General features: G+C 37.2%; 2 protein-coding genes, 2 long non-coding RNA genes and 1 other non-coding gene across 13 annotated transcripts; 3 read left to right on the plus strand and 2 right to left on the minus strand.

Annotated features, from left to right (window-relative positions):
- Positions 1–3,114: 3,114 nt before the first annotated feature.
- Positions 3,115–15,044, plus strand: TRIM13 (tripartite motif containing 13). Of its 6 annotated transcripts, XM_061170969.1 has the most exons (4): positions 3,115–3,254; positions 3,523–3,698; positions 3,813–3,938; positions 13,461–15,044. In XM_061170969.1, exon 4 carries the CDS (start codon positions 13,466–13,468, stop codon positions 14,687–14,689), a length of 1,224 nt encoding a protein of 407 aa, XP_061026952.1. In that variant the 5' UTR covers positions 3,115–3,254; positions 3,523–3,698; positions 3,813–3,938; positions 13,461–13,465; the 3' UTR covers positions 14,690–15,044. The 6 variants fall into 6 exon arrangements, with proteins under 6 accessions (XP_061026952.1, XP_061026954.1, XP_061026951.1 ...); XM_061170971.1 differs by lacking the exon at positions 3,523–3,698 and having other exon boundaries at positions 3,115–3,265; XM_061170968.1 differs by lacking the exon at positions 3,523–3,698.
- Positions 9,898–112,483, minus strand: LOC133076436 (uncharacterized). 3 transcript variants are annotated; one of them, XR_009697532.1, is made up of 4 exons: positions 112,256–112,483; positions 60,559–60,625; positions 26,508–26,574; positions 9,898–9,952 (listed from the first exon to the last, which is right to left on the minus strand). It is a non-coding gene; the product is annotated as an uncharacterized LOC133076436 (long non-coding RNA). The 3 variants fall into 3 exon arrangements; XR_009697531.1 differs by lacking the exons at positions 9,898–9,952; positions 26,508–26,574 and adding an exon at positions 46,073–46,228; XR_009697533.1 differs by lacking the exons at positions 9,898–9,952; positions 26,508–26,574 and adding an exon at positions 48,965–49,003.
- On the plus strand, positions 16,419–20,957 carry KCNRG (potassium channel regulator). The gene is made up of 2 exons (XM_061171156.1): positions 16,419–16,999; positions 20,717–20,957. Exons 1-2 carry the CDS (start codon positions 16,419–16,421, stop codon positions 20,955–20,957), a joined length of 822 nt encoding a protein of 273 aa, XP_061027139.1.
- On the minus strand, positions 21,898–21,970 carry TRNAG-CCC (transfer RNA glycine (anticodon CCC)). Its single transcript has one exon. It is a non-coding gene; the product is annotated as a tRNA-Gly (tRNA).
- LOC133076435 (uncharacterized) lies at positions 74,423–107,965 on the plus strand. 2 transcript variants are annotated; one of them, XR_009697529.1, is made up of 5 exons: positions 74,423–74,711; positions 79,467–79,503; positions 87,442–87,565; positions 96,107–96,194; positions 107,431–107,965. It is a non-coding gene; the product is annotated as an uncharacterized LOC133076435 (long non-coding RNA). The 2 variants fall into 2 exon arrangements; XR_009697530.1 differs by lacking the exon at positions 107,431–107,965 and adding an exon at positions 98,348–98,435.
- Positions 112,484–144,179: the final 31,696 nt, after the last annotated feature.

Raw genomic sequence — 144,179 nt, forward strand, 5'->3', positions numbered from 1 at the left:
TTATAAAATAAAATAAAAGGCCACCCTGGGCTGGGTGTAAAAAAAGCAGAAATTATGGTGCTAGCTTCCTCTGCAGTTTAGCTCTGCTTAAGACTATTGTGCTTGAGCCTCACATTACAAATCCAAAACAACTGTTATTCAAAACCAGCATGGTTTTCTTCTCCCATTATAGCAGTAGCAACCGTTTATTAAGTACCTCCTATATGTCAGATACCATGTTGGTTGCTTTGTATGTTATCTGATTTTCACAATCAAGTGAAACATGATCCCCATTTTACAGAAGAGAAAACTGAGGCTTAGAGATGCTTAGTAACTTGAACAACTTGTATATGGCAGAGCTAGAGTTTGGATGCAGAATTCATTCCAAAGTGTCTGCTCTTTTTGCTACACCTTGCAATGTCAGTGCCTTGTATTGCCAGGAATTCTCGTTGGGGAATGTTGAGGCTTGCATTCATGACTTTGGCAGCTATTGGGAAGGGAAGGACAGAATAGTAATGAAATGTTCCAGTATATCTAAGGAGGCTCACCAGCACCCCTCTCCTGCACATAACTGCTTCAGTCTTAATTATTAGACGTTCCCCATTCTGATAATTTACATTTCAGTGTACACCAAATTTGGCACTGTCCCTTTTGTTATGGAACATCTGATCACGTCTTGGTAGGTGAAAGGAAAGCTGGCGGATTTCGCCTTTGTCAAGGCTCAGGACAAAAACAACACCATGAAATAAATCACAAAAATAAGAATATATATGTGTGTATATATATATATTTCAAATATATAACATTAGAAATTCTACCTGTAAAAATATATTTTTCACAAAAGACAAACTTACATAAGACTACATCTTATTGCTGTGGTGACATATGAATTCCAATCTTAAGCTTATTCTGCTTATTTGAAGTACAGTCAATAAAAGGAAATTCCAGTGTGATAAGAATTTTGACAGTCCCTCGGTATGGGATCTAGTTATAGTGTGCTCTTCCAGGAAGGAGGTAGCTGTGTGGGTGGGTTTTAATCCGTGTATGTAGGGTTTTTTAATTTTTAAATTTATTTTAGTTTTGGTTGCGTTGGGTCTTTGTTGCTGCGCGCAGGCTTTTCTCTGGTTGCGGCAACTCTTCGTTGCAGTGCGCTGAATTCTCATTGCCGTGGCTTCTCTTGTTGTGGAGCTCGGGCTCTAGGCACGCAAGCTTCAGTAGTCGTGGCACAGGGGCTCAGTAGTTGTGGCACACAGGCTCAGTAGTTGTGGTGCACGGGCTTAGCTGCTCCGCGGCATGTGGGATCTTCTTGGACCAGGGCTCAAACCTGTGTCCTCTTCACTGGCAGGCGGAGTCTTAACCACTGCGCCACCAGGGAAGCCCCGTGTATACAGGTTTTAATCTCTTTTTCTAGTCACACTATATGTGGTGATTCCCTGATTGGCTGTTTTATTAGGACCATGGGAGGGAAAATAGGTTATTCTTCCTTCCCTATTTTTCTACACTTAAGAGAGTTTAATATACGATGGTCTCTTAGTAGTTAATTTTTTTTTTAAACAATCTAGGGATTTCTATGCAGATTTAACCAATGTTTTACATTTAGTTGGTTAGAAGTTAATTGGTATCTACCAACAACCAGATACACATATGTATTATATAATTACATAAGGACAATTTCTGATTTATGAGTTAATAACCTTTCACTCTTGTATCATTTTAATATTAGGGTATTAAAAATGTTTCTACAAATCAGGTGTTTGATTTTCTTTTAATAACACTTATTTAGTAGGAGACTGGGGTGCAGTTTTCGTTGGCACTGACAGTTACCGTGCCGTAGAAAGACCGTGTACCTGGAATCTGACTTTAGAGTCTCAGCGCTGCCTCTTGTTTTCTGCCTTGGAGAAATCACTTCATCCGTTTCCTCATCTATAGGATGAAGATCATAATTTCCATTCCACAGTGTTCTTATGAAGACAAAATGACATAAATATAGGAGCTGTTCTTCAAAGGCAAAATTGGGTTTAAGGGAGACACACATAAAACTGGATTTAAGGGACCCCGGGCATGGTGAGGAACTGGACATCTCAGAAGGGAGTGGGGAGGAGCTTTTTATGGGGTTTGAGCTAGCACTATTAGTCACCGGGTCCAAGGACTGTAAATAGACCTCGAATACCTTTCCCAATTCTACTTCCAAATCTCAGACTTCCCCAAGTGGGGCGGGGGAGGGGGGGCGAACTCAACCCCAGGGCATATTCTGTGATTTTTGTCCTTGCTTCACATCCCCTAAGATGGCAAGTTTTGGAGAAGCCATTCTTTCATCTTTGCAATCTTCTTGCAACCGCTCCTTGGTAAGTGCTTAATGCGTTTGCTATTAGAGAAGGTCCCTATACAGGGCGCCGGATGTCAGAAGAGTGAGTCAGGCTAGCGGCTGATAATTTAGAGCCATACTTGAGTTTTTCCTTCTCTCCAAAGAAAAGGGCGGTGGTGTTTTTCCTAAAAAGAAACCTTGAATTGGGTGGCTAGTGTTCGGCCTAAAGCCTGCAAAGAAATACATAGATGCAAGGTGTGGGTGGGTGCAGTAGTTAACTATTTTGATTGTGCTGCGGCTGGAGCAGCGCGGGCGCCCGTCCCACCCACCCCGGGTTGTGGGGTGCGGGGCGGACAGTCGTCTCCGTCCCCCCAAGCCGCTGTGGCCGGGCCTCTGGTCCTGAGAGATGCAGATGAAGCGGTGTGAAGGGTTGGGCTTTTTTTTTTGTTCCTAAAAATGCAACGAACAAAAAAAAAAGTACAACAATCCAAACCCAACCATCTTGTTGCGCGCCGGCTTTCTTCCCAGGCGGCTCCACCGGGGACAACGCCGCCTCCCGTCGCCCGCGCTCGGTCCAGGCCGAGCCCGCGGGTCTGCGCGATCCACGTCCCCTTCTCGGCGCCCGGGGCACGGCGCTTCGCGGGCGCGCGCAGCCCCTCTGGAAAGGAGAGAAGCCAGCAGCCGGGAACCCTCCCCTCTCCCAGGCGCACCGCGGCCAGCGGCGGTCTTCGGTGGCGGTTGGAGATACCGGAAGGACTCCCGCCTCCCCTCACCCACTCCCTCCCCGGGGGAAAGGCGAGGCCCGGCCTGGGAGGCGGACCGAGGTGCCGGGGGAGGAGGGCCTTGGGGCGGGGCCCGTCGGCGCCGCGAATCCATTTTGCAGCCGTTCCGGCTCGTAGCGCGCGGTGCCCGCGGCTGGAGGACTGGCCGCTGCGCGGCTCCCGGCGAGTCCTCTCCAGCGGCCCCGGAGGTTCGAGATAAGTACCCGCCGCCCGGGTCCTTACGGGGAAGGGGGGTGGGGATTTGCCCTGGCCGGGCAGGCACCTGCGTGAGTGGTGGGGTGGGGGGGCCTGGCGGAGAGCTCAGTCGGCGCTCCAGTCCCGGCAGCACAGCCGAAAGCAGCCAGGCCCCGGAACGGGGGGATGGGGAGCAACGGCGTGCGGGTGGGCGGCGGGGGCAGCGCGTCCGGGCTGCTGAAAACCTGCTCCGCTACCCAACACGCCTGGCTTCACTTCCAGCGCCTCGGGATCGCCTACAAAAGAAAAGGCGACCATGAACCGGAGTCAGAGCACGCGACCACCCCCTGGCACTGAACCTGGGGAGGCTGCCTGGCCCCGTGGGAGGGCGCCCTAACCGAGAAGCTCCTTAGCACAGAGATGGCCAGCCTCTCCCATGCTCCTGGCTTTTTCATCAGGTCCTAGCAGGCTGGCTTTATTTGTGGGGGATGATTGAAAAAATTGAGGGTGAAGACTAAGGACCCTGTGCACATAAATGCATAATACCCTCTTTCTTTGTTCTTTCTTTACAGTAGCCTCCTTTGATTACCAGTCACGACGTGAAAAAAAAAAAAACCAAACAAACAAAACCAAAACCTGATTGCTCTGCCCTGGGAAATAGTAACCCTGACCAATACACCTGCTTGCAGGGGACAGAGGTAAACTACAATACTTTTCCCTACGTTAAAAACAAATAAACAAACAAAAACCAACAGAAAAAGAAAGCATCCAATTTCGTCAGGCCCAGAACCTTTCAAAATTGAACTGTGTGTAGAATGTATGTGTTCCCACCCTCATGGATGGTCTTTGTTCTTTTCATATTTTGTCAAAACTCAGAAAAATTGATTCCATACTTGGAAATTCTTTATGTGACAATTATTTGAAACATACTATAATCCAAAGATTCATACTGCAAAGGAAAAGAGGCTACAGCAGCTTTTCTTTCTTTTTTTTTAATAGGTTTTTTTTTTTTTCCTTCTGTGTCACTGCTGCTAGGGCTTATACAACAGGGCTTCAGTTTTCTGACTCTAGAGACCTTTATATAAAAGGTATTTTAAAAGCAGAATTTCTTTTACATAGCCACTCCCTCTGGTAGAACTTGATGGAGCTATTGATTAATTGGTTATACTTCTGTCTTGCACAATAAGCACATACGTTTCTTCCTGCTCTCCTATCTTTCCCTAAAAATACCATCTTTTTTGCATCAGCTGATGTACTAAACCTCTCTGGCAAGTCCTTCCATAACACCAGGTTATTTTCATTCTCTACATTTATTGGTTACCTGGCCCTACTTCTGCCATAGCTGTTGTTCAGCTATGCCCATTTCCACGAACATGCTTTGTACCTGCTATGCTATGTAATACTTTGTCCTCCCTTGAAATTACATTTCAAGGGAGTCCAACTCTCCTTTAGGACCTTTCTTGGTTACTACACTCATCCTCTAACATAACACTGTAAATGAGTATTTACAGTTTTCACAGTATCTGTACACATATGTAATTAAATCACCTTACACTGATGTAGCTCAGTAGTTTACAAAATTGTCACACATTACTTAGTCTTTCCAAGAACATTATGAGGTAGGTACTGTAAAAATCCTCATTCCATGAAGGGTAAAACTAGTGCTTAAAGCTAGGTATTCAGATGCAGGTTCAGTGCTCTTTACCCTTCACTGGAGAACCTGTTACAACCTACTTTGTAAAAATTATAGAATTTTAGAAGGGATTTAGAGAGCTCATGATTAAATTTCTCCATTTGATGGATGAGGCTACTGAATTCCTGACCCACTTTCTGGATAGTGCTAAGGTCTGAGAATTGGGAAACTCAGGTCCTATGCCTTGCTTGCTGTGTACAATTTGGGGGAGCAGGGGAGGCTCAGTTTTTTCACTTGTAAAGTTAGGTGTTTAGCTAAATGATCTCTAAGATGTTTTTAAGCCCAGTACTTCTGTTTTATTCCTACCCCATAACTTTTAGCACCATATATTTCTTATATATTGGTAATACGTAGACACATACTAATATTAACTGCCTTAAACTGTTTTATATGTTAAACTTAGGTAGGTATGGTAAAAAAGTGTATGGTAAAAAAGTATGCCTTTTTCTTATTTTTTTACTAAGCTCTATAAAAGTATGATTCTGTTGTAAGGTTGGGAATTGCATGGAGAGGTGGAGCAGTGTCATACATCATTGGTCAGAGTTCAGAAAGTGGTATGCCCTTTCTAGAGGGAAACTTGGCAGTCTTTTCAAGAGCCTTAAGAATGTTCCTACTCTTTGACCCACCTAACAATTGGACTAAGACTTTTCTACAGAGTGTTCATTAAAATGTTATAATCCCCCCAAAACAAACAGTCAATAAGAAACAGCATATCCATAAGATAGACTGTCATGTTTTAGAAGAATTTATAACAATAGGGGAAATGCATATGATAAAACAAGTGAAAAAAGTGGATACAAAGTTGTGTTATGCTTCCAGTTTTGTTAAAATATGTGTGTGTGCAAACACACAGGATTGGGAGGAATGTGCCAAAATAATGTTAGAAGAAATATACCAAATAATAATAATGGTTATTCCTTGCCGATGTAACTATGGGTAATTTTTTTCCTGTATTTTCTGAATTTTCTATAATCACAAATTACTTTTATAATTTTAGAAAAACAAAGTCCACTTGCATGGATAACCTCTCCAACTTCGGTATGGTGTCAGCTTTCTATGTCCTTTTGTAAGGCAGTTATCACACCTTTTACAGTAACAATACCTTTGTAAATGTGCTATATTTCTGAATTTAGGGCAGGAATTTTGGCTTATATTTCATATTTTAAAATATCATTAGATCATTGGATTATCCATTTTTGTTATTCGTGAAAGACACTGCCATTGTCATTACCTTGCCTTGGGACTCTTAGATACTAGAATGGTGCTAGAGGAATAGTACTCATAACAGTTAACCAAAAACAGGTGTCCTTTGACATACAGAATAGTTACATTCCAGTTAAGCCTTCTGTAAATATAAAGCAAATTCCCATAATGTGAACGCTTTCTAATTAATTTGCATTATAGATGTAAATATATTTCTAAGGAAATGTTGAACTGAAAATTTTTGCCAATAGTTTAAATTATTGTCTTTCCTGTGGCATAAGCACCACAAGTATATCTCCTTGGCAGTAACCTGGCTCCCCATTTAAAACTCCCAGAGGAGCTCTTCCTTTCTTCCCCTGCATATGTGCAGTATTGAATATGAGTGAGGAGTGCCAACATAGTGTATAGAATATAGCCAACCTAAAAATTGCTTAAAGTTTAGCATAATTAGCTTTCTACTTGAAATATTTTCTAGATCACTTTTACTTAGAATAAAATGCGTATGTAATTCTACACTGAGCAAAAGGAACTTTGTTCAGACTAATTACATTTCCATCTCAGAAGTTCTTATTAGCAGGTAGGTAGTACTTATTAGTTATCCACTAAATACTTGTTTTCACTTGGCACAGTATTACATACTATGTAAATAATTTCACTTATCTACGTAGATCTAGCTTACTGTGTACTGAATGCTAGACTCTGACAGTACTTTCTGAAAGCTGGAATTAACCTCAAATGCAGAGCTAGATGATGAAAACTTTTAATAGATACCAACCTGTTGGGGATAATAATTTAGGTTAATGATTGCCAAGTTTATTGTTGTGAAAGAAGACAATTTGTTCTAGGGGTAGAATTTTGCCACCTTCATTTAAACCTGTTTACATTTATTTGGGAGAAAAGAAACCAGACATTTCTAGTTTGTAAAACCTTTGCAGAAGTCAGTAGTTCCAATTTAAGTTAATTTTAACTCTTAACAGGTAAAGATAAGTAATCTGGGTTTGGTTCATACCAGACCAGGAGAATAATTTGGGCTATATGTATGTTTCCTTCAAATTCAGACCCTCATTATATTCAAATTGATTTCATCTGGGTGGGAGAGAATGGGATTCAACACCATTCAGTGTCCTCCTAGATTTCTCAGTAGTTGTACAAAAATGGGATAGGGATATCTGATCTAGCTGGTATCCTAAAACTATTGATTTAATGCTGCTGATTTACAGGATTACAGAATAATATCTTGGGTGATTATCAGGTGACACAGGGAAAAGAAAATAGGGAAAGAAACATAAGTAAGGTAAAGAGGAGGTGTGAGATAAGGAAGGAATAAGAGGAAATCAAAAGATTGCATTCCTTGAAATAGAATGGGGAAGATGAGTTAAAAGAAGAATAAACAAAGGAAAAGTCGAGGCAAAATAGTGGCACAGAGAAGAGAATGAAGGAAAGGAAAAAACTCATTTTTTCCAAGTTTTTCTGGACTATGAAGGTAATGACCTAGTTTTTTGTTTTTGAGACTGTCACCTTAGTCCAAAAACTTGTGAATTTTCTGAGTAGGTAGGCCTTCCAAGCTGCTGGACCTTCTGTACTAGGTTTATTTTGCCCTACTTATCAGGAATTCTACTAGAAATACCTTGGAGGAAATTTTGACTACTACTTATTCTAGGATAATGCCAGAAAAGGTAAGTTACTTATGTCTTATATGGACACAAAGGTAAATTATATTGTGTTTGCAAGGGCCACATAACAATTAGATAAGCTATTTTAGATGCTATATGTGGTATATTTATTTTATTTTATTTTTTTATGGCTCCTTAAATTTTTTTTTTAACATCTTTATTGGAGTATATGGTATATTAATTTTAATATTCCTTTTTTAAGTTTTCAGAAATTTTGTCTTTTTCTTAATCTCATTTTATCCTGTTTGGATCATATAAGTTTTGGAACAGTCTAAAAGCCAGAATGAGGTGTTAATAACACATTGATACAGAGTATTAAAAAAAAAACTTGGTAAATAATTTTCATATATTGTTAGATACCTTTCAAAACACTTATTCAATGAGGAGAAAGACTAATATGTATAAGTGGTTTGTCAAAGGTCATAGACTGAGAGCAAGACAAGTATGTCAGTCTCCTCACAGACCTTGATCCAGAGATTCCAATAATATATTTTTTATTTTATAAAAGATAAAACAATATTACAGCAGATTAAGCTCTCTGTGAAGCTTATCATAGTTAGCTAATGTTTTTGAAGTTTTACTTTTTTAGCTCAATATGGTTTTCTTATTATTGGTACCCTCTTTAGTTTTTTTTCCCAACTTTTTATTGTGAAAAATTTCAAATATACTGAAAATTAAAAATATATTACAATAGATATCCTTACATCCTGTACCTAGATTCAGTAGTTGTTAATAGATTCTTAGTAAGTTTCAAGAAACAATTATTAGTGGATCTCATACTAAAATATCAGTATACTACTTGAAAATACAGTATACAACTTGAAAATAAGATTAACTAGTGGGATGAGAGGAAGTGATTTTTTTTAAAGGTGAGCTCTTTTATTCTAAGCTTTGTTCCAAGATAAGGTTGATTGGTGGCTGTCTGTTTAGTAGAGCTCACATAATTTAGTTTTGTCTATGAAGTGAGTTTCAGAATTTGCTATCTAGTTACTTGTTAGGTATTTAGATACTGCTTTGAAATTCCTGAATTCAAAGATGCCTCAAAGCAGGATGGAAATTTGATTTAAATCTCTCAGATATAAGGTATAATATATTGGCTTTTCTTTTTCTTCTGTAATGGGATTTGGAAAAGAAATCATGGGTATTATTTTGAACTTTATATTGCTATCAGCTAATGAAGTTCAAAGATTTAATAGGAAAGTTTCTTTTAATTAAAAGGTTTTATTTATTTTTTAAATAAATTTATTTATTTTTGGCTGCATTGGGTCTTCATTGTTGCACACAGGCTTTCTCTAGTTGCGGCGGGTGGGGGCTACTCTTTGTTGCGGTGCGCGGGCTTCTCATTGTGGTGGCTTCTCTTGTTGCAGAGCACGGGCTCTAGGCACGCGGGCTTCAGTAGTTGTGGCGCACGGTCTTAGTTGCTCTGTGGCATGTGGGATCTTCCCGGACCAGGGCTCAAACCCGTGTCCTCTGCATTGGCAGGTGGATTCTTAACCACTGCACCACCAGGGAAGTCCAAAAGGTTTTATTAAAATTACCTTTTAAGAGTGAATAAAATGAGTACCTGTTCAATTGTAATCATTTTGGGTTGATCATATAAAAACAAAAGGGCTTCCAGGAGGGAGAAGTCATATGTATTAGCTTTTACTTCTATTTTATGACTCCTTTGTAAGTGTTGGCTTTTCCATTTTTAATATTCTGGTTGTTGTGTTACTGTTTTCATTTGTAGAGACTGTTGTTGCTATATACCCACTCAAGGTAGTATTGATCAAACAGTTTTCATAGTCTTCCTTAAGTGTGGATATCTTGAATGTTTGCTTAAAAATAAATCTGTGGTGGTGTTATACAACTGTGCATTTGTCAAAACTCATAGAACAGCGTACTGAAAGGAGTGAGTTTTATTCTACATAAATTAAAAAGTATATTTTAAAGTATAAATATGGTAGGAAAATAAAGTTGAAAACCAGAGAGGTGGTAGATAACTAGGTATATATTTGGCTACTTTCTTTGTTGGTATAAAACTTGGGAAATTGTTGGGAATTCCCTGGTGGTGCAGTAGTTAGGACTCCACGCTTTCACTGCTGAGGGCATGGGTTCAATCCTTGGTTGGGGAACTAACATCCCAGAAGTCGCATGGCGTGGCCTAAATAAGTAAATACATAAATATATAAATAAGTAAGTAAATAAATAAATCTTGGGAAATTCTTAATTCAAAAGAAGAAATGAATCTTGGAAAACTTATTTGCCTTTATATACTTAATTTGACATTGGTTAAGTTGAAATTTTATCACTGGTGAACAGTAATTTTGTTCACATAAAATTTCTTGATATCTATATTTGTCCCCCAGAAGGGGGGGATATGTACTTTGGTTTCGTCAAAGGAGTAAGCTCAATTGATTTATTTAGATTTTTATGTGTTAGCCACACTTTAAGAAAAGGATCTATAAGTTCCTTTACTGTGAAAAGCATACCCTTCACTTAGTGAGACTAAAAACCTTATTATGTATTTTCCTTTAAAACTTTTAAGGCAACAAACTTGCCATGGTTTCTTGGGTTGTTAGACTATATGTCTCAGTTTTCTCTAAAAGTCAGCTGTGGAAGTGGTCACATAGTTTTGTGATTGAAGTTTTGAGTATAAAGCTAAGAAAAGAAAATAGTGTTTAGTTTTAATGTGGATTAAAATGAGAATCTTTAAATTATAAACCAAAATTTTTAAGTTATATCACTAAAAGTGGAACAATAGGATCTACCATGATTTTGATGCAATTTTTTTAAAAAAGGAACTTTTCAAATACCAACTTTTTCCCTCTGGTTCATTTTAAGAGCTGTAAATTGTGGCTTTGGGATGACTGTTTATTATTTCTAAATTTTCCTGTGGGTGACATTTTCCTTTTGATCATACTTGATTGCCTTAAAATTCTTCTTGGTCCCTCAGTTTTCTTCAAAGTTTCTCTTTGTCTTGTGTGCCCTTTTTCTCCTTCTCATGACAAAACTTGGTATCCTTTGTTTTTCCTTTTATTTATTTAATATGCTTGGATAGGATTCTCTGGAAGTATTAACCTTGCAAGGATGAGTAAATTAGGTTTACTTTATTGAATGCTGCTGCCACTACTTTCCTGTTTCTACAGTTTACTCCAGAATCTAGCCTTAGCATAGAATTCTTAGGTGAAAGATGACAGAGATCAATGGAGGTGATAAAGTGTAGAACCCCAGGACTAGTGATGGAAGATCATCAAAAGTTTTCCTTCTTTGCTCTAAAGAGAATGTTTTTTAGCTGCTTGATAACTTCTTAGAGAGCACACTAACCTGTCTCTGTAGCCGTTCTCTTCTCAATGCTTTTCAAAGGTTGTATGATTTGCCATGTCACAAAAGATTTTTCAGAAAAATAAGCTTCACCATTTTTGCCGTGTAACACTAAATTTGACAGAATACTCTTTGCTTTAATTCTACATATATATGTATTATATATTTGTTATACATATATCTCTCACAACCTAATAGAAAACCATAAACTAATTAGTCTTGCAAGTTCAGCTTATCTTTTAAATACTATTTATCTTCTAGATTGTAGCTCCAATTGTGATTCTTAAAATTACTGTTAAAATTTATTTACTTACTGGGACTTCCCTGGTGGCACAGTGGTTAAGACTCCGTGCTCCCAGTGCAGGGGGCCCAGTTTCTATCCCTGGTCAGGGAAATAGGCCCCACATGCATGCTGCAACTAAGGAGCCCACATGCCGCAACTAAGCCGGCAAGCTGCAACTAAGGAGCCTGCGAACCGCAACTAAGGAGCCCACCTGCCACAACTAAGACCCGGCACAACCAAGTAAATAAATAAATAAATATGTTTTTAAAAAAGTATTATACAATAAAAAGAATTATTTACTTTTGGTTATAAGATGGCATAGAGATTAGTAGACCCTATTTTGTTACTTTGGTGGTAATGTGATATGTGTGTGTGTATATATCAGTAAACTGAATGAGGACATATTTAGCACTATTTTTGGTTCTAAAACTTCAGGGATAAAAGTTTTAAAATGTACATTTTAAAAGAATAAACTTGTATTGAGAATTGGTATTCTCTATGGTATTCTCTAGGTCAGAGATCTCAAATATTTTGGTCGCAGGACCCCTTTACACTTAAAAACTAAGGCTCCCAAGAGCTTTTATTTACATGTGTATTATATATAGATATTTAACTGTATTAGAATGTATGATTTATAACATACATTGGTGATTTGAACCAATTAGTTCACTGTGTAATGTAGATCTCCAAATAGTGACATATTTCATTATACATGATCTCTCCTCTAAAAAAGCCAAAACCCACATGTTAATTTCACCACTTGTTTCATTACAAGCTCTTAAGTGGCAAATAATGTTTTCCAAAATCCAATTTTCACTCAAAAATTCAACTTTTTATCATTGGTGAGAAATACTGTCATTTGTTTCCCTTGAAGTGATGGGTTCATTTTGTTCATTTTCAAAAAAGTATCTGCCAGATACCTAAGTCTGCACAGCCATAGTTGGTCATTTGTTGTTTCAAGTAAAAATGGTGTTCCAAGAAAAAAGCAGCTGCTTTAGCTTGTAGCTCAATCACCTAATTGCTTTTCCTCCAGACAGTATCTGCTGGTATGCAGTAGAAATGCTTTGTGGTTACTTCATATTTTGTCACACAAAATACTAAAAAGACATGTCCACAAGGATCAAGATTTAGTAAAATGAATAATTTTTACTGCTTCATCTAGAACATTCTAAAATGAAACTGGCTGCCCTCACCCCTGCCCCCACCGTGGGTACGTGGTGGTGAAGAATACAATAACCAGGAATCCAGTTTGGTGCTACCTGTTGCCTTGTTTGATTCCTGCTAAGGCTCCAGCAGTGTCTACTCACCATTGCTTTTTTTACAGTGCACTGTCAACATTGTGCCAAAAGTAAATAACATCTCAGTATTACTATGAAAATAGTATTGTCCTCACAGATGCCCTGGAAGAGTCTTAGGGACGCCCAGGTTTGTCCCCACTGGCTTTGATTACTGTTCCAGTGGTTTGAAAAAATATTCACTTAATTCTCTAGGGAAGAATGAATTGCAGCTCTCTCATTTTATGTTTTTACCTCTGATTTTAATAATTGTAATCTTGCCTTTGAAATAGAAAAATATGCCAGTTTTTAATAAAAGTCTACGTGACAGTGCATGCTTGGATTTATATTTCTGTGCTGCTTTCTTTAAATAGCATACCATTTTATAATTGTGGGCCCAGACTAAAGAGCTCATTCTCTTCAGACACTGAGTGGCTTTGTTTCTGACAGCTAGTAGTCAGCTCTGTTTTAAAACAAGCAGTTGGGTCCTGCTGGCTCAACTTGCAGTTGTCCTAGTCCTAACCCTGTCTCAGCTAAAGACTGTTGTTGGAAAGCCCACACAAAGGCCTTGTGTACAGGGAGCCCTCCTAATAAGGAGCGTGTTCTAGTCCCAGCAGATTAAATCTGCTTTGGTGTGCATTCCCTTCACAAATTTCTCACTTATTTTTTTGTTTGGTTATTTCAGTAAAAAATCATTTTTAATGGCTGTGAAGATAGTTTCTTCTAACTAGTCCATAGTCCAAATGAAGTGGTTACTGGAGTAAAATAAAATGTTTCTTTCTCTCTGGTAGATGTGATGGAGCTGCTTGAAGAAGATCTCACGTGCCCAATTTGTTGCAGTCTGTTTGACGATCCTCGAGTTTTGCCTTGCTCGCACAACTTTTGCAAAAAATGCTTAGAAGGGATCTTAGAGGGGAACGTGCGGAATTCATTGTGGAGATCATCTCCATTCAAGTGCCCCACATGCCGCAAGGAAACTTCAGCCACCGGGGTCAGTAGCCTGCAGGTTAATTACTCCCTGAAGGGTATTGTGGAAAAGTATAACAAGATCAAGATCTCTCCCAAAATGCCAGTGTGCAAAGGACACTTGGGGCAGCCTCTCAACATTTTCTGCCTGACTGATATGCAGCTGATCTGTGGGATCTGTGCTACTCGTGGTGACCACACCAAGCATGTCTTCTGTTCTATCGAAGATGCCTATGCTCAGGAAAGGGATGCCTTTGAGTCCCTCTTCCAGAGCTTTGAGACCTGGCGTCGGGGAGATGCTCTTTCTCGCTTGGATACCTTGGAAACTAGCAAAAGGAAATCTCTACAGTTGCTGACTAAAGATTCAGATAAAGTGAAGGAGTTTTTTGAGAAGTTACAACACACATTAGATCAAAAGAAGAATGAAATCCTTTCTGACTTTGAGACCATGAAACTTGCAGTTATGCAGGCCTATGACCCAGAGATCAACAAACTCAACACCATCTTGCAGGAACAACGAATGGCCTTTAACATTGCTGAGGCTTTCAAAGATGTGTCAGAACCCATCATATTTTTGCAACAGATGCAGGAGTTCAGGGAGAAAATAAAAGTCATCAAGGAAACTCCTTTGCCTCCCTCTAATTTGCCCTCAAGCCCTTTAATGAAGAACTTTGATACCAGTCAGTGGGAAGACATAAAACTAGTAGATGTGGATAAACTTTCTTTGCCTCAAGACACTGGCACATTCATTAGCAAGATTCCTTGGAGCTTTTATCTGTTATTTGTGGTAATCATCCTGCTTGGCCTTCTCATTTTCTTCAGTCCTACCATATTCCTAGAATGGTCTTTATTTGATGAAATCACAACTTGGAAAGACAATCTTTCAAACTTTAGTTCCTACCTGACTAAATCAGCTGATTTTGTAGAACAATCAGTTTTTTACTGGGAACAGTTGGCAGATGGGTTTTTCATTTTCAGTGAAAGATTAAAGAATTTTACTTTGGTGGTGCTGAACAATGTGGCAGAATTTGTGTGCAAATATAAACTGTTATAAAATCTGTTTAAAGTACATAGTTCTGTGTCTTTTGTTAGAAATTTGTCAGAATACAGAGTGGTAGTTCAGATTTGGTCAAGATTCCAGTCAGATATTTTCCTCTACAAGTATTCCTTTCAAAAACAATGTCCTACACATGTTGTTGAAATTAGGTAGTATAAAGATAAAAGTGAAATTTAATAGTGTAGTCCTGAACCCTCCTTCCTTTTTAAAGTGCTTTTGAAATAAGCATCCTACCCCTAATAGTGGTTGTGTTTATGCTATGAAAAAAGGGGATGTGAGAGAGTACATGATTTAATATTGATGAGGTAGTGTAATAATGATTGTTCTTAAGCATGTAATAAAGACTACTCTTGTAAAGCAACTTTTTTTTTTTGAGTGAACATTCTTTAAAAAAGGAATAAGATATGGATTGAATTTCCAACTTTTTCTGCAGAGGGTTGATTTCTTTTTTTGGTACAGTGTAAATCTCATGTAAACAAAAACTGGCATTACCTTGTGCGAAGTTTACGTTTTAAGGAGGGTGGAGATTTATTTCAGCTTGCCTTTTATCTGCTTAGGTTTTGTAAATTTACCACCAAAGGAGTTTGGAGGTAAACTACAAAACTGTTAGGTGACTGTGCAAGCAAAGGCATGGGTAAAAACAAACAAAAAAACACATTGCAAGAGCAGGAAATGGAAAAGCCACCTTTTTACTGGCAGCTAAGTGTTGTTCCAAAGTATCATGGCAACTGTACAACCAATCAATTCACTTGTTTAAAGAATTTTTTAAGAGTAGTAAGATTAATTTAACGATAGATGAAACTATCAGCTATTATAAAGTACAAAATAATCAGCTAAACAATAAGGCTGTCCTATCTGCTCACATGAGATAAAGATGCCCTGTCTCCCACAGAACAAAAATACTTAATTTTTTCACCTTGTTTAGAATTCAGATGAAAACAAGAAGTGACTTTATCTTAGAACTGCTTTCAGTCAACCTTATTTCTGTCATGGGACAAGACATTCCTTGACAGTCCAGAGGGTCTTTACCCCAGTCCATTAATTTGGTTGAGAGGAGGTAATACAAGCAGGGACAGGAAAAGAAGGTGGCAACTAAATTTCAAGTACAGAAGAATCATTCTAGTTAGGAGAAGAGTAGTCAAAATAAGCTGCTAGTTGAGGTAATGACTGCCTTATCCCCAACTGACAATCCAAGATTAGCCACTAAATTGCTAAAGGGATATAAAAAGTTAAGACAATGTTTATCTATAAATATTACCTCTGCCATGAGGACTCATAGTAGATAAGAGGTTTGGAGAGGGGGAATGCTTTTCTGCTCCCAGTATATATATATATATATATATTTTTTTTTTTTTAATATAGATTTACAAGAGGTTTTTATGAAGGTTTTTTTTTTTTTTTTTTTAATGGGATACAGTAAAGGGATCTATTTGACACATGTCCTCAGACATATTGGCAGTTTTCCTTAAACTATGGAGTTCCTCATCTGTTACTTTTTCATTCTGTATACTGTACGTTCCCTGGCAACTCTCAAATTTGTAAACACAGCTATGGACACACTATTTGCTTTAACAGTAGTTACCTGGAAATCGAGGTCTCTGTTTTTGTTAAATTCCCCTCCCCTACATTTCTTAATCATATGTAACATTTGTGGTTACAGGTTGATTTTCAAGTTTCTAAGTCTGTGCCTGATGGTTTGTAGCCTCTAGTGTGAAGCAAGAGGAAAATGAGTAGTCAGGAACTGGTCACTTTGAACGTGGGAGGGAAGATATTCACCACAAGGTCTTCAACCTTAAAGCAGTTTCCTGCCTCTCGGTTGACACGTATGTTAGATGGCAGAGACCAAGAATTCAAGATGGTTGGTGGCCAGATTTTTGTGGACAGAGATGGTGTTTTATTTAGTTTCATCTTAGATTTTTTGAGAACTCACCAGCTTTTATTACCCACTGACTTTTCAGACTATCTCAGGCTTCAGAGGGAGGCTCTATTCTATGAACTTGATCCTCTGGTGGATCTCTTAAACCAAGAACACCTGCTACAGCCAAGACCTGCTCTTGTGGAGGTACATTTCCTGAGCCGAAACACTCAAGCTTTTTTCAGGGTGTTTGGCTCTTGCAGCAAAACAATCGAGATGTTAACTGGGAGAATTACAGTGTTTATAGAGCAACCTTCAGCACCGACCTGGAGTAGTAACTCTTACCCTCCTCAGATGACCTTACTTCCACTGCCTCCACAAAGACCTTCTTACCATGACCTGGTTTTCCAGTGCGGCTCTGACAGCATGACTGATAACCAAACTGGAATCAGGTATTTTGTATTTTGAAGCTTCTATTCTACACCGGTTCCTGATGTTTCTCCTCAAAATTGAAATTTTCTCATTTCAGTTTTGGAAAAAAATGATTACTCAAAATGATTTTTTGGGGGGAGTAACCAGCAGAGTTGGGTGGAATGACCAGATAATTATTGTCCAAACTGGGATACTTTTCAGAGTGAAGAAGGAGTTGTTATTATGTGGGACAATAGGAATAAATCAAAATTGTCCAGGGAAAACTGGGACTATGGTCATTCAAGTTGTAGGAGGAAACAATTTTATAGATTATGTTCCATTACTATGGAATGAGAAGCCTTTTTCTCCCCAAGGGTTTCTTTTCGTTGCTGGTATATAGTAAAGGCTCAACAGTTTGTCATGATTTCCTTACACTATGTACAGTTCTTTCAGTCCTTCTGATTTGGCTACTGATTTTTCTCCATTCCACTTTATCTTTAAACACCATTAAGGCAGATATAGCTCATGGCAAATCTGGTCTCCTGTTACATTGTTGGCACTCTTACACAACTCAAAATATTGGGATAGGCTGTCAGTATATTAAGGATAGTTGCTTCTGAGTCAGTCACTTTCTACCCCTGTTATTCTTGGCTGGACCCTAAGGCGGATTTCCACTCTACTGTCACGGACACTTTTTTTTCGCCCCTTAGAAATGTCTTAATGCTGTCCCACTATTATTTTACTGTGAAAGCTGGCTTTAATTTTCAGGAGGGGGAAAAAAAAAAGTCTGCATATGTTCTTTACTGACAGTATTTAAATAAGATACACGTTTTTGGGGTCAAGGTAGACAGACATATTTTGGGATATTTTCTTAACTTTTGCAGTAACCATCAGAGACGATCAATATTTACCCCTCCCACAACATACCCCTTGGTCCTGCATACCAGCTGAAGAACCCTGGGCAGTAGGACAATTCTTAAGTTTTTATGCTTTATAATTTCCTGCCTTTCCAAAGAGGCATGAAATGTCATTTTGGGGAAAGAGATCCAGCTAACAGGCTGATTGTGAAGAAAACCTAAGACCCTGTCTTCACCTCAAAATGTTTTAAGATACCTCTGGTCACAGTTGGTGGGGTACTAACATAAATAGAAGGGAAATTACCAGTTTTTTGTTTTTTTTTTTTAAATTTGTGTGATTAAGATCTTTGGGGATCCCTTTCTAAAAAGTTAAAAAACTAAGAAAAAACGGTGTCATTGATTTCAAGACGGAACATGCAAGATAAAAAGGTATCCTGGAGGGCTTCCCTGGTGGCGCAGTGGTTGAGGGTCTGCCTGCCAATGCAGGGGACATGGGTTCGAGCCCTGGTCTGGGAAGATCTCACATGCCGCGGAGCAACTAAGCCCGTGCGCCACAACTACTGAGCCTGCGCGTCTGGAGCCGGTGCTCCGCAACAAGAGAGACCGCGACAGTGAGAGGCCCGCGCACCGCGATGAAGAGTGGCTCCCGCTTGCCACAACTGGAGAAAGCCCTCGCACAGAAACGAAGACCCAACACGGCCAAAAATAAATAAATAAAAAAAAAAAAAAAAAAAAAAAAAAGGTATCCTGGAAATACTAAATGCTCTTTAAAAGCTATGCATTTGGAGAAAATGACCATAATCTTGAAAAACGTTAGAAACTCAAGTTGGGATATTCTTTGTGTGTACACAGTGACAGTAGTTTTCCCTTTGCTGTTAAGTGTTTGTGTTTTACAAATAGTACAAAAATTTTTTTCGTCTTAATGAGAGAATGACATATTTAAATTCCAAAATAGATAATTCCAAAACCAGAAGCTATTTTTAAAACTGACTTTTTCTTGCATCACCGAAGAGTATTCTTTTCAGTTGTTTGAAGTTTAGAATTTTTTTCAGCCTATAAGTGGTCGTGATTTTTTTCTATAGTTCCAATTTCAAAGTAGAGGTAGATAACCCAAATAAGGTGACATTATTGGGAGTTCAGGTGATCGGATGAAAACTCTTGGTCTTAAGAGGCCCACCTTAGGTATATAATTATTTAGCTAGCAATCATTTTTATTTCTTGCTCACTCCTTGTGGTCTGAATCTGTCCATTCAGATGTTTTTTTTGAAGGTGGAAAGTGGAGGAGTAAGCCTGAATGGCTCCTCAGAGTCTGGTGTATCATCCAGCTGTTCAGTATGTTCTACTAATATGATTTATCACTCTGAGGTCTTGGTAACCTAGCAAGTTGCTCAGTTATTATCTCTCAAGTTCACAGTACTAGAAATACTTGGCGTGCATCTTGCAGAGGGCCATACCACATTATCAAGTCAAGTTATGGTCACAGGATTCTAGAGTCTCTTTGGTAGCCATCTTCTATCTGACCTTTCCTTTATAAACTAGCTCAAATGGAAAAGTGTACTTGCCTTTTAAGTTTTTAAAATAAGTTTTGATTTTCCATTTCCCATTAGTTTCTTTTATCTTTTTCTTATGCCTTGAAATCTTCCATTTTTCATTTTGGCCTCTTAGGGAATCAAGTATTTAGGCCAAGTGATTTCTTGCAAGTACATTCCACTTTGTTATCACCTACTATATACTATTTGCATCTTAATTTTGTGAGATGTTCTGTAACATTTTTTCTCTTTGACAAAAGTTTCTAGGCTATAAAATCAAGATCTGGGGTTTGGGGATAGATGAAATGATTTACTAATGTTAAAAATTTGCTGTATTAAACATAAATGTGCTTTTGATATATACTTTGTAGTTTTATAATTCTTACATTTTATTATTGAATTTTTTTCTTTGCCTAGAATGAGTTTCTAAATGTGAGCTACAATAACCACTCTATCAATCATAATTAAAAGGAGGCTAGGGATGACCCCAAGGCTCTTTTTATCCCATAAAACCACAGATAGTTTAGGTTGCTGCCTGGAACTAAAGCCTTTTTTTTTCATATCTCATAAACAAATGGTGGGAGGACACAAAGGATATAAAAATATCCTGATGGTAGATAAAGAAGGGGCAATATAGCTATATCTTTATGGACATGTTATGTTGACATTATTAAAGCAACATATAGTCAATCTGAAAAGTTCAGGTATATTTTTCTTGAATAATGTGTATCTATCGAGTTTTCCAGAAAGTTTTGTCATTTTGACTCCAGAAGCCTTTTGACCCCATGTTTTGCTCTTCAACAATGGACAGTTATTGAGAAAAATTGACAATAAAGTCTTCTTGACATTTAACATCTGCAAAATTTCACCTGAAAAATGCATTTGATAGGAGAAAGTCACAAAAGAAAATCTGTAATGTCAGTGCTGGTAATGGGTAAAATTAGATCTAGGGGGAAACTGTAAATGTATCAGATGTTCATTAAAATGATTGAATCAATTAATTAAATTGATTAAAACAATATTTAGTAAGTTGAAAACAAAATTTGGAAATAGTTAAATTACATTATATGAAAATTAAGCTAATTTAATTGTTTGATCAAATTGTTTGCTCCAGAAAATAATTTCTCAATGAAAATTCATCAATGTTAGCTATATTCCTAAATGTGGAATTAAAATGACTGGAGATCACAGCAAGGTCTCTGTTTTCAGTAGCCTGAAAGTACTGGCTTGGATTTATAAATGAAGTCTTTAAAAGTATCTGATCAAAAAATGGTTTGATACCTTTATTTGAGGTTATAAATCAAATATTTCTGTTTAGCTTTGCTGGTTATTAAAGGGCTGTTTTATAATTGAACATTTTTGTGTGTCCTAGGTATGTTTCTATAAAGCCTGATAACCGAAAACTGGCCAACGGAACTAATGTCCTCGGCTTACTGATTGACACTTTATTAATGGAAGGCTTCCATCTGGTCAGCACCAGAACAGTATCCTCTGAAGACAAAACTGAATGCTATAGCTTTGAAAGGATAAAAAAGCCTGAAGCTCTTGCCATGAACAAAACACTGAAACCAGAGACTACCCTCATGCCAGAGCAATCTCAGAAAAAGAAATGAGGTTCTCTGTTCTCTTTTAGAGTAAAAAGAAATTGCCATTTTCTTGTTTGGAAATTCCATATTTAGGGCATATATGTTAGTCAAATATGTACTCACCCTAACTTTCTGGCCTTCTACCATGCCATCTTTGGGCAACCACAGCTTAACAGTGCTTAAGCCACACTGACTACTTGCTGCTCTAAACAACACCGTGCACTTGGTGCTTTGGCGCACGTTCCTTCTACCTTCAATGCCTCTTTCCCTTTCTCTTCTTCATGAACACTTATAAAGCGTTCAAGAATGGACTATGGAATCAGACTGCTTGATTTCTAATCCCAACTAAGTCACTTACTAGCTATATGGCTTGGGCAAGTCATTTAACTTCTCTCTGCCTCAACTTTTTCATCTATCAAATGAGGGTAATAAATTTATCTCCCTTATAGGATATAAGAGGATTAAAGGAGATAATGTAAAGCACTCAACACACTGCCTGGCACATGGTAGGCACTCAGTAACTATCAGTGATGATAATGATGAAGAAGATGGGTGACCCACTTTCAATTGTACCTCTTCAGTAAGGCCTTGTTTTCCTCCTTTCCTAGGCATAGTAATCAGCCCTTTCCTCTATCTAGACTTACATGCCATCATAAAAACAAATTTTTCTCACTTGAATGTGAGCTCGATCCACTCAACAGTTTTAACTCTACTATGTGTAAAAAGCACTGTGCTGAATGAACACTTGGTGAGAAATACCTTTGTTACCAATTAGCACCTACTCTGGTAAAAAGCTTTTGCATATAACTTCTACTAACATTTAAAATACACATATTACTTTTTAAAAAATATTTATTTATTTGGCTGCGCTGGGTCTTCGTTGCAGCATGTGGGATCTTTTAGTTGCGGCATGCAGAATCTTTTAGTTGTGGCATGCGAACTCTTAGTTGCGGCATGTGGGATCTAGCTCCCTGACCAGGGATCGAACCTGGGCCCCCTGCATTGGGAGTGCAGAGTCTTAGCCACTGGACCACCAGGGAAGTCCCCTACACATATTACTTTGACTTAGTGAGTCCTCTTGTAGGAATTTCTCTTATATACATGTCTTTAAAATATTAGGATAAATATCTAGAAAGGGAATCATTAGATCAAAGAGTACCAAGTACTCTGCACATAGTAGGGTTAAAAAACATTGAGTGGAAGCAGTTGAGCAGCATTTTAAAAAGTACCATTCATTCATTCAAAAACATCTGTTAAACATTTGTTGAACACTATACTAAGTTTTCAGAATTAAAACATTTACTCATGACAAAAATCCTTATTCTCAAGGAACTCACATTCAAGAGAGACAGTGTATCATCATAACAGCAAAAATTGGAAGTAAACTCAAAGTTCATCAACAGGGAATGGGTATAAATTACGGTTCATACAGTGAAATACCGTGCAGCCTTTAAAAAGAATGAGACAGCAGTTTATAAACTAAGAAGGAAGGATTGTCAAATATATATAAGTTGAAAAAAAGCAAGGTGTAAGACAATGTATAAAGTGGAAAAATATATTTCCACTTTATATGCAGTACCTAGTTTCCATTTGTGGAAAGATATATAGTACTCATATATCTATATTCATGGAATTTTCAGCAAAGATATGTGTCACCTGTAGAGAGGAAACTGGGTGAGTGGGGTTTGGTTGTGGGAGGAAGATTTACTTTTCATCAGACCAGGTAGGTCTTTTTTAAAAAAGGAAGAAAAAGCCATACCTGAAAGATTGTGTGTGTGTGTGCCAGGGTTGGGGGCATGTTATGGCATAGTATGGCCTATTATCTCATACTGACATAAATTTTACTCTTCCATCCTTTCTGTGAAACCCCTACACTTAGTAAAGAAATTACACTCTAGAAATTTCTAGTAATTACTTATAGATTTGTGTACTAAGTTGCAGGGAAGAAAGATTAAAAAAAAAAAATTTCCTAATAGTACCTCAAAAGATTATGTATAATGGAAAAGTGCAAAATACTTCAAGATTAGTAACGTTAAGGTTAGCAACGGAAAATAATGACCCAAATAAGAAAAAAAAGCCTTATGAATGAGTGTTTTGTTTTTGGTGGCACACATCCTCTCTTTAGTGCAGAAAAAACCAACTTAGTTGTTTTAGTCTGTCATCTTAGTTTTGGGGATGATGTGTCTGGCCTGGTTCCCTTGCTAGCATCATATTCGAGGGCACAATATTTCTATTCTGCTAAGTTTTGGGCACGCGTTTGATTTAACTAGTTGGGTGTAGTTGGCATGGTTATATATGTTACACTGTTTAATTCCGTATAGGGCTTTGCTGATAAGATGATTCAAAACTGATAACTGGTTAAAAGAATAGTGAAGCAAAAAATACTGTAACTACAGATTGGCAAGGAATAAGACAGGAAATGTTTAAACTGCTATTATGTGTTCTTAGTCATTCACACTTGCCGGAAATTAGCTTGAGATGAGAAATAAAATGTTCTTTTTAATGTGCTAATAGAAACATTACCCTATGGAAACATGTAATATATATACGTTTAATTAATTCAGTCAGAAAATATTTATTGACATCTACTGTGTGCCAAATACTGTCTAGACACTGGGGAGCAAGGAGCTGCAAGGAGCAAAATAAGGTCTTCTCTTCTAGAGCTTACTACAATTACAATTCATAACATTGACGATGGGTTTAAATTAAAATAACTTAAGCCTTTAATTAAACAATTCCTCAAAAGTCATGGGTTCACAATCCAGAGGTTTTTAGAAGGAGATAGATTACCAAAATTTAAAAATGTATATTATTCATTAGGAAAAGTGTACTTTCAGAGTGGATTGAGTTTCTTATTTTAGTAAATATTTTAGAGATGATATTATCTGGAGACACATCTGTCAAGATTATCTAAGTAATAAGCCTCTTGTCTTCACTCCAACACAGAGTGGGGCACTGTAACGGGGATGTCAAGACGCGCAAAAAAGAGTCTTGTTTTAGAAAGGGAGGCAGGCATATGGCTGGAAAAAAACAGGCTTATGTTAGTTGCACCACAGGCAAATTTAAACTCTTGCCTGCTTTAGAAAAAAAAAAAAAGACTTTAACATCTTCATATGAGCATCACTTAACTTCTCGACTGAAGTGATTATAAGAAAATCATAAGAAATTATAAGAAAATAATGGCAGAAGCTTGTCTTGGCCAGCCAAACTGAAAACTTTGGTCTATCAAATCATATATTCCTATCAATCCATCTCAGATACACAGGTATGAGTCATCACAAAGCATGGTTTGTCAGTCTTAACAATACCAGTGATAGTTGGGCCTCCCCTATTCTCCCACTTATGTTTGTTTCAGCCTCTTTCCATCACCTACAGTTTCATTTCTGATAAGGCACTAAAGATTTTAGCTTATTCTTGAACCTCAACAATGTAACCTTATAAGTTGTTGAAAGTTCTCCCTACAAAGATTTTCTGAAAAGGAGCTCTAGTGTTGAATTTTACTCTCGAATTTAATATACAAGTCATAATTACAAAGAATCTACAAGTCATAATTACAAAGAATCCTTAGGTTATGTTAAAGTCGAAATTAATTCGGGCTGCTTTCAAAATATATCTGAATTCAGGAGCCTGAAGTAATATAAAATGGTCAAGGGAAAGCAGCTTGAGAAATATATGATTTAGGGAATTTTAAGCTGTTTCTATTTGTCTTGTATTCTGGTTACATCTGACAAATGTCAGCTTAGTTTTATAAGTCTTTGTATTGGTTCTCTATCATAAATAACAGAAATGGTCACATTAACAGAGACCTTGCTGGAATAACAAAAGACTTGCTAAGACTTCTAACTATCCCGTATTCTACTTTTATTTTTCCTCTGTGCTGGGGAAGTTGACTCTGTAATAGCACACTTAGCAATGTAAAAGCCACTAAGAGGAAATTTTTAAAAAGAAATTTGGGAAATTTTATTACCTTCCTGGAGCCAGTGAATCCGTGGAAAACACCAGTGTGACATCAAACTTAGTGTTTTAAACAAAAGTTCAAGAAGTATAGAGATGAGATGAAAATATATTACTAAAAATACTTAGATTTCTGGAAAATCAACAACATCATAAAAACCATAATTACTCACCAGCTTGGTCCCAGAACAGCTTTGTCATGAATTGTTAGGCCTTCTATTGGATCTATCTGAGATGAAAAGTTATGTGCAAATTTCACCAAAAGACTCATCATCTCAATATTTCTGAGCTCAGAAAATGCCTTAATATATATCTAAGCTATGAGGTCGATCCAGCTCCCAAAATATTTTAATAGATAAAGAGCTAACACCTTACATGGTGAAGGGGAAATGAGTATTAAGCATGGCACAGAATAAATAAGCAACAAAATACAGCAAAATAAATAGGAATTTACTCCCAAAACTGAAATGTGCCTAAGACTTATTTAATCATACAGAGCTTTCTGCACCTTCAGATTTCACACCAACACCTCAAATCCAGAAATCATTGTTTTAAAGTGGTTTTTTTACTCTATCAGTTGAGTAAAACACACCAACTACCAAGTGTTTCTATTTCATGTTACTTTTCTCATTTCACAATCTGGTAAGAATTTGAATGTCTTTGAGTTCCCAAGTTGGAAGCCAAACAGGAGAGGTTTATCTTACCCTTCTTGTAATAAGATACCCCAAGAAAGTCTGGCTGCAATGTCTGAGGTTCCATGAGTTCTTTTAAGATGAGGACTGGGATTGAGCTTTATATTGGTCTTTATATTCCCCCACAGTGCTGGACATCTAACAGTCTTAACTGAACTGAACTGAAAAATTTGGAACACTATAGTCTCAGTAAACAGGCACTTGGAAAAACAAGAATTATAGTAGATTCAAAGATAGATGAGGATACTTTACGTAAAGAGTCTGAAAGAGTTGATTCAAGTTAAAGGCTACAGAAAAAAACCCATGGTATTTTCTACTAGAAGTTTATGTGGGTAATCACACAAAAAATGAGATGAAAGTCTAGATGTATATAGAAATACTAAGTAATTGAAAGTTATGCAAAATTGGACTTTCCTGGTGGGGCAGTGGTTAAGAATCCACCTGCCAATGCAGGGGACACGGTTTCGAGCCCTGGTTCAGGAAGATCCCACATGCCGCGGAGCAACTAAGCCCGTGCGCCACAACTACTGAGCCTGCGCTCTAGAGCTTGTGAGCCTCAACTACTGAGCCTGTGTGCCACAACTACTGAAGCCCGCGCGCCTGGAGCCCGTGCTCCACAACAAGAGAAGCCACTTCAGTGAGAAGCCCGCGCACCACAACAAAGAGTAGCCCTCACTCGCTGCAACTAGAGAAAGCCCGCACACAGCAATGAAGGCCCAACGCTGCCAAAAATAAATAAATTAAAAAAAAAAGTTATGCAAAATTATACATTTAATCAGAGTAAAATAGCTCAGCCAAAACTGGAATATACCATAATTTGCTAATAAAAATGCAATGCTACAAGAGTGCTTAGTAATTAAATAAATATTACAGGAATACAAATTCAGAATGAATGTTACATGACTATAATCAATATTAAATCTTGACTTACCTCCATAATTTAGGAGTCATGAAAAGATAGTTGAAGTCATCAGACCAGGCACATAAGTCAGATGCAACTAGGATGGAAATACAGAAACAAATGTTCCCAGTTCTGGATAACCTGCCTTGAAGACATAGGTTCACTGAATTTGGATTAATCAAATGGTTCAAGGATTTAGGTAAAATGGTATAAAAGACTCTGGTATATTCAGAAGACATGTTACTGAGTTTTTTAAAGGCTATTTTGGAGGCATAGATTAACATTTTAGGTTTCCTTACATATCATTAAAGTAGAACATATTAGAAATTTAAAATGTAGAGTAATGTGGTATTTCTGTCTCATGATGGGCATGTAATTACTGGGTAAACAGATCAAGATACTTTGACTTTCTAAATAGGAATCCTATAAAACAAGGTTTAGCTTCTAGAAAATCAAAATACTTGCTTTCAATTAATTAAAAAAATTTTTTTTTTTTGCTTTGGTCACTTTTTAAACTTCTGGCTACAATTTAAGCAGTACTGAATTCCTATTTGATTTTTTTTGGCTAACACTTTTCTTCAGAAGCAAACCCAATTTAGGGTGAAAAGGAGAAAATGTTTTAGACCTCTTAGACAGAAGCTTCATTTCCTCTTAACTGTATTTCTCCATCAAAAACAAGTATTCAAATAAGGAATCTCAATTATCTAAACCTATTTTTGGCCATCTTCCGGAATTTCTTGTTATATCTCTTTTGAAATGCCACAGTTGCACTCTTGGAAAACTTGTCTTCCTGGTTTTCAAATTTCTGTTTATTATTACAACCCTTCAGCCAGAATGCCAGGTCTTTGTGCTGTACTGTGTCTTGAAACTGGAGACCAGCACATTTCCCACAGTTCAATTACTTGCTTTTCCATTTGAGAAATTAAAGCCATGTCAATTTTACAGTTTTAACTGACTGAATTATTCGGACTTTAAGTTCTCAATTTCATTCCCTCAATGTAACACTGGGAAAGATCTTTGTTTAATGAATAGACGCAAAGGTAAGGTTCAAGAATAATTAGGGGCTTCCCTGGTGGCACAGTGGTTAAGAATCCGCCTGCTAATGCAGGGGATGAGGGTTCGAGCCCTGGTCCGGGAAGATCCCACATGCTGCGGAGCAACTAAGCCCGTGCGCCACAGCTACTGAGCCTGTGCTCTAGAGACCACGAGCCACAACTACTGAGCCCATGCGCCACATCTACCGAAGCCCGCGCGCCCTAGAGCCCGTGTTCCACAATAAGAGAAGCCACCGCACTGAGAAGCCCATGCACCCGCAACGAAGAGTAGCCCCCGCTCGCCACAACTAGAGAAAGCCAGCGCACAGCAATTAAGACCCAACGCAGCCAAAAATAAATAAATAAAATAAATTTATAAAATAAAAGAATAATTAACACATTTTAGTCACTGACCTTCATAACTGATACCAGTGTAGGATTTTCCTATAGGCACAAGCTTGAGATATGACACTCTAAGAAAAAAAGGAGAGTTTTAATTCCATTTTGGAAATGTTTATTTAAGACTACATACCCAATCAAATAATTTTTTTATGTAAATGTATGTGTTTATGTACTTCTTTTTAAAAGAAAGGGATATACTGTCTTTAATAAAGAACTTCAGTTAGCTTGTCTACCCTTATCAGTTTTGAGTGGATAACTGACGAATTTACCTCTCCAGCCAGACTTTTACATAGAATTCCAGTTCTGTATATTCAGCGACTTTTAATCAAAGCATTTCAAAAGGAATGCCTGGATATCATCTTAAATTCAATATTACAAAAATGGGACTCAAAATCTTTCCTTCTCAAACTAGCTTCTCTTAACTCTCGCCTTTCAGTGATACTATCATTGTCTTCCAGTACAGAAAATGTGTAATTTTTGACACCCACCCCTTTTATCCAACTCATCATGATGTTCTACAATTTTTTCTTTTGAAATATCTTAAATTTATTCTCTTATCTCCATTCTCATTGCCACTATTCTGTTCAGGTTTTCTTCACTCCTAGATCACCACAGTAGTCACATGCCCAGTTTCTTTGCCAACAGACTTTCTTAGAATCCTTCTATATATAGTATAGCCACATTTAATTTCCAAAAATTCCATTATTTTGTAAGTTTTCATTATTTTGTTTCAAGAGGCCATAATACCTCCCTATTCCTTGCTATATCAAGACTAAAAGTCCTCTAATTGGTTATCTAGGCAAAGGCCCAATAACTTAGTTCTAACCTGGTTATCTAAATTCATGTAACCTTTGTCTCAGGTCTTAAGGCAAAGGCCCCAAGTTACTTTTGCGGGAATACTGCATTCTATTTTGGCTGCATTCTATTTCTCACCCACAAACCAGAAAAGTCCACTACTTGACAATCCAGTGCATCTTATTTACAAGCATACAGGCCACAAATTACAAAATGAAGACTTTTTTTATTGAGTCAGCAGAGACAACTGCCTAATCCCCCTGCAATTCCCTAAAGTTACTTACAGTTTTGAACTGAGGAGACCATCTCATGTGGCATTTATCGCCCTTTACTAGAGTGAGCTGTTGTCTGGCACTTTGCTCTGTACGGACAATGTGTTTTCTGCTTCCGGTCTCAGTCCTTTCTCCACATGGTCTAGGTACCCGTGATATAGTCAGTTCTCACTTTTTTTTTTTTTTTTGTGGGGGCAGTGGTGATGTCAAAATAAGTGCCTAGAAAACAGGTCATAAAGCAAATCAGTGTAGAGGGGAAACTGCTTCACCGTGGGAACCATTATTTAATTGCTGGTTGAATTCCTGACTTCTGGCTAAATGTTATGTATAACAAATACGTCAACCTCCCTCAAAGCCAAACCCAACCCAACAGCAACATTAGACTTTTCAAAAAAATGTAATTTATATATATATAGGTTCTGGAAATCAGACATAAATGTCCTATAGATTTTATTTAAAAGCTCTTAAGGATACATAAAAATAAATCCTTATCACATTATAAATATGACTTAAATGTCCTAGCAGAAAACAAATGCTGCATATTTGATCCACAATTTTCTTTGCCTTCTGAGATTTCTGAAAGCTTTTTCGTGTGACTTGGATACTGTCTTACAAAATTGTCCAAGAAAGTTTATAAGAAAACCCATTTCACTCAATAAGGTAGCTCTAGTAAGCGGAGGGATTCAGAAGCATACAATTAACTTTAGAGAGTCACTTTAAAGAATTGCAGCAGATGTTCAATACATTTATTTTTGTGATTATGGTAACGATGCTTCTTGAAAAAAATTTTTTTGAAAAGTATTTTTTAATGTAAGGACTTTTCATTCTACTACCATCTCCCATCTCCTCAGAGAGACAACAAATAAAAGCCAATAGGAAACAGTTAAATTATACTTTGTTGGAAAGTTTTAGATGATCAATCAGATCATTTATAACCCTCAAAATTTCATAGGCTTTCCAGCTATTCATACCCCCACCCACAGGTTTCTGGCTTTGATTAAGTTTTTTTTAAAAAAACTTTAAGGTAGCTAAGACTTGAATGTTAATAGGTAGCATAGAATGAGAGGAGCCCTGAGCCCTGGTAAGTGAAACAGTAAAAGGTGGAGAACTTCTAAATTACCAGGCAAGAGCTTGGGCATTTCTATATTTATCCGGCTGGTATTCAGTCTTTCCAGAACATATTAATTTATCACCAAATCACTATTGATTTTCAGCAATCAACTGCCATTTATCAAGCACCCACTATGTTAGACTTGCAGAGTATACAATAAAAAATAAAATAGCCTCTGCCCATAAAGCAGGATGTATTAATTGTTCTAGATCAGGAATAGGAGCACAAAAGAGAGAAATGGTATTTCTGGGTGAGGAAGAAAAGTGAACTGGGAAAATTACATGCAGGGGCTAGATAGCCTAAGAATATTTAGACAGCTGAAGATGAGGGAAAGGACATAACTTGAGCTAAGGCTTGTATGCAAATTAGAGGTTTGGAAAAGGAGTACAGTGTTTTTATTTGGCTTAACAACAGTACTGTGGTATTTGCGATCATTCCCATAGTGATAAGGTCAATCTCACCTGGGCAAAAAATATCCCTGAGAGTAGACTTTTGGCTATGCAACCCCTGCCTCTCAAGATTTCTCACTTGATTTGCTCAGTTAAAGGCTATAGACCCCCAATGTTTCAGGTAAACTCGTCTAATTTAAGCCTAGATTCCTTCCAACATTTCTTACAAATCGTGATTTTTCTTCAAATCATCACACCTTGATTTTCGAAGGGCTGCAGGCAATCTGAATATACTCTCATTTTCTTCAATTAGAAATTAGGGCATTTTATGCAAAGGAAGGAAAACAATCTCAACCATGGTTACACTCATTTCCCTACCTACTCCCCAGTACCAATCTGTTTTCAACCCAGTAATTCTACTTTACTCCTTCCTACTTGATCATGCTTTGGTTCATGTTTTCTGCACTTGTAAGTCTCCAATTCCTTCATTTCACTGAATTAATCCTATCTATTCTTTAAGCCCAGCTCATTTTCAACCTCCTCTAAGAAGTCTTCTCTGTTGTCCAAATCCACATTTCCTTTGAGCTTCTATTGCACTTCAGGTCAGCAAGACAGACTTTACACTCCACTCTTCTCTAGTTGTTTCCTGTAAGTTAGTATAATATTACCATCTAGGCCAGAAGTTCTTTGCCGACAGTGACCATCTTTTTTAGACTATAGTGAAGTACTGGGCATAGAATAGGTCTTTAATAATAAAAGATTATCTCACTTGAAAAATGCAAAAAGAAAACTTTCAAGGCATTTTAAGTATTATTATAATAACTATTCTTGATGAGATGAAATTATATTCACTCTCATTTACAGAATATGACACCTCAAATTATCACCACCTCAGATTTTTCACACTATTCAAAAATAGATTTGCATATGAATAAAACTGTGCTACTCTACTTCGGTAGAGTATATAACATACATTTATGTACATAACCATGATCAAAACCAGTAGCCATTCTTGGGACTTCCCTGATGGTTCAGCGCTTGAGACTCTGTGTTTCCACGGCAGGCGGCACGGGTTTGATCACTGGTCGGGGAAATAAGATCCCCCATGCCACAGAGCCAAAAACAAAACAAAACAAAACAAAACACCAGTAGCCATTCTTGATAATTTAGTCCCTTCTGATACAATTTCTGGCAGTAGGAGAAATTTACAAGTACATGGCCTTGCTTACAACCAACAGATTATAACTGAAAGGTTTGTAATTTGAATCCTTTAGAGTGTACACCTTTCAAGTGTGTTGTCAAATTATGAATACAACATAATTTTGTTCAGTTTGAAATAAAGTAAATTTTTGCTTAAAGGAAACTGGAATTCTTCAAATTGAATCCTTAGTTAACCTGAATTTGTCTCTTGCACTCTACTTCAAGAAAAAAGAAGTTAACTTTAAGAAAAATTACAATCAAACACCCTCTGGATGTTATGGCTTAAAACACATTAAACACTACTCTTGAAACTTCTATACTTATTATTACATAATACTTTATATGACTTGATCCTTACATAAAATTTAATAATATTCAGCATACTGTTTAAGAAAATATACTGAAATATTGTAATTTTTATTAATGTTTTACAAAATATTCAAACAAGGTTTAAGATCATTGTAAACGTCAGTTAACTAAATCATCTGGTACTCCATTGTGTCCCATTAATTCAATTAAATGCTTTCAATTAAATGCTTTCTTTATCTGATAAACATTAAAAGATTTCTTATTTTTCATTTACAGTGCCTCTCCTTCTTCAAGTTTCTATGGGGGTTGTTTTCCTTTTGTTGGCCATGTCTCATACAGTCAAGGTGACAATCTGACAAAAGGGTAGGAAAAAAAATCTAATTTTTTTTTCTAGAATGGAAAACTTAAATATATAATATCCAAAATTCTAAGGTGATAACTAAGGTTTCCACATAAATCTACAAGATTATTTAACTTTTTTTCCTTTGCTTTAATGAGTAATATGTCAGTGTACAGAATTATTCATAAAATAAATACATTGGAGGCTGACTCTGTTCTAGGATTATAAAAATTTGGGACAAAACAGATCCAAGTTCAACCTCTTACTTAAAATTTACAGCTGAGGTTTGGAGAGAGCAATTTGCTTAAGGTCACACAAATTTAAGTCGAGCCAATTTTTAAGTATTTGAATAGGACCACATTTAACTTCTCTAGGATAGGAAGAGTTTAAGCTTCTGTTTACATTGTCATTCCTCTGGCAAAGTAACCAAGCTACCTGAACCCTTCTTTAGGATAATATTCACAAATTTTATTATACTGAATTATAACTTTTTATTCTGCTTCATTTCATGGTCTTCTAAACCAGTGGGAAAGCTTAAGCTTCTCCTACATGCTCAATTGTCATCTTAATAAAATGCATTTTGATGACATTGAAGATACTAGTATCAGAGGCAAATGCCTCTGAACAAAGTGACTTGTTGAATGAATGAATAGCTGTATACACATTACTGAATGAGATTCAAGTGATGGAAGTTGCATTGTCTGAGACTTTAAAAATGAGGACAAAATGATAGAAAATAACTTACAGATTCTCATGTCTAGAATCATCAGATTAATCTAATGGACATTTTCACTTCTAATTTATATTACTTGATTTTCTACAGTGTTCTTAATTCTTGTATGAATTCTTGAAGGAATCCTAATCCTAAGTTATTTCTTTAGAAATGCCTATTTTATTGCAATTTCTTTTCCCTAGGAGCCAGTAACAGAACCAAAAACATAGTCTAAAAAGGATTATTTAATCTAAAAAAATTATTTTGTTTCTATGAGAAGCTTCATCTTTTCAACTGTGGGAAATTAAATACAAAAATATTGAGTATTAAAAGTAAACACTTTGAAAACACAGAGAAGTTTGAAAAGTTATGACTATTTGTCGATAACAGAATTCTAAAAATTCTGACTTACTACCATGTTAAATAAATTAATTTATTAATTCATTCAATATTAATTTAAATGTTTATTGGATATCTACTCTGTGTCAGTTTAATTTTAATGTTGTTCTTATATGTGTAAGGAAATTATGTTACTTGAAATACATCAGGTATCACAAATTATAAAATTACACATTCTACACATGAATGAATTAAAAGTATGAAAATTTAAACAGCACAATTTCATATAAAAAGATTATCATACTAAGACAGGAAATGAAACAAGATGAAAAGTAAACTTAGCCAAAAAAAGGAATTTCCAACAATTTTAGACTTCTCCGTGGCAAGCAATTAGGCAGGCCTGGATTGAAGATGAGGTTATAAGATGATTTCATCATTCTCATGCTTCCTTTCGTAGGTCTCTGGATAAATTCTATTGAGCAATTATCTATTTAAAGCTAACTAACTTGACACTGTGCCATGTGTTGTATTTAGAATCTTGATGCCAAAATCCTATACTAATGCAACAGTATCTTAGGCTTTTTCCTTATTTAAAAATGAGGGTAATGAGTATTACTGGCAGTGAGCAATTGATTTTCGAAAACATCTTAAAGATAAAAACAGTCTTAGAGTAGCAGACATGTCAGGTATATTATCAATGCATACATTTATTAATTATAAAACACCCAAATATTTTATTGACAGGTAGGCCATACCTAGTTTGGAAGGCATTAACTATGAAGAGCAACAGAGGCCACCATGTGAAATCGATCTGAGAGCAAGCAGAGTATTAAGGCTAGAGCTTCAGTTAATTTGGGAATATACTTGGGTCCTCCAAACACAAATAGAGCCCGGAAGCCAGATGATTTCCCAATGTAGGACAAAGCATCTGAATGACATGGATTTAGGCAGGTAGGATTTAGAGGCTGGGTACTGTGGGTTCAGGAAGCTGGTAAAGTTCAGAGTCTGGGAGATAGCAAGAAAAGAACACAAATACAGTGCTAGGAAAAAAGGTCACACCCTATGACCTCAGTGTGAAAGATTAAAGTGAAAACTATTTCTTGATGAGGTAGAAACAGAGGCAGTCACAAATAGTTGTTCTGGTTGGATTCTTACATACAAGCTGGTATGAATTCATTGGCCTAAGCAAGGTTGACTTGGATTTTAAAGCTGTCTTAAGCAATCAACTGTAGGGTCAGTCAGATGAATGATGAAGTGGGAAAAACAGCCATTAAATAATTTTAATACTTTTAAAAGCACTTAATATTCTTTAAAAACCCTGAATCTTGAGATGGTAGCAAAGCTAAATGGAATTCCTGACCTCCATAGTGTTCTTGTGACACTTCAGGAAGAACATCTGGGAAACAATTTCAATCTGCTAGAGACAGTTTTCCTAAGACTTACATAAGGTATATTGTCAGTTTCTTTTGTCTGTTACCTAGGAGATAAAACATGCTCTGTGAAATTTTTTATTCCTTAACTAATGCATCATCTCAGTAAAAGATAAAGAGCCTTCACAAAGACTTATTTCACATATAAAACTTGCTATTACCTGGCAAGAACTATTTCATGTTTCTCATTTCTCTTTCCTTGTGATCCTTCAATGAAACTGTGATATTTGTGATCTGGAAATTTCACCTAATTGATCCTAGGAGGATTCCACTGAAAAGATCTGTCTTCCGGCTATCTAACAAGTGAGTTGTTTTGAGTAGCCAGACTAATATTGGTATCAATGTATTCCATGATAAGGAAGGGAAGTAACATAATACTGAGTGCTATGTGCGATCATGGGCTCTATTTACTATATCAGTCACCAAATGAGCTGAGTTAAGATACAGTCTGGGCTTAAGCCTATTAAGCTTACAGGTTAGTCATAGAGAAATAAGAAAAATAATCACAATATGATGTAACATAAGCAATAATGAAACTACTATAGGGATGATAGAACAGAAAAGGGAGCTATTAATTTTCTGTGTATGTGAAGGGGGTGGGAGGAGGTTGCCCTTCTGAGGCAATACCTGAGAATATTTCTGAAGGCTCAGTAAGAACTTGCTATACTGCCTGCAATTGCTCTATAACACAGAATGAAGTTAATGATTTTTAAGCCTGCCAGAAGTCCAATTCTTTAAATTAACATGAAATACAAATAAAATGGTATGTCTCATAGTTTAGGAATAGGTAACCTGCAAAATAAGTTTACAATTCAAATGTATAATTTGTCTGCAGCCTTTTAGTTACAAAAGGTTTATTTTCTCTTAGATTTTGATTAGCTTCCAAAGAGCAAGTGAGATAACAATGCTGTTTGATGCTTTGACACCTTAAAAACAGTACAACCAAGTATGACCTATAGATTGTGTAGACTTACTCTGGACAATTAGGTGGGGCAGTTTTCTCAGGGGAGGACAATGCTACTAAGGGCTGACTGAATTCATATAGCTGCATGTATATTCATGGACTACACATACATACAGAAGGACATGGACACATAAACACCCACGTCCAGTGTTACCAAAACACACTTCTCAGAGCATGCCTCCTTGCAGTGGGATAGTAGCACCATCATGGAATATTTGAGAAGATAATTTGTGCTTAGTATAGTACTCCCACATACAAACCTGTTTTAAAGTCTTAACATTCTTTGGAAGGTATCACTATCATTTTGAGCATTTTAGGGCTTAATATTTAGTTTTCTCTCCCCTACCTTTTGTTAACTATAGGACAGAGGTTGTAGATATAATTATTAAGAGCATGAGCTCTGCAATGAAACTACCTGAGCTTGAATCCTGACTCCCCCACTTACTAGTTATGTGACATCAGGCATGCTATTTCCCTGTGACTGTTTCCTTACCTTATAACATGGGAATAATGACGTATCTCCCCCATAAGGTGGTTATGAGAATTGAAAGGATTTTTAAATGTAAAAGTTTCTGGCAAAGGACAAACAATGTGTCAGCAGTTATTTCTGTCACTAATAGCACCTAAAGCTTGAGTGGTTTCCGTATGTACTTAAAAAAAATTCATCCACAACCCAAGGGGTGGTATTTAAATGTTTTGATTTGATTGATTTGGGTCACTTTCACTAAAATAAGCACTCAAAATAAATAATAAAAATTTACAGGCCTATTTCCCAGAGGGGCAAATAAACATTAACAAATGTGCCAGACATTTCTCCAAAGAAGACATACAGACGGCCACGAAGCACATGAAAAGATGCTCAACATCACTAATTATTAGAGAAATGCAAATCAAAACTACAATGAGGTATCACCTCACACCAGTTAGAATGGGCATCATCAGAAAATCTACAAACAACAAATGCTGGAGAGGGTGTGGAGAAAAGGGAACCCTCTTGCACTGTTGGTGGGAATGTAAATTGATACAGCCACTACGGAGAACAATATGGACGTTCCTTAAAAAACTAAAAGTAGAATTACCATGTGACCCAGCAATCCCACTACTGGGCACATACCCAGAGAAAACCGTAATTCAAAAAGACACATGCACCCCAATGTTCATTGCAGCACTATTTACAATAGCCAGGTCATGGAAGCAACCTAAATGCCCATCGACAGACGAATGGATAAAGAAGTTGTGGTACATATATACAATGGAATATTACTCAGCCATAAAAAGGAACGAAATTGAGTCATTTGTTGAGACGTGGATGGATCTAGAGACTGTCATACAGAGTGAAGTAAGTCAGAAAGAGAAAAACAAATATCGTATATTAATGCATGTATATGGAACCTAGAAAAATGGTACAGATGAACTGGGTTGCAGGGCAGAAGTTGAGACACAGATGTAGAGAACAAATGTACAGACACCAAGGGGGGAAAACTGCGGTGGGGTGGGGATGGTGGTGTGCTGAATTGGGCGATTGGGATTGACATGTATACAGTGATGTGTATAAAATTGATGACTGATTAAAAACAAAACAAAACAAAACAAAACAAAACAAAACCAAAAAAACCCCCCAAATGTGCCAGGGCTGATGTTCCTTACTGTATTAACAATTCTCTCCTATCAAGAATCTCTATATAAAATTGAAAGAGAACCAGAGTAGTCTGAAAAGTACTTGAACTGTAAAAACTAAGAAGCCTGCATTAAAAGATGTCATAAAAACTATCTTCTCAGCCAAGGCGTAACACTTCTTAATCAAGTCTCAACTATGATTTAGGCTCAAAAGACTGGCAAAGAATATACAGAATGATTATTTCCTGTATATGTGATGACAGAATCAACTAGACCCAGTGCCAATTTCAGAGTGAGATTGATCTTCCTAGGAACACTCCACTTAATAAATAACTGAGCACCTACTATGTGTCTAGTAAGGTAAGAAAAGCTCCAATTGAAGCTGAATCCCCTTATATTTAACTACAGAAGGAGAATTCCAAAAGTGGCAAGCCCAAGCTATGGCGCAGCAGTCTTCTGAAAAATCCAAGCACCCTGGAATATAAATATCAGAGAATGTCCCATTGACACTATGATTCAACTCTCTTCAAATCAAAATGGTATTATTAAGAATTTCTCTGGCATTGGTTCCTTCCTGTTACTTTATCCAAATTCTTCAACTTTATTCTCCTTTGAAGTATTAAGAGGAAGTCTTTTTAACATTGGTAAAATTTAATGATCCAGTTCTATACTGGATTTACCCAACAGCCTTGATAAAGTAATCTTTCTTGAAAACAAATGCCAACTTATAAGTTTTTAGTACTCAAAAATTATGTTCCAATTTCAGTAACTCATTAACATTTATTTTCATTATTTCAGTTTTCAGACAAGTGACACATACTTCTTGAAACCGTGATCTTGAACTTCTTAAGGGAGTACCTTCCTTAGGTACTGTCAGTTCTGTTAAAATAATAGTTTTCAGTAAAAGCTGTGCTAAAACAAAAAATCTAGAAATATCCCTGTAGTTTCCTTTAGTCAAAAATTGTTAGCACAAGTGCCCTCATTTTAAAGGCAAGAATTTGTTCAAGCTGATGTATTGATTTTATTCATCTCAAATGATGTCTTTAAATCTTATTCCCTCCCCCGCCCCCATTTCATCGCTCTGAGGTCCTTGGTAAAGCAGTCCATTTCCATCATGCACACACACATCCATAGTCGGTAGAAATCCCTTGCTTAAGAGTTTATATTTGCATCCCTGAAACTCAGTATCCCCAGTTTTGCCCTTCTATATTTTGCAATACAGAATAAAAGTCTCAATATTGTTCTTTTTCAAGCAAGCTTCTTAATACCTCCACCCACCCCTGAGGACATTTGACATCTCATATTTTTTCAGTTCTCTGAATGCCCTCTAAAACTGGTTCACATCCATAGTCTGCATGTGTCCTGACATGAACCATACAAACCAAGACTTTCAATCGACAATGATTTGGGAGAACACGTGTTTATTAGCATATATCAATAGTTTAGCCTAAATAAATGAAGAATTTTCATGCTAGTTTTGAAATCTGTTGAACCTTTACCTAAATTCCAAACTAAATTATCCAATTTGGCTACCCAAAAAACCATCCACAATTCTTTTTTAAAAAAGGAATTTAGTTTAATGAATATAGAAGTATTGTAAACTCATCACAAATTTTTTCCTGAACAATATAACTATAAGGAACTTTTTAGAAAGAGTAAGTCATCAATTTTTAAAGATCCAAATTCCTTGGGTTTTAGGGGTAAATACATCTAAAGAGTTATATTCATAAAACTGGTCTGAGAGCTTAACTATTATGGACCTGAGGCTTTACTTTTGGGTGCTTTCCCTATTTTTTCAAAGGATGCAATGCCCACTAAAATGGTGACAAAAGTGGCACAACAGAGGGTCTAACTTGACATCTGTACCATAGGTGAGTTCTGGTGACAAACACCCCTCTGAGTCAGATTTTTAGACTCCCAAATGTTTCTTTATTTGATTAGCCAAGTTGTCAGATTCTAAACCTGCCTGTCTAAAACTACTGTTAAAGAGTTTTAGTTAAATTATAAAATATTGAAATGTGAGAAAAATAGGTTGAGACACACTATTTTTACATTCTAAATGGGTCACTGTAACAGACAGGTCATACACTATGAATTTATGTATGTGTCGTGTTTACATTTTGATAACCATAGCCATGTGTTTGAACTGAAATGTCCGTAATTAGTAAATGTTTTTTGAATATCAAATGTGAATTCCACAGTTTTAGAACACCAGCTCAGCTTTTTGATAAATTTGATGTGAGTATTGGGGTACAAAAGAAGCACATAATTTCTCTAATGGTCTTAGATTTCCTTCAGCAAATCTTGAGCAATACATTTTCAGTAATTATTTTTCTTTCTCTTCCAATGAAAACCCTTCAATGACCTCCCTTGCCTCAGAATGGCTCTCAAACTATGCAAAGGTACCCTTGGGGATGACATGCAGGTGTGAAAGAGGAAACCAGAGGGTCAACAACATGCATCTTCTCATGTACTCAAATTTACTAAAATATCTTGAGAAAAAGAAATTTTAAAATGTATGCATTTTTACAGTAAAACATTATGGAACAAATGATAAAATTAGTGGTATTTTTTGGGTACACAGTTGACCCCTGAACAACAAGGGGGTTAGGGGAACTGACCCACCTTGCAGCTGAAAATCCATGTGTAACTTTAGAGTTTGCCCTCTGTACTCACGGTTCCTCATCCTCAGATGGTGTAGTATTGTAGTATGTACTTATTGAAAAAAATAAGTGGACTCTCACAGTTCAAACCCATGTTGTTTGGGGATCAACTGTATTTTAGATAAATGTAAAGAAAAACTTTCTGAGCCAGGAGCATATCTCATATCTCTTTTCCAGAGGGTGATGTTCTTTCCAGTTTCTGGCATAGTCATGAATTAAGAAATAAATTTGCTAATCCATCTATACAACTAGAAGGAAACAATATATTGCTAATAATAGTTGCCACTGGATGGTAAAAATGTAATTTTTAAATAGAATTTTTTGCCTTTTTCGAGGTTTCTATGCCTATACATTATTTTTATGCTGGGAAAAATTAAAACAAACTTCATTTTAAACAAAAATCCTTTTAAGATCTGAAAGTCAGTTTCACTGTTATTAAATATCTGTAACTATAAAATAAACCAGATTTGTTCTTCTTTACAGCTTATTAATATAGTTTCAAAATTAAAATAGATACCTACTCCTTTTCTTATACTTACCTTTTGAGGTTTTGGGGGCTGGAAGACCGGGGAAAAGACAGCAAACCCTCTCAACAGAGAATTCAAGAAGTGATTCTTGAATTCCTTTTCACCATTCCTTTGAGAACACAGAGTAGATTGCTCCCCTGAAGCTGATTTTAAAGTTATCTGATTTTTGAAATTACCTGTTCAGTCCTTCCCATGGTAGTTAATTCTTCATTATCACTTCTAAATTTCCTGAACCCATAGGAACTTAGGGTTTCCATTTACAGATTTCTAAAGGAGGTGATTAAGTGGTGGTAAGGCTGCTGCAAGTAACTGTTTTTATTTTTCAAGAAGCGAGCTCTCCTTTTCAAAAAACAAACTCCCCCCCCCACTCACAAAAATCATACATGCTTATTTATCATCAAGAATAAGTAAGATTTATCTCACATCCATAGTGAACCAGTAATAGCATTTTAGCATATGTATTCTTTTAATGAGTCTGTTCACACTATTTGGTAACCTTTTTCACTTAACCATGAAGTTTCTAGCTCATTAAAATACTGATTACATTATTTTAAACAGCTGCACAGTATTCCACTCAGCATGTTATTTAATCAGTTTATTATTGGACACTAAAAACTTTCAATCTTTTAATATTATAAACACTATAATAAACACATGGATTACTTCTTAAATGAGTATATTTATTAATCGCTTTTACAGTATTAGAAAATTGAAAGAGAATCCAGTATTCTTTAAAAAAAAATTTTTTTTCTCAATCATTTAGCTCTTTATTGAATGCCTTTTTATGTGCTATGATGCTCTAGGTCACTCAACTTTGGCCAGATGCAGATCAACTATAAAGCTTTATAATCATGATGCCTGGGTCCTACTCACAAAGAACTCTTTTAATTCTTTAAACGTGCTAAAATCCTAGAAATATATTATGACTGGTCCACACTCTACTGTATGTGATATATATTTTAATATAGCCGAGGAAAAAATCAACTATATCACTTGTCAGCATAAAATTAATATTTGAACTTTGGGACCTAATATTTAGACTGCTGTTTTGAAGTTCTGGATGTCTTAGTCCACTTGCTTTTTGTTGTTTCTTAAATTTAAATTTTTTCTTTACATTGCCAATACATTTATAAAAGGTTAATACACATGAATAAATGAGATACAATTAATGATTAATGATAATGAATGTACTTCTCTGTTAAGTGAGAGAAAAAGGTTAAGAGCTACAGGTATGAACCGTTCGTAACATGGGAAGGAGGGATAATGCCAGACTGTTAAAGTCAGGAAACACTCAGCACACACAAGAGGTTTGACCTGCTTTTTAAAAATGTACAGGAATTAGTCGGGAGAGAACTGGGGTGGTGAAATGGCATAAATAAGGGCACAGAGATAGAAAAACAGACGGAGCAGGACTAGTTTGCTTGAAGAAAAATGGAAAAACTTAAGGCTGGGGCAAGATCATGAGGTCTAAGTTAAGAAGTCTGAATTTTATCTTATTAGCAAAAGCATGATGAAACAATTACAGGCAAAGAACTCTTCAGCTAAAATGCTAACAGAATAGGAATAAGTGAGAAAAATGGCAGCAATTCCTAGAATGGAGGAGTTGAAGACAACTGTGGTTCGTTTGACTAAATGACAAATGTGAACAAGTTCAGAGTGTCTCTTGGAGCTATTAGCTTTGACTAGCTAAACTGAGCAAGTAAAAAACAATTTCAGACCAATCAAAGCACAATTCATAAAAACCTGATCATCACACATACACCTATTAACCATTTAAACATTTTGTTTATGTTCTAAATGGTCTCAGTTCTAACCTTGAGTGAGATCCAAAAAAATATTCTGTTCTATCTACAGAGGTCAAATAGGCTGACGCACATACAACTGTCAAGTTTCTCTTAAGGTAAGGAAAATTAAATCTGTACATTAAGCTAAGAACTTAAACAGCCCTAAGATCTGGCTCCTATAAACTTTTTGAGCTATGATTCTCCCTCTTGTATATTTGATCATAGCCATCCAGACCTTTTTGCTGCTCTTTTTGGTACACACCAAAAATGTTTTAGCCTCAAGGTCTCTGTAGTTGTTATTTCACCTGCTTGAAAGGCTCTTCTCCCAGAAACCTAATGGTTTGCTCCCTGTTTTTTAGATCTTTGTTCAAATGTCATTTCTGTGAGGAATTTTTGGACCACACTATTTAAAAACACATCTGCCTGCCTTCCAAACACGTTTAACCCATCCCTCCCACTTCCCTTGCTTTATGTTTCTTCATAGAACTTATCACCATCTGACATACCACATATTAGTACCTATCAGTTTGTCTATTCTATTACCCATGCCTCACTCCCAAAATTGTAAGCTCATGAGGGCTGGAATTTATCTGTTTTGTTCAGTGCTGATCCTCAGTGCCAATACAGTAGAATAAATAAATTTGTAGTCCTCTATATATAAATGCTTCAAATCTATTTTTAATGCTCCTTGTTAAACATAAGCCAGAAAAGACATTTATGGAAAAACAAATTAACATAAAAATCTGCATAGACTATGTTAAAATGTACAAATTCTCTTAAGAAATGATGTACTTAAACTTTCTTTACTTCTAACTATGGGACGACATTCTACTTCGTTGCTTCATGCTAAAGTGGTATTTTTAACTGATCACACGAAAACTTAAAAAAAATTATCCTATAGTTTACTATCGTATGCATTAAAGTCCAAACAGAAAAAAAGTTTTAGTGGTTCTATTAGAATTTATATCCCTGAAAAATGTTACTTTCATAAATACAAGCATTCCCAAAGATTATAAAATAATGAGATGTGGAAATAAGCAGACTCTGGAGTGATTTTAAAGTTTCTACTACTTCCTAAAGATATTAATCCATGCTAAGTGCTTAAATTATAAAATGAAGATATACAGAATAACTTTAATAACAAGTTAATCAAATTGAGGACATTTAGTGTAAAGGTGGCTTAAAAATTTTTTTCTCAGCATAATTTCTCAAACAAAATCTAACCCTATAGCATAAGATAAATATAAACAATAACAAGATTCTCCAGGCAGTTTACATTTTTTCAAAACACAAAAGTTCAATCACAAGAATATGGTATCAGATTATTCAAAGTTCCACAGAATTAAGGGGGACCTGTACTCATACGTATGCTAATCTAAATGTATTATTCATGAAGTTTTTGCATGAATCCCATGGATTAAAAATCAAGAAATAGACCAAGAAATTATAAATGTTGAATTTAATTTCAGTATAATAAAAACAAAAACCCAGCAACTAACTTGTTACCTTGCATAGTAATTTTAACATAAAAAGTTTAAACTTATTTATTTTGCCAACATTTTCTTCATTGCAAATAGCCTAAAAAAAAAAAAATCAGAAATCTGTGAGATTTATTTTATAAATAAACAAGGTAAGAACATAAACTCAAATTCTGCTAGAGAAATTAATTCTCCATTAAAGGGGCTCAAGCTATTAGTAATAAAACAGAAATTTTAGGAAATCCCTTGATAAGAGGTAAGAAAATAACAAATTTTAGCTGGAAATGTACTGATGATGGTCTCTTATTCCTTCTCCCAGACATTTAAGTATTGGGTTGGCCAAAAAATTCCTTTGGGTTTTAAGTAAAAATAAAAGACACATTTTTCATTTTCACCAAGAACTTTATTGAACAACGTATTTGCCCTTTTGTTCTACTACCTTCTGCCATTTTTCAGGCAACTTCAAAATTCCTTCTTCCCAAAATTTTTTATCTTTTTGAGCAAAGAACTATTCCAGATGCCTTTTATAGTCTTGCAGAGAATTGAAATTTTTTCCATTAAGAGAATTTTGTAAAGACCGAAATAAATGGAAATCCGAAGGTGCAATGTCTGGTGAATATGGTGGATGAATCAGAACTTCCTAGCCAAGCTGTAACAGTTTTTGCCTAGTCATCAAAGAAACATGCAGTCTTGCGGTATCCTGATGGAAGATTATGCGTTTTCTTTCTTTTTGCTTTTTAAATTTATTCATTTATTTTTGGCCTCGTTGCGTGGCATGTGGGATCTTAGTTCCCTGACCAGGGATCAGACCTGCACCCCCTGCAGTGGAAGCACACTCTTAACCACTGGACAGCCAGGGAAGTCCCAGATTATGTGTTTTCTGTTGACTAATTCTGGATGCTTTTCATCGAGTGCTGATTTCAGTAGGTCTAACTGGGAGCAGAACTTCTTGGAATTAATTGTTTCGTTTTCTGGAAGGAGCTCATAAGAGGGGACTCCCTTCCAATCCCACCAAATACACAACGTCACCTTCTTTGGATGAAGACTGGCCTTTGGTGTGGTTGGTGGTGGTTCATTTCACTTGCCCCACGATCTCTTCTGTTCCACATTATTGTACAGTATCCACTTTTCATTGCCCGTCACAATTTGTTTTAAAAACGGAATGTTTTCGTTACGTTTAAGTAGAGAATCACACGCGGAAATATGGTCAGGAAGGTTTTTTTCACTTAACTTATGTGGAACCCAAACATCAAAGCGATTAACATAACCAAGCTGCTGCAAATGATTTTCAAAGCTTGATTTGGATATTTTGAGTATGTCGGCTATCTCCCACGTGGTATAACGTTGGTTGTTCTCAATTAATGTCTTGATTTGATCCCTATCAACTTCAATTGGTCTACCCAACCGTGGAGCATCATTCAGCAAGACATCTCCAGCACAAAACTTCACAAACCATTTTTGACACGTTCGATCAGTCACAGCACCTTCTCCACACAACGCACGAATCTTTTTTTGCGTTTCAGTTGTGTTTTTACCTTTCTTGAAATAATAAAGCATAATATGCCGAAAATGTTGCTTTTTTCTTCCATCTTCAATACTAAAATGGCTATACAAAAATTCACCAATTTTGATAAGTTTTTTTGATAAGTTTTTTTTAATCGGCACTCTGATATGACAGCTGTCACAATACAACCTAACAAAACTGTTTTGAATGAAGTTAAAGACAACTAAGCACTCACTACTAGAGCCATCTTATGGAAAAAAACCGAACGAACTTTTTGGCCAACCCTATTAATAATAGGTCTAAATACTTACTAGAGCCAAATCTATCTCAAAAGTTTAGGACATTAATTTTTCTCCTTTTTGCTAATACTCAATGGGAAACAACACTTAGAATACAACTTTTTCCATGAATAAGGGATAGTAATATCCACCTGCAAAAGGAAAAAAAAATTGATTTAGAATGTCAACTTCTAAATAAATAAATACATTAACTTAGAAATCATAGTTTATTAAAGTATAATCTTGCTAATCCAGTTATGGCTAACCTGAACATATATCAGTAATGATACTTGGTGGCTTAAAAACACCTCTAATTCTATAACAATTAAAAGGTTACATAATTGATTGAAGAAAATCTTTACTGTTAAATATGGCATTTAGTCTATGATCAAATTGTCAATTCTACTTTCACATATATGTGATCTTAAGAGATATGAATTTGAATATAGTATGCAAGCTGAATTGTTCAACTATTAAGATATCCCTCTGACTACCTCCTGAATACTTGCCTGTAGTCCTCTGAGTTAGCTCCAAACTCAATCCATACTCCAAGTAACAGATTTAAGATGCTCAATATTGGAATTATTTGGCATCAACTTAAACCTGAATGAAAAAGATTAGGATTTTTTTCCAAAGAAGGTGGAAAAAATGAAAGCTTAATATACACCCATATATAGTTATTTCTTCTTTGCAAAAAAATAAATGGCCATATTAAGACTAACATGAAAGAGCATAACTTTTATTTTACTATTTTCTTTGTGTTTCAAAATTACACAAAGATGGAAATATATTAACTCTTACAAATAAAACTTTAAGTCCTGTTGAGTTACCTAAATGAGTGTTTCATTAGGTACTGACAGGCTATTTCACCTTCTCTAATAAGAGACTGGAAAGAAGTTGCATACCGTTATAATGAATTTCAATGCAACAGTTTTTCTATACTTTCTTACTCTCCCAATATTTCAATTTTTCTTTAATCCATTCTCAGCATTGAATTAAATAAAGTTTTAATTTAGCCCCAAATGATCCTTTTTCACATCTTGAGCACCTAGATATAAAGATTTATTTAGTAAATATAAAATGCATTTAGAAGGCAAATTAGACTAAATATAATTTTCTAAAATCTGACTTCAAATACATTAAGGAAACCAAAAGAAAAAATAGAAATCTAATTCCTGGGTTGTTCCGGAAAATACTGGACAAACTTTGTAATTCATTCAATAAATATTTCTAAGTATCTATGTATTAGTTCCTGAAATATTCTTAGTAGAACCAAAAATTACCATATATTTGTTACGGTCTTTCATGAAATGGCTGAGATAAAATAAAGGGAACAGGCTAAAAGCTTGATGAATGACTTTTAAAAGCCCCAAGGCAATATTTCCATGTAAAAGCTGGCATTTGATTCTCGCCAATATGGTATACTACTTCTTTATTTTGGGAAAAAAATTTTGCTGGAAAAAAGTGAGATTGTTCTTAAAAATGAGAGCTTTGTCTTACATATTTTCTTTACCTTGAAATAAGAATTTAAACAGAAGATGCTCAAATACAACTCCTTAAATTACATCTGAAATACTTTTAGGGTTTCCAACATAGACAATTATAATTGAAATGATTTGTTAAGAACTGCTTGTATTTTATAGATTTCCTGCTTGGTTACAACTGAAAGGAGTGAGATATTCCTTGTAGGAAATAAGACCAGGAGTATAGTACACTACACAACCACACTCTTATCCTAAACATCAATTTTTAGTTTAATGACTTAATTAAACACCAACAAATAAGGAATAGAAGGTAAAGAAAGCATTTTCCTTCAAACTTCAATTAAATTAAAAAATATTGACTGTTTTTATCTATAAAACTAGTGACTATCATAATAATTTTTGGTCTTATGCTAAAGTTAAATATTAGATATAAAAGAAAGCAAACAAGGCCTTCATATTTTCGACTTTACTTTCTAACAAAAATCTGTGGCTAAGGATAAAAAAAAATTTTTTTAATAAAAACAAGAAAAAAACCAATATGATAGTATAAAGTCAGAAGACGTAGGGTTAAAGATCCTAATCTGCATGTGTAGCAGATTACTTAATTTGAGTTTCTGTTTCCTGAACTAACCAACAAATATACTGGTCATTTATAAGGTCTTTCCTACCTTTAAAGTTATGATTAAGTGCATTTTTGAGACACAGGATTTCAGGAATTTAATTCACATGTTTTGATACTTCCCCCTTTCCCTTATAAGAGAATACTTAGAAATATTACTAAAAATTGTTCTCTAAGTTCTGTTCAAAATGTGTATTTTATAATGTACATTTATCTGTGAGATAAACAAATGTCTTAATGTAATTTCATTTTACTAGAGAAATAAAGGGAAAACTAATATTTCCGTTCTACCTGAAGTAAAAATTTAATATTTAGACTGAATACAAATATGCATTAAAATAAATTTATTTGATGCTGTATGAGCTCTTTCAATAAACTTGATGGCATTCAACACTATTAAATTGCAATTATACTATTTTAATAAAAACATCTAAAAGTTAGTACTAACTTATTTTTATTGAATCATACTAAAAATAACAAGATTATCAGTAATACTGAAAATTAATTATCAATAAAGCTGAAAATACATTGGTAATATTAATATACATTAAAATATGACTGTAGAGTATGGCCAACCTTACTTCAGCAGCACAGTTAATACTGGAGATAATTTTAGAATTTTAACGCCAATATTTACGTGCTGCTAAGGCACTGCTGACACTGCTATCATAAAAGCTATGAAAAAAAAGAAATATATTTTCTTCAGAAGATCAGATCCTTGTATTTTTGAGGCAGCACAATATGGCCTGCACCTTTTCAAAATCCACAAACCATTATGTGCTGCTACTTTACTCCAAGGTTTTGTTTTTTTAAACACACATTAGCACCTAAAGATACAAAAAAAATTTTCTTTTAGAAAAAGAGAGGGTAAATACATTAAAAAACCCATGTTTAAAGATTCTAACATTAACATAGTATGCATAATTAGTTATTTCTTGGAAGCTTTTGAGTAACATAATAAAACTTATTCCTACATTGAAAATTTAAGGAAAGCCTATTATGTGCGAAGCACCTTGCTATAGGTTAGGAACACCAAGTTGTATAATATGAGAAAAATAAAAGCATTTTTTTCTGTGTCAACTTAATAAGTAAATACAGTTAAATATTTAATCAAACTTTTGAATGTATTAAATATATGAAGTTATTTTTTCCTTTTATAAACAAAAAGTGAATTCATAAAATTTGGTCTTTACCTTGGTAAAAGCATAATTTACAAACAGCATTTAATTCCTTGCAGTACACCATTCAAATGACATCTTCATCAAGTAGGTAAGACTTCATGTCAAGGGAAAAATAAGAAATGACATACAAGAGCTAAGTTTCAATAAACTTAAGCTAGCAAAATGCAAATATACTTTTAAAGGAAAAAAATCAGAAGTCGTGAAATATTTTAATACTAAATACAGTAAAAATATACAGAAGGCCTAAAACAAACCAATTTTCTCTTAATTTGTTTAAAAAAAATCCAAATATTATTTTACCCTCAACATTTATCTATTAGAATAGTTATTCTGTTAGACTTGGATATCACTTTATATAGGAAGTAATTCTAAAATATGAACCTTGGAAAAATGAGTTAATTTTGTACCCAGAGATGAGAAATAAAACAGGAACCCTGTGGCTCTTGATCTTCCTAGTCTCTTCCTGTCCCCATTCTTCACCAGGTAAGGAAGTTTACTCCTAAACAGTTTCCACATACTCAGATGTTGGAATGAAATTTCTTCTCTCTCTAGAAGATACCAGAAAACTACCACCACTGTAGCTCAAGCTTTGACGACCTCTTTTATTGCAGTTTTCTTACCACTAAAATGGCTATGCTAAAGCTACACTACTTCTATTACAGAATAAGGGGATGTGCACTGAAATTTGCCCCTCCCTTCTAATATCTAGTTGTTTATACAAAGCATAACTGTCCTATATTCCACATTAATTTTTTGTGAATATTTTCCCATTAAAAGTATATGTAGCTAATCTTCTCTTTTCTTTTTCTTTTTGGCCCGCCGCTAGGCTTGTGGGATCTTAGTTCCCCAACCAGGGGTTGAACCCAGCCCTTCGGCAGTGAGAGCGTGGAGTCCTAACCACTGGACTGCCAGGGAATTCCCATGTAGCTAATTTTCTATTTGAGCAACCAGTTTCACATCTTACTCTATTATTGTCTCAAGTTTCAGCACAGTTTTTAATATATAACCAAAATAAATGTTTGTAATGACTTGAGAAACACATATCTGTATTTATCAATTATATTAAGCAACTGTCCTTTTTGGCTACCCTCCCTGCTCGAACCCACTTTCCAGACAAAAATGTGAACAGATTTTCAAATATACATAATTTATATATGTATACTTTTCATTTAAAAATATTTTATTGAACATCTACTATGTTCCAGGTACCATCCCAGTTGTTATGTGAGTCGGTATACTGGTGTACCGAATAGACATAATCCCTTCTCAAGAAAGAATCTAAAATCATTTAAATTATAAGACACAAAAACATAAAGCAAATAATTGTTCAAGACTGCATATTTTTCTTTGCCCATGCAGACATATACATTAAATGATTATTCCAAAATCAAATGGGTTATTTCAATTCCTATCTTTTTTTTTTGCAAAATCTATATGTATCTCTCTATATACATATTAGGCAGTGAAAGTGCAGAGTCCTAAACCACTGGACTGCCAGGGAGTTCCCCTAAATCTATATATTTTAAACTAAGCCATGTGTGCCAAACTTGAAAGAAATAAGTGTGAATACTGCAAAATGCAAATAGTTTTATAAATCTTTTAAAAACCTTCACAGTGAATGTCTTATTATTTTTATTTTAAAAAATTGTGGTTAAATATACGTAATATAAATTCTACCATTTTGAAGTGCATAGTTCTGTGGTATTAAGTCCATTTACTTTGTTGTGCAACCATCGCCACCATCCATCTCCAGAACCTTTTCATCTATATCAATTGAAATTGCACCCACTAAATACTAACTGCCCACTCCCCCAATCACCTCAGCCCCTGGAAACCACAATTCTACTTTTGAATTTGCCTATTCTAGGTACTTCATGTAAATGGAATCATACAGTATTTGTCCTTTTGTGTCTGACTTTTTTTACTTAGCCTAACTTTTTCGAGGTTCATCCACGTTGTTGCATATATCAGACTTTCCTTCTTATGGCTGGGTAGTCATTCAATTGTGTACATTACTACATTTGTCCACTAATCTATAGACATTTGTTTTGTTTGATCTTTTGGCTATTATGATAAATGCTGCTATGAACATTTTTTATAACTATCTAATGAGTCCTGATTTCAATTCTTTTGGGTATATACCCCATTAGGTATCACTGGATCATACAGTAATTCTAATTTTTTGAGGACCTGCCATACTGTTTTCCAGTGGTTGTACAATTTTACACCTCCATCAGCAGTGTACAAAAATTCCAATTTTTCTACATCCTTGTCAAGACATATCTTTTTTTTTTTTTTTTTTGATAATGGCCATCTTAATGTGAGTGAAGTATTATCTCGTTGTGGTTTTGATTTTCATTTTCCTAATGATTACTGATGTTGAGCATCTTTTCTTGTATTTATTAGCCATGCGTATATCTTCTCTGGAGAAATGTCTATTCAAGTCTTTTGCTCACTTTTTAACTGAGTTTTTTTTTTGTTGTTCTTATAGGAATTCTTGATATATTCTGGATATTAATCCCTTATCGGATACATGACTTGCAAATATTTTCTATTTTGTAGGTTGCTTTTTCACTCTATTGATAGCGTCCTTTGATGCATAGAAGTTTTAAATTTTGATAAAGTCCAATTTATCTTTTGCATAGGCCTGTGCTTTTGGTGTCATATCCAAGAAATCATTGCCAAGTCCAATGTCATGAAGCTTTCCCCCTATGTTTTCTTCTAAGAGTTTTATTGTTTTTAGTTCTAACATTTAGGTCTTTGATCCATTTTAAGTTAATTTTTGTATATGGTGTGAGTTAAGTGTCCAACTTTTCTTCTGGATATCCAGTTTTGCCAAGACCATTTGTTGAAAAGACTGCCCTTTTCGCATTTAATCGTCTTGGCACATTTGTTGAAAATCATTTGAACATATACATGCAAGGGGCCTGGGGCACCTAATTTATTTTCTGGGGCCTCTAGTTTATTCCAATTGGTCTATATGTCTGTCTTTATGGCAGTACCATACTGTTTGATTACTACAGCTTTATATTAAGTTTTGAAATCAGGAATTGTGAGAGCTTCAACACTGTTCTTCTTCTTCAAGATTGTTTTGGCTATCTGGTGTCCCTTGAGATTCCATATGAATTTTAAGATGTATTTTTCTCTTTCTGCAAAGAATGTCATTGAGATTTTGATACAGATGGCACTGAATCTGTAGACCACTTTGGGTAGTATTTCATCTTAATACTCCCAATATATGAACATGGGATGTCTTTCCATTTACTTGTGTCTTCTTTATTTCTTTTAGCAACGTTATATAGTTGGCAGTATACAAGTCTTTCACCATTGTGGTTAGTATTATTCCTAGGCATTTTATTCTTTTTGATGCTATTGTAAATGGAACTGTTTTCTTAATTTCCTTTTTGGGTTATTCACTGTTAATGCACAGAAATGCAACTGATTTTTGAATGCTGATTTTGCTTATTAGTTACAACAGGGTTTTTTTGTGTGTGTGTGTGTGTGCGCATGTATGGGGTGTGTGTGTGTGTGTAATCAAGGTTTTTCTACATGTAAGATCATGTCATCTGTGAAGAGAAATAATTTTACTTTATAAATCTTTTATACCTAAAATCGGTTCATAGCTGTCTGGCAATCTTGGCCCATTCATTCATTCTTCTAGAAAACAACATCAGACAGGTGTCTCTTCTCTCTCTTCAAACTTCCAATATCTCCCTTTCATCCTCACTTTCACTCAAAAAACAGAAGCTATGAGAAGAGAATTTCTGCCAGTTTCCACCACACCTATCTACATACATGTATCTGTCCCCATATAACTCTTTCTTTGAATTATGGATGAACAATCACTGTTCATAAGACCAATCCCTTCCCTTTTATACTAGATTTTATCCTCTCTTGCTTACTTAAGGATATTCCTGTAACACTCTCCCCTACATCTTTAATTTTTCTCTCTATTGGATCATTCCTATCAGCAAAATGTTATAATTTCTCTCATCTTAATTTCATCCCTTACAGATTATTACTTTCTGTGATAATACTGCAATTTTATCACTGATGTTTTAATAAACACTCAAGAGAAAAATTTTTTCCTATCTATTTTTATTTCTATTTTTAACTCTCTGAGACAAAAATCATGGCTTTCTATGTGAAAGCCTGATAAATTTAAAATATTAGAAAACATTTATTTCCACATGCCAGAAAAATATGGAAATTCTTTATTTAAATGTATTAATAAAGTGAAAGATTCCAGTGGAGCAATCCAGAAATAGGGAAGGTACATATCTCTCTTCACCTGTGTTCAACAGCAACAATTATCTCTCGAGCTGGTAAGCTTTGATTTTTTCCTTTCCATTTATAATAATCTTCTACTCTGGGGTGCCAAAATAGGTTTTATATTATGTCTTCAGGAAGGGGTTATTTTAAACTCAAAAGTTCTTTAATCTATAGACAGTTTCCATTGTCACATGATAGGGATATTCAGATGCTAACACATGTCATGAAAATATTTATGCTGCTTTGTTGTTTATACATATCCTTTATGTGTCACTAAATTACTTTAGATTTTTCAAATACTTAATTTTACTTTTAATCTGGTATTAACACAATTTATAATAGTAATTACTTTCTTCAAGTATGCTTCAAATTATGCACATAAACCTCTAAGAAGCTGGCTATATATAGCCCCTGGCCACAGAGTGACTATCCTTGCTCAGGACAGTGGAATACTACACAAGTGGTATGATATATAGATACTATACCTGGAGAAAATAAAATTCACAGATGACAGATTAAAACTTGCTTTTCTTTTACTTCTGTTTTTTGGATACAAATGCTTAAAAACACAGATTTTATTAACTAGATAGGATACATTTAAAATTCAGTGTTGAGAACAGGCTTGAAATAATATTCAGATATAATCCAGAAAGCCTGTTTTATAATCCAAAAACACCTAGTTTTTCAGTTTAAGTGAATATAAATTTGTACTGTTGCTACATTCCCTTCATTTTTTTCTGACGAAGAAATTAATGAATGATTACTTAAAAACTGTGTGAAGTGGATTTCAATCTAAATAATTTACTCCAGAAAAGTCTGGAGATATATATATGTATTTACACAACATATATATATATATATATATATATATGGTACAATATATAGAGTTATATATATGTTATCATTTTATTATTAGATATGTTATCATTTTATTATTAGATTTCCTAACAATAGTTTCCTTATATACAAAGTTAAACTACTTACAAGCTAAACATTTATATTGAGTTTTTAATTTTTGATGACTTTACTCCCTAGATATGAATAAATTAAAATATACCATAATGTCAGCCAAGAAATGCAATATAAAAAGTTTTATGAGAACATAAATAAATATGCTGTTTATCTTAACTTTTTTTCTTCTTAGAGACATTCTTCTTTTGCATTCAAATTATGGATACTTACCCATTGCTATTCTCTCTTTACAATTTTTATGCTGTGTCAATCATTCCTTGTATTCAGTTGGTCAATAAAACCAACTGACCCTTTCTTTGAGATCGCAATTCATCAATTTCTTTGCCACTCTTAATTTCATACCTTAAAATCAGGTCTAAGTACCTGATAACTACAATTGCATTTCAGCTTGACTTCCCATCTTTAGTCAACTAATGAACTTCCTGAAACTCATATATTCAAGAATATATCTGTGGTTTCCCAAGTGGAGTATGTACTTCTCTGCCTAGTATCAAGGTCTATATAATCAGGACCTAACCAGTATTTTCTATTTCTCTCCAGTGAAAACACTCTACAATTCAAGTTAAAAGGTATCTTTTAAAAGCCATGACAACCAAATGCCTTATGTGGACCTTTCTGAAATAATCAGAAATTTTAACAGGAACTAGATATTATTATAGTAAGGGATTATTATTAATTTTGTTAGTGTGTTCCAAGTATGGTGGCTATATATTTAGGGGAAAAGGGTCCCTATAAGTTAGAGAAGCACATGAACTATTTGTGAGTGGACAAAAGACTGATCAAGCCTGATGCTACTGTGGCCACCAGGTGAGTAGCAAGTGGAACAAACACAATTACTCATCATTTGAGTGTGACTATCCTCTCCCACTGAGTGATTTTTCAAGGCTCCCGCAAGAACTGAGATGCTTATAATAAATTGTTTTTCAGTTCTTTCCTCCCCTAAGCTGTATATTCCTACCTCATCTTTGACTCTTCACTGAACCTACTGCTGGAGGCTAAAATACTCACTAACCCCTCTTCCACTTATCCCTACTTTTAAGGACAATTTAAGTCTATCTTCTCTGGTGGATTCTTACTTCAACCTTTCTGAAGGTTTCTGATATTGAACTGTCCATTCACAGTAAGTTTTGAATACAGACTATTATTCCCAGGATTTAGTACTGTGCTGAGCTGATAACTGGTTTCATTATTTCATACCTATCCTCCTTTCAAACTGGACTATGTGGCAATGCTTCCTGGTATGGACCATGCCATTTCTCCACTCCTACGTCTCAGTCCACTGGAAACCTCATAGTGCCTACATCCTTTAATCTCTCCTTCCAAGTTTGCTGGCTAAAACAAGAGCCACCTTCAACAAGTAGATATGGAAAGAGCCCTGATGACTAGATGCAAAACCAAAAAAAAAAAAGCTATTAAAAAAAATCAGAAAATAAGAAGTTCTAGACATGTCTCCTAAGCTCTTAAATCATCCTGAGTGCAGTGGAATTCACTGGTCAATTTCTGCATTTTTAACTTCATCAATGAAATGAATAGTAGAAATAATTTATTGAGGCAGCAATTACATAGAGCAGTGAATTTGAAGGCAGAAGACCCAAGATGGAATCCTGGCTCTGTCCCTTAGGAATCAAGATCTTGGATAAATTACTTCAGTACACAGAGCCTCAGTTTCCTCTTTGTAAAATGGGCCTATTAATGCCTACTTCATGAAACCGTGGTTAAGACTGCACAATCTTAAACTTTTATGAGCACATCTAGTAGTGAACAAGTATTCAACAAATAACCTGCTGAATCTAAATTTATAGTAGGATTTGAAACACACCTCAGACAAACTTAGGGTTTCAGTGGACTGTGATTCAACATGAACCAACTGTATTGATGACAAAGAGAAAGTGGAATCAGGATGCATTAATAGAAGTATCTTATTCATAAGAGACATACTGTATTTTGTACCTCAAACCACATTGAGTATACTGGGTTCAGTTCTAAATACAATATTTTAAAAGGAATACTGACAAAATGTAGCAGATCCAAAGTGAAATACCCAGGATACTAATGGTCTAGAATTCATATTGTGAGAACCAGTGGAAGGACTTTGGTATGTTTAGCTTAGAGAAAAGATACAAAAACTATTTTTAGCAGATAAATCTAGGGCCCAAAATTAAGTTGTATGCTAAACTGAAACCTGCTCTCTTACAAGAATTTTATTTTCTATGAGTTATTAATGACATAAATACAATTTATAACACTAAGGAAAAAGTCTATTTATTATGGTTCTAATTCTTATATTCTGAGGGCTAAAATAAAATGAATACAGATCACTTTAAAAATTGACTTTTAGAAAAATTCAGTGTATTTTACTAAGCTGTCTTGTTAAGGATTTGGAGGACAAACTGCCAATTTTAAGTTCTGACTACAGGGCACCAAATTCCAGAGGCATAAGAAACAGCTTGTAGAGCCAAATTAAGGAAAACAAAACTGAAAAAAATTTTAATAAACTTACTGGATATAACAGGAAGAGTGAAACTGACAGTCTAGGCAAAAAGTCAGGTGTGACTGCTGACAAGTGGATATATGTTTATGTCAATCTGCATTCAATTTATTCCTGTTTTTACAGGGAGATAATTTTGAAGACTCAAATTTCAGACAAATAGGCAAAGGGCAAGACTGCAGAGAATAGTCTGGGATGTTACCTACTGTACTTATGCTTAGAACTTGAAATCCTTATCATACTAGAGTTCATTATATTTGTATATTCATTTCCTATTTAAATCAAGGCCTGTGCTATTAAATTCTGCCTTGTTTTCATTTCCTAAGAAAATATGCAAAGTAAGTTCACAAATAGTAAGTTTTCTATTATTCTTCTTTGAATCACCCATCTTGAACTGAGAAGTTGTTCAGGGTGGGAAAACAGTGAATTCATTCCCTTTCTATAGTTTTGGCATTAAAATTCAAATTTTATAGCTATAATTCTGGTGAGATCAGAAACACAGCACTGCCTTAAACATTAAAGCTCAAATTTAACTCGTTCTCTTAAACATACATGTGTCAAATATATAAAATTTTGAGGACAGGAACACCTGGCATTTGATTAAGCATTGTCTACTTCTCAAAAATAGCTGTTATTTGAACAATGACTGAAAAATGGCTGTTGCATATTGTCAACTTGCTCTATGTTCACAAACTGTAAAACAATATACAGCTTTAAGAGCTTAGATATGATATGTTTACTAAATTAATATCAATTGATGATGTTATTAAGTTTGCAAATCCTTCTTTACCACCAAATGCTGACAATACCTAGCATCCTTATAAAATTTTCTGCTTTGGATTATAACACCCTTTACTAATCCAAGTGCCAAAAAAGCAATTTGTTTTTTTCTCTTTTGGCACACGTCTTTCTCTCAGAAACATTCACATTATAAAATTATTCAAGATAATTAAAATTTCCCCATGGATGGCATAGGTAGACAGTAATTTACACCAGTAAATTTCCATCACAAATAAATTAAAAATAGGAGAAATTTCAGCTACATCTAGGGACTCATAAAAAAAGCATTACATTTTCATTGAAAACACAACAGATTTTATATCATTTGCCATATTGATTGCTTACTGCCCTACTGATTACAACATTCTGGTTTTATTTCCAGTACTTTCAGTCAATCCTACATTTACACTATTTATAATTCAAGAACTGACAATATTTTCTATAATGGTATAATTACATGCCATTGCTATTCTATGGCTAACTTGATAACATTTCTAAAAACGATAACCAGTCCTAGGTGAGAAATAGTTGTCATTTCTTTTCACTAGCTTATCTCTTGGATAGCAGGCAAATTTAATAAGTCTCCTGAATTACAAGGTAATTTATCTCCATCACTTTTGTTTACAGGACTACTAACATTGACAGCATTGAATAATGAATTTTCTGCTTTATCTTTTGTTTCCTATTTACAAAGTCAATCTCTTAAAATTTTTGTTGTTCTAGATTAGAGACAGAAGCAATGATATTAACTGCTGACAATGAACCTAAAGATGTTATTTTATTTAGCACCAAATGATACATTAATTTATTTTAAATTCACATAACAGAAATATATAAAAATCAAAAAACATAGCTCAAAAAAGAAAAAGTAGGAAGAAATGTGACTATTTCTGAATGTTTTATGTTAAGCAACAAAAGTTTAAGAGCTTAAAATTGAAAAACAAACTTGAAAAATATTTCATCTCTACTCAATTTGTAAAAATGAATCAAAAACACTATCATTATTTAATTTTTACAGTATCAAACATATGGAACACTAATACTCCACAATTTCTGGAACATCCATATTCCACAAGTGAGTAGTTCAAAAAAATCCCTATCTTAAAAAAACAATGGGGACTTCCCTGGTGGTCCAGTGGTAAAAGAATCCACCTTCCAATGCAGGGGGTGCAGGTTCGATCCCTGGTCGGGAAACTAAGATGCCACATGCCGTGGGGCAACTAAGCCCGTGTGCCACAACTACTGAGCTTGCGGGCCTCAACTAGAGAGCCTGCGTGCCGCAAAACTACAGAGCCCACATACTCTGGAGCCTGAGTGCCACAACTGAAGAGAAAACCCGCATACCACAACTAGAGAGAAGCCCACGCGCCATAACGAAGAGCCCATGCATCGCAACGAAAGATCCCACATGCCTCAACGAAGATCCCGTGTGCCGCAACTAAGACCCGACACAGCCAAATAAACAAACAAATAAATAAATAAATATTTAAAAAAGAAAGAAAGAAACAATAGCGTAAAATAAACATAAAAGAGAGAAAGACGGAATACACACACAATCATGAAGAATCAATGACCACTGTCACTATGTGCCTATTCTTCTGGGTATTGTTTAATTGGAAACAACGCTATTCTAGTATCTAAGGTTAAAAGTAACTCCAGGCATATTACATAGAAGAGACAAGAGTAAGCATTTCAACTATGGAATACCGCAAATGACCTATTTTAAAAGATACTGGAGAGTATCCAAGCAAGGCTGCTTGCTTAGAAATTTATAAAGGAGATGAAATGAGCTTAAGAATGTGATGTTATCTGTACTTATAAATCTGTTGGAAATTAATGATACCTATTTCTTTTTGAAAAGTGGACTGCCCCTCCAGTCTACAGTACGACTGCAATACCAATTGAAAAGATTTCTTTTTCTAAGATTTAAGTTGAAGAAAAGCTGAGCTGGCTTCCAAGGGACCAATTAAGAAAGCCAAGCCTGGATTATATAGGATTCTTTGGGGATTTGCAAATGTTTCCATTCTAGTTTTCCAGAGACAAAAATAGAAAGGGAAAAAATTATAAAAAGAAGTGATCTGTGGCATTTGGTTACTATTCTTCAAACGGGCTCATTACTACAAATTTTCAATATTTAATTGATTCACACCCTAAAAACTACTTAATTGAGCTCAATGGCTGGTCTATGATCATAAAGTCACTCCTTGACACACACACATTATTTAATAATAATACACATTATTACTGGGTCACTAATGCAATGGTATGAGGTAATGTAAGAGAAGCACCTGAAGCACTAGTTTTCATTTAAACAGGGCCATCCCTCAATATCGAGAACAGAAAGAGTAGCAGTTGAGTTTCTTTTATTCAGAGATGTAAAATTAGCTGAAGGAATACATGGAAATGAATCTTTTTGGTAACTGATTTTAGGGTCTCAAATTTAGGGAAATAAGTATCTTGTGCATTTACCATAACCTTGTTTTTGACAGTTTTTCTACGGGTATGATATTAATTTCAGCTAACCTATTAGAATTATTCCCTTAGCATTTACAAGTTTCTCAAAAGTAAAATGAATCAGGGTAAAAATGTTTCTTATTCTAAGAGGTGTGCATGTATATATATAAAAGGAAGGAAAAGGGATTGCCTTCCTGTTTTTCCCACCTCTTGAAGTTTAACAGCTAAATTTTAAGCACGTCACAAAGAAGTCAGAAGTGTAATCTAGGAAAATGTAAAAACAGATAAATGAAAAAAATTATTTCTCCAGTGGAGGGGACACTTCCACTTTATAAAACCATAAAATAACTGTCAATAAATCTGAATAATGATGAAAAGACCACTACTTATTTGTAAATTCCTTTGAAGGAAAAGGGTTTAAAATTATGATTCTCAGATTTAGAGATGATAGGGCCTGGCTGTAAAATCCTTTCCAAAACAGAAAACTTACCCAAGGCAATGACATTATTTTTGCTCTAAAATGGACTAAATTAACATCGAACTTCAATGTGTTTGGGGGTCAGGGGAGGTTAGAAAGTTGTCATTCTAGGATGGCAGAAAAAAAATTCAGAAATATAGCAAAATATGACACCAAACAGTAACTTTTTACAGCAATGGCAGGGGGACTGTGAGTTAATACTTACAAGGTAAGAATTGCAGGGCTAAGTAGGGGGCTTGTTTTATTATGGTCTTCATTTTGTTGTTATTCACCTAGGAAAAAATAAGAGGGAAGACTTAAAAAATTTGATCACATTATATAAGTTAGACAATTTTCAACTGACAATCATTGTTTTTTGATCCTTATACAGCACTGAACAATCACAGATTAGAAATACCTAGCCGCAGCATTTATATATTTCAGTACAGAGTACTATCATTAATTTTTTAAATTCACTTTTCTATTACTATCACCCTCTTGAAGTTTAAAAGTCAAATATGTAAGTGTAAATAAAACTCACACTTCAATATCTAACTTGGAGCACACTGAGGCTTCTGGAAGACATCATATAATTGCAGATATTTTAAGATAAATTCAGTATCATACCTCAACATTGACCAATCTCTTTCTCTTTCTCTCACACACATACACATGAAATCTACAAATCCGTATACTGCCCAATTCCAAGAATTCTACTGTAATACAGTATAAATACAAAGCTTAAGTTGGAGCTTAAAATGCATGAAGAAATTTCTGAAAACAGTATGCTATGATCTATGGCCAAAAGAAAAGAAAACACAGTCATGAAATTGCCTGAATTAAAGAGTAAATGAAAGAGTAGTGATAAAAAAAGAGAAACTATTTCCATGGTTGTCCTTTACTTATAAGAGTAGGAAGGATTAAAAACCAGTATGCAAAGGAAGGAAACAGTATGGCTCATCTTCAAAAATAAAAGAATTTATTTAAAATTTAAAAATATCCTAGCAACTTAAGTTGGTTAGAATGTTTGATTTCTGTGGGCCATGATTATAAGTTGTAGTTCGTACACCAACTAACAGTTAAGCACTTACTACAAGACATAGAATAGAATAAATCCAATCCATGCCCTTAATGGAGTATTCCAAGTGTATATCTTATTGTAGAATATCTTCACCAAAAAGGACAGTAAATTTTAAAAACTTATTTGAAAAATAAATATTTCAAATCCACAGAAAAATCAAGAGAATAGTAAAATGAATCCCCACATCCTACCCCTGGCCCTCCAATGCAGCTGTATTGAATTCTAATATTCTGTCATACTTACTTTGCTTTTATTTACTATTTTTTTTTTTTTAAAGAAAAAAAGACTACACATATAGTTGAGTTCCTTTTGTACCATACCTTGGATCCCATTCCCCTCTCTCCTAAGACATAATCACAATCCTGAATGTGGTATTTAATTCCTTTGCATCTTTTTACACTATTATTACAAATTCAAGTATTTAAAACAATATGTATCATTGCTTTCAAGCTTCATATAATGTTATCATACTGTATCTAATCTTCTGCAACTTTTTTTTGTTTGCTGAAGACATTCATCTGTGATGATACACATAGCTCTCATTTTAATAGCTGTATAATAAACATTTTTTATCACACAACTATGTCACAAATTTGCCATTCTCCTGTTACTTAACATTTACATTGCTTTCAATTTTTTCCTATTAAAAGTAAAAATAAATAAGACGTTACTACAAATGTGTTAGTTTATCTAAAACATCTAGGAATGGAATTGTTGAGTTAAAGCCTATGTATATCTTCAACTTTAGTAGGATGTTGCCAAATGCTCTCACAAGCAGCATATGAAAAGTTCTCCTTTCTGTATTTTCTCCAATACATATTTAGAGGTACATTTAAGATGAATAGCTACTATCTAATTGAAAATTTAAAAAATTCTTAAGTGATCAATTCCCTCTGTTTTCATCAAGTTCAGGTGAAATAGAGGTATACTAAATGTTCCAAACAAATACTTAAAATTTGGTCCAAGGTACTTGAACAAAAATAAGCTCTCATAATATAGGTAGGTTTTCTTCATATGACTGAAGAAATAGCAAGACTTAATCTAGAGCTACTGTGTTAGAAATGATAAGATTCATAATTAGTTACTGAGCTTAGAGGAAAAAAAAAAAGCAGAAAATGTAAATGGTTTATTAGTGTGAAGAATCCTTCCCCAATTCATTTTGGGCAGTGTTCTCACATGTGGTGCTTCTAAAAAAAAAAAAAAACTCAGTGCTTATAAAAAACACAAATTCCTAAGTCCAGCTCCAGAGATTCTGATTCAGCACATCTGGAAAAATGCTTTATTCTAGGTTATTCTGGTACAGGTGGTCCACAGATACTTTACACAGTAATTAGTAGTAAAAACAAGGTATTTTCAATATAAAGCATTATGTAACTCACTTTTTTGGTTAAGGGTAGGTAACAGTAATTAATATGTTATCTGTTAAATTACATCAACATATTAATGAAAACACACTGTAGTATCAGGGAAAAAAAACCCACACCAACCAACCAACCAACAGAACACCCCATGGTTACCTTTTTAAAAGAATGCTATTGTAAATGTTGGACTTTAAGATGGGGCATTAGGCTTACACACTAAAAACACCATTTGTAGTTTTCCACCAAGAATGCTACAAATGAAATCAGAATTGTAACAGAAATCCAATATTCACTTCCCTTTAATTACAACCTATTGGAATTTGGATACAAAAGAGGAGAAAAATATACAGATAGTATTTAGGTTATGCACATATGTGCAAATTCAAATCATTAAAAATCAAAAACATTCTTTTATACTATTTGAAATTACAGAGTTCTATTTCCAAAAGATTTAGAACAATCTGAACTTCCCATATACAAAGTTCAGATATAAGACATTATTTTAATAGTGAGAAAAAGTAAAGACTTACGCACTTTCACCTGCAGCCCGCTTTGTCTTTATACACAATATCAAGTAGTACAGGGTGTTGTTCTTTTTAGTTACAGTGAAATCAACAAAAATTTGGCCTTGTTTAGACTGGGCTATAAAATAAATATAATATGGGGCTTAGCATATGGTCCCAAAGTGAAAGAAACACTCCTATGTGGCCATAGTCAACTTTTCTTTCCTCAAGTGTACTACCTAACTTGTGTTATCAGCAACTATTAATAATTTATTCTAGCCTACCAAAGCATGAAACATACCATAAATACTTTCAGAATCAAGAAAGTTTTCCATTCAAACAGATGGAATTAACCGAATAAAAATTAAATGAACTAAAACCAGAGTAAATAGTAAAAAACAGTAAAAGTCTAAAAACTATAAGCATCTACTGTTCTCTTTAAGCTGCTTTGGGAATAAAATACCTTTTTGTCAAAGAATGTATTCATTATACTATATATGGATTACACTGACAGTTTGGCCTCTCTCACTTGGTCTGTAAAAGCTGGTGGGTGCAGGCTCTGTTGGCCACCATTATTGCATATTGATGCTATTCTGTACAATAGCTGACAAGCAGCAGCAATCTCTCAGACCCTGCTCCCAACTGTAAAGAGCAAGAACAAGGGCTGTGGTGATACTTGTTTATTCACTGTTGCTGCCACTGAAGCAGCAAGCTGAGAAAAGCATATGCAACTAACACACAGAGGAAAAAATTGGCTCAGCTCAACCTACCTAGTAAGTCTGCTTTTCTCATTACATGATAAAATTAGTTAAGAAGGAATTTTTTCTTTAAAAAGTGGGATGGAGAGAGAAGAAAAGACAAAATTGATGTTTTGATTAGAAATGGAACCTGTAATGTATCTAAGGAAAAAAATTAATGACACATGTAATGACACTTCAGCTCCTAGTTTAGATTTAACTGCTCAATTATCAAAATTCTCAGAAGAGTTTTAACCAGGTTCAGGGTGAATTCATAAAGACTATCTTCCCTAGCCATTCTTCTGGAAAATAAGAAAGCATCTAAACTTTAATCAAGAAATGAAATTATATTATGCTTAATAAAGAGCTCCAGTCTCCCAGGTTCCACATATCTAATCACCAATATATGTTTGACATCAGACACTATTAGCAAATAAGTAAGATTTTAGCCCATAAAGTTTTTACAAAAGTTCCAGCTATTAAAAAAAATTTCCACATGTAATTAACCTACTATGAATGTGTAATACAAAGCTAAAAACTTAGTAAGTACGTATCAATTGATGACTAACAGAAATAGAAATATTTGTTCTGTCAAATTATCTTTAAACTTAAATGACTCTATTTACAGACTTATAACTTTAAATTTAAAAGAAATTCTTATTTTTAACATTTTAAGTATTTTTGATTCTGAAAAATATTTAAAAAGTCAGAAAAATTAGGAAATCTGTAAATTATTTTTTAAATGCAAGAATAGGCTGATAAACTTAAATAGCTAGTCAAGAAGGCTAGGTTTGAGATAAATAAAAGTATAAAATGTAGTAATATTTACAATTCAGATAATATTTTGTTAAAAAACCCCAATCTTTAATTTTTATCAAAATTGAAAAAGTCACTTTTCTGCTTAGCAGCGGCTCATAACAAACAATGTTAATAATAAAAATTAAAAAAAAATCTGAGGATCACAGGATAACAAAATTACTAAATATATTTGTTTATTATGAAAGCTATCCAATAAAAAAGAGTAACAGCAAATATCAAAGAAAGATTTTTAAAAATTAAGACATTTACAAATAGTAATAAATTAATAAACAATTAACCAATCAATTAATCAGTCTCAGCAACTACATTTGAATCAGGCTGCATGTTTCTCTTCCAAGTGACTCTAACCATGAAAATAGGAAAGTAAAACTAAGCCAAATCACATATGTTAATGAAATATCAAAAGTGTGGTTTGTGGTGCTGAGAACTGAAATTCTACTTCAAAATGATATTAAATAAAAAAACTAAGTCCTGACATTAATTAAATATTGCCTTTTGAAAATGCTTATCAGACAATACAATTCTGATGCATTACGTCTTATCTGAAGAAAACTGAAACAGATTAAGGATCTATTTGCTAGTCAGAAAAAGAAAACATAAAATACACACATGTACAAAACTGCCTCAAATAAACATTTAAAATTTTTTCATTAAGAAATTGTATCTACTCTTTAATGAATCCTCAGCAACACCATAAAACCTCAAAGAAAATTTTTATAGCTGACAAACTGCTTAAAATATAGGTTGTCCTTATATACTAGCACTATACATCAACGATAAATATGAATAATTTCAAGTCCCTTCATACGCAGATATGTTAAATTACCTCTATTCTAGTTTATCCAAATATTCTTCTCCCCCTAAGGATAACTATTTCAATAAAACTAGAACACTGACAGTGTAACTGTATTTTGGGAACAATTAAGAATTTTCCTGAAAATAAACATTATTTAACCCTGAAAATGCACTTATCCAAAAATACAAATATTGCACAAATAAGATAGAAATCTATCACTGTAAAAAATATAACACAATAAATCCTTTCCCCCAAATTCTGTTATAATGAACTACATGTTAAGGCTTAGTTAGATAATCAGGTTTGTAAATTAAAAACAGCCAAAATCCTTACAAAATGTCCTTTAAGGGACAGCCAATCACATGTAGCAGTAAAAGCCCTTATTAACCTGTCTCCTAAAATAACACATACTACTAATTAGGTTCAAGTTTCTTACTCTGTAAGAACTGACCAAATAGAAGAAAACTGTTAATATCTACACCAACTCTTTTAGATGTTAAATTACTCACTAAGCTAAAAATTTGGAAGTTTATAAGCTATCGATGGGGCAATTTCATGATGCTAAATACTTGTGTCTAAACAATAAGTTTTGACAACTTCAGAGATCACAAATCATAAACTCTCTAAATCAGGAACAACTCTAATTTATATCTTTTCCACAATATAAATTCAAAAGCTGTCTCTCTTTCCCCATTTAACTCATTAAGACTGTGTATAAAGATATCTGAATTGAAAGTGATAAACTGAACCTGGATTTTTTCCCCCCCAGATACCCAGAAATTGGATTTTTCACTTTTCATCTTAATGTTCTCTAACCTAGGAAACACTGGTTAAGTTAAAGGGCAAAAACTGTATTCATTTTCATCCTATCCAAACTAAGCTGCTTTTTTATAACATTCTCAAATCAAAGTTATGAAGACTTTCTATACCTTGTATTTATCTCAAACAAGCACCTTACAGTATAATGACACCAATATCTGAACTCCACCCTTATATCAAACTGATTTCTATTAAATTTTAACGTTTTACTTAACCTTAACTGTCAACGGATTCACATTCCTGGATCACCTAATATCTAATAAAACAGAAATATCTGATTTTTAAAGTATTTTGATATGTATTTCAATGTTCAAACACATTCTTAAACATGCATCTGAGAGTTTACTTAAAAATTTTTTTTAACATTCTTTAAAGATAAAAGCAGTTCTATGACCATGGTGATAAATACACTTCACTCTTAAAGACTAAGATTACACTCTTCTTATGAAAACAAACCTTTGTGATTTCCTATATCTTAAGTATATAAAGTAAATATTTTTAGGTGAAAAAAAATTTAAAGAAAAAATTATGTTATCTTTTAGTAAACCTCACTTTATTTAGCAAATAGTGTTTTAAAAAACATATTATGGTTAGTGTTTCATGTAATTTATACTTTACTAATCAAAACTTAACCAATACTTAGTAATACTGTTCAATGAATTTTCACTATACCAGATTACAATTTAGAAAACAGCCAAAATTTTTATCAGCTAAGTATCTGAAAACTTCAACTAAAACTATAAAATAAATTTTATTTCAAAGCAAATAAACATGCTGGAAAAGTGGTTCTGTGATAAAGTATTTTGGAGGTAAAGACCAAAGTCACTGGAAGTTCTGGAATTCTACAGTTTATTTTTAAAGAGTTTGCAACTTTTGATATGAACAATTTAAATATTTTACTCAGAGTACCTATGAGTAAGATGCTAGTTTCTGCTTAAGAAAGTGGGTTTTTCAGTTTCAACCAAATTGCCACTTTTGGTTAGGACAGTCCTTGGAATACTTTAAATTCTCTTAAAATATTCTCATTAATCTTATCTGATTTTGTAGGGTCTATCTACCACTATACCTGTCAAAGAGCGAAACACCAAATTCCATTTGATTTAAACCTTCCATTTTATAATATGAAAAATCCACTATTTAAGTCTTTTACATGTAACACTGTAATAACAACCTTAAGAAAAAAAAAGAAAGATCATTATATATACACTTATTTTTAGAATAAATAAATTCATTTGGAGTTGGACCTAATACAAGATGATAAGAACATCAATTATACGAAAAAAAAAATCTGAAGTTTTAATAAATCAAGAGAACTCAACTGTGGCCGCTTCGCTGGATGATTTCTGTCTATTAGTAAATATTGATTTTAGCTCACCAAAATGTTCTGGCTTTACCAATTGTCTAGCTCAATTATACTGCAAAGATATAAAATTGTATGCTTTTAAAATTCTTTAGTATACCTTAACCTCCTATCATGTTCCAATGCATTATGTGAATGTTCAATCAAAGAAGTTAGGTTGTTCTCCAGAATTGGCTCTCTCCTAAAGGTCAAAACCTGCAATAAAAATGTCATGTATTATAGCATGAAGACACTCAACAGATTTCCGCCTCCTGCAGTTTCACAGTGGATCCCTGAACACAGAAGTAAGATCTTCAAAACGACCCCAATCTTGCCTATATTCAAAGAAACCCTAACTTGAAAATAATGTTTTAAAAATAGAAATATCTTGATTAGAAACACCTGTGATATGCTTTATCATCCGAAGCCTCTTCAAACAAATCAGATTAATATGTTTCTGCTTTCATTTCTCTTTAGAGCATTCATTTTGAAAGCAGTGTAGATGAGTGTGTGTGTTTATGTAGGTAGTTGTCAGAGGACTGGTAAAGGGGACTCCATAAGGAAAACAGAAATATAGTTTGTTTGTGCCTCTAAAACTCATAAAATCCACAGTTTAAGAAGTTACTCAAAGGGATAGAGACAAATTTTTAAATACCTTTCTCCCCAAATTATCGTATGTTTTAATGGTGACAGAAATTACCATCATTTTCAACTTCAGTCTTTTGCCAAGCCTGAGTGAATAATAATACTGATATTTCCAAACGTTTTAAGACATTACAGTCTAACAGAACAAAACTTAGAAATTACTTTTAAAACAAATTAAAATATTTATAAGTAATAAATGGATGAGTATCGGGCCACTGGTTTTTTTAATGTGTCCAAGTAGAGGTGGTGTAACTAAATGTATGTAAGGGTGTTTTCATTTGTTTCACCTGAATCTTAATAATTTAGTGGCAATCAACTATATAAAAATATTAAATTGTTAAATTACCACAGGTTTATAATGTACTATATGTGAACCACAATGCTCTGAGTTTTCCATTTTTATTTAAAATAAAATAACCCTTTATTCCTCTGCAGCCAAATATCTGATTGTTTAATAACAAAAAACACACACATATAACTCACAAACACTAATCCTGAAACCATGACATTTAAAAAAATTAGAATAATTGTACATAGTCTTCCTCAAAAGATATAGACAGTTTTCTATATGTGAGCATACAGTAAAGGAAGATATCTTAATTAAAAAAAATCACAGGATAACAGAAGAAACCAATATGTACTCCATGCCAAGTGTTGTTTTTAAATAGTAGGGAAACAAAAAATACTAGATAATAAAGAACAAAAGAGGTTCAGATAGAAGAAAAATACTAAATCAAATGTGTATGATAAAAAAGATGTTAAGAAAACCTTGAAATATTAAAATTCAAATCTCAAATCTATTACAAAATACAGCTTTTTACACTCAGAACCCACGACAAGTCTTTCCAGTGCAAAGATTCTTTAGTGAAATATGACAGGATTAAACAAAAGTGTATTTAACTTCTCATAATTTGATAAAAAATATTAAGAATATAATTCATATATATATTTAATACTTTTATATATTTCCAATACTTTAAACTTGCCTTTCTAAAAGAAAGATCCTTTAAAGTATCTTTAAGACAGGCAAATGAAAAAAAAAAGGCAAGAGAAAATCATTTCCCTACCAGAAAGCAATATTTCTAGGAAGGCTCTACAGTCATTTGTTCATGCAAATAATCAGAAAAATATATAAACACATATTAGTAATGTGACATTCTACAACTGATGTTACTCCTATAATATTAAGACAATCGAGACTTTAAAGTTCTACTACTGTCACTTGTAAAAATTAAATGCAAAAGCAGCTTAATCTCATTTTCGACACTTATTTCAAAGAAAGTGGTAGTTTATTACTGATTTCCTTAAGAGATTTGGAGCTACCAAATTTCAGCAAGTCATAGTTTGAATTCTAATTACATGCCAAAATTAGTTGCCTGGCACACAATGTTTCTAAGTTTTCTGAATTAAAACAAAACAAAACAAAACAACATGTATAGTAATACTCTGACAATTCTTTCTAAGATGTGTTTTCTAGTTATAATCAGACCAGTAATCTGTTTCTTCTAAAAAAGGGTTAAAAAGAAATCAGTGAAGATTATTAAGCTTCATTAAACAAAAGGAAAAAAAGACAAGAGCCAATTTTAGCCCAGTAATATTTTAAAATGAGAGACAAATTTTTATAGAAAAAAATTTCAAAATCGTGTGTAAATTTATACTCTGATGTTTTTAATTGGAGAAAGCTTATGTATCCTGTAGAAGAAATCTCTAATACAGTCGCTGGGCATTTTTTTTTTCTTTTTGTAAACCAAATCAACCGACTAATATTTCTGGATTGAAGTTATTTAGTGACATTCTGAACAGTTACTACATACTAATAAGTAAGCAGAGATAAAAATATATGTCTCCACAAAACAAAAAATAAACAAAAATGTAGCACACAAAGCATGATGAAACAAGGGATCCAGAATATGAAAGGTATTTTGAAATTTTCATCCTTAGCTCTAGATAAACATTAAAAGTGATTATTAATCTGATTAGGAAAAAAGCAGTGTTACATACAAACACCTGAGGCTACATTTTGTAAATGTACAACTAAGACAACTTAACAGCATTAAAACAAAGTCTAAAACCGCACTTTTATAAAATAGTATGAAGGGCAAACAAATGAAAATCAATGCTACCAGGAAGACTGATACCTTACCTTCTCTAGTTCCCTCTCCCCCACAATATGTAAACATAGCTTTAAAAAGAGCTGAGCTACAGTAGCAACACCTTTCCCCACCATTGTTTTCCTGTGGTATTACAAGACTTTTCTAGCCCTTACAATAGAAAACAAATTAGAATTATCCATTTCTGCAGAGAAATATGGATAATATACATAATATAATAATATACATCTGCTGGAACTCATACCTACACGCCCACAAGTCTAAAACCAAAATCTTCCTCTTATCTAGCACCACATAAAAGGGAAAATATTTTGAATGCTTGTGGATTTTATTTAGGTGCTAGTGTGTTCTCAAGCTTTAGTGTAGTATTTTAAATAAAGGAACCCCTTCACTTCTTTTCAAAATGGCTTATTAAACAAAACAGTCCTTCACCTATCACCTCCCAAAACAAACGAAAAAACCCCATAAACCAAAACACTAAGAAAGTATGGTTAAATTTAACCAGCCTGGTGGAATTTAAAGCCTTTCCCCATCCTACCCTCAAAACTCTCCAAGTCATATAATAATTTGAATGAAAATTAAAACACAAAAACCAAAACAATGAAAAAGCAAAACCCACTGGTTCTGGTATCTTAGGTAAAATTACATTTAAAATAGAAATAGGGTCTTCTACAGTTTCATTAAAGCAAATTTTATAGAGAGGATAATTAGCATCTCTTATGAAATTTTCATGAGATGACTCAAAATAAACAGCTTTGAAAAAAAGCAATGAACATAGGTTGTGTCATTCCAATTCTTGTTTTGAAGGCAATACAAAATAGTATGACTTATAAACTCAGCTATTCCCCTTATTAATATAAATTATATTTATAGCTCTACAGAGATTTATAAAAGTCGTAGGATCTTTTCATTTGAATATTTTCTCACAATGCACATCTGACCTAATGTGAGAATACAAACTCTAAGTTTCAAAATTTCAATTACTATTCATAAACGGATATAAATTTCTATTAAAAAATCTTTAAAAAACCGTCTACGGCTATCTTGTTTATCAGTGAGTTTACCGATTTTCTTTGAAAACCACACCCGCCTTTTATCAAGATGCAACTAAACGGAATGACAAGCTTGGTAATAAAAAGAAATATATTGACGGCTGTCTCAAGCAACATTAAACAACTGAAAACTAACCAAATAAAACACAACACATCCACACTGTTCTATGCAATATATTTCTTCATAGTGAATTTATAAATGAAATCATACACTCGCACCTGTGCTACTTACCTGCTGTATTGTCTAAATTAAGCAACATAAATTTATTGCAAATAAGGTTTTAAGTCCATTGCAATGGCTGAATTAGCAAAACCTATATATTTTAAATTATATGTGAAAAGTTTAAGAAATGTATCCAATTTTGGTGGAAAATGTGGAATGTGCTCATTCTTAACATTAAGAAAATTGAAGTTTCTTTTCATGGAAATAAAAGAAACAATTCTCCCGTAATCTGCATCTAACAAATACATGTAGGTTAAGATGAAAAAATTCTGCCAGAGGAATAAAAAAATCCTAAATCCTAAACTCAGTTTTTAACCAATAGAGAACAGGGGCATATATATAAAAGTCTTGTAATTTCAGCCAGCAGAATTACAATTTTGCGAAAATCGTCTTCTCTAGGTTTTTCTTTTAATATACATTTCAAAATCACTCGAAAATCCTTTATGCAAGAAAAAATACTAAACACCAGCTTTTTTTTTTTTTTAACTCCCCGTCTTAATGTTTCATAACGTGGTTTTCTAAATGTATAATTTTTTGGAAAGTCGAGAATTATAATCTAGTGTTCAACATTCAAACCCCCCAGTCCCGCTTCCTTCCAGCCAATCAGGGGGTAACAAGTTCGGTGTTTTGGGAGCTCCGTTAGACACAATTTGAAAAACATCACTTTGCGCTCTCCTGCTCTCTTCGGGGAAAGATTCTAAGTGAGGGCGGGTCCCCCAATCTTTACAGAAATAAGAAATCAATCAATCGTTACATCAATTCCAGAGGGAAAAACTTTAGGCAGACGGTCCTAAAAAGTGTGTGACTGAAAGCCTTATCCCTCTTTTCGAACAACTGAATAGCTGCTGCAAAAATCATCTCCTGCATATTCGCAACTCAGAGTCGCGCGCCCCATACGCAATACATCACACCAGCAAAGGGTTAATCTAGGGTGCCTTCAGCGCAGAAAAGGATTCATGATCCGGTACATCTTTAATGAGGAATTTTACAAAAGCCATTATCTACCTATAAAGTATTACTTAAAGTTAAAGCCGTCACTGGCTCAAATCATTCAAGAGTTGTCGAGTAAAAACTGGTAGAAACTACGAGAAAAAAAAAATCACTAAAGGGAAAGACAAATAGCCCTTTTCCCTCCGCCTCAAAGTCAAGAGAGCGCCCAAGAAAAGGTGGGGATTGCAAAATTACCGTTAAGTTCTTCGGGTAAAGACTTTTCGGGAGGAAAACATCAATACAGTTTCAAAGATTGCCTTTTTCCTTGCGACACGTTTCAAAGACTGGAGAAGTAAAAAGTCTTCTCAGAAAAGTGCGACTCTGAGAAGGAAATCGCAAGGTCGAAGCCCCATCTTTCATCTCACCCAAGAACACATCCCCGCCCCCCCCCCCCAAGAAAGGACGACACCGTGAGAGCAAATGACAAAAATCCCGAGCAAAAAGCGAAAGTCCAGCATCTTTCCTAGGAGCCCGCTAAAACCTCAAAAGCCTGCCCCCGCCCCATCTTGTCCAAATTGGAAAAGCCAGACGCGGTCAGTGCTACTCCTGCCGAGACCCAGGCGCGCAGAGCCGGAGGGCGGCGTGGAAAAACTCACATTGCTAGGGCATCTCATGCTTTGGCATCAAAGACGACAATATACACGACTGGGTCCCGCGGAGGGTACTGTCCGCACGTCGGCCGGGAGGCACCCGCTACTCCGGGTCCTCAATTTTCCGCCGACCTTAAGTTTCTTGTCACGGGAAGACAGCCGCAGCGGGCCGGGAAAACTGCCATAAAAGACTGCTCGGTTCGGCAATGGGGGAGGGGGCGCTCGTCCCCCTCCTCCTGTCAAGGAGACTGCCTGCCGAGCCCCGCCGCGCCCCGTCCCCGGCCCCGGGCGGGGGGTCCTGCTGACAGATCCGCTGGGCGGCGGCCGCTCAGCCGTAGCGCGTCCGCGTCCCGCTCAAACTGCAACTCCCCTCCCCCCACACCCCCGACTCTCCGCGCTCCCGCCACATTCTGCCCGCCGCCGCCTACTCAGACACCCAATTACCCCCAACCCCTACCTCCTCGCATTTTTTGCGATTAAAATGAAGGCGGACCCAGTTCCCACTCCCTACACCCCCCACCGCCTGCCGGTCCCACCACTGCCACCTCCCGAGTCCCGCTCTGCTACTTCTTCAGGCTCTTACCGGCTGCGCCAACCCTGGCGAAGCTCCACCAAGTGCCCTTTGCTCGAAGTAATTTTTGGCGATTTTTTTAGTAATTTTTCGGCTGAGTCCTAGTGGCGTTACGCTCTCCGACAGGTTATCCCGTCTCTCCCGCTAGATTGATGAGATCAGGCATCACTCGAAAATGGCGCCGAAAGCGCTGAGGCTCCTCATTCAAATTCGTTAGAGCCAACCCCGCCGCCCCGGGGCATGCCGGGAACGCGGGCTGCCTCCACAGCTGTCAATACCGCCTCCTAACCTCCGTACTCTAGCTTTCCCGACACTCCTGCTCATGCGCAAACTCCTACCCCAACCCCACGCCTTGAACATGCGCAGAATCATCGCGTGTTCGCCGTTCTGCCTTCGCTTCCTCAGTCGCAGCCCTTCTACCTCTTTTCTTGCGCGTGCGTGCAGCTCCTATGCTCAGCCTAAGAGGTGGAGGGGCCGTGCGGAGTGTGGGCCCGAGGGTCCATAGATGACGTATCAGTCGATAGGCATTTATTCTACTGTTCGAGGAAAACAAATAAGGGTGCAGCTTAGGCGAAAAGAAAAACATCTTATTGCCATTGTCTAAACTCCAACGGAATGTGTCTGAGACCGTGTGTATGGATACACGTGTACTTGAAACAGACCCGCCTGTGTGTACAGCTCTTGCTGTAAGTCAACGCTTTACCGGAGCTATCGCACTTAAGCCTCAGAACAACTTTATGAGGTAGGTACTATTATCATTCTCCGTTTGCAGACCAGGAAACCAAGGCTCAGAGACTTTGTAAGTAATTTCCCTAAGGTAGCACAGGTAGCAAGCACGTGGACGAGTCCGCATCTGTCAGATTCTGGAGCCCGGGCCGTTCTCTACCATGCTGTGCGACCCAACCTGTGTGTGTCTCTCTGTGTGTGTGTGTGTGTGTGTGTGTGCGCGCGCGCGCGCGCGCGTGTGCTGGAGCCCGGTTCTAGGTTCCCTGTTGTGAAGGCACTTTCACTGAATCTAGTTTCTCTCACCGCGTTCTTGTTCTTAAACATACTGTCGATTTTGGAGAGGTAAATGGGTTATTGGGCAGTCTTTGGGATCGCTTAGGGTGATTTTTAAAAAAACGGTTGGTAAGGGAACTTAATCTTGCAAAGACGGGTTTCTGTTGTGTCACGCACTGGTAAAGTAATAATAGCTGGATACCATATATTGACTGTACTCCGGGCTGCCATGGTGCTAAATACACGCTTTACGGAATGATCATGTTTACTGCCCACATCAGCCCTATGAAGTAGGCATTATCTTTATTTTACACAAGAGGATACCTGAGACTCAGATTAAGAAACTTGCCCCAAAGTCTTATAACTAGTAAGTAGAAGCACAAGACCTAGGCAAATCTGTCCAACGTCAAAAACTGGGCACTATGGTAAGACAGTAGATGATGATACAGTTGTCAATACTGGAACACCTTCTTTAAAAATCTCTTTTAATCATTCATTTGCTTGAGAGAATTATCCTACCTGCCACAGGCTAGTTAAGATGGAAAAAAAAAAAACCAACTGCCATTGATTCTAAATGATTACATTTTAAGATTATTTTAAAACTGGTTGCTTTTTTCCTGATCCCAAGTTACAATGAATTTTCTAAAGAATCCAACAGTTTAAAATCTGGGGCATTGCTACACTTTTTTCTAGTTTTTGTTGTAAAACAATGCGTGATGAATGATAACTGAGCGTACAGACATAAATCATTGTGAGGGTTAAATTAGACAACGCAGGTGAAAATGCCTGAAGTGCTAAGAAGTAAGGAAATGGGAGAAGGCTAGCATGGTTTGCATTATTGTGGTACAATTGGAAGAGGAATGGATTTTAATAATTTGACATCATCAAGAAGTAACATGGCTGAGTAGTATGGGGCTTACATCTCTATGGTACGTTTGTGCACTGGTTAAGTGAGTAGACTCTGGAACCAAACTGCTTGGGTTAGAGCTCAGCTCTGCTATTTACTAGCTTTGTGACCCTGCATGAGTTACTTTTTCTAAGTTTGATCTTTTGTAAAAGGATTAATGCTGGTACCTCAACCGGTTGTTGTAAGGATGTAAATGAGCTAATATATTAAAGGTATTTGAACAGTACTTGGTATATTAGTGAATGTTAGCTATTGTTGTAAGTCAGTTATTAACACTGATCTTTTAAAATGGTTTCTTTAGAGGTATTTTAAAAAACTACAGTTAGGGCCATTAGGAATTAGCATTTGTGTTCAAGAGCCCCTTAAAATGATAAATCAACCTGACGAATTATTTTTGCCAAATAGAGTAATGATTTCTGTCAGATGAATAAAGATGTTAAGAGTAACCTAAGAAAATGGAATTGTCTTACTGCTTTTTCTAATTATTAAAGTTAAAGGGAAAAGGGAAAAAACCACTCTAAAATATAAAGTAAAAACCATCCAAATTTCTATCATCTAGAGATAAGTACATATCGTTTGTAATTTAAAAATATACCTGTGGAGAGAATCGGCTAGGTGAAGTCAGGATAAGTGGTATATTTGGGGAATTTATTTGCAAGATTGTACTAGAACATCATGAATTGGTAAATTTTTAAATCCAGTCTCCTTTTAAGATTTATTCTGTCAAGAGAATTCCAAAGTGATGATGATATTAATAAATAATAACATTTATTGAGTACCTACAATATGTCAGCTAAGCATGCATATCCATTTTCTCCTTGAATCCTCATAATAACTCATGAGGTGGGTGCAATTATTATCTCCATTTTCCACATACTAAAGTTTATATAGAGGTCACTGTTAGAAGATTTAAGTCCTGTTTTAAGATCCTATTTAATAAACCAACAATCCTTCATTAAAGCTTCTTGATTAACTAATGTGGGAGAAAACAAAATCAGGTAACTTGGTTCCTAAGCCTGAACCCAACTGGAAAAAAAATGTTTTGAAAATGAAGAATTTTATGTTTGACCACAAGGGGGTGCAAATTCCCGAGTTGAATTTTAAAGGAAAAAAAAAAAAGTACTTTTACTTCAGATCATCAGATTCACAGGTAAAAAACTAGTAAGAATACCTTCCTTGAAGTTTAATACTCCACACTTTATGAGAAGAAAGAACTCAATTATTTAGGGACTCAGCTGGGGTAGAAGTTGTCAACTTTCTTTCATTTTCAATACGGTGAAGAGTTAATCACCCTACCCCCACCCCTTTCCACCCACCCAGTTTGTTTTTCTGCATACTCTTCTTGACTTGTCACAAGAGTAAAACTGAAGTCATAATTTAAAATTTGAGGTTTTACTTGGAAACTGCAGTGCAATCACCAGCAAATGAATGGTAAATATGGGTAGTGTGGAGAGCAGAGGTCTTGTAATTTCAATGCTTTCTTTCCCTCCTGCTGTTTCTGATGAGTAAGCTAAGACTGATGGAATGTTGGCTTCAACATATTAGCTTATTTAGATAAAACTGTGAAAGCTATAGGTCTGTTCATCTTTTAAGGAAGAATGAAGCCTCTTAAAGAAAAACATTTTGAACAGTAACTCAGTATACACCGGTGAATGTTTTAAAAACAATTTGCATAGATGCAAATTGCATAGGTGTAAAAGCTACATAAATAGCTTTTATTTTCCTGTTGGTCTTGTTTTTCTGAGGTGGACTTAGTTTTAAAAGAAACTTTTTTACTTGGAAATAATTTCAAATTTACAAAAAGTTGCAAAAATAAAAATAGTTCAGAGAACACCCATATCTTTACGTGCTCTTTTGCAAGGTCTCTCTCTCCAAATATATATACATATATATATTTCTTTATATGCAGTTTTTTTCTGAACCATTTGAGGTTAAGTTACATACATCCTGGCCCTTGATCCCTAAATACTTAAGTGTGTATTTCCTGTCAACTTCATAAATTTACATTGAGAAAATACTTCAGTCTACCATCCACATTCGCATTTTGTAGGTTGGTCCTTATAGCATTTTCCCCTCCAGTACAGGAGCCAGTCTGGGGTCAGGCACTACATTTAGTGGGTCTTGACTCTAGCTTCTTTTACTGAAACATTTCCACAGCCTTTCTTTATCTTTTATGACCTTGATATTTTTGAAGAATATAGTTTCTCCCTCCACCCTCCTTTTTGATAGAACATTCCTTATTTTGTTTTTGTCTTTTGTTTCCTCATGATTAAATTGAGGTTTTGCATTTTTAACTGGACTGCTGCACAGGTGGTATTGTGTCCTTCTCAGGGTACCACTTCTGGAAGCACATGATATCCATATGTCCCTCATTGATGATGTTAATTTTGACCACCTGGTCCATATATGGCCCGAATTTTCCAATGTATAGTTACTGTTTTTTTCCTTCCTGGCAAATAAGCAATTTGTGGGGAAATATTTGAAGATAAAGCTTGCTCTTCATCAAAGTTCCCATTTAAATATAGCATCCATTATTGCTGATATAATTTTACCATGATGGTTGCAAAATGATTCAACAAATCTAATACTCCTTTCACATTTACCAGTCAGCCCACAGCATTCTACTGCAAACAAAGAGCCCTTTCTTCTCCTCTATTTATCTATTTATTATCTGCATTAACTTATGAACTCCTATGTTTTTCCATTTCTGTATTTACCTTGTTTTCCTGTATTCTTTCTACTATATTTATATGTGTATATTTTGTACATTTTTTTCTGAACCATTTGAATGTAAGTTACACACATCATGACCTTTCACCTCTAAATATTTAAGTCTGTATTTAATTATTTTGGTGTTCGAATTGTCCCAGATTTAGCTAGTGGAAGCACCTTTAGTTTGGGTCCTATGTCTTTGTGGTATGTTTATATCATTTTTTGGGAGTGCTTCTTTGCTTTCTGGTATAATAAGATGTTCCAAGTTTAGCTTGTGCTTACCCTGCCGTAGCCCTGGTGTTACCTTTTTCTCCAAAAAGCCCTGTTTCCTCTTAGTGGAGAATGGTATTAGAGATCAAGGTTAGGTATGCTCATTGCTGCTTCTTGGACCTTTCAGGAGACAGAGCTAGGAAATATATACATATATATGCACATTAAAATATGCATACACTAAGATGTACATATATGTTAATAAAATTAAGCTCATGTATATTATTATTTGTATTATAATTGAGAAGATATCATAGCAATATTTATAAAGTTCTGAATAAAGTCAGTGAAATCACAGTCCACATTAACAACTCATACAATTTTCATGTTCCCTTAGTAAATGTCTGTACATATAATTTTATAGGGTCATAGTGTGAAATAGTTTTCTTTGTCTTTTTCCACTTAACATGTAAGAAGCATCTGAGTTACTATATCATTTTTACAATCTCATTCTAAATTTCTCTGCTATGTGTCATTTAGCAGATTCTACCATTCTTTTATTGGTGGACATCTAGGTTGTTTCCAATTTTTTGTTATTATAAATAATTCTGAAGTGAACATTTTTATGTTTTCCTAATTAACTTTCTTATTTATTCGTTTATTTATTAGATGATTTCTCAGAAGTGGGAATACCAGTTCCCAAAAGGTAGGTATGTTTTGATGGGTTTGATATGTACTGGCACACAGATTAGTCAAACATTTACCAAAGTCCATATCAGAATTGGATATATAGAGATGAGAAGTATGTAGTCCCTGTTAGCAAGGAGTTGAAAGTCTAATGGAAGAAAGATAAATTCTTTAAAGATTATAATTTGAAATGTACAGGAAGAACATTAACCCAGGTAAGTAATAGGTGGCTCCAGAAAGCTTTTTAGGAGGGAGGTGGTGGTTGAGCTGTGTCTTGAAGGATACCTTGGCGAAGCCTTAGAGGAACCAGTGTAAAAGAGAGAGCAGAAATAGGCCATAGAAAGCATTTTAAGCAGAACCACTGGAGTCTAAGAAAACAGAGGAGTCAGAAAGAACCTGGCATGGTCAAGAATATTCAGGTAGTTGTGTGATTTGTTGCCTAGGTGCTTTGGAGGAGTTGAGAAAGGTTAGTCTGATCAAGTGGATAGAGGTTAAACCATGAAGGGCCTTACATATCACTTTTATATTGATGCAATTGAAAAATCTTAAACCAATGAGTAATACGATCAGATTTATATTTTAGAAATTCACTTTAACAAGGGTACTGGAGAACAGATTAGAAAATGCAAGAGCGGTGATAGAAAGTCCTGCAGAGGCTATTGTAGTATCTAGGCAAGAAATAAAGAAGTATTTGAACCAAAGAATTAGAAATGATGGTGAAATGAAGTATAAACAATATTGGATTTACTTACTCAGTATTAACTATGTAACTATTCCCAGGTAACTATTTAGCACCTACTCTGTGTTATGTATTGTTCAAGGTACTGAGCATATAGGGATGAGCGTAACAGCCACAGTTCCTCCCTTTATGGTGTAGTCTACTGAGAGAAACAAGGATTAAGTTAATAATCATACAAATTACAACTGTGATAAGTACTATAGCAGAAAAACACAGGATGCCCTAAAAGCATACACCATGGGGACCTAACACTGGAGATTTAAGTAAGACCTTTCTAAGGCGGGACAGTTAAACTGAGACTTAGGAAGGAAGACCACTCTAGGCAAAGGAGGAGTGTATGTTAATGTCCTGAGCAGAAAAGACCAGTAAATTCAATGCCCATGAGGCTAGAGCAGAGTTAGCTAGGATGGAAAAAGTTGGAAGGTAAGACTAAAGAGGTTTAGGAGCCTTTGTATAATACATGGAGAAGAGAGAGAAGGAGGCGTGTAGCAAGACTCCTAGGTTTCTGGTGTGGGCAACTGAGTGTCTCTTGGTACCATTTCCTGAGGGAAAATAGAACAGGTTTGATGGATTTTGATATGTGAAATGTTGATTTTTATATGCCTTTGGGCCAAGTACATCCTTCCATCCTCTGTAGAGATAACTGGATATTAGGATTGGATTTTTGATTTGGAAGTCTGGAATTTTGGGGAAGGTCTGGTTTGCATGTTGTCTGTAGATTTACTAGTTGACCAATTGTAGATGGTAGTTTAAACTGTGGGATTGGATGAGATCACTGAGGGATGTATGTAGACTGATAAAAAGGTTCAACACAGAATCTTGGAGAACATTGGTAGCTACACAAAAAATGTATACACCGGAAAAAAATTTGCTATAAATAGTAAAGACACATGACAAACTAAAAAATATTTTTAACATATAAAGTAGGTAAAGGGTTAATATCCTCAATATATAAAGAGATAGGTCTATAAGAAAAATAGAGTTAACCAATACACAGTTAGCAAAAGGAGAAAAACAAATACAAGTTTTTCTTGTTTTTCTTTTTCAAATAAGTTCTTGGAGAGGTTTTATTTATTAATCAAACTTTAAGTACTTAAGGAAAGCAGAAGTTATAGAAGTTATAAAATTCTAAATGCTAAATATTTAAGAGACCTTAAAAAGCATCCTTAAAAGTGATTGCTGTTAAAATTTACAAAGACTAACCAGAGCTTCAAGTTGAATTTAAAAGTTAAGGAAGAACTAAGTTTTTTAGTTCATAACTTTGATAAGAATTTAAATGACCCCTGAATATTCTTTTCAATGCACGAAAGACATTTAAAAAACCTCCGCACATTGATGGTATGAGTGAGTAAAGGCTGGTGGCAATGTAAATTAAAGCAGACCTTTTGGAAAGTAATTTAGCAATGATAAAAAAGATTATAGAAATAGTCATGTTTTTCCTGCCAGAAATTCCAATTTCAGGAATCTAGGTGAAATAAATCCAAACTATGGAAAAAGATCTATACAGGAAGATGCCCATTCCAGCATATTAAATAAAAGCAAAAAGGGGGGGGGTTGGGTTGAAATGTCTAGTAGTAGTAAGATTATTGAGTAAACTGTGGAAAATTCACTGGATTTACTATTAGCATCATCACAAAATGATGCATACCAACTGGAAAAATGTTTGTAAGTGCAAGATGTAGAGGTATAATTAGGATGATTGGAACTACTTCTAAAAACACACAGAGGAAAAATACAAGAAAAAACTTTTAACGCATATCAAGGTTTTCTGATCAAAGCTAAAAAAATAAAAGCCAGTCTAAAATTTGGCATTGTTGACACTGCCAAACTATCTTTCTAAGGAACATTGATAGTCTGTGAGCTAGTCCAGTGATTCTTAAACGTTGAGAATTTGTTGACAGTTACAGATTCTTTCTCTAGAATCATGTGCATAGGTGAACTGTTTGCACGTAATTTTAGAGATGGATGATGGTCGATGGAGTTCCTGAAGAAAGGTAGAGGAAAATGATTCATTTATATGATAGGCATAATAATGGTTCTCCTAAAGATGTCTGTATCCTAATCCCTGGAATCTGTGAATATGTTATGTTACATGGCAAGGAGTTTTCAGGTTGCAGATAGAATTAAGGTTGCTACTCAGATGACCTAAAAATAGATTATCCTGAATTATCTGAGTAGGCTCAATATAATTCCACAATTTTTCTAAATGGGAAAGAGGGAAGCAGAATAGTCAGTGTCAGGGTGGTGAGATGTGAGAAAGACTCAACCAGCTATTGCTGGCTTTGAAGATAGAAGGGGGCCATGAGCCAAGGAAGGAGGGCAACCTGTAGAAGCTGGAAAAGGCAAGAAATCAGATTCTTTCTTAGATCCTCCAGAAAGGAATGTAGCTCTTGCGGGATCTTAGTTTCCCAAACAATGATTGAACCCCCGGCCACAGCAGTGAAAGTGCCGAGTCCTAACTACTGGACCACCAGGGAATTCCCCAATTCTGGTTTTGAGAGTTTCATAATGGCCTGGATTCTGTCTGTCCTTGTTCTGTGTCTTCAGCACAGTTACTGGCATTAATATTTAACGGGAATGAATGGAACTCAGCACAGAGAGACAGGATCACCAATTGCTCTGCCACCTGAACAAATTTGAGAATTACTTGTTTTACTCTATTATGTTCTGTGTATTATAATCTGTGAGTTAAAACTGTAAGAATATAAAATGGTAAATATTTGCTCTATGTTGATTGTTAAGGCTGTTTTCTGAAATAAATTGATGTTTACTGAGTATCACTTATGAACAAGGTATTTTGTTTTAAGACTGTACTTGTTTATTATATATTTAAAACATTGTGCTATAAATAGCTATGCTTAGGATTTTCCCCCTCCAGGAATATTATAACTAGTAAACTAGAAGAATTATAATAAAAGGCAAAAAGAATAAGGTTTAACAATGGCTGGTTTGAAAATGTTTCTAATCTGTGTCATATATCCATAGCTATTTATTTTCTACTATGAGTTTTTAATTTTTCAAATTTAATATTTACCTGATAATTTCAAATTAAGCTTCTAATCAGGTTAGTGTATTGGTAAAAATATTGTATATATTGGTAAAGTACTAAATCTAAGTATTTTTCTGTACTTTTTTTGTTTAACAAATACATCAAAGTACTTTTTTAGGTCTGTGAAGTGTCAGACCTCAAGACAGACAACAACTGTTTCATTAGGTTCACAGTATCTAGTGCACTAATCACAAACCTGTACAACATTTACTGAAATTTGTTGGTAATGTGGTGAGTTTTTCCCACATATTCACCCATTTACATTCCCTTTTTAAAATGCAAGTGTGTCATTTATTTCAGATATTGACAGAATTTTTGTTCTGTGAAGTAACTTTGGTAGTTTCTTTTCCCTGTAGCTAATTGGTACATAAAAAAAGCAATGAGAAAATCCTCCTCAGAAGTAAGAGAATGGACTTAGGACATGGGGAGGGGGAAGGGTAAGCTGGGACGAAGTGAGAGAGTGGCATTGACATATACACACTACCAAATGTAAAATAGCTAGCTAGTGGGAAGCAGCCGCATAGCACAGGGAGATAAGCTCGGTGCTTTGTGACCATCTAGAGGGGTGGGATAGGGAGGGTGGGAGGGAGACGCAAGAGGGAGGGGATATGGGGATATATGTATACATATAGCTGATTCACTTTGTTATACAGCAGAAACTAACACAACAATGTAAAGCAATTATACTTCAATAAAGATGTTAAAAAAAATAATAAAAAAAAGTTACTTAAATGGTTCATAACTATATGCTTTAATTAATTACATATCAGTTTATAAGTACTTTATTATCCATAAATATTTTTGGATGACCCTTTAAAAATCACAAAAGGCAAAAAAAGAAACTACTCTTAGAGTAGTTTCTTTTTAGAGTATATCCATATTAGTTATAGGGGAGAAAATTTACACATGGATCAGGAAATATACTTCTGTTTGGGGAAATTTACTTTGCATGGTTTAGAGCCCCAGTTTCTGAAAGTCATTTATAACAGATTCGTACATATTTTCAACTCTGATTCTGTTAGGATTATGGAGGTATAAGGTTTTTTTTTTCTCCTATATAAAGAATTGTTTTGCTTCCACATTCGTGGAACTAACATTATAGGACTGAACTAACATTCATTTACAATTAATAATTGTAATATTTACTGAAGAAGTATGAACTACCCACCTCACAACCCATTACCAATAAGGATACCTGGAAAGGGATAAACCCATTTGTTTGTTATCTACTTTCTAAAAAATTAGTGTGAAAATGCTGGCCTTAAATGATATATTAAATACAGTGTTTTGAAACATTGTTTTAAAATAATTTAAATTTCCTTAGTAAAGGAAATTTAGCCTATTCAGGTTTGGAATCATAGAATCTTAATAGTTAAAACACACCTATTTGTAACTGCCCCCTGGAGCTGCTGAGAACAAACTCATTCCCACCTACATGTGATAACCCCTTAAGTATGATTTCTAGTACTTTCAACCACGAGGACAACTGAATCTCTATTCTCCAAACATCTATGATTTTAAACCCTTCACAGTCTTGGTTTCCTTCTCTGGTTGTTCTACAGTTTAACAGAGCCTATCTCAAAAAGTGACACCCCAAATGGTAAATCATATACCATATATGGTCTAAAATACACAAGCGTTGGTTAACTTTTTGCCTGGTCATTAAAATGTGTGTATTTGGGGAGCAATTTAAGTAATAAAAAGGACTGGTAAATAATAGTCATGGATCAATTATTGACCCTTTATCAAAGGAAAATTGAATAATAAACCTTACATTGAGTAAAAAACGTTTAAAATGACAACTCATGGCTTTCTCAGAGACTTTATTGACTTGGGATCAGCCTTGTCCTGGAAGTTGAGGAGGACAGGAATCTATTAACATTATTTCTTATTCCTTTCTAGTAAACAGAAGTAAAATTGGGACTCTCTGGTCTCTAGGAGATATGACTGAGGATGTATGACCTGTTCTCTATGACAGTTGAGCCTCATGCTACATTTCTATTCTTAATATGTAAAAAAATTACTTCGTGTAGAACAAATCTATAGGGAAATAAGGAGAATAAAATACAGCACATTCTCTTTTGGCAAAGGAATGCTTACGTTTAAAACAAATTAACTTTTTAAGGCAGCTCTGAAGAAGTAATTTATTTTAAATAGGCGAACAGTTTACAGCTCTTATGGGAACACTTTTTCCTTACTTTTCTTCGTCATAGGATTAGGCCCTATGTTTTTAATTTAACTCCTTTAATTTTTGCTGTTAACATGTAATTTACTTGATGACCCCATACTGTTAACTTTTGACCCAGTGAACTTGGGATGGTATATACAGACCGTATACCTGATTTTAAAGAAACTCTTAAAGAAAAATAATGTTTGAAGTGAAACAGAAGATTAAATTCATTTCAATGTTCCATGTAGAGAAGTATCACACATACTTAACCAAAGAACTTTTTTCCCCTTTGGAGGATGTATTTTTATAAACATGCGGTTTTTACAATTAGATGTTTATGCCATTGGCAAAACAACCCAAAGCTGATGTGACTGAACTGCAATATTTCTAATAAACTGCAAAACCACTAATACAGTATAGTAGATATGAAACCTTTTCCTGATAAGAAATTCTTATAGCATGTAACTAAATCTAATGGTCCTTCCATCTACCTTTACTTATACCCAATTTCCTTTCCCATCATAAAATTGAAATTCCTAAAGTTGAATCCTTTAGATGTAAAAAATGTTAGTACATATAGTTGTTAATTATGATAAAGTTCAAAGCTTCTTCTAAATTACTTGATGTAAAGATACTTTGTACATAACTTTTATTTGCCCTTAAAACTGGACCTGTGGACTTGCTTTTGAACATTTCCTCCCTAATTATAAAATAATATATGAGTCCTATTATTTATTGAACTGTTTAAAATGCAGCTTAATAATTATTATGGATATCTTCAAATATGCCACATTTACTTTATTCAAAAATGAACAGATAGTTAAGCAATAACTGCTATATGCTAAACACCTTTATGTACAGGGGTATTAACAAGCCTTCTAATCTCTGGAAATAGTGCAAGCTATATATGTTTCTGTATAAAACTTCGTGGTTTGCTAATAAGGTATCATGGTTGTTGTTTCTTAATTTAAATACTAAGGGAATGTTATAAAAGGTGTTTTAATTTCATTTTATTTTTTAAATAAATGGAAGTATTTTTGTGTGTTTTTACAGCCATGGAGGGAAATAATGAGATTTTGCACTAGGGAAGTAATGCTTGGAATAGAGGTTAAAATAAGGTAAGAAAGCAGGTCTTAAGTGAGTAAATGGAGTGAAAAAAGCTGGAGTGGTAAGCGGTTGCGGTCAGAGATCAAGATATTGGAGTCTAAGGCCATGGAGTAATTTCTTGGTGTGTGGCTCTGGGTCTGGAAGGTTGAATGAAGTGGTTGTAAGATGGTGGAGTTCAGGGTTGTTGGATGGGTTGTCTGTATGGACATGGAAATGGCGCACAATAGCAGAAAATGCAGGGGAGGTGGAAACTGGCAGCCAAGTGCCCAAGTCCTCGATGAGTAAGGGAGGGAGTGACTGGGCAATTAAGTAATGACAATGAAAGAGAGGAACAAGGAATAAAAAATTTCCAAGACTGTTAATCATGCCCACAAATGAAGAGTCATGAGGGCAAGGACTAGGTCTTATTTAATGCTGCAAATATTTGTTGAATTAATGAATAAACAAATGATGACCTTATCATTTTGAATAGTATTTATTCGTGTTGAATAAGTATTTCTGAAAACTTTGTGTTTTTCTATTATAAGAAATTGGTATTAAAGAAGATGAAAAAGGTGAATAATCCCACACCCAGAAATAACCACTATTAACCCCCGTTATTAAATTTTCACACCTGTTTTTTGTTCATATATATTTCCTAGCAATAAATATTCAAGTATAATGTACTTTAATGACTGAATAAGTATTCTACTATAGAATATAAGGATGTACCATAAGCAGTTTCTTATTTGGGAGTATTTATATTGATGCCTACCAGTTTTTCTCTACTGGTAAAAGGAACAATGTATCAATAATAGTTAAATTTTTGCCTTATTTATTTCCTTAGGATTCAGTCTTAGAAGTGGATTTTCTGGTAGGGTCTTCATAATGAGCCTATTTATCTTTATTTTAGGTCTACTTCTAACAGGCTTGTTTATATGCATTCTTATTCTATCCTGGATTGGAATCAGAAAATTGGACAGTGTTGCAGGTTCTGACTGATGCAGGCACACCGACAGTAACGAAAGTGAGAACTGGTAAGTATAAGTTCTTCTTCACAGGAATAATGATGGGTGTTTTAAAAACTTGGAATCAAGTACACTTTTCATGATTACAATAAGAAATGATTCATGAGCTGAATAACAGGATATAGTGGTCAATTCAGAAATACATATTCAAATTAAATAAAAACCTCTATGAATAACCTACATTTGTTGACAGCATCCAATTTTAGGAGAGATTTAAAAAAATCATGAATAGGGACTTCCATGGTGGTCCAGTGTGGTAAAGAATCCGCTTTCCAATGCAAGGGACGTGGGTTCGATCCCTGGTCAGGGAACTAAGATCCCACATGCCGCGGGACAACTAAGCCTGTGTGCCACAACTGCTGAGCCCAAGCGCCTCAACTAGAGAACCCACGTGCTGCAAACTGCAGAGCCCACGCGCTCTGGAGCCCGCGCACCACAACTAGAGAGAGAAAACCTGCATGCCACAACTAGAGAGAAGCCTGTGAGCCACAATGGAGAGCCCGCGTGCAGCAACTAGGACCCGACACAGCCAAAACAAAATTGTGAAGAGTCATCAAAGTCACTGCTCCTCAAGACTTTTTCACAAACGTGTGGTTTGGTTAATAGCAGAGAAGAGTGAATAATAGCCCTAGAAGCTTGGTCCCAAGATAGAATTTTCTTTAGTTTCACATTTTATCTTAAATTTAAAATGAATGTGCATTATATACCGTAATAGTACTATGGTTAGTATAAATACCACGCCACGTGGTATACCATTTATACCACGGTTAGTATAAATGTTAGTGTGCCACAACTACTGAGCTTGTGCGCTTCAACTGGAGAGCCCGTGTGCTGCAAACTACAGAGCCCACGCACCACAACTACTGAACCCGAGTGCCACAACTAGAGAGAAGCCCACATGCAGCAACAAAGAGCCTGCGGGCTGCAACTAAAGACCCGACACAGCCATAAAAATAAATAAATAAATAAATAAATATTAAAAAGAAAGAAAATCGACTGTTTAAACAAAAATAATAACAATGTATAATGGGGGTTACAACATGCATAAGTAAAATATATGATAACAATAGCATAAAGGGCAGGAGGGGAAAAACAGAAGTATGATATTTGCTATATGTGAAGTGGTATAATATCACTTGAAAGCAGGCTGTGATAAGTTATATATGTAGACTATAAACCCTCAAGCAACCAGTAGAATAATAAAACATTAGGTAATAAGCCAACAAATGAGAAAAAATGGAACCATAAAAAATTCAATCTGAAAGAAGGCAGAAAAAGGAATAAAGGAACAATAAACAAATGGAACACAGGACAAAAGGAACAAATAGAAAACAGTAAGATGATAGACTTAAATCTAATCATATCAATAATCACATTAAATGTAAATGATCTAAAAATCCTTATTAAAAGGCAGAACTTATCAGATTGATAGAAAGACCCAACACACTTTACATATGAAAACACAAAAACATTAAGAATGAAAGGATGGAAAAAGATATACCATGCTGTTGCTCACCCTAGTCAAAAGAAAACTGGTGTGGCTAGATTAACATATAGAAACAAAGTAAGATTTCAAAGTGAAGAATATTACTGGAGATAATGAAGGTCATTTCATGATAATAAAGGGGCCAGTTAAGCAGGAGTACATAACAGTCCTAAATGTTTATGCCCCAAATAACAGTAGGTTCAAAATATGTGAAGCAAAAAATGATAGAACTGCAAGGAGAAACAGAAAAATCTACAATTATAGTCAGAGATTTCAGTACCCCTCTTTCAATAATTGCTAGAACAAGTTGAAACCTAGCAAGGATATAGTAAACTTAAACAACACTACCCACCAATATTACCTAATTGACTTTCCTAGAACATTCCACTTACAGTAGTAGAATACACATTCTCTTTAACATGAAACATTTTACCCAGAGTGAGCATATTCTAGGCCAGGGGTGAGCAAACTATTGCCCTGGGCCCAAATCTAGCCTGGTTTTGTATTGGCCTATGACCTAAGAATGGTTTTCACATTTTGAAAGATTTCTAAAAAAAAAAAAAAATTGACAGAGACTGTATGTGGCCCACAAAGCTTAAAATATTTACTATCTGACCCTTTACAGAAAAAGTTTGCTGACCTTTGTTTTAGGTCATAAAACATGTCTCAGTATATTTTAAAGGATTCAAGTCATGCTGAAGTATGACCTGACCACAAAGGAATTAAATAAGAAATCAATAACAGAAAGCTACCTGGAAAATCCCCAAATATTTTGAAACAAAATAACATGCTTTTATATAATCCATTGATTAAAGAAGGACTCAAAAGTGAAATTAGAAAGTATTTTGAACTGAAGGAAATAAAAATACAACATATCAAATTTTGAATAAATGAAATGCCTATATTAAAAAATACAAAAAATATCTCAAATCAATGACCTCAACTTGATGTTAAGATACTAGAAAAAAAAGAGCAAGTTAAACACAAAGAAGCAAAAAATAAATCATGAAATAATAAAGATCAAATTAGAAATCAATGAAATGGAAAACAAAAATCAATTGAGAATATCTGTGGAATGAAAGCCTGGTTCCTTGAGGTCAGTAAAGTTGATAAACTTTTAGCCAGACTAGTCAGGAAAAACAACAAAAAAAAGAAGACACATATCAGGAAGACAAGTAATCAGGAATGAGAGGAGGTGACATCATTACAAATTCTACAAATACTGAAAGGATAATATGGGGATATTATGAACAACTTTAGGCAAAAAAAAAAAAGAGTCAACAACTTAGATGAAATGGCCAAAGTCCTTGAAAGACATAAACTACCAAAGCTCATTCAAGAAGAAATAGATAACCTGACTGGTCATTTGTCTGTTGAATTATTAGTTTAAAATATTCCCACAAAGAAAACTTCTGGTCCATAGGGCTTCACTGACAAATTCTTCCAAACATTTAGGAAAAAAAATAATACCAGTTACACTCTTCCAGAAACGTGAAGAGGAGGGAATACTTCCCAACTTGTTCTTTGAGGCCAGCATTACCCTGATACCCAAACCACACAAAGACATAACAAGAAAACTCAGGCCAATCCCCCTCATAAACGTGTAAAAATTCTAAACAAAATTTTATCAAAATCCAACCATATATAAGAAGGATAGTATTATTGAGTGGGGTTTATCCCAAGAATACAGGATTGGTTTTAACATTCAAAAATCAGTGAGTATAATTCACCATATTAAACTAAAAAAGAAAAATTGATCATCTTAATAGATGTAGAAGAAAATTTGACAAAACCCAATTTTCATTTCTGATTTTAAAAACTCTCAGTAAACTAGGAACGCAAGGATACTTCTTCAACCAGATAAAGGGTATCTACACAAAACCTACAGATAACCTCATACCTACTGATGAAAGACTGCATGCTTTCTAAGATCAGGAACAATACAAGGATTTCTGCTCTTATCACTTTTATTCAGTATTGGAGGTTCTGACCAGTACAATCAGGAAAGAAAAGGAATAAAACAATTTCGGATTGGAAAAGAGAAAATAAAACTGACATAATTGTCCATCTATTCCACTTGGTGGAATTGACAAAAAGCTGCCAGAATAAGTGAGTTTAGCAAGATTGTAGGATACAAGATCAATATATAACAGTCATTTATATTTCTACATTCTAGCACCAAACAATTAAAAATGGAAGTGCAAAAAATACAGAACATTTACAATAGCATAAAAAATATGAAGTTCTTAGGAATAAATCTGAAAAAGGCATGAAAGACCTGTACACTGAAAACTACAAATAACACTGAGAGGAATTAAAGATGATTTAAATAATTGGAGAGATTTACCTGGCTCATGGGTTCATATTGTTAAGATGTCAGTTCTCCCCAAATTGATCTAAAGGTTCAGTACAGTCCAAATAAAAATTTCAGTAGGCTTAAAAAAAAAAAAAAAAAAAGCTGAGAAGCTGATTCTAAAATTTGTATAGAAATGCAAAAGATCTAGAATAGCCAAAACAATTAAGCTTTATTTTTTTGTTTACTTATTTACTGCTTTTAGGTAACTTTTGGAGGCAAAGTAGGACTTAAGAAAGGTAGCATTGGTGACCATCCAGAGGGGTGGGATAGGGAGGGTGGGAGGGAGATGCAAGAGGGAGGAGATACGGGGGTATATGTATATGTATAGCTGATTCACTTTGTTATAAAGCAGAAACTAACACACCATTATAAAGCAATTATACTCCAATAAAGATGTTAAAAAAAAAAAGAAAAGTAGCATTGGAATCAGACAGATCTGGACTTAAATCCTAGCTCTGCCCACTTACTATCTACGTTATCTTGAAGATATAACTTTACTTGGGCCTCTGTTTTGCCCATCTGTGAAATGGGTTAATAATACCTCAAGAAGCTGTTGTGAATATTAAATGAAATAATAAATATTTGAGCACTTAACACAGTGTCCGACATACAGCATGTACTAAATAAATGTTCCATCGCTAGCTACTATGAAGATACTTCTACATAAATGTAGGAATCCAAAGCCATATTAGATTAGATAATGGTAAGATGCTGAATATATTTTATGATATAATCTTCTGTTTACAGAAATCGTATCACAAAAACCCTTAGTTCAGGGAGGGTCAAACTTGATCCTTTGCTATTTAAAGAAACATGTAGGGTAGCACATTCTAAAATTGAACCTTCTTTAAAGGTGTTTTATTTAGTTCCATAGCCAAGATTTGCTTTGGGGATGGAAATTCATGTTGGCCTGACAGTTTTACATTAAAACAAGCCCCACATTTAAGGGCTAAATAGTTTGGATGACTTGCATTAATGTACCTTTTATACTTTTTGAAGCCATAGCCTTTATATGGGAGTACCATAGTCGAAGAAAAGTTGTAGGTATTTATTTTGTGTGTTTTATCTTAAGGCACATAATTTGTTTAAGTTGGCTAGGAGGACATTCAATTAAAAATTCAGAACACTGAGTGAGATAATCCAGAGAAACAAAGTCTTTTAATTTTATTCATTCAGTTTGTTATTCTCGCCCACTAAGGGGTCAGCTAAAATGAAGAGATAATGTTTAATAAAGGACAGCTTTGTCTGACCTGAAGGAAAGAGTTCCAAAGCTAGATTACCTCTTTTGAAGTTGCTTTGAAATTGCTTCCTCATCTTACAATCAAAGTTCATATGCAGCCATTTGATGTTGTTTATTGCATTCCCTTTTTAGCCCATAGGGTTTCAATCTATTTCTGTATAATGATGACTTTCACATGTCATCAGTAGCTTATTGAGAAAGCTTGAGTCCTCTGTCTTCTAGTGATATTCCACTTAGATCTGACATTAAGTTCATTTTTTTCCTTCAAGCTGTTTTTTCCAAATTTCTTGGCTATTGTTGGTGACAACACAAATTTTGGGACCTTCAAACTTAAAATCTTAGGTTCATTTCCTTCTTTCCCTCCCATAGGTAAACAGTTGCTAAACTTGTTACTTCTTATAGCTACTTCTCTACAGTGGTACTTGATATATCCCTTTTCATTTTTATAATTGCCCATTTAATCCAAGCTCTTAAATGTCAAGTTTGTATTGTAGCCTCTTGTACAGAATTATATTGCAGCCTCTTGGTAGTCTCCCTAGCCCCCATCCTATCTTATCCCCTTCCCCACTAGTCTACACAAAACATAAAATACTTTCCATCAAACACACTGTAGAGAAGTATTGCTCGGTGAATACGGAAAACCTGATTAGGTAGAAAAAAGGAATTTAACTGGAATCTCCCTTCCTTTCAGTGATTCTACTTGAAAGGAACGGAGGAGAGCAGAACCTTCAGGTATTGAATCACGACTTTGACAAATACCAAATGGGAGACGTGGCTGGCAAGAGACTGATAATATACGATAGAAACCATTGGAAAGATAAAAGGAGCCATAAAATTCAACTTCTGCTAGCCATTCTTTCCCTTTTTGCTCTCCATACACCTCAGCTGGGAATCTTTATATGTGCAGTATTTATTTGGCTTGTGTTATCCTGGTCATTATAAAGTTATCTAGGAGGCTAAGAGAGCTGACCAACTGAGAAGGGAAAGCAGTCTGTTCTGACCGTGATGACAAAAGGAGTTCAAGTCATACCAAACATCTTTCTCCTATTTAGAAACATCCTAGTATTTAAGACCTAGTATTTCATTTCTCTCTACTCCCATATTTGTGTTCTCTGTTCTTACCGGGTCTGTGAGATGACCTGCCTATTCCTGCTGTGCAGTAGTTCTGTATATTGTTGCATCTCTAGTGCCTCGAACAGTGCCTAGCACATAGCACATAGGAAGCACTCAGTAAATATTTGATGAATGAATGAATGGTTATCTTTTTTCTCTGGCAATCCAAACCCATTGCCACTTTCAAAAAATCCACATGAGATTTTCCGATTCCACTAAGTTTCTGTCCATATCAATCTAGTTTTAAATCACTTCATTTTGCACATCCTCTTAGCAATTATTTGTAGTTTGTACTTGATTAATATACTCTTATGTTACTTTTTACATATTCCTATATCTTTTCTATATATGTTGTATTTTCAACTAAAAGATAATGCCTCAAGTGTTAAATACTGTATGTGCTGTTCAACAATGCTTCATGTGCTGCAGAAAGACAGACCCTCAGTAGATGGGCAGGCTACCTACCTCCTTTTGAAACATATTCTCTGGATCAGTGTGATCTGCCTTGAAAGGGAGTTTAGATACATAGGTTCTGTTTTTTTGTATTTCACTCATATATTGTGTGACTTTGAGCAAATTCATTCCTTCAGTGTTCAGTTTAAGAACAAATTAAGAAAAGAAACAGTTTCCTAAAGAAAAACATTTTAGAGTTACAGAAGCATTTGTATGTTGGTAACATTTCTCCATAAATATTTAATGTAATATACAAGTCTGGACTGGTCAATTTTAATCTTTCCTTGGAATTTCCATAGAAAAGTCCATGTAGCAGAGACACTGAAATAATGTTATATAGAAAATATTAACTATAGAAAGAACCATAGCTTCTTCATAGAGAAGAACCAGAGATAATATCCTGGGTTTTTGCAGTACTTAAGCTACTCCTTAGTTGTCTCACAAAGGAATTTAGTGCAGAGGAACACATTCAAGGAATTATTGAGGTTCAGAATAAGACTGTACAAAGTGTAAGAGTGTTTTCTATAATAGTTTCTATAATAGTTTTCAAATAGTTAAATTAAGAGTCATTCATTCTCTGGCCTCTTTCTCCATCTACACTGTCTTCTGGCGACAATAAAGTGCACCCTATACATGAAAGCAATTTCTAACAATGCCAAATCAACAGCAGTTTCTAGGTCATTTCCATTGCTTCCTCCATGAAAATGTACAACATTTAGGTTATTCCATGTATTTCCCCCATGCCCCAAAATTGTTAGGTTGCCAGAGAAAACTGATCAGGTAATGAATTACTGTTTGCCTTCAGGTAGTCATTCTAAGTACATACAAAATCAGACATTAACATGAAAATATGAGGGGAAGAAAAACATCAAACCACAGAATTCAGTTTTAGTTTTACTGACATTTATATACCACACTTCCTGTTTATGATTTCAAAAGTGCAGCCATGCAGTGCTTCTATTAAAAACTGAGTAATTGGGAACACTTTTGAGGATTAAAATGGCAACTTACTCAAAGGAAAAAAAACCCCACTAAATTTACTGTTTGTGGAATTGTTATCTTTGTTGTGTAAAAAGTTGAATATTTTTCAAACATCATTTACTAATAGTGTAATTAAAAGGGAACTTGATGGCCTTGTGCCTTTAAAACAAGCAGCCCAGTTGAGAGTCTTAGTTCTGAATTTGACTAGTTGTTGGGATAAGGAAACCAAGCCAACGCCCTTCTAATCTATATCTATCTATATCTATATATCTATAAAGGTAATTCTTGCAAACATTTGCTTTTTTCCCCTCATTTTGAGATTTCAGTTGCCTGTTGTTATGCATTAATTAACAATTAGTTCTGGCTGAAGGAGGGAAAGGGTAGAAGTGAATACAATTCTTAAATGAAAGGTCCTTTCTTCCACTACTAACTTATTCTATTTGAAGCATAATTGTATGAGTTAATTTAATTTTGGTGATCACTTCAGAATGTGTGTGTGTGTGTGTATGTGGAGAGAGAGCACCCAAGTGAGCAGTGGCTGCTAGCTAGACATCAAAATCCATGTTGTCACTTCTTCTTGGCCATACAGATAAGCTTATTCCCAGCCTCCCTTGCAGTTAGCTGTGGACATGTGACTTAAGTTACAGCCAATGGAATGAGAATGGAAGTTATATGTACTACTTTGAGTCCCCGCCCCTAAAAACTCCCCTTCCTACAGGCTGAAAGAGAAAAGACCCCCAGGGAGATCTTGGAACTTTGGTACTGAAAGCTTAGGTACAGAAAGACCTTGAAAACTAAGTACTGAAGTACTTGTTTATTTTAGCAAGAAACAAACTTGAGCCATTATACATTTTGGGGTTGATCTGTTAATGACAATTAGCTTACCGTAATTAATTCAATGTACAAAACTTATATTTGCAGTGTCCTGTGATGTACAACTCCCATGGGCAACATTTACATTGTAATGTATGTAAATGGAATTTCCTGAAGCACAATTAAGAGGCTACAGGTATGTATACATATGGATATATATAAATGTTCCCCCCAGGGGTTGTGTAACATTGTAGCTCTGCCGAACCACTCCAACTTCTCTCTTGGGTTTTATTTTGTAGGAGTATCCATTTGTGTAAAGGCACTTCCCTTTTGTGTTTGTGGTAATAAATTAAGGTGGAGTGGATCATCCAACAAGAATCTTAAGGGGAAACTGTATACTTATGAACCACATCAGACCTCTTTGTTAGATTTGTTCAACTGTGTTAGCTACAGACTCTTATAACCTATTACCCTCTGGCATGCATTAGGCCAACAGAGAGTGTTAGGAGCGCCCTTCCCCTCTGCCCGCCAAGCTTACTGCTGTGAGTCATAAAAACTTTTCTGGGCTTCATTTTCCTTTTCTGTAAAATGAGAGCTGGATTATATGACCCCAAAGATCCCTTCACTAAAATTCTACTATCTATGACTACAATGTCCATAGCTATTGGTAGAAATAATTGTTAATGTGAATGTTCCTTCAGATTCCAAATTGATACTGTATAGGTGCTTAAAAGTAACTTGAAGTTATAAAAGAGATGTTTAACTTGCACCAGTTCACAAAGAGGCACAACAGAGGTTCTACTCTTCTCCCAAACAAAAACTATTAAATTGAAAAGATTTTTAACTCACTCAGGATATTTTTTAGAGTAATTTTAAAGCACTATCTCACCTCTCTGATTTCTTTACTCAGTTGGTGAACTATCAAACCAATGCAGAATTTGACATTTATTAAAACAATATACCATATTACAAAAAGCCCTAAATAGCAGATTGTGCAGTTGTTCGCTGAATTTAGCAGTTAAAACCTTAAGTTTTACTTCTCCTAATAGTATACTTATGTTCTACTGTTTCAACGTAATAACAATTAATACTATAACAAGTTCAAGATCATGGCAAAATCACCAAAGTCATAGTTACTTTTGTCATAGTTAACTAAGTCATATATGACTTAGTGCTAAATCACATTTTTGTTATAGCTGACAAAAATGAATCTACCTATTTGTCTGCTGGTAGGGATTTAATCTCATGGATTTCAGCTTTGGTTAAAACTAAAAATATACATTATCCAGACTTGATGCAGGCATGGAATTGGCTTTAATTCACATTCTTTTGCTTTGGGAGAGCTGCAGAAATATGGACCTTGCTCAGGGATGATGCTATTTTAGAAAGGAGAAAGGACAGGCTGTATATCATTGTCCAAAGTAGAGTTTTTACGTTAAGAGAAAGCCATGTATAGGCTGGAGTAGATGAGAAGAAGAAATCACAGTAACTTTTTTTTCCCCAAAAGGAACAAGACAGAGAGCTTGCAATAGTATTTTGAGTACCAATAGGCAAGTATGGATTCTAAATATCCTTAGATAATTGGAGAAATTAGGAAACAGTTTTTAATATAAACGCATAGATAAATAAATTTTGGTATATCCATATGTTGGAATGCTCTGCAGATGTTAAAAACATGTTTTCAAAACATAAAACAACATGAGAAAATGATCATTATGAACTACAAATCCTTTATTGCTATCAAACAGGAATCAATCTTATTCTTTCCAACGTCTGTAGCCTTCCTCATGCCATTTCCTCCCCACCCCCAGTATAAATAAGAGCATAATGGAAGAAAGGTTTTAAGGAGAGATGCACAGACAGTGAATTTTAAAGCTTGAAGGGATTTCAGAGATCATTTAGTCAAAATTCATCGTTTTGCAAAGGAAACTGACACTGGAAAATTAAATGTCTCACTTAAGGTCTCAATATCAGCATTGCTACTTGCCAAAACCTGGGTTTCCTTGATCCCCAAATCTGGCACATTTTACCTTCTGCTGTAACATGCTACATCTGAGGTTGGGTCAGACCAGATTAGAGAGAGTACTTTTGGAGAGGGTGGGTACAGGGCACAATGGTAATGGAATGGTAATGATCAGAGTCATAAAATATCTGTGGAGATCATCTATTTCCTAATAATTCTAAATCTTTAACTTTTTTCTTACTCAGTACTGCTTTAAAAATTCTTGGGGGAGAACTCAGATCACTTCTTTGTCTCACATAAATAACACTAAGTAATAAAAGTGACTAGATTACAACTTATGACTTTTACTTATTTGTTCATTTGCTTTTGTCTGTCTCTTCCACTAGAATGTATCTTCCAGGAGGGCAGGCCTATATCTTTTTGCTTACTCCAACTCCCTTCTAGCAAGTGTTTGACACATAAAAGATGTTCAATAAGTATTGGTGAGTGAATTATTAAATCATAACTACTACAAAGCAGTAATCCTTATTTGCTTTGGCTCGATTTCTTCTGGAGGTTTTCCCAAGTTTTGTGATTCCATCACCATTCTAAATTAATTTTAGAATTGGGTGAAGGTGCTCTATTCTTCATATGCTCTGAAGTTCATTCTAGCACAATTGAACTGTTCTATAATATTAATTTTGGTACTCTTAAACTCTTGTGCCAAATTTGCTAAATTTGGGAATGACCTTGATCTGTAATTTTATTTAGGTTTTTATCCACAGATGAATGTGTAATTCACCACCATGAATTAGTGGTGTGCATGTGAAATTAAACTGATGATGAGTCAGGAGGCAACACTGTTGGGTGAGCAAATTTGGAAATAGGAAAAAAGAGATGGTAATACCTTGAAAAATAGAAGTATTAGGCTGAAATAAGTATACATATAAACTTCTATCTCAAATTAAGTGTAAGTTTCAAACCTGATAAAAAGAAGTAACTAATATTTTGAAGAGTGGATTTTTCCTTAAAGGTAAGATATTAAAATAAAAACAAAGCAAAACAAAAACACTGAGCCTAAATTTAAACATTAATCTCAATTTTAAAAGGTAGGCCTCATACCTTTTTCTCCTTAGGTATTTTCAATACAAATATATGTAGAGAATTAAAAGAGATATATTTTTTTTAACAGCAAAATTTTTACCAGATGAAGAAGCTTAAAAATGTTGGCCTTGTAGTCTATTTCTAGGAATTCATCCTAATTTAGGAAATAATCTGAAATGCTAAAATAGATTTATGCATAAAAAGTTCATAGCAACATTATTTATAAGAAAGTAAGGAAAATAGCTTAAATGACCACTTAAGGAAACACTACTCCACACAAGGATCATTATGCAGCCATTGAAAATGTTTTTAAAGAGTTTTAAATAACTTGAGGAAACATTTCTGATAAATCGTTATGAAAAAAAGACAGTGTGCTCAAGCAAACAGTTTAAACTTCATAAGCTTAAAAAACTGCGTGGAAATATGTCAACCAATAGTCAGTTACCTCTAAATAAAGGAATTATTGGTTATTTTTTTCTTGCTGTCTCTTTAAAAAATATTTTTTCTTTATTTTATTTAAACATATTTTCAAATTTTTCTTCACTTACATGTACTACTTTTATAATCAGAAAAAGAAACCTATTACTTGGTGTAGATATGTGTTTATGTCCCAATGATGTGTTTTCAGTATCATCAAGAGTATAAATATTGTTGCCCAAAAGAAAAGTTTGATATTGATTTAAATCCAAATAATGGAGTTTCCAAAACAAACACTGGTACATATCCTATAACTTGTAAAATTATAGTGGTTTAGTATAATTTATTAATTATTTCGACATAGCAGGCTCTTAGTATGTTCGTTGATGATGAGATGGTTAGAGAAGGGATACCTCAATTAATTTACCAAGTTCCTTGAATCTGTCAGTTAGCAACTCTCCCACCAAGAGATTAATGATATAGTCTTATGTTAAAAAGTTGTCCATAAAAATCTCCCGTAGTTTGTGTGGTGCACTTTTGCAAACTATTATTTTGTACTTCAAAAATAACAGTCTCTTAAGTGCTAATTTTTTACAGACACAAAAGGGAGAAAAATTGATTCTTACCTTGTTTATATTGGCCAGCTATGAGCTTCAAGTAAGATTCTGTGATCTGTAAACCACCAGTAAAAAAGGTTTCTTGTGGAAATAACTGGCAACAATACTTACCTTGTAAGGTTGTTATGTTTTAGAAATCATGTATATAAAGTACCCAGCATAGTACATGGCACCTAGGCATTCAGTAAATGGTGGCTATTATAATAATACAATATATAATATTACTATGACTTATTATCTGTTATATATAGGTTGAGTTGAAAAAATATGAAGTGCAGTCTATTTAAAAACATTATTCTAGACTTTCAGATAAAGATGGGGAGTGAAGGCTGATCACAAAATCTTCCTGCCCAAATACTTTACAAAATAGTTTGCGCGAAACACAGAACAGTAAAAACTTCTTTAAAAACCTTATCAGGGACTTCCCCGGTGGCGCAGTGGTTAGGAATCTGCCTGCCAATGCAGGGGACACAGGTTTGAGTCCTGGTCTGGGAAGATCCCACATGCTGTGGAACAGCTAAGCCCGTGCGCGACAACTACTGAGCCAGTGCTCTGGAGCCTGCGAACCACAACTGCTGAGCCTGAGTGCCACAACTACTGAAGCCCGTGCGCCTAGAGCCCATGCTCCGTGACAAGAGAGGCTACCGCAATGAGAAGCTTGCGCACCGCAACGAAGAGTAGCCCCCGCTTGCAGTAACGAGAGAAAGCCCGCGCGCAGCAACGAAGACCCAAGGCAGCCAAAAATAAATAAATAAATAAATTTATAAAAACATTACCAGAAGCAGCAAGAAAAAAGAAATGTCTGCAACCTAAGCCAATGAAAGCCAAAAAAATACTATTATTTCAAAATAAATAAATAAATAAATTTGGATCAGCAAGAAACGAAGTAAGCATGGCTGGAAATCAAATTCTCACCAAAAGAAAAGACTGGCAATCCCAGCACATTCCCTAGTCAATTCATCAAGATGATTATGCCTTGTCTCCTCTCTCCTAAATCTCCCACATTTCCCTGCTCCTCACTTCAAACTCTCATTTCATTGATAAATACAAGCTATCACAAGAGAAACTCCTTTTTCCCGCGTTATACCTATCAACCTGACTTCATCTGTACTCATATATACTCTCCCTTTATAAAGGGTCAACTCTCCCTGCTCTTATCTAAGGCAAGCCCCTCTACTTGTACCCTGGATCCCATCTTTTCTTGTATAGTCAAGGACTGTGCTCCTGTGATTACCCCCTCCATTTCCTGCATCCTCAGTTTCTCTCTCTTTACTAGATTATTCCAATCAGTAAACATACTGTAGTATTTCCTTCTAAAAATACCATCACCCTAGACCTCATATACTCCTCCACTTACTTGGTGAGTAGGAGCCCATTTTTTCTGCTCCCTTTTATAACAAACTTTTAAAAGGTTGTCTGTACTTGGCAGTTTCCACTTCCTCACCATACATCATCTCTTCAGTCCATTCCAATTAGGATTATTGTCTCCATAGCTCCACCTAAACTGCTCTTGTTGAGATCATCAGTTACCTTCTTGCCAGATCATTTTCCTTTTCCCAAATGTTTGGGACTCCCAGGCATATTCCTCACCCTTTTTTTTTTCACCATAATATTAATTTCCCCCTCAGTCATCTTATCCAATTTTTCTGATTTTAAATATTGTCTGTGTTCTTAGGACTCCTTAAATTTGTATTCTATCCCTAATACCTTTGTCGAGCTCCATATCTACCAACTCCACTCAGATGTCTAATAAGGACTGCAAAGTTAACTCATTCAAAACAAACATATTGATTTTCTTCTCCCTCTCAATTTACTTCTCCCCAAGTTTCCCCCATGTCAACAAGTGGCATTATTTTCATCCAGTTGCTCAAGACAAAAACCTAGAAGTCATCCTTAATTCCTCTTTGTGCCAGTTATTAGGCTGTTATCTCTTAGTAATAAACCATTCCATACTCTGATGCTGGGATTGGGACTCTGCAAGCTACATTTCTGTACTTTGCCAGCTGAATCCTTGCTACAGTCTGTCAGTAAGTGACATTAGAAAAAAAAACCAAAAGTCAAGAAGAGGGAAAAAGAACTTGCTCCTCCTTGTTGGCTTTCTGCACCTGCCAGCATTGCCCCAGTTATGGACCTTCAGCCTCACAGCAGCAGTTAGCCCCAAATTTCAACTATTTTCCACTTTCCTAGAACCAGCCCCAGCATACCTCTCAGAGGCACCAGCAGCAAGTGGGCAGCACCCCCTGCCCCAGGTCAGGGTTCCAACTCTGCTGGGTCTCCCCTCCTAGCCCTGGGGTTCTAGTAACTTCACGTCTTCCCAAGTTTATCCAGGACTAGGTTACTTCCTGAAGTTATTATATTATCTCAGTGCTCCCCTTTTCCTTTTTCAGTTAGACAACACCTGTTTGACCAATTCTTTATACTCGATTTATTGCTGTTGAAATACTTAGCAGCAGCCAGAGTGACTCCTCTAAAGCATATATCATCTCCTTGCTCCTCATCACAGTTGGAACAAAATTCAGCCTCCTCTTTCGGGCCTTCAGCCCCTTTTGTGACCCGGCCTATCCAATTTTCTAGTCTCACCTCTCACCAGTTTCTGATCACTCATTCAGCTCTAATCATTCTGTCTTGAACACACCACTTTTCCACTGCAGGGCCTTTGTACTTGCTCTTCTCTACATCTGGATTGCCCAGGTCTTTGCCTGTCTCACAGCCTCGTTCCATTCATGTTTATTCTCAAATGTCATCTCGGAGAGGCCTACTCTCACTGCATTATCTAAAATGCACAATTCCCGCCCCCCCTCCATTTCCTTACCTGGGTTTCTTATTCTCACTACCTGACTTTGTTATGTTTATTTCTCCCTCCCCTATTCTCAAGTAAAAAGCTTCATAGCTTCACATAAAGGAAGGGATGTGATCTTATTTACCACTGGTGCTGGCACTCAATAAATTCCAGTTGACAACTGAATTTAATAAGTGAATGCAGAAGAAAAGTGGACCAAAGTAATTGCAAACAAGATAATATGCAAGTTAGACAAAGACAACATGATATAGCCTAATTCAACTAACTCCCTGAGTACATAATGCAACAAATGAATCAGAAAAAGCACTTAAAGATGTAACAGAAGAGAATTTCCACAAAATCATGCAAGAACTGAATCTGCAGAATAAAATGTTCAAAGGAAAATGGACATATACTATTCATATCAAGGCATATACTGGTTAAGCTATTAGCCATGAAGAATGAAGGAAAAACTTCAGACCTCCAGGCCGAAAACTAAATAACTTATCAGAGGGAGGAAATCATGCTGGCCTTAGACTTCCTCTAAGCAATATTCAAAGCCAGAAAACAAAGGAAAAATGTTTGCAGTCTTAAGGCAAAGCCAGCATGACCCCAAACTATGATATCTAAGTAAGTGACATTCAGAAATTGATGAAAAAGGCAAACATAACATCCACGAATCCATGTAAAAAAAAAAAAAAAACTACTTAGTGAAGAGCAGATAGCTAAGTGATGAATCAAAATTAGTAAGTAGGAATTGAGGACTGAGGTGTGTTGCGACCACTAGATTTTAAAATAGAGATCAAGACCAAATGACCAAAGGAATTAAGGTTACAAAACAGAAACGTTAAAACCTTCACTTTAAAAAATAATCACATAAATAAAAATATATCCTTTTCATAGCAGAGTCAACTTGCATTTCTAAATTGGAAACATACAGATAAAAAAATCTCCAAACTCTTAATTTTTTAAACTTTGGATATTTTAGGAAATAAGATCTCTTGCGGCAAAGAAACATTTTTCTAGAGTTCAGCGATTCCTTCAGCTTATCTTACTACTACCAAATTCAAATAATTTTAACACTTTAAAAATTTAAAAAGTATGCACATTCTCATCTTAAATAAGATTATCTTATTTGTATAAGTGCATAGAAATATGCCTACCACGATGGTCACTTAATATTGATGGTAAAATCTGGGATCTGAGGAGATTTAAAAACCTTCCTGTAACTTTCTATATTGTTTGAATTATTTATAAATGAACATGTGTTGTTTTTATGAAACCAATAAAAACACTATCCTTAAAATACTATTATATACAACAATGAATATACTTAATACTACTGAACTGTACATTTTTAAATTGTTAAGATGGTAAAGTTTGTTATGTGTTTTTTTTACCACAATTAAAAATAAAAAATACTATTATAAAAATTATGATATAAAATAGGTCCAGCCATTATGGCTTTACAGATGGATTTTGACTATCCCAAATTCTCCTCAAATCAGTTTTTTCCACCAAAGATTACCCCTCAAATTATACCCTTCACATAATACTTTGTACTTGCTTATACCTTATCTAATTTAATTTTAGAAACAGAGACCATTCACTGGCAGACATTGTTATAAGTATGCAAAACGAAAAGGTGCATGTAAAAAGTAACTAATATGTTGTATTACTCTATTAAATATCTTAGTGTTATTAAAATGTAAATATATGTCATTTGATTTACATATTTTGGTGGAAATCTTTTAATGATTTTTTTTCTGATTGTTAAAATATGTGCCCATTTTAGAAAATATGAAAAAGGTAAAAATCACCATAATTACATAATATACTTTGGTATATTTTTTCTCCCAACCCTTGAGGAGAAATAGTTTTATAACCTAAAAGATTTATCTGTACATTAAATTAAATATTAGTGTTTCTCTGTGGCATTAAGTATTTTTAGTGGTTGCAAAAATTCCATTAGATTGATGTACCATGGTTTATTTGATCACTCCTTTACTACTGAATATTCAGATTGTCTCCTCTCTATAGGTGCTGTAATGACCATATATAAATCTTTGACTTCATATCTGACTAATTTTTTTAGGATTGGTTCCTGGAAGTGGAACTGCTATTATCAAAGATTTGGACATTTTTGACTCCAGAAAAGTAATATAGTAATAGATGAGTTTGTAAATTTCATTGCATTCTTAGCAACACTAGCTGTTAGCACTTCTTTTCTTTTTTTAACATCTTTATTGGAGTATAATTGCTTTACAGTGTTGTGTTTCTGCTGTATAACAGAGTGAATCAGCTGTATGTATACATATATTCCCACATCCCCTCCCTCTTGCGTCTCCCTCCCACCCTCCCTATCCCACCCCTCTAGGTGGTCATAAAGCACTGAGCTGATCTCTCTGTGCTATGCTGCTGCTTCCCACTAGCTATCTATTTTACATTTGGTAGTGTATATATGTCAATGCAACTCTCTCACTTCGTTCCAGCTTACTCTTCCCCCTCCCCATGTCCTCAAGTCCATTCTCTACATCTGAGTCTTTATTTCTGTCCTGCCCCTAGGTTCTTCAGAACCACTTTTTTTTTTCAGATTTCATATATATGTGTTAGCATACGGTATTTGTTTTTCTCTTTCTGACTTACTTCACTCTCTATGACAGACTCTACATCCATCCACCTCACTACAAATAACTCAATTTTGGTTCTTTTTATGGCTGAGTAATATTCCATTGTATATAGGTGCCACATCTTCTTTATCCATTCATCTGTTGATGGACACTTAGGTTGCTTCCATGTCCTGGCTATTGTAAATAGTGCTGCAATGAACATTGTGGTACATGACTGTTTTTGAATTATGGTTTTCTCAGGGTATATGCCCAGTAGTGGGATTGCTGGGTCGTATGGTAGTTCTATTTTTAGTTTTTTAAGGAACCTCCATACTGTTCTCCATAGCGGCTGTATCAATTTACATTCCCACCAACAGTGCAAGAGGGTTCCCTTTTCTCCACACTCTCTCCAGCATTCATTGTTTGTAGATTTTTTGATGATGGCCATTCTGACTGGTGTGAGGTGATAACCTCATTGTAGTTTTGATTTGCATTTCTCTAATGATTAGTGATGTTGAGTGTCCTTTCATGTTAGCACTTATTTTCCATCTCTGTCAATCTGATGGGAAGACTCTTTCTGTAATTTAGTTTGATAAAGTTGCATTTTTGCTGATACACTCATATTAATAACTTTACTATTTCAAGGACTTATAATTCTTTGTCTTCTTCTGATGCTTAACAGAGCCTTGCTAAGATACAGAAGAAATGTATTTTTTTATTGGCTTTGGCAGCATTTCTTTTAAAATACATTATATCTTGAACACATAGAAAGGTGAAGAAAAATAACATCAAAAAGGATCCAAATTATTTTACTTAATAAAAAGTAAGATTGTATTCAATTCTTAATGTAGTCTTAGAGCATTATTACTATCAGCCAGCAATATCATATTTTATTTATTGAATTTATTGAAATCATATTGAATTTATTGCTTAATGTGCCATTTTTACTACAGCACTTTTCAAAATGCTTCAAAATGCTTAGTCTATAAGGTTAAGAAAAACATTCACTAGATAACTACTTTGAAATAATTTCCTCAACTCTGCCTTCATTCAAGAGGCCTAAAAACAGACTGGCCCACTTTCAACTTTCTTTCATGTTATCTTTGCTATGAAGTCATTCTATAGATAGGTTAATAAGCATTCTGGCATACAGAAAAATAGTTTCTGTAAAACTATATAGCATAGTTTGGCTGGGGTTGTTCCTCCTTCAGAACTGCATTACGTAATTTTAAAGTGTTTACTTAAGCTCCTTTGGGCTGCCCCATGGTAGCTATGAAGTCACTGAGAATTAGGAACAGTTTGGGGCCTGATAACAAAGTCTATTAGTTTAATGTGAACAGTTTGTCAATTTTTTTTTTTTATCACTGCCATATAAGGAACTTTAAAAACAAGGATATTAATTCATTTTATTTTTTTAAAAAGTTTGCTACTTCAAAAATCATTAAGAAATATACACAAAAAGGGTTCATAAATGTACATTTGCTCATTACCTAAATGTACTTATTTTAAAACCCGTACTCTATAGCATGAATTCACAGTGTGATTTTGACTCATAAATAATTATGCAAAATTACCAAAATGTATAGAGCACAGCCTTTAGGAGAGTATGAATTATTAAAATGGCCTAAGCACTATTTCTATCTGTAAGTCATAAAGGAAGTTTTCTATGAGAACATCAAAGATATATAAATTATAATAATATCAGCTTTGGGAGAATTTAAAAAGATACTTGGTTATAAGATTATTTTATCTTGATTACACAGAGAAAGGTAGTATCTTCAGTTCCTTAGAGAGAGAACTCTTGAGCTCCTTTACCAACTAAATAAGAATGTGTCATGCAATGTGCATTGTACAAGTGGGAGAAGAGTCATTCAGATTTTGTATGTTAATAATCAAGTGTTATATCACCTCAAGGAAACATGCAAATTCTTATAAAATACCTAAAATCTCAACCATCACTTTAGAATTACTGACTTTTATGAATCAACAAGCCCAAGTAAAGTCAAGATCCTGACATCTGGGACTTCCCTGGTGGCGCAGCGGTTAAGAATCCGCCTGCCAATGCAGGGGACACAGGTTCGAGCCCTGGTCCGGGAAGATCCCACGTGCTGTGGAGCAACTAAGCCTGTGCGCCACAACTACTGAGCCTGTGCTCTAGAGCCCACGAGCCACAACTACTGAGTCCGCTTGCCACAACTACTGAAGCCCATGTGCTCTAGGGCCCATGTGCCACAACTACTGAGCCCACGTGCTGCAACTACTGAAGCCCACGCTCCTAGAGCCCATGCTCTGCAATGAGAAGCCACCGCAATGAGAAGCCCGCGTGCCGCAATGAAGAGTAGCCCCCACTCACCGCAACTAGAGAAAGCCCGCGCGCAGCAACAAAGACCCAACGCAGCCAAAAAAAAAAAAAAAAAGACCCCGACATCTAAAAACATGTAACCCTTTAAATGTCATTTTGTTTTAATTATGTAACATGAGTTTATTATAAAATTACTTACAGGAATAATCTTGATAGCATTTTGTTTTTTAACTTTGAGAAGTCATTGATGGCCTTGCCAATGATCTAGTGAGGTCCAAAGTCAGGGACAATTCAAGGAGGGAATGGAAAAACTTTTAGGACCTGATTATCTCCTTGAAGGTGCAGCCACTGTGGGTGTCCTACCTAGCTTGGGAGAGAGAGAGGTGTCTGTGTACAGGAGGCCTGACCTGGAGGGGAGGGAGTGGTCATGAGGGAGAAAAATGGGGGACAATTATGAGACTGCCCACTCAGATTGGCTCTCGATTTGCTTTGCTGTAATGATGTAATGTTTGGGTTTTTATATTCCATTCTAATATCAAAAAGAGGATATTTATTTGGTTTCTTATGTTTAAACATTTTTCATATACAATATATTGTTTATACATCTATTTATCTGAAGTTAATATGTGTAGTGATTTTAAACACATGGCAGATTCTCTTCCCATTAAAAGGTAGAGTCTGATTCTCCTGTCTAGAATTGGTATAGCATTAGTGATTTGCCTCTAACGAACAGAATGTGGATAGGATGCCCCAGACTTCTACGCTTAGGTCATAAGTGATACAGTTTTACCTGGCCCTCAGTCTTGGGACCCTTGGAGCCCAGAGCCCTGTTGTGAGGAAGCCCACGCCACAAGGAGAGGCCATGTGCAGGTGTTCTGGCTGAAAGCCCTAGCTAAGGTGCCAGCCATACATGAGTACGGATTGCTAGGTGTGGAAGTGAACACGCCTTCGGATGATGCAAGCCTTCAGCCTATGAGCTGCCCCAGCTGACTCCCAGTGGACCGGAAACAAGCTGTCTGCAGAGCCCTACCCATACTGCATATTCATGAGCAAGTAATGTGTTTTAAACCACTAAGTTTTAGGGGTGGTTTGTTTTGTATTTGAGTCCCTGCTTCCATTAAATCTCTAGCTCAGGTTAGCTGTAACAACTAGGAACACTTTCCCTCCACTTTTCCTTGTTTCCCTAGCCAGACTGAGATCTTAGCACCTCCAGGTACTAATTGTGGATGATTAAGTGTGGTTTTGAAGTGCTGTTAGGAACAAAACCCACCATTATGGGGACCCATTCTAGCCAAAGTCCTTTTCCTTGAAGGCTTAGTGGTTGAGCAGGGGAAAAAGAAAGCTTGATGCCCTCCATCTCTCCTTTTCTTCTTCACTAGGTATCCCTAGTTTTAAAAAAGAGGGGAAAGCAAGATTTAATCTTCTCCTGCCCTCATCTCCCTTCTGAATTCAAATCTTTGGAAAGGTGCTTTCTTTTTCACTGAAAAGGTACACAGCCTTTTCAGTCTTATAAAGGGACCAAACCAGCCACAGCTTTTTATTCCTTATGAAGGAAGCAAAACAGAGTTCCTCCTCCTGAACCTGAGGCCACGTCTCCTCCCTCCCCAGACCAGAATGGGGATGGATCCCTTGCTCTGGCCCCACCAGCCAGTCACTTTCCCATCCCACCAACTCTTTCAAATTACCTTTCTTGAATCCCTCTTTTCTCTATCCCCACTGCCACTAGGTACACCGCAGTGGTTCTAGTTGATTCTTACTTAGATCACAGGATATTTTATTTTCCATCTTCCAGTTTCCAGGACCCCAACTGGTGTAATCTTTTCAAGGACCTGTAATCTTTTCATACCTGACCATGCATTTCCATTAAAAAAAAAAAATCCTTTCATGGTTCTCCCTTTCCTGCAGGTTTCAATCCTGAGGCCCAATAGTCATTTACTCACAAAGCAGCGTAAACCCTTGAAATTGTATGCAAAATTGTAGTAGAGGTCTATAGGTGCATTTTTTTTCCTGGAGAGAGACCAGATTGCTTTCCCTAGGTTCTCAAAAGGGTATGTGTTCCCCCAAAAGATAAAGACTTGCAGGTCTCAGGCTGAAGTCCAAACTCCCCAGCATGGACTACAAAGTCCTGTGTGACCTGGCCATTCTTCCAGCCTCCTTTCTTTCCCTTCTCTTTACCCCTTTCACATCCCACCCATTCTTACTTGGCTGTAGTTGTTCACTACAGGCCTTTGTACATGCTGCTTTGCTTGCTCAGCTTGGGAAATCTTTTCCTCTCTTCTTAGCTGGTCTAACTTTTGCCCATACAGGAAACTGCCTTCTTTCTTTTAAGAAGCACCTCAGGCCATGCTACCTACAGAAAGCTGTGCAGGCTAAGCAAGCTGGGTGTAAACTCTTGCCTCCCTGAATCCAGCCTAGCAATTGCTCTTTCTTTTAGCATCTACCTCCTGGATTTCCAAACTGGGGTGGGGGGTGGGAGAAAAGAAGATAAAACGTAAAGTAAAACCTGTAAAACAAGCAGTGACTAATAATTGTGCAGCACTTATACAGAAGAAGAACCCCAGGCTGTAGTATACATTTTTGTAGTGCTTTCTTGGGAGGGTGAGATTGGGTAGTAAATGTGTAGTTTATAGTTCCCTCAGAGTGTTGATAAATACAACACACACCTTCCTGTTAGAGACTATCCTATACGAATTTTCAACATCATCCAGTTTTCCTTTATTTTATGCCCAGCCATCAAATGGTGTTATGTATTTAACAAATAGTTAAATTAATAGTTCTGATATTCTGCCATCTACTAGGACTGCTGGGTCATTAATCTGAATTATTTCTCCTTGGTTCACGCAACACCACCCAAAAAAGACGGTCTAACATCATGATGTGTCCTTAAAATTCTCCATCTACCCAGGAAGATGTTCCAACTTTTTGAGATAAACCGTGTACTAAGTCTTTTCGTGAGACCTGCTTTGTTTTACAGCACAGGCTTTAAGTCAAGCCCTTTACTCTTTCAAAAAGTTAAGTCTTTTAATTGTTGCCTCGAAACAGAGCTCTTTGCCCTTCTTGGGCGGACGGATCTGAACGAAGTGTATTTCCCTGCTACTAACGCATAAACTTATAAATAGCGCTTACCGCGCTGAGTCACCAAAACCCGGAGTTTCCCCAAATAGCTTATAACGACTGCTGGAATCGAGTCCTCCAGAGCGGTGACAGGCTCGTATCACACACCCGCGAGGCTGGACCCTAGGCGGGTCCCCAACCACCCAGCTCCCGGAGAACGCGGGCAAAGCCACCTATTCCCAGCCAGGAGTTGAGTATCGGACCTTTTGAGCGCGGATGGCGCTCTCGGGACGCGGCCGGACTTGGCCTTGACCGCTCAGGGGCCGTCTCCGCCCCCTCCGGAGCTGGGAGCCGCAGGGGGCCGGCACAGGCCTCCGCCCTGCGCCGCCTGCTCACACAATGGGGCGCGTCGGGAGAGGACGGCCTCGGCACCCGCTCTGGTCCCAGGCCCAGGACTATGGGCAGCTGGGGGAGCAGCCAGGAGCTAGGGCGATAACGAAAACCCCCGTCTCCCCTCTGCCCACTCCCACACTTCGAAATGGCTGCAGCCGCTGGTTTGGGGGCTGGGGGAGCAAGGATGGGGGAGGGAGCGGAAGTGCCACCCCCTGCAGTCAGGGGATAGTGACGTCACCCCTACTGTCGGCCTGTAGCGGGGGCGTCTGCCCGTCACGTGACCCCAGCCCCCCCACTCGCAGCTGAATCCCGCGCGCGCGCGCGCGCGCTCCCTCCCCCAACCCCTTCTCCCCAACTTTCGCCCTCCCCGCTCCAGCAAGGCTGTCAACAGCGCCAGCTCCGCCCCCTCCCCCGCGCCCAGTGTAACCGCCACAGCGGCGCGGCGGGCGCTCGCGCTCAGGTCAGGGCTTCTGGAGGAGAGCATGCCTTATGTCCTCACCTAGCCCCCAGTTGACGGCGCGCTGGGTGCGTGGGCACCGGAGCCAGGGTGTGCGGTGGCGTGCGGCGACAGCGCTTCTCCGTTCAGCCCTCCCACAGCAACCGCAGGACGAGGTGGAGACGCCAGGTCCGAGCTCAGAGGGGGCGAGTTGTGCTCAGCAGCCTCCAGGTCCTGGCACGTCTCCGCTGGGGGTCGGCCCCCAGGCGGGAGCGGCAGCAGGGAGCCCGCCGTCGACCCCCTGCCCGGAGGCGCGCGCCTCCGCGGTGCTCCCGCCTCCACTCTCCCTGGCGCCTGGGCGGCGCACGCTACTCCTGGCTTCCTCGCGGGCCGCGGCGCGGCCACGGGCTGTACGACGAGGGGCAGGCGCGGACCATCTCCTTGAGCCCCCTCGGCCACCCCGCCGTGCACTGCTGGGGTTCCAGATTGGGTGGCTGTCACTGCTGCGCCTTGTTCCATTTTTTCCCCCCTCAATTCTCTTCTAAGTAGAGGCTTGGGGGAGGGAAAAGAAAACCCAGTGTAGAAAGGGGCGGTGCGGACTGACCTGTCAACGGCGGAGGAGGAAGACCCCCGGTCGGGGCGAGCTCTCGAGCCCGCGCAGGGACCGGAGCCCTGGGTTCGCGCGGAGCGGCGCGGCGCGGCGGGCAGCAGCTGTGCCTCAGCCAGGTGTCCCCTGTCGGCGGGGCCCGCGCTGCCGCGCCCGCCCCCTCCCCTGGCGCCGCGCTCTCCGCCCCATCGCCAGGGACCAGGGAACCCCCCAGCTCGATTTTTTGTGCAGTTTCAGCAAAGCTCCGAGGAAGTTGGTCCTTTTGTTCCACTATTTATAGATTGCGTCAACATTGCGAAAAGGAGAAGGCGGAGCGGTGGCCCCTCCCCCTCCCCTCCCTCCGCCGGCTCCTGGGAGAGAAAAGCCCCAGCACACGACCTAAGTACACAGCGCGCCAGCCGCCCGCCCGCCTCCGGCCTCCTGCTCGCCGCTTCCCCCTCCTCCCTGCCCGGGCCAGAGCGCTGCCAACCCCGTCACGTGCCCGCCCGGGAAAACCAGCTCCCCGGGGCTCCGCGCCGCCCGCCAGGCTCCGTGGCGGCGGCGGCGGCGGCGGCTGCCTCGCTCAGCTGTGCGCCCAGCTCGTGGGCTCCGGCCGTGGCCCAGGCGTCGCGCACAGCGTGGGCACCCGCACTCTAGTCACTCGGGGGGGGGGTAGCCGGGGTCCGCGACTCTTGGGTGTGCTCACAAGCCTTCCGTGCTTCCGCCCTCCTCCCCCACCCCGCCCAGTCTCGGGAGCGCCACCGCCCCGGCGCGGAGTGTGCGCGCGTTCGGGCCTCGCTGGGAGACGGGGGCCTGACTTGTCCTTCGCGCGGCCGCTTCCCCAGACGCTGGGATGCCAGGCCCCCCAGGCCCCCGCACGACTGGTTGTGGGCGGGGGACTGAGGGACGCCGGGGTGGCTGGCGGCAGCTCGAACGCTGGCCGGCGGAGCGCGGGAAGTACGGTGCGGCAGTGCCGAGACGCGCGGAGACGCTTTCCCTCCTCCGCAGGTGCAGCGGGGCGTTGCGCGAGCTCACTTACTGCTTCCCGGACATCTGCGGACCAAGGAGTTTGAGCTACAGTGGGGGTAATATAGTTTTTGAGGAGTTACTGGAAGTTAGATCTGTGACAACAACATTCGAACTTTTCTTTAAAACCTGATGACGAAATGATAGGCCCCGCCATACGCCCCGAAATGAAACTGAGCTCTCTTGCCGGCCTAAAGCCTCTGTTCCTGAGCTCGATGTAAACAAGGAGGGCGGTAAATACGAGAGGAAGGCCTTATTTTAACAAAACCAAGTGCAAGTAGCTGGTTTGAGTGTAATTTACCTTCGCAGCTTCCGGTCATTTCCCTAAGTGATCTATTTAGATCGCAGTCTAACTTTCCAGAGTCGGAATAAAATAATTTAGCCCTTCAGATCACGGGTGGAGGAAAGCCCGGGCTGAACTGGGACGAGTGCAGGAAACGCGTCGGACCTTTCCGGGCAGCTGGACAGTGTGGTAAACAGTCTGGAAGACTTATGTTATTTTCTAAAGAGTTTGGAGAGACTTTTCCGTTGCACCCCTCCTCGTTCGGGCTCAAGTGCAGGCCGGGGGTGGGGGCGGGACTCTGCATGGGCCCTTACCCGGAGCCGTGCTTCCTGGCCCTGCACTGGGAGCGTGCAGTCCTAGGGGAGCTTTCGCACGGGCCACACGGGGCAGCAACAAGCTTGCCTCTATTTGAGAAACCTTTACAGGTTTGGCTTTTTTTTTTTTTTTTTAATAAAGGGAGAGACCTTAGGCCATGGGTTCATCGATGTAGGATACGTGTGCTTTGCTCGCCATAAAGAGGGAGGCGAGATGAAGAAAAGCGAGCCTGTGCAGTGGTTGCTGGGTTTCCAAAGCGCAGAGCTGAGTGGACCAGCAGCAAATGGGGCTGGGCGTTAGTCCTCTCACACCTGATGGTGCTCAGGGCCTGGTGTGGGAGCCGGATCCCGGCTGTCGAGCCTTCTCTCTCGGTTTCCTTCCAGTTTAGTGAAAGGCCCCGGCCTCCTCTCTTCCCGCCTTTCTACCCTGCCTGTTCTTCTGTATTTGAAAGACACAGTCCTAAGAAGGCGAATTCGTTTCCGCGCCAATTTTGTTGCATCAATATCTACAAATCACGTTTCTTTGCGCGAAGAAAACAAGCCAGGGCCTCCTGGCTTTTCTCGCCCCTGCAAGGGACAGGGGTAGCCAGGCCTCAGCCTGAACCTTCCCCTCCCCCCGGTCCGGTTCGGACCGAACAGCGGTGTACCCATCACTTTGTCAGGACACGCGCTTTTCACTCCTACTTTGTTCTTCTGCAGTCTTCCCAGCTGCGGAGAGAAGGGAGCGAAAGCAAAACGAAAGCACCCGGGGCGCATCAGTCGCGGCGGCTTCCCTGAGCGCGGCGGTGGGAGGCCAAGGTCTGGGGTCGGAAGGCAAGGGTGGGCGCGGGGGCTGCGTGGAAACCGGGTGGCGGGTGGTCCCCGCAGGGCCCCCGGGAGCTGCCGGGAGCTCCATCGCTCCTCCTCCCTTGGGAAAAGCGACCGCGTGTGAGAATATACCGGACCCCAAGGAAAAATTTGGTCTGGGTCTTGAGTTGAAATTCGAGACTGATTGGGACCGTGCGGAGGGGTCTCAGAGGCAAAGGAGGGTGGCGCGGACACGAACGTTGGCCCCCGGCGGACGATCCCGGGGAGAGGTCCGGGCGAGCGGCAGCGCAGCGAGGGCGCGCAGAGGCCGCCGGGGAGTGGAGGCCCACGGAATTGTTGCTCCACTGAGGTTGCATAAGCAGCTCGCTTCCCCGCAAAAACCAGAGTTCTACGCGGTACAAGGACTTCAGGGAACTTTGGTGACAACCTCCGCGCCCGCCCTCCTCCCTCGCGGTAGTCACTGCGGGGACAAAGGCGGCCTGCGCAGACTTGGACGAGGCGCGGCCCGTGTGGGCGGCCTTAGCGGCCGCAGACTTTTTCAGTTTAGAGAAGGATGAGTATCTTTATGAGGTGAAGGTAACCTCCACAACCACCCCTCAGGGGTGACAGCCACAGTCTGATCAGCTAAAAGGCGTCCTCGTTCCTCCACCTGCCCCCGCAATGAACAAACACTGGGAGACTGGCCTGCAAGATGCTCGCCCTGTCACTCCAGTACATTTGTGTAGCCAAACGCCCGAAAAGCCCCACCTTGCCCACATAAACAGCTAACTTTATTCCATTGCATGGCACCTTTCTTGTAGCAATAGCTGTGGGTTTTGGCAAGTGTTAAAAAATCATTTGATCCTAAATGGGTCGAATGTGGAAACATAGTTTTCTGTGCGAGTAGTTTGGGTTTGTGCTTTTTCTCACTGGCACCTAATGCACGGCGCAGCGCATAGCTGTTACACCTCTACCTGTGTAGGGGCGCTTTCGCACCGCGCCCTTTCACTCTGTAAATAAGTAGACTTGGAATTATGTACATGTGTGCATTGTTTAGATTTTGCATCTCTGGTTATTCATTTCACCGAAAGGACTCAAAAACGGCTATAATTTTAAAAGATGCAAAATTGAATTCTTTTAAGCGAATCTCGAGAAGGCAGTCTTGGTTTCCTGCTAATGTTATGCCGGTAACAGGCAGCAGTCAATCCCAGACTAATTTTGTTCGTTTTTATTCCTTCCCTCTTCACCACAACTGCAAATACCAGAAAGTTCTGCGAAAAACATGGCCCACTCCACCCAAATTTCTTTATACAATGATGAGAGGAGACCTGCAGGTGAAATAGACCCGTAGGCTATTACTTTTGGAAAGACTCTTCTATTTCTTTAAAAAAAAAAAACTCAGCAAAAGCTATTTTTGACTCAACAGACTGATTAAAATGCCTGCTTTCACCATGCTCGCCCTTTGGTTTCGTATGTGGTCACTGTTCTCACTTTCTCACAAGTTTTTCCTCTTGTAACTTATTTTCGTGAAACAGAGATTCCATCAGGTTATCTTGCTAAACTGGGCGTCTATAATTATGAAGTTGGTCTTTTCTCCTCCGCCCCACTTAAAAAGTACACACACGGCCTTGAAAGCCCGCAGTTGTCTTTACTTCGCACCCCCCCTCCCCCCTTTCTTTTTATTTTAAATCTTCGCATTCGCAAATGATGCTTTGCCTGGGCTAGGTTCAGACTACAGCATCTAAAACGTTACCCGTCCGGGTAGTCCTTTAAGGCATCGAAAGCCCAGCCTTGCGCAGGCCACTGGAACCCGTACCAGAAACCTTGATCTGGAGTCCAGTTTGGAAACACATCTGTGCTTTCCGCGGTAAAATGGTAACTTGCCCAAGCGATGCATCTGGCTTTAGATTTTATGGGGAATATGATCTGGAAAAGGAAACGCCTGTTTCAGGCGCGGCAACATGCCCCGCGCGGATCCCCGGGGGCTCCCTCCTGCTTAAGAGCGCGCGGGGCCTCGACCCGCAGGGCCTCAGCCAACTTCTGGGCGCCCTGGTTTGGGTTAACCCCACACTAGCTCTCTCCCTTCCCGGCCTCGCCTGGGGTCGCTCTCCGCGGCGGACGAAGCTTGTAGACGAGAGGAGAAAGTTGGAGACTGAAGATCAGATGTCCTTAAAGGGGCTGGGGAAAGGGAGTAGCTCTTCGCAGCTAGTGCCAAGAAACTCGGACACCCCGCGCTCGCCCCGAGGCGAAGAAAACTGTCCTGGGGGAGCACACGTGTTCCCGAGACTTTGCCAAGGTTTCGGGAGTCCGGAGGTAGCCTGTCCCCCACCCGCGCCCACCACCGGGTTGTTTCATAATCCCCTCTGGGCCGCCTTAGGTGAGGACCCGGGCGGGGTGGCGTGGGGGTGAGGTGAGGTGAGGATGGCGGCTCTTCTCTGTTTCCCGCCCTCTCCGCAGCGGAAACGTCCAAGGGGTTAAAATGGCGCGGCGGAACGGGCTCGAGGAGCGGTGCCAGTGTTCGGCCCCGACGGGCGGGAGAAGTGGGGTGGGGGTGTGGGATCCCGGAAAGGGCTGGGAAAGCGGGGACCAAGGGGAGCTGTGAGGCAAGAGTTTCTGCTCTTGGGGGTTGGGTCCAAGGCAGTTGCCGGCGGTAGTGGGGACGGCAGCGGCAGCAGGGGAGCCAAGCGACGGTTAGTGCACGTCTTGGCCCACCCTGGGCAAGGTTATGTCAGGAGAGCGCTCTGGCACCGAGCTCTGGCCCTCGGAGAAGATACTCCCCCCTCGGGCTCTCTCCGCGAGCGGGGCTGGGCGGGCGCGGAGGGGCGGGCGGTGCGCCGCGCGAGCCCAGGGCGCTGAGGTCGGCAAGTCGCGTTCGGAGCGGGCGGCGGCCCTTCTCCGGTCTACGTGGAAAAAAGTCATCTAAAAGAGCACCCCCTCGGCAAGCAGCCCTTTAGCGCCGGTAAAGAAGATAGAAAGGGACTCAGGGAACGAGGGAAGCTCAGTTTAGAACTTCCAGAGTTTCCAGGTTTGTCCAGCGAGTGGGACTCCTGATAGCTCTCGAAGAGCTGAGCCCATTTCCCCTTCCAGAACAAAACTAGAGGAGCGTTCCTCCAGAGGAAGGCTGAAGTTCAGGCCCCACGTGGAACCCGAGCAGCCCCCGCCGCCTGACCTCGGGCTCGCTTCTCCCAGGGCGGCGGGGAGCGTCCTTTCTGAACAGCCCCGGGCGGGAAGCGCGCGATTCGGAGCGCGCTCCGCTCTGGGCCCTGCTGCGGGCTCGGACGTTAAGGCAGGAAACGCCTCGTCCCGTTTTCAGTCTCCCAGTCAAAACATTTGGCTGAATCTCGAAATAACTTTTTTGATAGTCCGGAAAAGAAGTGCGACAAATGGACTCACCATCAGCCTTGCGTCAGCGAACCATTTCCCCTGGACTACAGTGAGATTGGTTTTTTCATTAGTTGCAGGAACTGAATTTTTGATGATTTACCTGGCTGCTCAGGCTCCTGGGTGTATTCTCCTCCCCTCCTTTCCCACTTCATCTGACTGTCAACTCCCTTCTCATTTTTTATTTTTATTTTTTTTAAAGCTCCGGATACGCAATTGCATCGTATTCTTTGTAACTTATGTGGCCTCTAGTCTAACTCAGCCTCTATCAGTGGTCAGCACAAGCCACAGTGTTTGCATAGCCCTTACAAAACGGGTCATGTTTTCAGTTCCTTTGATCCACAGAGACGAAAAAGTTTTGCTTTGCATTTCCCTCCCGCCCCCCCACCCCCCATCGCTTTCAGTGACAGTGCTCTCCTCCCAGTTACAAGTTCCTTCTCCTCCCGAGCAGTTCGGGATTTCTTTATTTTTACAGGGACCTAAAGAGTTAGGAGAAATTCACCGTGTGCTGACTCACCTTCATTCCCCACCCCGAACCCCCCGCCCCAGACAGGATTAACACTAGAAGATGTAATCAGTTAAACCAACAGACTTTAATATCATTAAACATGGATCTCTCCACTAACCTTAGCAGTTACGTCACTTCGAAGAAGGAAGTAATAGAAACAGAATTCTTGCGAATAAAATAAAATTATGGAAGCTGTCCCTTTGAGGTCCGGATGCAGAAGAAAGTGGTCTTTTTAAAAAGAGCTCTTATTGATAAACAATTATTAATATGAAATAAAATTTATAAAGCCAGCCCTATCAGGGTGTCTGCACATAGTAGGTACTCAATGAGTATTTAGTCTCCCATTCTTCTCCCCATCCTTGGAATTTTGGCAGGAGATACAGACTTCCCAGTGGCTAAGAAAATTATGCTCAAACTTCGCTTCTGGTTCATGTAATCTCCACTCACTCAGGCAAAAAAAAAAAAAAAAAAAAAAAACCAAACAAACAAATAAAACGCACACACAAAACCCCCAAAAAACCCCTCACAAAATTTATCCAGGGAACTTTGATAGCTTATTAAAACTTAATGGAAATAGCTAGACAAAATAAAAAGTATGGTGATTACATACATATAAATCCGAAACATATTAAATTATTTCGAACTTTTCAGTGGCTGTAATAGGTAACCATTACCATTTGATCTCGTTTACCGATTTCTACAGTAAAAACGAAAATTGTGGGCTCCCGCTCACTTCTCGAGTTTCTGCTAGAGCAGCCTTCACCCACGCACTGATCTATCTCGACCTCATATTTTTCATAGCGCAAATTTTATCAGACGCTATTCAGCTATCCACTTTTAAGACTTGTGCGCGCGCTCTCTCTTTTTAATTTTAAAAAATAAAATGAGAAAATAGAGAAGGAGGTTGTAGCACTCAGGGGTGGAGGAAACCCACCTGCCTGCTCCCCTCTCCCCGGTCTCGGACTCGCTGGAGGAGAGAGTCGCCGGGAGCGGCTTTGCGGATCTCGCCGGGTCACCTGGTCCAAGCATATTTTCTTTGCGGCCCATTCGCAGGAGTAAACAGTCACGTCGTAGTGAGTTTCTTGGCAACTTTGCACTGCTCTTCAAACAGCAGAGAATTCTCGCACGTTCGTCCCCGCTTACAAGGCTCCTGCCTCAAACTGTCAAGTATTAAAAAAGCGTTCCGAGCAGCCCTTTTGCCCTTTCTCCTTCTAAATGACGAGGCCGGTCACGGCGGGTGACTTTGGCGTCTGCCGCAGGTCTCAGCCCCTTGGAGCCGGGCTGCCCAGTCGGCTGAGCGGGAGAACAGGGGCACCTAATTAGTCCGTGGCTCCCGCCAAGGTGAGCGCGTGGGCGCAATGCGCGCTTCGCGAGAGCTGTACCCAAGTTCAACCCAACGCGTCTGAGGAAAACTTGGGGCACCAAAGTCCCCTCTTTAGACAAGCGCCCGGAGGGGATCTTTGTAGAGACCTAGGGCGCGGTCGTGGCTTCGAGACCAGGACTTTACTCTTTTGAGATCTATTTATCTCGTTCTAGAAAAATACCCCATACATGAACCCATACGAATACCTCCCCGCTCTCCCCTCCAGTGATCTGCAAGCCCCGGGTGCGAGCGTGAATCCTGAGTCCCGCACCGGGTTCCCGCTCGCGCAGAGCCCAAGGCGGGCCGCTGAGGTCACAGTAAGTTCAGAGCCACGGATCCGGGTCAGATTTGAAAAAAAAAAAAAAAAGTGTATTCCAAGTCCGGCCCGGAGCTGCTGTCTGGGGCTCAGCCCGGCTCCCCCTCAAAATGCTTCCCAGAGTGCAGAAGTTGGTGATTACTTCGCGCAAACTGGACGTCGCGCCTGAAGGGCCGGCGGAGCCACCGGCTTGCCTTCGGGGGGGTCCTGGCATCAGTGGGACCAGGACGTGTCATTATTGTTGCAAACGGAGACGTGAATGGAACCCCCATCCTCCACCACCCCCTCGGCCCGGAATAACTCCAGGGCTCTCTGGTTTGGATGTCTAGGGGTCGGAAGGGCCACGGCTCCCAGGACCCCTGGGGTCCCGGTCGGGCCTCGCACCGAGGGGCGCGGGGCAGCGGGGACGGCGTCGCGCGCTGAGCCGGGGCCACCGAGCAGCGGCGGCCCAGGGCAACCCACGCGGGTTCCGGCGCCGCAGCGAAGTCAGAGGCGCTTCCAAGCTCGGCCTGGAGCGAGGGGCGCGCAGGGGGAACCGCTTCTCGAGCTTCGTGGCGCAGGCAAGTCTGGCGGGGAGGGGAAGGCGGGGAGGAACTCTCTGTTCCTGAGGGTCTGGTCGGTCATAGCAAGCGCTTGGGGTGCGGGTCGCAGGAGCCTGAGAGCTCGAAGCGGCCGCGCTGGGCCTGGCCTGAGCGACCCGGCGGCGCTCCCAGCCCAGGCGGCGCGGCGGTCTCCGCCTTCTGCGTGCGGGCCGCAGTCGGGCCACAGGTCGTCGAGTTGGGGCCGGCCTAGCCCTCGGGGAGGCCTGTGCAGATGGCCGGACGGCAGGGAAGCCCCAGGCCCCGGCCTAGACGCGGAGAATTCACAAGGGTATTTCCAGGCCGCGGCGGCCTCTGGGCAGGGGTTAGCTCAGCGTCAGGTTTCTGCTTCCACCAAAAAAGAATTACGCAAGTTTTCCAGATCTGCAGTGATCTCAAGGCCGACTGCTTTCTTAGGAGCCTGTAGGTATTTTTGCCTGTAGAAGTGAATTTGAGCCATTCCTCTTTCCCTCTTGTGAGCTGGTTACAGGCCTGGTAAGGATTCATCCCAGGCACATTCAGGTCTGTGCCTCCTTCTTGGGACGTGGTGTGTCCCACACACTGCTGGGCCTGCGGGGTGGGTGGGGGGAGGAGGTCCTGCCCTGTGATGGGGAGGTGGGCTTCCCTGCAGGACTAGTCTGATGGGGGTGAGAGGCCTACCTGGAGGACGGCAGGGGAGGCATGGAAAGGAGGAGGAGACAGGGCCTGAGCTGTGTGTGGAGGGCTGGAGGTGGTGAGGGTAGCCCTCTCCCTAAGAAAAAGAGGCCTGTGGAGTTTTGCTGCCTGGACTAAGGAGACAGGGTGGATACGCCCAGGCTAAAGGTGGATGGCACAAGACTCCAGCTCCCAGAGACCAAACGAGGATGGCAAATCTATATTTTCCTGGCTGTTCCTTGTATTTTAATCCTTTCCCATTTGTTTTCTGTTTACTCTTTAGTCAAGTGTTTCTGAAAATCTTGCCAAAAGGAGGTTATTCAGTTAACAGATATTTATTGAGAGCCCACTGCATGCCAGGAATAGGAATGGGATAATTAATAGGACATTTCCTGACCTCATAGGGCTCACAATCCAATTTTCTCTATAGAGAAAAAACCAGGCAATTAAAATATGCTGTGTAAAGGGACACATGGGCTTATATATGGTGAAGTGAGCATGGCTGTTTAGGGCTATTTACAAGAAATTCAACATTTCTGGAACATAGAGGGAAGAGGACTGGGTTGGGGGGGCGGGTAGAGAGACAGCCTTGGGTGATTAACCTGGACCCAAAAGAGGAGTTTAAAGTGTAAGCAGTGCATCATGGGGCCTTCATGGTGGTGGCAGGAAATGATGCTAAGGGGGGCATGGTGCTGCACTAGATCAGATGCCCTCTAGATTTCCCTTCTGGTGTTGAGATTTGAAGGATTCACTTTTATTTTATTAAAGGACCTGGTATTCTGTGCCAGCACCTGCTGAGGCATGTATAGATTAAAAAAAACATATCTATGCTTATTCTACCTACATGGTTAATATTTCACACCTTGAAAAGAAAAAAAAAAACCTAAAAACTAATTTAAAAAATTAAAAAAAAAATTTTGGGCCGTGCTATGAGGCTTGTGGGATCTTAGTTCCCCGACCAGGGATCAAACCCGGGCCCTCGAGTCCTAACCACTGGACCACCAGGGAATTCCCCTTAAAAATTAATTTTAAGAGAACTCATCTAGCAGAAAATTTTGTGAAAATACTGCAGTTAGAAAATTGACATTTGAGATGAAACCTAAAATAGTGAAGAAGACACTGTCCTGACTTCATGGAGTTTACAATCCAATGGAAGATACAGAGAAATAAATACAAGTTGTTCAGCATCCCTGGAATATAAAGGGCAGCAGACAGGGCAGGCTTTAAACTCTCAGATGTCAGATCATGGGGGTGGAGCATTTAGCTCAAGGTAGCTCAAAGAAGTCCAAAGAGGAAATCTGGAGAACATTCATAGGAAAGAGAAAGCTTTCGTGGGTTGACACAGCCCTTATCCTCTCTGGAAATGCCGGTGCCTTCATGACATTTGTGAGTCTCAGGACTACTATAAGCTAATGACTCTTCTCTAGAGGGACAAAGGAAAAGTCTTGCAACTAACTAGACTTTAAAAAATGTTAGTTTGATGTCTTAATGATTAATTATGAAAATACCTAGATGTTGTACTTTTAATTGGAACCACTGAATCCGTTTGTAGCATTTTGGTAGGGGCAGGAGGGACAATAAATTGAGTCCCTGCTGTGTTTCATAGGCACTTCACGTACATTGCCTTTCCTAACCCTCATAACAACTCCATGAAGTAGGTGTTTATATTTCTATTATATTTCCATTTTATAGATTAGGAAACTGAGGCCTAGTGAGTTTATCATGCAAGGTCACTTGGCGAGTAAAAGTGGCAGAGCTATCTGACTCCAAGTCTGTGTTCTGTTCACTCTTCTCATGAGGGCTTTTCCCAACCCAGAAGGTGATGATCCTTGAAAAGAAAATCATATTAAGAGTATTCACATTTGAGGACTTTCAATCCCTGTGGAAAAAATAGGGTTGAGTGAACTTATAGTATCCCTATAAGTTATTTTAGGGTTGCCAATATAAAAATTAAGGACATCACAATAAGTAGGAATGTTTTATACAGATTGAATTCACACATGTGATTAATTTGTCTTTACCATCCTTGCTTGCTTGCTAGAAAAATTTCAGAATAAAGAGATGCTGATGTATTAGTTTTGTTTTATTATACAGAGAAACATATGTATAGTCTTATATTTAAATGGAAACTCCTTCTTTATTTCACAGTTTGTAGTCTCTAAGTCACTCTCCCTGGGTTGTGACTGAATATAGCTTGTCATTAGAATGTAGACCATCTGGGGTTTGTGATTGGGGGAGGGATTATGGTAATATTATAATTTTATAGATTGATAACATTTGATAGGTAAAAGGAAAAGACGTTTGTGTTTTTTTTTTAATCCTAGGATTACGTTAATCAATCAATTCAATAAATATTTGTTGAGCACATACTACTGCCAGGCGAAGACAAACTGAGTCCTTGCTGTGGAGAGTGTGTCAGGAAGGAAGGAATACAATGTGTGCTCGGCTCCTGCTATGTGCCGAACACTCTCCTAGACACATTTAATGCTTCAGACAAACCTGCTGTCTGTCCCTGTGTATAGAGTACATGCACAAAAGAGGGAGGCTCAGAAAATTTAAATAACTTGTTCAAGATCACACAGCTTGTAAATGGCAGGGCTCCAATTCAAATGCGGCAATAAAGAGTATGCTTTTTCACTACAACACAGTGCATTCTTGCCTGTGCAAATACTAAAAACTGTGAGTACTTGCTAGTCATTTTATCCTTCCTTGCCCTGTGTCCTCAGCTAAAACAGCTGGATAACTATTCTTATCCTGTTTACCTCATGGAGCACTCTTAAAACTCAAACTGTAAGAAATTAAAAAAAAAAAGCTGTTCCTAATTGTTTAGCTGAATTGAATCTCACAGGAGAAAAAAACATATGAACTCTAATAACAGGTTTATTAATAGTAGTCTATTGATGGAAAAAATACTTTAGTCCAGTAGGATCAGAATTTGATGAATTGTTGCTGTTCTTTGTTTTATTAATTAATTTAATGCCAAACATTTATTGGACATAGTAGAATTGCACTGAGCCAGTGGATACAGAGACTATGGCAAGTTACTTTTCCAAAAGGGGCTTCAAATCTAGTGGGTGAAATACAATATATAAACAGGTAAATTATGAAAATGTGCTATAACAGATGCCCAAGATTTCCTGAGATCTAACAACATTCTGAGCCTCCCTCACCAAGGCTAGAATCTTTGTCTCCAAAAGTGTTTATCAAGCTAGAAGACACCTGGGCAGCTCGTTAAAAACATAGAATCCCACTTCATTCTCATAGAATCAGATTTTCTGGAGGTGGGGCCTGACTCTCCATTTTAAACAAATTCTCCAATAGTTCTTATTCTAGTTCTAGACCAGAATTTGGGAAAAAGAGCTAGACCACTTGATTATAGTCAAGTGGCCTAAAGAAAAACAGTCCCCTGGTCCCTAACTGGGATGTGGTTATACTCTACCAGCAAAGGTTAAGAATTCAAACCCACTTAGGGAATTTGGTGTGCTAAAGGGTGGGAAAGGTTGATGGGAAATTTTCAGAGCAGATGATGATGACATACAATTGTAACACATTATAGTGTGGGGGGGGAGCATTTGGGCTAACAGTCTTACCCATGAGTTAATTTAAAATTGTGAGTGGTTGCTACTCAACTCCAGAGCATCTAGTTGATTAAATAAGAGTAGAGCAGAGAGTTCCAAATGTTCTTTTATTTTTTTAAGGCAAGGAATCTTTTATTCCAGTGAAACTTTAATGGAAGGCTGACACATAAAGAAGAACTGCCGTGGCTGAAGAAAAGGATGGGTGAGGAAGAGGTGGGTGCCCTGAAAACCACAAGTGCAGCTGTGAATTCAGCAGCCTGTGAGGGACTTGAGCCAAGGACCAGGCTTGTGTTTCAAGCCTGGCACCATGTGGGCACATAAGAAGTGCATAGTGTTTGATGACTTCTATGGACTGAATGTGTCCCACCCCCGCCAAATTCCTATGTTGAAACCTAATCCCCAATGTGATGTTGTTTTGAAGATGGGGTCTTTAGGAGATGATAGCTTATGAGGGTGGAACCCTCATGAATGAGATTACTGCCCTTGTGAAAGAGACCCCAGAGATCTCCCTTGCTCCTTCCACCAGGTGAGGCTACAGTGAAAGGACTTCTGTCTATAAACCAGGAAGCAGACCCACACTGGACACTGACTCTGCTGGCACCAAGATCTTGGACTTCCCAGCCTCCAAAACAGTGAGAAATAAATTTCTCTTGTTTCTAAGTTACCCAGTCTATGGTATTCTGTTATATCAGCCCAAATGGACTAAAGTGACTGAATGAATAAATGAGTAAAATGCCATCATTTCTGCTTCAAAATGTAATTGAAGAATGCAAAGCTTGCTAATATTTTTTATCAGTAAAGACTAAAGTAAATAATCCATTTAGTGGCTTATTTTCATCACCAAATTCTTTTGGCCACTTATGGTCTTACTTGCCTTCTTTGAACATGAATTTATGAAGCATTTGGTCTTTACAGTCTAATGTCCTCCAGGACTGTTTCCACTTGACTTAATCAGGAAAAGAACCCAGGTGAAGTCAGGAAAACTGGCGAAATTCAGGCTGCTTTTTTGTGGGGGGGAGGTGTAGGATAGGACAAAAAGGAAGAAAGGAAGCCATTTCTCTGTAAGAATGACGTGTGATTAATTTTAAAAATTAAATTTATTTTTTACCTGATGATGAAAATAATATATTTTCACTGTAGAAAGTATGGAAAATACAGTAAAGCACAAAGAAGGAAATAAAATTTACTTTTCCTATCATTACCCAGAGGTAATGCTGTTATTGGTGTCTATCATTCCAGTCTTATCTTTTTTTTTTTTTTTTTAGAGGGAAGTGCTTATGCATTTATTTATTATTGATTTTTTTTAAAACATCTTTATTGAAGTATAATTGCTTTACAATGGTGTGTTAGCTTCTGCTTTATAACAAAGTGAATCAGTTATACATATACGTATGTTCCCATATCTCTTCCCTCTTGCATCTCCCTCCCTCCCACCCTCCCTATCCCACCCCTCTAGGTGGTCACAAAGCACCGAGCTGATCTCCCTGTGCTATGCGGCTGCTTCCCACTAGCTATCTATTTTACATTTGGTAGTGTATATATGTCCATGACACTCTCTCACCCTGTCACATCTCACCCCTCCCCCTCCCCATATCCTCAAGTCCATTCTCTAGTAGGTCTGTGTCTTTATTCCCATCTTGCCACTAGGTTCTTCATGACCTTTTTTTTTTTTTTTTCTTAGATTCCATATATCCAGTCTTATCTTTATACAGTAGTCTTTTTTTTCAAATTAGGATCACATCCTAATGTGTTTTAAACTTGCTTTTATCATTAAATAATATACATGAATATTTCCTATGTCATTAAGTATTGTTCTATAACATCATTTTAAAATTTCTACATCATAATCTATGGAAGAATATACCACATTTTGTCAAACTAATTTCTTATTGTTGAACGTTTGAGTTATTTTCCATTTTTTCACTAGTATGAAGTGTGTGACATTGAGTATCCTTTAATCTTTGTGTGTGTGTGTCTGTGTCTCAGTATTTATGGTATGTTTATTTTTTAAGGCTTTTGACCCTCCAGAATGGTTGGACTCCTGCTGAAAATGGATGCAAGTTCTTGCTCCTCACACTGCAATGACAATCTGTCTATTTATGATCTGTACTGGTTATTTGACAGGGAGCACACCACTTTCCTAGATTTGGGAAGGAAGGGAGGGTATTAAAGCCCTGGGTGTAGTGTAGGTATTTCCCAGATATTTGCAGTTAAAAATCTATCTCAATATTTTGTTTTTTCTTAAAAAGCAGCATAGTCTGAGGAAGGAAGGCTGATTAGCTGGCTCCATGGCTGCTGCCTCATGCCTGCAGGGCCTTCTGAGTGTTTTCTTCTTCAGAGCCTCATGGTTGTGCCTAAATGAGACATTACCCCAGGAGAACCTCCGCCACCCTGACCACCACTACTTCTGAACTGAGTCTGTCTTTGGCTATAAACTTGCTTTGGGGACTTCTCTAGAAGTTAAGTTTGTTTGTGTGGAGGCTGAAACTAGTCACTTGCCCACATGTGTAACATGAGTCACATTAGAATAAAGATCTAGGATGGTGGTAAATTGTTCTGCCTAAACTGAATCAATAATGGCAGTGGATATTAGCACTTATAACTTACAAATGATATCTTTCCCAGTCCCTCTCAGTTCAGTCTGGGTTTGACTTTTTTTTTCATGACCTATACACGAAGGCTGTGTGTGTGTGTGTGTGTGTGTGTGTGTGTGCGCGCGCGTGCTTGTTATTTTGGAAATTTTGAACAAGATTTCCATATGTCATTGTGGTATACTGCTATAACCAAGTGTTAATTCAGTACACACACACACACACACACACACACACACACACACACACACATTACTCGTTTAGGGAAATACACTGACTTTTCTTGCTCACAAAACTGAAAAATTGGCAGAATCTTTAACTTGTAACTTGGCAGTATTGCAATTTACAGGCAAGAAAGGCAAGCTAAATTGGGTGAAAATTGTTTGAAAAAAATTTTTGAGTCTTAGACAGTGAAAATCATGTGGCTGAGTGTGCACATTCGGATGTTTTCTGCTTGATTTTTAACCACATCCATTGGCACTGCCAGAGGCAGTTAAAGCTTCCCAGTGAAGGCATGTGATGTCCAGGGGAAGGTGTGGGGATTTATGGCTATCCTATCCGTGCTGTTAATGTTAAAATGACTGTTGGTTTACTTGTTTTGAAATATTGATTAGGGAAATATGAAATGTGATTTTATCGAGCTTCATAAATCCACCTTAATCATGAATTATATAAACACAGACTTGGGGGTTGGGAGGTCAAAATCAGACATGTTTGCAGGCCTGAACTTTTTCTGTGGGTTCCTGGAACATTCGTGGTGACCGAGACGCAGCAGGAACCTGACAACTCTAAGAACAGGCTTTCTCTTCTGAATGCTGGGGGCTTTGAAATTGTCTTCACAATGAGGGAGGATTCATAAAGTAATGAAAAGCTGTTTCCTTTTTAAAACGTTCAGACAGCAACACAAACATCTGGGAATTTATTTAAGTACTCTGGTTCTCTGAATTACCCATTTCCTTAACATATACTTTACTTATTTTTCCAAGAGGGGGTAAATTTCCACTTTGTGTTTTTCCCAGTTCAACCGTGTTAGGCTCCTCATTTTAGCATTTAGTTTGCTTGATATTTAAGAGTACAAAGTAAGGCCCTATCACTCGAGCTATGATTTGGGGGGCAAGGGGGAGTGGGATGTTATCGGGTGTGTGGGGCAAAGTGATTTTTGTGTGGTCAAGTTTCATTACATTATAGTTTCACTTCTTATAAATCAAATAAAGAAATAGATGGCTGAAAAGATCTAGTGTATCTTTTAAAAAATAATTAAGCAACAATATTTTGCTCAATACTTGAATTAAGCAAAACTGCCATTCTTTTCTCCTTTTCAGAATTTAATTCCTCTTTCCAATTTCTGAAGTCATGAGACTTCTCTTTCTTTCTCTTTCTTTCCCTCACCCTGCAATGTCTCAAGTGGTGAAAATGCATGTGTGGTGAAGGGAGGTGGGGAGTAGTGGTCAGAATTCTCAGGAAGCTAGGATGAGAGGACCCAGCTTGATTTCTACACTTGGAAAATAGTTTATGTCTATTTAGGGATGTGAGATCTGGATGGATATAAAAATCGGGACATACTTAAATATTTCAGTATGTAATATCAGATGATGAGACGGTGCAGCATTTATAGCTTCCTGGGTTGTCAGTGTGGTTTGGTCTCTTCTTCTGTTTTACTTGTCATATTTGTAGTAGGTAAAGTCAGTGTGGTTTTAAATGTTCAGGATTGGGCTATTTTAAACTAACTGGACTATATTATCATATGTGGCTTGCCAGTTTATAATCAATTAAAATATGAGAAAAAATATGAGATCTATTGATTAGCATGACTATACTAAATAGAATTTAATTTAGTTGATTTATTTAGTAGGCACTTTAGGACATCACAGTTACTACTGTGAACTTCAATGGCTTAGAAGCAACAGTTGTTACTATGCAACATTGGACATGGAAATGTGAGGACTGGGCTTAATAGATACAAATTTAGTGGTATAATCTGGCAGTTGCCTAGTTTAATATCCTGTTGCCAGTTGAAATACTATTCATTTACCCTCATCTCATAAAAGTAGGTTGCAGGACATATTTTTAAAAATTCTAGCTATATGAACTGGTTAGTTTATTTATTTAAAAAAATTTAAACAGTAGTTAATTGTGATTTGTGGGTCATTTCTTTTCCCCCCATTCATTTAATCTCTGCTTCCTTAAATAAATGAAGGAGTATTCTGGATGTCTCCTTCTCCACCTCAAATTTAGGAGTATTGTGAAGTGAGACTAATACACTTGACTATGGAAAGGTATATATTTGCACCGTATTACCTGGGTTCTCTTCTCAGTGTCTCTTTCTGGTTCAGATGGAATTACCAGTTTTATATCTAGGTCTGGTGAAATAAAAACTGAGGGAGAGGGGCCTTCCAGGCCCCCATTTTCTGAAGTGTCATGTTGCCTGACATGAATGAATATACAGTCACACTCTGGTACCCTGGGACTGTCAGTGAATATATGCACAGATCCCAACTAGGAGAGGATTCCCTGTGAGGAAAAGATAGGCCTAAAGCCCTCTAAGTATGAGGATGTGTTGCAACACGTCACAGAAGTAGTTCATCGTTGAGATCCAGAATTACACGTTTGGTTTTGTGATACAATGGAACCAAAGCGAGAATTTCATTAGCAAAGGTGAAAGTGCCTAATTCTGTTACATCAAACTTAGTTGATTAATGAGAGGGCTGACAGTTTTGGATGTTTTTGTTTGTTTTGGTGTGTATGTATGTGAAGAGGGTGTTTCGTGAGAGCCAGGCAGTGTGAGAACAGTTCTGGGGGTCTGATTCCTTTGGGAACAACCCCAAGTTTCTCATCTGACCCTGGTAATCTTTGATTATCATTCAGCACAGTACCTGGCTCTTAATAAATGGGTCTGTTTCATAGCTGCAATAGAAATCTATCCCTCTACCATGTGGTCACCTCTTCCCTGTCTCCACCCGCCTGCCCCCAAATTTGGCCTTTCATCTTGAGATTTGGGTCACAACCTTTGTGGAAGGGTGGAAAAAAGCAGAATTGGCAGTTATCCCAGTGATCTGGATTCTAATAAATTAAGGTCTGCTTTATTCTACTCTTTTGGGGGGAATTGTGCCTGTTGGCATTTTGTGGGAAGGATGCATTTCTTAATGACTAACTCTACCTCAAACTTTTTTTGGACCCAAGAGGGGATATAAAAAATAATTAGTTAAAAGGGGCACAACTGAAAGTATAAGATTTATATTCAAGCCAAGAACTTTATTTGCATATCAAATAAATGACAGAGTCATGCATGTAGTCTCAGAATCTCTAGCTATCATAATCAGTAAAGAAAGTGAAACCAGATGTTTTCATTTAAGCTTTGAATTGTGTTACTATTAAAATAAAAATCAAGTTTCTTTAAGTATTCTTCTAGGTCCAATCTAATCATTTTTTTCTAGATAGAATTCTTGGAAAGGCCAATGGCATTTTGAGAGTGGAACCTGGAGTTTTGCTGGATTTAACAGTTCTCCATGAAGCTACATACAAATTTTGTTCATTTGCCCTTTTGCTGTATATTTCTTAAAGCGCTATTTTTGTTGTGGTTTCAGTGATTCTCATCCAAAAACATAGCAGCCTCATGTCATGGAAAAACACTGGACTGGGAGAATCAAGTCTCGTCTCAGTCCTTCCATTAAATGAAAAGATTTGAGCTTTTGGAAAACCACTTTAACTCTTTGGACCTCAGTTTCGCCAGCTGCGTGTTGGTCTGCCACGTAAGGTCACTTCTTTTGTCTAATATTTTAAGTCTTTATTAGAACAAGCACATTACAAGTGAGCTACAAGGATACTCGTCTGTAGAAATTAGACATCTCAAGCTTCAGAATAACACTGCTTAGCGTTTAAAGTGAGTGTCAATGTTGGCAGAGTGTGTAAATCTTAGCATTAGAAAAGCAAATACCATTAACTTATTGAACTGACAGTTTGAAATATTTTAATGTATTAAGAATAACATTTAATGTTTTTTCTGTTATGCTAGTAATCCATGTTCATTGCAGAACATTTACAAAATTCAGAAAAAAAGAAAAAAATTGATCTTAATCTCACCACTCAGAACTAACCAGTAATATTTTGATATATTTTCATTCCTTTTGACTCTTTATATTTCTCTTACATTCTATGCCATATATGATTTATTTTTACAAGGTTTGTAAAATATTTTTACATTGTTTGTGCTATTTTGTATTTTTTTTCACTTGAGAAAACATTGTGGGTTGCTTCCCATGTCCTTATTGTGAAACATGATTTTTGAAAGCTTTTTATTTTTGTTTGTGACTATAAAACATATATTTACCAGATATAAAGATTTAAGCAATAACTAGTTTTATAAAGCAGAAAATTAAACTTTCTCTCTCTTCACACACTGCCAACTCACTTTGTCTCAGTCATATTCCCTGGAGGCAACTCCATTTAAAGCTTGGGGTATATTCTTATGGTCATTAAAAAGTGTAAGTATATAAATGTATATGTATGTCTGTGTGTATGAGGTTTTTTCTTAAATAAGGTCATTCCACTCAAGCCACTTTACACTTCGTGGTTTTTCAGGCAGCATCACAGGTGCATAGTTTATTTTTTCTTTCAGTTTTATTGAGGTATAATTGACACACAGCACTGTATAAGTTTAAGGTGTACAGAATAATGCTTTGACTTACATTGTGAAATGATCATCACAATAAGTTTAGTGAACGTCTATCACCTCATGCAGATGCAAAATTAAAGGAACAGAAAAAATTTCCTTATGATGAGAACTCTTAGGATTTAGTCTCTCTTTTTTTTTTATAAATTTATTTATTTATTTATTTATTTTTGGCTGTCTTGGGTCTTCGTTGCTGCGCGTGGGCTTTCTCTAGTTGTGGCGAGCGGGGGCTACTTTTCGTTGCGGTGCGCGGGCTTCTCATTGCGGTGGCTTCTCTTGTTGCGGAGCACGGGCTCTAGGTGCGTGGGCTTCAGTTGTCGTGGCGCACGGGCTCAGTGGTTGTGGCGCACGGGCTCAGTGGTTGTGGCGCACGGGCTCAGTAGTTGTGGCTCTCGGACTCTAGAGCGCAGGCTCAGTAGTTGTGGCGCACGGGCTTAGTTGCTCTGCGGCATGTGGGATCTTCCCGGACCAGGGCTCGAACCCGTGTCCCCTGCATTGGCAGGTGGATTCTTAACCACTGCACCACCAGGGGAGTCCAGGATTTACTCTCTTAATAACTTTCATATATAACATACAGCAATGTTGATTATCTTTATCATGTTGTATATTACATCCCTAGTATATACTTATAACTAGAAGTTTGTACCCTTGGACTGCTTTCATCAAATTCCTCCTCTCCCCACTCCCACCTCTGGTAACCACAGATCTAATCTCTTTTTTTCTGTGACTTTGTTTTTGAAGTATAATTGATCTCCAACACTATGCTAGTTCCTGTATGCAACTTAGTGATTCGATATTTCTATACGTTTCAAAATGATCAGCGGGGTGGATATTTTCTAGTGGGTATGTACAGCCAGAATTGCCCCGCCACAGTGGCTACACAGTGATTCCATTCATGGTTGACCAATTTTATTTAATCAATCTCCTATTGCTGGACATTGTGGTTGATTTGAAATTATTTTATTTTGCTTTTAAAAGTGTTGCATAAATATCTTGTATGCAAATTTTGGGGTCATCTTTGATTATTTCCCTAGAATGAATTCCTAGATGTAAAATGACTGGGTCAAATGTTATATACGTGTGATTTTTGGTACATATTGCCAGTTTTCCTACAGCAAGATCATCCTGGTTTACATTCCTGAGAGCCATGTATGAGAAGATTTTGTCCTGTCCTTTTCCAATTCAGAACTCGTCAAAATTTACAGTAAGATTTTCATCATCACTGTGTCAATTTTTACCTCAATTTTAGTTCAGGACATTCCTTTTAAAGTATAGGAAAAAAGTAATTCAAAATCTCTGGTGCCTTGATCATCTTTGATTCCTCTGGTGAGACTCTGTAAAGGACCCTTGGGAATTTTAAGTTCTACTATACTATATTTCTGTTTTTATTTAGTACCATGAACTCACAGATTAATGATTTATATATTTCGTCTTTTAAATTTTGAAACTGGCAGGCTTAGATTTCCTCTCCTATTAAAATATAAAGTCCTTTGGGAATGAAACCTATTAAAGGACATTGTCATTTATAGCCCAGTAACTGGAGTCTGGTCTGACTGAGCTTCTAAAAATCTCTGTTAGTGGGAGGTGAAGAGAGCCCAAGATTGGAGGATAGGGTGCCTTATCTAAGGGGAAGGGTCATTGTTGGAAGAGGGAAAGGGGACCAATGGAGATTCAGTGTAATGAATAGCAATTTAAATACATTGGAGTTAAAAATTGCCAAGATCCAAAGCTTTTTCTTAAGCATATAACAGTAAAGGTAACCATATTTTATTTGCATTGAAAAACACACTTTAACACTTTGGCTTTAGCAAACTGTGACCATTAGTAGCAAACCACAGTTTCATTCAGTCTTTAAAGAAATGTGTGTTACATCTTAGTTGAACGTTTTCCTGGTCTTCAGATTTTGTGACTGGAGATACATTGGAGTTATTACTACGCTTTTTTCCTAGAAAAGAGAACTCCCAAATGGGCAATGTTTTGAAATATAGCCAGCACCATTTTAATATATCACTCTACCGTGGGGTTCAGTTTATGACAATGGAATGCAGCAATAACTAGTCACAAAGGAATTGAGGTCATAGTATAATGGGGAGCAGGTTCAAGCCTAAGGCAGGATGCTTGTGTTTGATTCCTGGCCCTGGATTAATTAATAGCCCACATTACTCTGGACAGGTAAGGTAGGTCATGACAGTATAGGCATCTAATAAATAATAGTGTGAGCGAGCAATGCCGCTTGGGGTCCTAACACTCCATGATATCTTCATTAAATCAGGTGGTCAAAATACAACTGGAAAAAAGAACACCTAACCACCGAGTTCAGTTTAGGCCATACAGACAGGACTTTTCTTCCTCTTCGCCTGAGTTTGTCCAGCTATAGCAAAATATTGGTACCAGTAAGATATAATCTAGAATCTGTGACTTTTTTTCTTCATTCATTTATTCAGCAAAGGTTTATTGACTATGACTATGAGTCAGGTCCTGTGCTACTCACTTAAATTTACAGTGGTAGGAGTCAGGGGAGTCAGACTGGAAGGTACGCAGAAAAGGAGCCCACCCTACATCTGGCATCCCTCGGTTCTGCATTGAGATGCAGATGCTTGGGCCTGTCGAGAACTTCACCACTGGCTCCCCTGTGAGAGATAAGAACCCATCTTTGCAGTTATTGCTGCCTGACCGTTCTTCAGTACGCAGAGATTGGAAGGGGGAAAAAAGCAAAATTTGAATACTAAAACTATCCCTGTCCTCATAGATCTTGATTCTTGAATTTCACTGTCATACTAATATCTTGAGTCATTTATTTCATAGATGGTAGCGATTTGTTTTTGATAAGTAGCTCAATACCTTTTCAGTCATCAAAAGACCAACTTGTCCACACAACAGGATAGTAAATTAAAGACACATTCTAAATACACTTTCACACACACAACTCACAAATGTATGCAGGAACACACGTACAACTGTTAAAGCACCCTGCCTTGCTGGTTCTTTTTTAAATTAATTTATTTGGTTGCACCGGGTCTTAGCTGCGGCAGGCGGGCTCCTTAGTTGCGGCATACATGTGGGATCTAGTTCCCTGACCAGGGATTAAACCCGGGGCCCCTGAATTGGGAGCATGGAGTCTTATCCACTGCACCACCAGGGAAGTTCCCTTGTTGGTTCTTAAGAATAGAATTAGACCGACAGTTGAGAAATACAAACTGAACCACATATATTTGGGGAAAAAATTATACCTTAAGAAAAAAAAAAGTTCTGAGGCAGAAATGTGCTCTTTGAGAAACAAGAACTTGTAAAACACCACACTTTGTCAAAACTGGCATAATGGAAGCAGCATCTTGCCAAAGTGTATCTAATCAGTATTTCGCTGTATTGAGGCCACAAAGTAGGGAAGGTTTCATCTTCAGTTTTACAAAAACCGTTTTTTTTTTTTAAAGTATCCTGTCGTAATCAAGAGTAAAATATTTAACTTCTGAATACATTTATTGGATTCTTACTTAATAAAAATTGAGAAAAAGACTTGTAAAGAAAACTCTTGGTGTATTAAGTGTGGCACGTTCTCTGAGGCACAGGAACCCAGGGTGCTCTAAGAAACACTTTGACATTTTCAGGACTTTCTGCCGTCTGGGATGTAGATCAAACCTGCAAGGCATATCTGACTATCTCAGGGCAAGGAATGATCGTCTCAGGCATCGATCATGCTCTATGTCTTGATGAAAGATTGGGATAGAGTCGAACCATGCATTTCAGTGTGGGACTTTAACATTTGCGTTCGGCATTTATTAGCTGATGAGTTACTGGAGATTGGCATTCTTTTGGACAGCCAATATTATCTAGCCATTTAATTGCGGCCTAGAGGTGTACGGAAGGGTGCCTCGGACAGCATGTTTTCTGAGTGTTGGGCAAGACTGATGTTCACAAAACTTGTAGCTGAATGTAACATTATCCAATGCTAGTCTTGAAAATACAATGACGCTGCAAGAGATTGTGGAAAATTTAGAATAACTAAGACTTACATTTCCAAGACTACCTTGGTTTATGAATTAAATTCCAGTATCTTTCTCCAGTTTTCTCTCTGTCACTCCATCTGACCATCCCTAGACCCTGTTTAACAATCCTCAAACCCCTTCCTCAGTCCACTTTAATGGACTCAATATCTCAGATTTCACTTTTATTTTTAAATTAATTTTTTAATTGGAGTATAGTTGATTTACAATGTTGTACTACTTTCTGTTGTACAGCAAAGTGAATCAGCCATACATATATATATATCCACTCTCCTCTAGACTCCATTCCCATATAGGTCATTACAGAGCACTGAATAGAGTTCCCTGTGTTATACAGTAGGTTCTTATTAGTTATCTTTTATATATAGTAGTGTGTATATGTCATCGGATTTCACTTTTAGTATTCTAGGAATTTATTATGTAAATTAGAGCAAGAAGGAAATACAGAGGAAAGAAAAAAATTGATCAAAAGTGTGGAAAAATAGGACTATATGAGGGTTAAAGGAGCCAGGATTATTTAGCTTGGAAGAGAGAAACTTGTGGGTGGCTTAATAAAACTTTTCAGATATATGAAGGGTTATTGTATGGAGACTGGTGACCAGCTGTTCTCTTTGCTGCTGAGAAGAGAACAAAAGGAAGTGGTCTTTAACTTCAGCAGGGGGTAGCTAGGTTGAACATAGGGAAGAATTCCCCCAAAGTGAGGTTTGCTAAGCGTTGGAATGGATTACCGTAGAATCTCTTTCTGGAGGTGTTTGGAAATAAGTCAGAAACTGATGTGGGAGGAATGGTTTAGGTAGGTGGAGCCTTGCTTAAGGCACTGGAGAATCAACCAGATGACCTGCCCTTTGCTGGTCCCTTGAGTCTACACCAAGCCAGCTGGACCTCAGTCTGACAAGGTATGGAGGAGTGCCAGGCTAGTTGACTGTTTTAGCAGATGCTGAGCCAGTGTTCACGCTGCCACAGGCTTGATTTTCTTGGTACCTAATTATTATTTGGTGGGAAGTAGTGATCGGGGCAGGGGTGGAAGGAGGTTAAGAATACTGCCTTGTCATAAGCGAAAATATACATAGGCCCCCTTCAAAGAATTCTGAGTGAGTAAGGGTAAATTCTATGAAGTGTGAGAGGCCCTTGTAATTTTGTTCTTTCTTTTTTTTTAGGCCTCAAATACTGTTTTCCCCTCAGCAATATAGCTTCTATGTGTTCATTAAAACTGCTCCTTCCTCAAAGCTTTTGAGATACAGAAATATGTGTATGTCTCTGAAGAAGTGTTCTATTTAGTTCTTGTTAATAAACTAATTAGAATAGTAGAATTTTAGGCTTGGTTGGAATCTTGGAGTGACTATCTCGTTTAAAGCAGTGGAAAATTTTTCCAACCTTATTAATAATCCCCAAATTGTATTGCCATGACAGTAATAAATAATATAAATATTACCACAAGAATTAAGTAAAATCACATTAACCAAAATAACTCAGTGTGTTATTTTTAACTAAGCTGTAAGTATAATACTTTTACTGAATTGAATTCTTCTATTTTTAAAAAATTTAATTCATCATTTAGACATGACTTAAGAGATTTGACAATATTTACTCAGTTTTAAGTACTAAAATTTTGAATACTGGCTAATAAAATATTCTTGGTTGCTTCAAACATGGTTATTGCAATAGAACCACAGTAAAAGATTGAATCAATACTAATAGCTGATTATGAACACACACACACAATCAAATGTAAACCCTTTGTTACTGAACAGTTAAGATGAAAGATTATACTACTGCAGTTTTTAGCCTAGAGATTTTTCTCTTTCAACTATTTTAAGAAGTTTTGAGATTAAAACTGTTTTAAACTTTACTTCTGACATCATTCTACAAAAATGTCATTAAAGAAAACGAAAGTAACATTTTACTGTGCAACATCAGACTAATGAACATGGTGTATTCTTTCTCTTTTAGTCATTTCCTTTAATGCTCCATTCACAAAGATTCATAAAGAAGCAACTGCATCGAGGATGTGCTTTGGCAGGCAAGGAGAGGACATGTGTTCAATTTCCCACCCCGTTGTCTAGCTTTGAACTATTAATATAAAGCCCAGAAACCTGAACTCTTACCTTTCCCTTCCCCAATAGGGGTAACCAGACCTATTCATATTAACCTGGTGAACATCCAAAAAATTAATGGGTCAGTCTGATAGTCTTAGGGCTTCCTAAATTTTCTTTGTTCTTGCAAGATATTCAGGTCTATAAAACCTAATTTATTCTTAGGGACACCAGCAGACTGCTTGAAGTCAGATATTTCATCTAAAGAATATGACAAATGGGGAAGTAAGGGCAAGAAGCCAGAGGGAGCTTGATGCTTCTGGCCCAGGTAACACTTGATAAAGTCACGTCAGCAAGTCTTTCAGCTTTACTAAAAATGACAACCTGAAGCTTGGGTTTGGTCAATAGCCTGTACATGCCCTCTCTCTAACTGGAAAGGTCATATGTCATAGAATATTTTTTCAGTTTTAAAAAATCTGCTGACAGTTCATCCTGATTTCTTGACACAGTTTTGGAAAGGAGCAAATCTAGAATATTTGATGCATCTCATGGGTCTATGGTAGAGTTCGACACATGTGCACGCACACTTGTTCTTAAGACTTCTATGTCAAGAGAGCTTGCTGTTCAGAACTCAAAGTTGGCCTAAGACACCAGACTACAGTACTTGCTTTCTTTGTTCTCTTTGACTGAACTAAATGTCTTCAAGTTTCGTTTTCAATTTTTATCGTAAAAACTGTATTTGCTTACTGCTGGGATTTGATTCTATCTTAAAGACCTGGAACAGAAGTTTTACACAGGTTTCAGAAAGCTGGTGTTTTATGATACATATATAGTACAAGGTATAAAAATGTAAAGTAACCCAGTAAGAGTAAAGACAACATAACAAAAACTAAAAAAAAAAAATCCAAAGTTGAATACTTAGTACACCTCTCACAATAGAAACCCAGACTTTTAAGTGATTGCAGCATGCATTTAACGTGAGGAATCTGTGAACGTTGGTCCCTAACAGTTAAAAGATCTGATGGGGTTATATGTTTCTGTCCTCTTATTCATGTTGGCCAGCTATTCATATATTCAGATGCAGTAGATTCATGGGAGAATTTCTAGCAGTTCTGGTATATTATTCTGTGTTATGCTTTCTCTATCTATTTTTTATGATGCACATCCTGTTGATTCTGCTCATGATGGTAGAAAGGACTTATTTTGGATTATGATTGCACTATTGATATAAATTTGATACTTTGTCTAAGATAATCAAAAATCAGGTAAAGGCAAGAGTATTTTAGCTTTTTAATTAAGATATGCATTTCCCACCTGCTCAGCCTAAAAACTGTCTTGTAGGATTAAAGGGAAGGGGAGTGTTCATGGGAAATCATTTTTAAAGGAAAAAAGAATGATACATAGAGTTAAAAAGCAACAACACAAACTGTTAAAGGACCAATGTTTCAACACAAACAAAATCCAAGTTATATAAAAGCCCTGTGTATGATATGTTTATTGTTATTAGTTTTTAGGCTTTATAGTCTTTGGGGACTTTGCTGGCCTGGATTTCTAGTTTAGTAGAGTACATTCAGCTGCATTGTGCGTTTTGAGTTCTATGGAACTGTTGTGCTTCATCCCTATTTACCTCATCCTTGTGGGCAAGCATCTGCTTTTTCATCTTACTGCTTAGAACTGCAGCTGGATTTCTGGAATTTTGTGGCTGTCTGGTATTTTCTTCTGCATATTAATACGATTAAATTGTACCAATGGTTCTCTTTTGATCCCTTCATAATGAATATACTCCTAATATTTTTAGATTATAAAAATAAGATAGCTTTGTTGGAAAATATTCAAACAGTATAGGAAAGTACAGAGGTTAACAACAAAAAAGACCCCGAGATAACACTGGTAGTATGATAACACATTGGTGATCATCCTTACAGATGTTTCTCAATGTACATATATTCACATATAAAAATGTATAAGTAAATACACATGCACTTTTACATAAATGAGAATACTAAACACACTGTCTTGTAACCTTTTCCCATACTAATAACTACACATATACATCACTATTTTACTGGATGCATTATGTATAATGTGCATGGAATGCTGCCTGGCATTCAGTAGGCCCTCAACCAATAGTTGTTGAATGAATAAGCCATAATTTATTTAACCAATCTCCTATTAATGGACATGATTTATTTCCTATTTTTCAGTATTGTAAATTCCGTTGCAATGAATATCCTTTTGCATCTTCTTGGTTCACATGTGCAATGATCTGTTTAAGGAAACTTCTTAGAAGTGGAATTGCTGGGTCAAAAGGTAGAAATATTTAACAGTTTGACAGTGACAAACTTGCAGGGTTGCTAAATTTATGCTAAAGTTGTTCAAAATTATACCATCGGCAACAGTACACGAAAGCATCTGTTTCCACACATTCTTCCCTACACTCTGATTGTTATCAGTGTTTTAGAATTTGCCATCCTGATAGAAAAATTGCTGTACTGGTTTTATTTGCATTGTTCACATTACAAGCAAAGCTGAATATCTCTTAGCATATTTACTGGCTGTTATTCATTGTGTGTTCTTTGTCCAATGGTTTTCTCTTGAAACACCAGAGACCTGTTTTATTCTGCTGAAGGCATCTAATTTTATAATCCCCAAATATACACCAAACAGGTAATAAAATACTTCCTTTAGTTGGGTATACTGGTAAGTGAACATGTGGAACCATAGTCCTCACTTGTCAGAGATAGCAAAGAAGAGAATTTGGAGATTTTACCTCTTAGTGTAGTGTCTCTTTGTCTGAGGACCACTACCAAAGTTTTAAGAGATTTGTTAAAGAGGCAATAGTCATCTGGAACAAAGATTATGTTGTTCAATATCTGGATTCCAAAAAGTGGGGAAAAATCAGTTTATTATTTATGTATATTAAAATGACACACTATTTCCAACTGCTAGATACAACGTTCACCTTTCTTCTGTTTTTGTTTTTTTTTTAGCTTCATCATCAGGCTTCCGAAATGTGTGTGTGTGTGTGTGTGTGTGTGTGTATGTGTGTGTGTGTGTATATAATTAGAGAGAAACTCATTCCTAACTTCATATATAGTGTTGGGACCAAAACTTGTTTAGTGAGGCTAATTTTTTTTCAGATCAAAGTTGCTGCTGAATTCCCAATATGAATAAATCACAAGGGTTTTAGTACCCTTCCAGAAGGTGAGAATAAAATGCTTGTTTTTAAAAGCAGTAGGTATGTTATGTCCAGTGGGGTTAGTTCAATTCTTAATTTTCCAGACCAAAATGCCAGAAAGTGAACTTCGGTTTCTTGGTGAACTGACTTCCAGCAGAGAGATTGTGAAGCTTGTGACGTGCCCCCGTACTTCCCCCTTCTTCAGCCTCCTTTTTCCACTTGGCACACCTTGCTCAGCCCTCTAGCCTTACTTGGAAAAACGTCCTCATCAGTGAGTACTTGTGGGGTTAGGGTGATAAGGATTCTAAAGGAAAGAGTGCCTTGTTTCAATTCAAATAGCTTGATTAGTCACAGGGATACTTAATCCACTACAAATAGTAGAATCCTCCAGCAAGCTTCTTTGTGTTCATCAGAGTATTTTGTACTTGTTTAAGGGAAAAAAAATGAACAAATGAATGCAAACTATGCAGGAACTGTCCAGTTAACAGAGCTCTAATTTTCCTGATTCTAAATTGTGTAAGCATTTGGATATTTTTAAAATTTAATTTTTAACATATTTTAAAATTGTCTTTAAAATGTACATAACATACAATTTACCATTTTAACTATTTTAAGTGTATAGGTCAGTGGCATTAAATACATTCATGTTGTTGTGTGGTCGTCACCACCATCCATCTCCAGAACTCTTTTCATCTTGTAAAATTGAAACCCGGTACCCATTAAACAATAACTGCCCATTCTCCCCTTCCCCCAACCCCTGGCAACCACCATTTTATTTCGTGGAGACTTTTTTGAGGGATATTATATTATATCTCTTTCTTTTAAAAATAGGATAGAAATCCATCTATCAGGAATGGTTTTAGTTGCGTTCCTGCCTGGACACACAGTTGGACAGTCCTATAATTTAATGCATCTTCCTGAAATGTGTTTTGGGTCATTTCTACACATAATGTTAAAAAATACTTCATATGAGTACTAGAGGTTCTTGCATCTCTTATCCCACTAACTTTCTGCAGCTATAAGAATATCTTATTAAGGATTATGCAAAATAACCTTCTACAAATCCTGATATTATTACACTGCCCAAAAAACTTCAAAGCATCAGGAAAGTTTTTTTTTTTTAACTAAACCAGATTCAGCTGGCTACCCCAATTGGCTACAGAGTACTAAAGAAGAGACTGAACTTGATCCTGCTGCCCTTGCATACACAACACTCCCATTGACTCTAGAGAAGACTTAAGTGCATGAAAGGATTCCAAGATCAAAAGGTTAGCTCTACGGGGAGCTGTGTCTGGCTCAAGCAATCCATTTTTTTTTTCTATTGACAGTGAAAACGTTTTATAGTTCTTTTTCAAAGTTTTTCAAACTTTTACGAAAACAGGCCACTTGTGAAAAAGTGAGAAGGCATCTAATTGAACTATATCCAGAGGAGATCATGGCAGAGACCAACCGGGAGGAAAACATTTCTAAAACAGAGTGATATTGGCCAATCATTTGTATTAAAAAAAAGTTTTTGAGGCACCAGCTGAGGGAAATTTTCATTATGCGACCTGGTTGGGCTGTGAAGCAGAATGTGAGATAAATTAAAACACAAAGTTTGTGAGTTTTTATCCTTGTCTGTTAATGACAACACTTTCAAGGTTATATAACCTTTACATTTTATGAAATCTGTGAAATAGGAAAAAATACATGCTATGGGCAGATGATCAACCAATATTTAATTCATTTCTGGGAAGATAAATGCCTTAAAACATTTCAGAAAGAGAAATATCCTTTAGGAGAGTAATTAACAAGCAGGAGTAGTAATAGCATTTTTTTTTTTTTTTTTTTACTAAAGTCAAGGCTTTTTTATTTTATTTGCTGCATGATTAGTCCAGCAGTGACTAATTTGATATAGTTTTTTTAAAAAACAATCTTTATTGAGGGAATTCCCTGGTTGTCCAGTGGTTAGGGCTCCATGTGGTTAGATTATTTGGGGGTACATTAAAATGAAAAACAGACTTTTTTCATGTTTTTATATATCAAACCAAATGAGAAGACAAGCAACAGATTGAGAGAAGGTATTTACATCACAGGTAATCACTAATAATTAATATCCAGAATGTACAAAGAACTCCCACAACTCAATAAGAAAAAGATAAGAAACTCAACAAAAAAGGGACAAAAGATATAAATAGGCAACTCACAGAAGAGAAAACCTGAGTGGCCAACCAATGTATAAAAAGATGTTCAACCTCTCTAGGAATCAGAGAAATCAAATTAAAGCCACAAGACTCAATTCCACTAACCTCATACTGCTAATGAGAAAAATATGTGACAGCATCAATTATTTAAAAATTTAATTTTAAAGATGAGCTAATATTTTATATTTTTTCTGCTAAAACTAAAAAAATATTTTGGTAATTTTTGTTTTACTTACATAATTTTTTTACCATTATTTTAGTCAGGAAAGGCTGAATATCAAGTAGCATTCTTTAGTTATTTTCATTTTGTAAACTAAACATTGTAAATCAACTATACTCCAATAAAAATTAATTTAAAAAAAGGTATTTTCATTTTAAAACAGTTTTCATAAAGTTTGCAAGTTTTTTTATCATCACCTTTTTTGACCATGATTCTTTCTTTCTTTCTTTCTTTATTTATGGCTGTGTTGGGTCTTCGTTTCTGTGCGAGGGCTTTCTCT

The sequence above is a fragment of the Eubalaena glacialis genome, chromosome 16 (genome assembly GCF_028564815.1).
Source record: "Eubalaena glacialis isolate mEubGla1 chromosome 16, mEubGla1.1.hap2.+ XY, whole genome shotgun sequence".
Taxonomy (NCBI): domain Eukaryota; kingdom Metazoa; phylum Chordata; class Mammalia; order Artiodactyla; family Balaenidae; genus Eubalaena; species Eubalaena glacialis.

Excerpts from the sequence above, each read along its gene's own strand:
- TRIM13 (XM_061170971.1), top strand. The coding sequence starts at position 13,466 with ATGGAGCTGCTTGAAGAAGATCTCACGTGCCCAATTTGTTGCAGTCTG.
- KCNRG (XM_061171156.1), top strand. The coding sequence starts at position 16,419 with ATGAGTAGTCAGGAACTGGTCACTTTGAACGTGGGAGGGAAGATATTC. Across the intron at positions 17,000-20,716 it reads GATAACCAAACTGGAATCAG|GTATGTTTCTATAAAGCCTG; the intron begins GTATTTTGTATT and ends TGTGTGTCCTAG.